Below are 137,739 nucleotides of genomic sequence, written 5' to 3'. Positions count from 1 at the left end.
ACTCCGCTCCAATTTGTAAAGCAATCTTCCATGTGCAACAGTATCAAAAGCCTTTTTAAGATCCAAATATATAATATCAAAGTTACTCTCTGCATCCAGTTCTTTTGTGACTATATATTAGATACTTTGCATCATAGTATCCAATCAAATTGGTCAGGCCAGACTTTCCCTTAACAAAGCCATACTGTGTCCGAGCTTTAACTGAAGTCTTGTCTAGATGATCCTGCAGTGCTTCTTTAACCAGTGCCTCCATTAATTTTCCTGGAACAGAAGTAAAATTCACAGGTCTATAATTACTTGTGTCAGACTCCTGCCCTTGTTGATCCTCCTTTGTGAATTGGAGTCACATTTGCACATCTCCAGTCTATGGGTACCTCCCATGAGTCCGAAGAAGCTCTTATAATTATGGCTAAGGATTTGCTTATTTCCTTTGCTGCCTCCTTTAATATAACTGGATAGATCCAATCCATCCGGGTGCCTTTTTTATGTTTATCCTCAACAATTTCTCCTCCACTTTCTGCTCAGGTATTACAAAATCATCTAGCTCACTGCCAGAGTTTACTTCACCTCTGGCATTGCCCTTCCTGAATAACTCCTCATGCGTGAATGTGGACGCAAAATACTCGTTTAGTTTGTTAGCCACCCGAGCAGGATCATCAACAGTTAAACCATCAATATCCAATGGACCAATCTGATTCCTCCCTTTCCTTTTAGAGTTTACATAGGTAAAGAACTCTTTTCTGTTTTTCTTTGCATCCTTTGCCAAGGATTTCTCATAATCTGCCCTTGCCTGCCTAATCTCCTTTGTGACTTGGTTACAGACCAGCTTATATCTAATACAGACTTCCATGTCACCCATTAATTTATATGTAAACCATGAATTTTTCTTCCCTACCATATGTCTCATTAGTGGCTTCCAAGATAAATTCTTCGAATGCTTCCCATTTTGAATTTTCTGTTGGTAACATCATCAGTTGGTCCCACTGTATAGCATTTAAATACTGTTGCAGACCATGTGGTAGTCGCCTTTACGAAAAGAAAAACCCTTCCCTTTACCCCTGTGGTAGTCACCTCTTTGAATAAATCCCACTTCAGCACACTGTGATCACTGCCACCTAGTGGTTCCTTTATCTGCAGAATCTTAATGCATGAAGAATCACTACTGATAATCAGATCAAGACTCTTACTCCCTCTAGTTGCCACCCGAACATGCTGATGCAGAAAACAATCATCCAATAAATCCACAAAAGCCTTGCTAGTGTGTGAGTGACCAACCCACATATTCCAATCAATATCTGAGAAATTAAAATCCCCCATTATAAAACTCTCTGATTTACTGGCCCACTCTATTTCCCTGTACAGTTTCTTATTATACTCATCAGAGTCATTAGGCCTATAGCACACTCCTAGTCTTAATTTTGAACTCCCAATGCTTATGTCACACCAAACTGACTCGACAGTGCACTGTCCAGTGATGTCGAGTGGCTTCACTTCCTTGGATTTTATGTGTTTCTTAACTAATAGCATAACCCCTCCCTTCCTATCCTGTCTATCCTTTCTGTACACATTGTACTCCCCAAATTCCAGTTCTGCATTCCTTATATCTGTGTGACACCACGTCTCTGATATCCCAACAATATCTGCCTTTGATGTTTTGAGCAATACTTCGAATTTATTTACCAGACTCGTAGCATTGGTGTACACCGATATGTACATGCACCTGTTCCTGTTCTTAGCTACCCTAACGCAACCCATGTGTTTATTTGTACCACACTGACTCCCAACAGTCTCTGAAATACACTGCATCTTGTTTTCCAGGCTGTTGCTCATTCCAATAGAAGCAGTTTGAAAGGTTTAAGGGCCACCACGGTACATAGTTCCTGTTTCTTTTCTTCCTTTTAAACGATCTATCGCATACTTCCCTTATAAGATTTTGGACTTCTTCCGCCTGGGACTGTGCCGGCAACAGAGCGAGACTATTTAAAATCTCAGGTGTTATTTTCTCTCTCAGGTTCCTATCCAAATTTTCTCAAGTTTTGCCCTGAGTATTATACCTGGAGAAATCACGCGATGGTCTAAAATCAGGAGAATTAATATCAGTATTGGCGTTAAGAGTTATAACATTATGGTCGCTTGACAGTGAGGAGGTATGTACCCTCCAATCACTAATGTGTCTAGCAAAGGTACTGTTCGAAACTGTGATATCGATGTACGATTGTCCATTAGCTGTAACACAGGTTGGCGGGTGTCCTGTCGTATTCAAAAGGGCCAGATTCTTGGTCAGAATAAATTCCTCTAACAAATCACCTTTCGGGTTAGAAACTGGGCTGTTCCAAATTCTTGGGCGGCCCAAGACTGGAAAGCTGGCACCCAATAGTATTGCACTTTCTCTTTTGGGTGTAGAATTGTGCTTTGGCACTACAGCTAACAATAGTAGAAACAGGTCCGGCTCCACGTGCCGGGGACGGGCATCGGTTGGCAGCTGTTGATGTCAGCTGCCTCCTGATGGCAAAGTGACCTGATATTAACAACACACTAAACACACAAACACTTCTTTAATACGTTTTAATCTTTCCTATACAAAATGATGTATTAATTTTAGATACTAGCGTTGAAATTTGTAAACATCTCAAAATTTTTCTTGTTTTGGATACTCTATTTCTTAGCTATCTTATCTATCAGGCCCACTTTACAGTTTTCTGTATTCTTTAAATGTACTAGGTGGAGATGGGCATATGCCTAGGAACCACCCCGACACAGTATACACACACACACATGTTCCAAATTCGCTGTCTGCGCGGGTAGCACAGTGGTATCGTCACCGTCCTCCCCCACCCGGTGGAAAAGGCCCGGGTTCGAATCCTGTCGATGACGCGAGGCGAGGAACTTTAGTGGGCTTTTTTCACTCCATGGCTGAGTTAGTCGGTCTCAGGCGTAGATAGCAAGGTTTTTTTCCCTAAGAAACTGAGGTTTTTTAGTCCAGCAAAACAGACAAATCGACCAGAGAACACACGCAATTTACAGACACAAATACGGGTTAATGTATTTAATTACGGGCAACCCTAAAATAATCTTTTTTTTTTGTTCCAAGTTCCCAGATCGGATTCTTCGATAGAACTGTAATGGGAGGATATACAGTGACCCTCGGTTGTTAACAGGATTCTCATAAGAATGTTGATTGGTTCTTGGGCGTGATACCTGAAATTAAAAACTAAGGAACTAGATGGAAACTTAGTTTGCAAGCATAACTTCTTCTGAATCTTATGCAGTTATACCTTGTGTGGTCTTAAGTAACATCTGGATCTGTGACCATATAGATATGAACTACCGTATACATACACTTGAAATCTACATGAACTTAATGAAACGTGTTTTTCACAACGAGAACTTTTGTAAGTGAAAATACTCCATTTTCTTACCTATGGACGGTCATTGGAATTCCAAATCATACACAAGTTAGGACTCTCGGGAAATAGAATAATTAGAAGTCTTCAGCAACTAGAAGAGAACTACCTGAAGAATAGTTTTAAGACATGCTGGCAAAGAACAGACTACTGGGACTGACTTCTTTCTTGAATGAAATCAAACTGGACAGTTCAACTTGTGACTTCATTTGAAAATAAGAAAATGTACTGAGAATAATTGAACTGTGGTGAAAAAGACTAAGACTAGGAAATCATGTATATATGTTAATATAATTGTTACAATTGTTTTGCTAGAACATCTTCCTAGCCTTGGAGTGGTTGGTCTTGGTGACTCGGGACCAAAATTACCTATCTCCTGAGAACAGGAGTGTTTGATCGAAATACTCAGACCATAAGTGTGTAAAGTGTGTTTAGGGTCAACTATTAATTTTTTTTTTTTTTTTTTCTTTTTTTGCTGGCTCTCCGGTAAGGGCAACCTGGGAGCGGGATCGCAGGCACTCGCCAGTATTGCACTACCTCTGGCGGGTGCGAGATTTTCGGCGGTAATAACACCGGTACAGGAGGACTGTAGACCCAGGCCCAGTGCTAGGGATAGGCACCAGGCAGCAGCTGCCCATACGTTGGCTACACCCTGGTGTGATAGGTGGCGCTGACCAAGTACTGGCCAGACGCACGTTTTTTCAGTGCTCTTCAAAATGTTAAAATTTAGTGGTGTATTTGGATATTTCTGTTAAAATATCAAGTCTACTGGATTTCTATTGGGTTGGAGAATTGACTGATGTTATTTTTGTGACAAACTTCTAAGGCCATATTTCCTTAACAAAAAAAAAAAAAAAAAAGATTATTTTAGGGTTGCCCGTAATTAAATACATTAACCCGTATTTGTGCCAGTAAATTGCGTGTGTTCTCTGGTCGATTTGTCTGTTTTGCTGGACGAAAAAGCTAAATTACGGACATTCATAAATTTAAGCTTGACCACGTTGTTACACCGTACGTTAAGGAAATATGACCGCCGAATCAGCGTGGACGTCTGTCGCAACGCTCCGTAAAAGTTCTGTTTAAATATGTGGTTAAACCATAGTTTAAGTTTTAAATTGTGGTCTCCTTCAAAGATGCTGATTAGAGGATCCCCCCCTGGTAAGAAATTTTGAACATTCTATTGGGAATTTAGCAGATTACTAGCGTTAGTATCTATATCCTTTGTTTGCCAGACTGCACTGGTCACCATGTGGCTGGCAGCAAGGCTATAGAAAGGCGCCGATATAACGCGGTGGCCACGCTAGTACGCTGCAATTGACTGGGAAGGGTGCCCCACCAGTGTAAATCCGAGCTGGAAGACTGTTCCAACAAACTGTGCCCTCAATTGTGTAAAATGAACTTAAAAACATGTATTTCGTGACTCCCCCCCCACCATAGACTCTACATGGGTTTTTGTTTTCAAATTCTAAAGTATTTAAGTTATGCAAATATAAGTGTCGCTAACGCCTCCAGCTCCCTGAAATACCCCCACAGAAATCTGCTCCGTTCTAGGAACATCTCTTAATTTGACTGTTTCCCCCCCACCTCACATCTGTATCAGTGGGGGATAGCCCAAATCTGCTGCCAGCTGTAACTCAGCTACTATTATAGCTACGGACTTGTGGCAACTTCCATTCATCATCAACTTGGCAGTCCTTTCTAACTGCTGACCCAGTACCCGCTAATCCGAAGTTTTTCCGATTATCCGTAAAACCCGAGAACTATAGAAGGAAAAATTGAAAAAACACCTGCAGATGCCCAAATGGGACCGGGAATCGACCCAGCCAGCGTGGACTTGCAGGAAAGCCCAGACAAGGTGAGGGCCACCCCAGCACCAAAACGCAAGAACAAGAGGGAGACGCATAGCCAGACAGAGCAAAAAGAGCAACAAGATCCTGCAATACCACAGATAGACCTGGCAGATGATAGTAAAAAACAGGACAAACATGTCCTGGACCCTAACATCCCTGAGGGCCCTGTTCTCCAACAAATACTTGTGCTCCAAACGGCACTCGAAACACTCTTTAAAGAACAAACAAATAGAATAACAACAGTGCTTCGGGCCGACATAGTCACCATATGGAGCAAACTAGAGACCATACTTCTTGACACTCAATCAAAGTATGAAATCGCAAACGCCAAACTGGAAGTCTATCAGGAAGGAAGGGCGAAAGAAATGCCACAGCGCGCCCCGTCCTACTCCGACGTGCTGAGGATCAAAACACAAGAACCGCAAGTGTTAACCGCAGAAAACATACCCAAACGAAAGACTCTCCTGCCAACACCACATTTGGTCATCCTCCGACCAACCTCCACAGAGGAACATCCCACAAGCGAAGAGGTAAAAAACACTGTCATAACAAACCTCGCAGGCGATCTGAAAACGACTAAAATAAAGTCAGTCCGCAAAACGCGTAACATATGTGTGATAATTGAGACACAGACAGCAGAGGATGCTAAAAAGATAATTACAAATCCAAAGATTCAAACCCTTGGCCTGGAAGCAGCGCCACCAAAAAGAAGAGGACCGAGTATTGTAATCTACGAAACCGACAAGGATCTGACCCCAGAAATGTTGCAGGATGAACTCTATACAAGAAACCTCCAGCGAGATCACCCAGACATGGAACCCACAAGCCTAATAACACCAAAACATCAAACGAGATCCAGATCAGGCATGCTCACAAATTGGGTCGTGGAACTATCGCCAGCTGCGTGGAAAACCATCAGCCAGCAAAACAGAGTATTTATAAACTGGGGCAGCCACCGCTACAGGGAGCATGTGTCTGTACCCAAATGCTTTAGATGTGGCCGCTTTGGGTACACAACACATACCTGTGCCCAATCCAAGCCTACATGTGGCCATTGCGCTGAACGAGGCCACGAATTTAAATCATGCCCAAAAAAGGACAAACCACCTATGTGTGCAAACTGCAAGTCACAAAAGTTGCAGGCGGATCACTCTATCAGGGACAATAAGTGCCCTATATACCAAAAAGCAAGGAGTACATACCAATTGAGACTCGATTACCAGGACAGCAAACGGACAGCAGCTGACCAGGACAGCAAACGAGGAAAACCTGGATATCTTGCTCATCCAGGAACCATATACGCACAGTAAGAAGGTCAAGGGATATCCCCTGAAGTATAAAATCGTGCAAACTGATGATGAAACGCCATGGGCCGCCATTCTAATCAGAAATCCAGACTACACAGTCACCAAAATCACAAATTACTGTCTCTCATGGGCTGTATGTGCCCACGTCATCACTGCACTGGGCGAATTTTATGCAGTATCGCTTTACTGTCGGCCAGGAGAAGATATCCTCCCAGCTATAACTTACCTGCAAAACGTTCTGGAGGAATTCCCGAACGCTAAAATCGTAGTGGGCGCTGATGCAAACTGCCGTTCGCCGGCGTGGTTTAGTGAAACCCCGGAGCGACGTGGCGCGGTAAATGGACAACACCTGGAGGAGTATCTGGCAAACAGTTGCTATATGATCCTTAACAAACCAAACAACCTACCAACATTTTCAAACACGATGTGGGAGGCCACGATTGATGTTACTTTGGCTACCAGATCTCTAGCGGACCACATTGCATTCTGGACTGTCAGAGAAGACTGGACCTCATCTGATCACAGAACAATTACCTTTCAACTAAACTGGAAACTAAATAGACAAATGGTACATAGACAAATGCAACACAGATATGCTGTTGAGAAGGCAGACTGGCCTCTCTTCCAGGAGTCATTACGTACAGCTGCTCAAGCACTTGACACAGAAGGACTAGATCCAGATAGACACCAAGCTAAAATTGTCAAGCTTATCACAGCTGCAGCAAACAATTCCATAAAGCGGAAAAAACCTACTCCGGGAGCTGTTCCCTGGTGGTCCCCAGAATTACAACTCAGACGTGTGGTAAACACCTGCCGAAAAAATTTTCAACGTGCCAGGCGTAGCTGGCCTGCAGTAGAGGTGGAAGCACTACGACAACAGTACCGAACGGCCAGGAATCAATATACAGCAAAGATCCGTGAACGAAAACAACGCTCCTGGGAGCACCTAGTATCCACAGTTGGAAACGACAACCCCTGGGGAGTGGTCTAACAGAGTGACCACAAATAAACTCCCCAGAGGCGAAGTCATCCCCACAACCAAGGAGCCACAAGGGGAGTACACCAAAACGTGGCAGGAATTCATCAATAATATCCTAGATGCCATGTTCCAGAAACACCTGGATCCAACCACCCCAGAACAAACATCGCTCTGCCTAAGAAATAGTACCCACACAACAATCGAAGAGGAGGAGCCCTTTACTAGGATCGAACTGGACATTGCAGCCGCCAAACTAAGAAACAGGAAATCACCAGGTGCAGACTTATTAGAGCCAGAAATCGTAAAAAAGGCAGTTGAGACTATCCCAGAAAAAATACTAAATTTATTTAACCAGTGCCTAAAAGAAGGCTATTTCCCACACACCTGGAAAACGGCAACGCTTCGGCTCATCCTCAAAAATCCAACAAAGCAGCAGGATCTCCCAGGGTCCTACAGACCCATAGCCTTACTGTCTGTACTGAGCAAACTGATGGAACACCTTCTATGAAATCGGATAGAAACTCACTACTCAAACGCAGGCCTTCAATCCCGAAATCAGTTCGGTTTCAGAAAAGGACACTCCACCGTAGATGCATTGGAAAATATTGTTAACGCCACAACCACAACCACCGAAAGTACTTCCTCGTCATCGCAATAGATTTTGCTGGGGCGTTTGACACTCTCTGGTGGCAAAGTGTCCTCGGCAGGCTCCGGGAGGCTAACCTGCCAGCAAATCTATACAAATGCATCAGTACATACCTCTCAGACAGATCAGTCCCAGTCACTACTCCGTATTGCTCCGTATCACGGTTGATACACAGAGGATGCCCACAGGGTTCCGTTCTGGGCCCTCTTCTTTGGAATGTCGTCCTAGACGGCTTCCTAAATCTCAACCTTGGAAACGTCACATCCCAGGCTTATGCAGACGATCTTATTCTGATGCTTGCTGAGGACTCCCGAGCACAATTAGAGAACTCCGCAAATAGAGCAGTCACTATCCTGCAAGACTGGGCTGACAACAACAAACTCGCAATTTCTCCAACCAAGACATGTTCAGTCCTACTCAGGGGGAACCTAGATATTAGGAGGCCTCCCCAAATCAAAGTCCAGGGGAAAACCGTCAAACTCGCAACGGAATTAAAACATTTGGGAGTCATGCTCGATAGGAATCTATCCTTCACACCACATCTGACATACATCAGGAATAAAATCAGAAACTATTCTGCACTCTTTGCAAGAGTCACCCGTAAGGACTGGGACTTGAGGAAAAAGACCCTCGCCCTCTTCTATACGACAGTATTCCTGCCAGCCATTTCATATGCCTCCGGAGTCTGGTACCACAAAGCGACCACCGCGGTCAACAGGAGAAAACTCGAGACGATACAAAGATATACCCTGCTAACGATCTCCAGAGCCTGCAGGACGGTGAGTACTCACGCGCTGCAGGTCATGGGTGCCCTCCCCCTGGACCTGGAGATCGTTCGTCGCGGAATCCTACACCACCTCAGCAAAGGAAAAACGTCCACCTGCCTGAACTACACGATTGACTTAACCAATGACCCTAAAATGGAAAAGAAGCGACTAACACTGCATCTCCAACAGACCTGGCAAACCCGCTGGGAAAATTCAATCAAAGGTGAAATCACCCGAAAATTCGTGCCGACAATTCAGACGGTATATCCAAAATATCCCCACTGGCTGTCTCCAGGACTCCTGGTCACATACCTACTCACCGGACACGGTGCATTCAGACACAAGTTGTCAGGCTTCCGACTCAGTGACACTCCTCTCTGCCACTGTGGCCAAACAGAAACATGGGAACACCTCATGTATCACTGTCACCTGTATAAAGATCTACGCTGCCGGCTCATCACTGAAATTCGATTCACACTGCAAAACCAGGAACACCTCATCCTAGAAGAAGAAGACAGGTACAAAGCGCTAACAAAATTCGCTCAGGGCCTCTTCAGCAGAAGACGGACCTTTCCCCAGCCGCAACCACTGCAATGAAAAGAATGCAAGTACCTATCAAAGCTGCCCATAATTTGAAAACAATTCGACACCACAAAGGACCACCAGAACAAATCAAACCCGCAAGAATCCGACTTCATAACAGAAGGAACAAAATGAAATCGCAAATGCACATCCAAGCTGACTGGACTAAATAACCTCAGATGGGATCTTAACCAATGAATGGCTACAAAATAAACTGGACTTTGTAAACCTCGGGGATGGGACAATGTCCCAAAAATGACATTCCACCGACTGAAGAAACTGCAGAGCCTCTCTGCACACTAGCCTTATTGGCGATCTGACCTGGCGCCCTTGCCTGGTCCACTTTTCTTCCCTTTCCCTGGCCGGGGGGGGGGAGGTGATGGTCCCTCTGTCTCCTTCCCTCCTTGCCACCCACACTTTCCCTTCTGGTGGGGTATGGGCATGCCCCACCAAATCTTGGAGTCACCTTATCTATCGACTCCATTCTTCTGTCTGTCGCCCCCCTCCCCCCAGCCTTCAGTCTCCCTCCCACTCTAATTGCACGCAAGCGAATGCCCCACACATCCAAACTTAATTACAGCCAAATTAGATTCGCCCACAATTTTCGGCCTCACAATTCTAGCACAACTACCACGCGATAACCTCTCAATTTTTTTTTTTTTTTTACTTAGTTATTTTTATTTTTAATTTTTTATTTTTTATTTATTTTATTTTTTTTTTTTTAGGTCCTAGCCACTGAAATCTCAGGAAACTAGGTGGCAGGACCTGCCAGAGTGCTTATTTAAAATATTGGTGTACCTGGTCTGCCTCCACGGGGCGAAGTGTGGGCAACGTCTGGCCTCAGCAGAGGCCTGGCGGCTAAATGGCCAGAAGAACAACGGTACACAACATTACTCATGTACAATATCCATACACTTTTAAATCTCTGGCCTTTACAGTGTACTGTATCACACGACAATGTAAACTACGCGGAAAATGGGGGAAACCCCTGGTGCCGTTTGACCCCAAACACACTTTACACCCTGGTGTAGCCAACGTATCTGGGTTTCTGACCATTGTGGTCAGAAACCCAGATATAACAGTTACCAGGATCACTCACCTCTGCACGGTCTGGGCAGTCTGTGCACATCTTATATCAGCAGTGGGAGCCTTCTACGTCGTCGCCCTTTATTACCGCCCTGGAGAGGACATAACGATGGCTATAAGGTACTCAGAACATGTAACAAATATCCTCCCTGACCAGAAACTAATAATAGGAGCAGACGTGAACTGCAGGTCACCAACTTGGTACAGCCACACCCCAGATAGGCAGGGGACAAGGAATGGGCAGCGCCTGGAGGAATTCCTAGCAACATCAACGATAACAGTGCTAAACCAACCTAATCAACTACCGACTTACTGCAACCTACGATGGGAATCAACCATCGATGTCTCCCTAGCCACTAGGAACATTGCTGGCAATATAACAGACTGGACGGTTCAGGATGCCTGGACAACGTCCGACCACAGGGTCCTGACCTTCCAACTCAACAGAGACCATCAGATACAATATCCTGAGAGAAAAATGCTGCAGAGATATGCGCTGAACACTGCAAACTGGAACCAATTCAGAGACACTCTAATAGCAGAAAAAAATACACAGCAAGCTGCAATTCAAACAAATCAAGATCCTGGCCAACTCCAAAAAACAGTCACAGCGATCATTACTAAAGCAGCGAATGCTGCCATAAAACGAAGAAAACCTGCCTCAGGCGCTGTACCATGGTGGAGTCCGGAGCTCCAGAGGCTCCGAAGAGAAGTCCAGGACAAACGGAAAGCATTCCAGAGAGCCAGACGCTCCTGGCCTGCCCCTGAATTGGATGCACTGCGGGAAATCTACAAGGAGGCCAGAAACCAGTACACCTCGCTCATACGCAGAAGTAAACAACTCTCGTGGGAAAATCTGGTCGCAACCACTGGCAACACTGACCCCTGGGGGTAGTCTACAAAGTAACCACTAATAAACTCCCCAGGGGAGAGGTAATTTCAGCCGCCATAACACTACAGGGAGATGCTACCAATTCTTGGGAGGCATCTGTTAACAATATTTTGGACGCAACCTTCCACCCTCATGTAAACCCACAGACACCCCAACAAATCAAGATGTGCACAGAGAATGACGACTACCGAACAGAAGACAGGGAACCGGATTTCACAATAGAGGAATTACAAGCGGCTGCACACCTTATTAAAAGTAAGAAATGTCCGGGTTCGGACCTCTTAGAGCCGGAAATCATCAGGAAGGTGGTGGAGATAGCCACCGATATGCTACTGAACCTCTTCAATCTATGTCTCCAAACTGGGACCTATCCGAAGGACTGGAAAAAAGCAAACATTAAACTCATAATTAAAAACCCGACAAAACCACCAGACCAATAGCCCTACTAACAGTCTGCAGTAAACTCTTGGAACGACTCCTGTTAAGCAGAATACAGGCTCACTACCTACAGGCAAACCTAATGTCCCCAAACCAGTATGGCTTTAGACCGGGAATGTCGACTGTAGATGCCCTGAAGAACGTCCTTACACGTGCAGCAGCCACAGAAAACAAATACTTCCTGGCTATCTCTATCGACTTTGCTGGGGCGTTCGACACTCTTTGGTGGCCGAGCGTCCTGGCCCTGCTCCGGGCGAGTGGGATGCCAGCCAACCTCTATCGAGTAATCCAAAGTTACCTCTCCAGTAGACTCATCATGGTGAATGCTCCATATAAAATACTCACCAGAAAAATCAACAGAGGCTGTCCACAAGGCTCCGTTTTAGGACCTACGTTATGGAACATCGTCTTGGATGAATTCCTAAATACCGATATTGGAGAGGCGTCTTCACAAGCCTTTGCAGACGACCTCATCCTGATGATAGAGGCAAACAGGAGAATCCAGCTGGAAAGAAAGGCAAATCATGCCCATAAAATGCTACAAGAGTGGACCAATATTCACTTCCTTAGGATCTCTGCAACCAAAACTGACTCCATTCTCCTTAAGGGTGCCCTAGATTACAGGAGACCCCCACAGATTAAGACTGATGGTATCACACTACGACTGTCCAAGGAACTTAGATATCTGGGAGTAATACTGGACCCTACTCTCTCCTTCCAGGCACACTTGAAATACATCCGGAAGAAGATACGGGGCTATACAGCCCTTGTTACTAGAGTCGCAAAAAGGGACTGGGGATTGAAAAAGAAGACCCTCAAGCTGTTTTACAAAGCTGCCTTCCTGCCGATCGCTACCTATGCTTTCGGGGCATGGTACCCCAAAGCCACCATGGCTGTAAATCGCAGAATCCTCGACTCTATCCATACAGCCATGCTGCTCGCTATAACCCGGGCCTGCAGAACAGTTAGCACCCACGCGCTGCAGGTGTAAGGTGTAAGGTGTAAGGTATATTTTGTTGTCATGCGGCCCCAGGGGTTTCCCCCATCTCCGCGTTGCTTTCTTTGTGGGTGTACCAGTTTCCTGGGAATGCCAGAGGTTTAAAAGTGTGTGGGTATCGTACCTGTGTAATGTCGTTTACCGTTGTTCATCTGGTCATTTAGCCGCTGGATCCCTGCTGGAGCCCAGCGTTGCCCCACCTTCGCCCCGTGGAGGCAGACCAGGAAACACCAGTAGACTAAGATTTACTCTGGCAGGTCCTGCCGCTTAATTTCCTGAGATTTGGGCAGCTAGGACCTAAAAAAAAAAAAAAAAAAACCTTATGTACACATACACATATATACACATATACACATCAGTGATACATAATATATACGCATCCATGCAATCGTAATTACTTTGGATGTTTGCATACAGCACGTATTCATATGGCAGGAGTAGGGCATTGCGTAGGATAATTAGGCCGAGACTGGGCGAAGATTATTTTTCGGCTAGATTAAATTTAGTGTGTAGGGCGCTCGCGTTGTGTATAGATAGAGTGGGGGAGGGGAGGAAGAAGTATGGGGGAAACAGAAGAGATTCCCCCAGGTGGTCAGTGAGGCATGCCCATGCCTCACCAGAAGGAAAGGTGGGGTAGCAGGGGGCGAGGCGACTGGTCATCTCGTCCTCCTGTCAGGAAGGGGTATTAAAGGAGAGCCAGGCTAGTGCTTGGCTCAGGCCGCCAGAACAGCTGCTATTCGTCCTTCATTCAGATATTTTGTCTATCTTCATGGTTGCTTAGTAGTCCATCTTTGGTATTATGCACATTTTGGCTTCTAGCCATTATGTGGCTAATGTGCATTCAGGTCCCATCTTCTTCTGTACAGGGCTTCAGCGAACTTTGAGAAGGCAATATATTCCTGTCTCCCGTCCAGTAGGTGTTGTTCTCTATCTCTGGGCAAAAAAGTGATCCGAGTGATGAGTTGGCAGCGGAGGTCATCGCTGCAGGTGCTGGCGGGAACCCTACCTTTAGACCTCGAAGTAGCTAAATGTGGAGTATTATATGAACTCTCCAAGGGAAGAGCCTGCACCTTCGCCGACTTCGACGCAGATCCTACCACAAACCGTTTGACTGAGAAAAAGAGACTTACAAATCATCTCATGCAAACCTGGCAAACCAGATGGGAGAATTCCCCAAAGGGAGAAGTCACCAAACGATTCTTCCCCAACGTTGGCAAACTCTATCCAATGGCTCCAGCATGGTTAACGCCGGGACTCCACGCGACCTTCCTGCTAACAGGACATGGTGCCTTTAAGGCGAAACTTACAGCTTTGGGCATTACAGATGACCCTACTTGCTGCTGTGGAGAGCTGGCACCACCTCATGCATGAATGCCAGCTTTATGATGACCTCCGCTGCCAGCTTATCACCCGGATCACCTTTTTGCCCAGAGATAGAGAACAACACCTCCTGGACGGGAGGCAGAAATATATTGCCTTCTCAAAGTTCGCCGAAGCCTTGTACAGAAGAAGACGGGACCTGAATGCACACTAGCCACATAATGGCTAGAAGCCCATGCCTCACTGACCACCTGGGGGAATCTCTTCTGTGTCCCCCATACTCCTGCCTTTTCCCTCCAACCTTCTTCCTCCCCTCCCCCACTCTATCTATACACGACGCGAGCGCCCTACACACTAAATTTAATCTAGCCCAAAAATAATCTTCGCCCAGTCTCGGCCTAATTATCCTACGCACTGCTCTACTCCTGTCATATGAATGCATGCACACGTGCTGTATGCAAACATCCAAAGTAATTACGATTGCATGGATGCGTATATATTATGTATCACTGTTGTGTATATGTGCATATATGTGTATTTGTACATAAGTTTTTTTTTTTTTTAGGTCCTAGTTGCCGAAATCTCAGGAAATTAAGTGGCAGGACCTGCCAGAGTAAATTTTAGTCTACTGGTGTTTCCTGGTCTGCCTCCACGGGGCGAATGTGGGGAACGCTGGGCTCCAGCAGGGGTCCAGCGGCTAAATGACCAGATGAACAACGGTACACGACATTACACAGGTACAATACCCACACACTTTTAAACCTCTGGCATTCCCAGGAAACTGGTACACCCACAAAGAAAGCAACGCGGAGATGGGGGAAACCCCTGGTGTCGCATGACAACAATATACCTTACACCTTACACCCTGGTGGCATAATCGCCTGACACAAACAAAACAACACACATTAAAATTGCACACTGACACACATACACTGACACTTTTCAGGCCCATTATGCAGAGTTTCTGGACCATAACAGAGTAAGTGCAAAGGTGGAGATGGACTAAGGCCTAGGAGCCACCCCGATATAAGAACAAACACACACACAGTACCTTGATTACCATTATATATATATATATATATATATATATATATATTATGTGAGGTAAAAATTAGGCAAAAGTAATAAAAATAAATAGATATGGCTATGTAGCTATCATTAGAGGCAGCAAATGCACATCCTCCACATGATGCCTAATTATATCTGATAATTAAAATAAATATGATATTTAAAATAAAAAACATCAGCCAGTAGTACGGCAATAATGCAGGGAGAAGCAAAACGCAAAATAATATAGAATAAACAAACAGGGAAGGGAAAGTAGAAATAATAGGACAATATATATATATATATATAAAACTGTATATAATCTTGTATATAAATTGTTTATATCATGAGAATGTACATAAAATTGTGTGCATAAATAAATGGGAAAAAAAATAGAATGTTCCAAATTCTGGAAGAAGCGCTAGCGTCCATACACACTATTACCTCCTTCCAGTAAGCTTATGAAGGGTATTCTCCAAATAGTTTATGAAAGGTTCGATGGGTTGCTGATACTGGCTACATTGAAAATAAGTTGAACTAAAATAAATCTGCCCGACAGACCCTTCAAGGCAAGCACATACCGGTGTTGAACAAAGTCTCACAATTTTAGTTACACTGATGGTAGAATCCGAACAGCCAATGCTGCCCAGACCCTAGCAACCGCATTTCCTCCCACCCAGGTTATCTCAGTATTAGATCGAACAATTTTAGATTTAAAACGTAAACCCTTAATAACTCCTTTGTACGAGTACGGTTCTTGTAAATTTAGGACCGAAATGTTGTTTATCAATCAATTTGGAGAGATCATGCATTACCGTGAAACAAAAGAGGTTAGGCAGGCGAAGGCAGATTACGAGATATCCTTGGCAAAAGATGCTAAGAAAAACAGCAAGGATTTAAATAAATAAAATAAATAAATAAATTTTCTGTTTATACTCCGGGACGACCAAACTGTCAGAGGAGTTCACAAGATAGACAGAATACAAGAAACAGCACCGTATTCAGTAGTCACGGGCTTGAACCCCGGTCACTCAAGGCACGTGTACTTATGCACCCGCGCGCCTGACCACTAGGCTACGGCGGCCTATATAAACTCTAAAAGGAACGGGATGAATCTGATTGGTCCACTTGACATCGATGGTCCGACTGTTGATGATCCTGCTCAGTAGCAAACAAACTGAATGAGTACTTTGCATCTACATTCACACATGAGGAATTATTAAGGTTTGAAAATGGCAAAAGGTTATCAAATTGTAGCAGGATACTAAATGATTTTGTAATAACTGAAACCAAATTGGAGGAGAAATTGTTGAAGTTAAACATAAGAAAAGCACCTGGGGTGGATGGGATCTATCCAGTTATATTAAAGGAGGCGGCAAAGCAACTAAGCAAACCCTTAGCCATAATTATGAGAGCATCCTTCGAGTCAGGGGAGGTCCCCATGGACTGGAGATGTGTAAATGTATCCCCAATTCACAAAGGGGGATCGAAGGGTGACACGAGTAATTGCAGACCAGTTAGTTTAACTTCTGTTCCAGGTAAAATAATGGAGTCACTGGTTAAAGATGCATTGCAGGATCATCTAGACAAGACTGCAGCAATAATTCAGACACAGCATGGGTTTGTGAAGGGAAAGTCTTGTCTGACAAATTTGATAGGATATTATGATGTGGTTACAAAGGAACTGGATGCAAAAAATAATTTTGATATCATATATTTGGATTTCAGGAAAGCTTTTGACACTGTTGCGCATGGAAGACTATTGTACAAATTGGAGCAGAATGGTATTAAGGGTAAGTTGCTACAATGGATAAAAGGATGGTTAAGTGGGAGAAGACAGAGGGTGGTAATCAATGGGTGCTGCTCTTCGTGGACTGTTATTAGTGGAGTTCCACAGGGTTCGGTGTTAAGTCCACTGTTGCTTTGTATATTTATCAATGATATTGTTGAAGATATATCAGGCTTAATGTCGAAGTTTGCAGATGATACAAAGGTTGTCAGGGTTGTTAATGACAGTAATGGCAGTGTGCTACTTCAACAGGATTTAGATAATTTGGGCAGATGGGCTAAGAAGTGGCAACTGAAGTTTAACCTTGACAAATTCATAGTACTGCATATGGGTAAAAGTAATCCCAGAGAAACGTACCAACTGTGTGGTACTGCACTTAAGGTTGTAGAAAATGAAAGAGACCTGGGAGTAATTGTGCAGTCAGATATGAAGTTTTCTGAGCAATGCAGACAGGCTGCCAGGGCAGGTCATGGGGTTTTGTCAATGATACATAGGAATTTTGCTAGCAGGGAGAAGGAGGTGATTGTCCCTCTGTATAAGGCAATGGTCAGGCCACGCCTTGAGTACTGCGTACAGGTCTGGAGGCCTCATTTTAGGAAAGATGTAGATTTACTTGAGCGTGTACAGAGAAGGGCAACAAGATTGGTGAGGGGAATGAAGGGATCCTCTTACCAAGAGAGGCTTAAGTTCTGCAACGTGCAGTGGCTGGAGACTAGGCACCTGCGCGGTAATCTGATTGAGGTATATAAGGCCTTGAATGGGTTGAGCAAGCTGAATTCTGATGGGATCCTTCCACTTGTTCAGATTAAGAACCTAAGGGGGCATAAATTCAAATTAAGAAAAGACAGATGTAGAATAGATGTGCGGAAATTTGCCTTTAGCCAGCGGGTGGTTAATTGCTGAAACAAACTTCCATCTGTTGTTGTGGAAGTTGAAAGGTTAAATAGATTTAAGGAGGAAGTGAACAGGCATTTGGAGCGAATGGTGTGATTTTTTTTTTTTTTTTGGCTGATTCTGCATAAGCTCATACACTTGCTTTCTTGCATCACATGCCACTACTACTACTTCTCTGACAATTTAACTGCAGCACTTTAACTTTTACACTAACACTGTTTCCAGTCATGCCGTTATTATACATAACTGGTCCTAAGTTTCGTTGATTCTTGTGCCCTTATATTCATGTCTCGATAAGAATGATCCGCGCGTTTCTTCAGTTTACAATTTGGGCAAACTGCAGGGTAATCATTTCTTTTATAATCATCGATTTGATATTTTAACTCACCACAGTGACCACATGTATGTTCCGTTTGACGACAGTTTCTTGCAGAGTGACCATAATTTAAACATTTATAACGAGAAGCGATAAGAATGTCCTTCACACCATGGGACGACCAGACAATATATACAGGGTGTTTCAGTTAAACGTTTCAGAACTTCTAAGAGGGGTAGGGTACATCCTGACAACTCGAAATCATATAGCAATGTGCGGTCGGAAATGCTTTCCTGAAGCGGTGTTGTACACAGAAGCACCATAAAGAAAAGAGACCGTAAGTGAGAAATCGTTTTAATAATACATGAAAAGAAGCAAAAGGTACATGGATTAAAGTAAGTGTTCGAAGTTTCTTCCACGGGCTACAATGCACGCCTCACATCTCCGACGCATGGACATCCGAACATTCTGGAATACTCCAGGCGAATTTCGAATTTCTTCGGCAGCTACTGCGATTCTTGCAACCAGCTCCTCAGCATTGTCAACAGGGGTGTCATAAACTAGCGATTTCATAGGACCCCAGAAATAAAAATCAAGACATGATAGGTCGGGTGACCGAGCAGGCCAACGCACGGGACCACCACGTCCGATCCACTGTTGACCAAATGTGACATCCAGGTAGTTACGAACATCTCCGCTATAATGGGCAGGGGCTCCATCGTGTTGGAACCACATTGTCTGTTGCGTCGATGCAGAAATCTGTTCATCTCTCAAAAGTTGTGGCAATACTTGCTGCAGAAAGATCAAGTAGATAGGTCCGGTTAGACGACACGGTAACAGGTAAGGTCCGATGAGGTGATCTCCCATAATACCGGCCCATACATTGACCGAAAATCGAATCTGTGCTGCACGACGTCGTACTGCATGCGGGTTCTCGACCGCCCACATATGGTCGTTATGCGTGTTGAAAATTCCTTCCCTTGTGAAGGATGCCTCATCGGAAAACAACACTTCAGCAGGAAAAAGGGGATTTGTAGCACATTTTCCAAGGTACCACTGTGCGAAAGCAATACGAGGTACATAATCCTCCGGTTGCTGTGTCTGGACACGCTGCACGTGAAACGGATGCATGTCTTGTTCTCGGAGAATCCTCCAGACGCTGCAATGGGAAACCCCGACTGCGTTTGCTAGACTTCGTGTACTCGTTCTTGGATTCCCCTGTACATGCTGCAGCACATTCTGTTCGACGGCTGGAGTCCGTGCTGTTCTAACCCTGTCCCTGTCAGCTCTTTCAAATGAACCTCTCTCAGCTAACCTCTGGTGCAGTCTTGCAAAGAAATTATGACTGGGAATACGCCTCGTCGGATATCGTTCCGCGTACAAACGCTGTGCGGCTGGCCCACTACAATTTGCAGCCCCGTACGCCAAATGCATATCGGCTAACTCTGCGTTCGTGTAATCATCCATCCTACTAACTTGGCGTTCTTGTTCAAGAAATTCGAAATTCGCCTGGAGTATTCCAGAATGTTCGGATGTCCATGCGTCGGAGATGTGAGGCGTGCATTGTAGCCCGTGGAAGAAACTTCGAACACTTACTTTAATCCATGTACCTTTTGTTTCTTTTCATGTATTATTAAAACGATTTCTCACTTACGGTCTCTTTTCTTTATGGTGCTTCTGTGTACAACACCGCTTCAGGAAAGCATTTCCGACCCCACATTGCTATATGATTTCGAGTTGTCAGGATGTACCCTACCCCTCTTAGAAGTTCTGAAACGTTTAACTGAAACACCCTGTATATACGACTAGTATTGTTAAAGATGATTTTCCCAATTATAGCTGGAGCTTCGAATATCAGGTGCAAGTCGTTTTTGTTTTTTTGATTTTATCTTAAATCTTGTTTTAACTGTATTTTTGAATTCGCCCCTGCTAATGCCATGCTCAGCAATATTCTTATCAAACAGGTCATCCAAAAATTAACCGTCCGAAACTTCCTTACTAACATCGTATGCAATTAGTGTGGGGTTTAACTTGCTTGAGAGGTCAATGTTTAATTTATGTTGTTTGAACTTTTGACATTGTTTTAATTTTTTTCAGTCTTCCTTCGAGGCTGTCTCAATTAAGATGTCCTTATCTCTTATTTTCCTAATAGATTTATTTTGAACCTTTTTAAACTCCTCCCAGAAATCCCTAGGGACCACTTGTTTTATTTCATCACTTGTTTTCAGGTCACAAGTCTCAGTTGCCCTTACAATGACTATTTGTTAGCTTTTACCCACTAAGGGACAGTATCAACTGTCACCTGTCTGCCAGCATTTCAGGTAAAATCAGTTTTTCAGGTAAAATCAGTTTTTCAAGAATCCCATAGGCCTCCCCACAATAACAATTCAAAGTATCTGTGGCCAACTTAGCCAGATTAAATCATTTGAATGTAATACAAAAAATATAAATGTTTCAAAATTTTATATTAAAAACTAACCAATAGGTGGCGTGAAAAACCTCTTAAAGATATGTAAATGCATTTACTACCAAAATAAAAGTTTCACTTCAATAGTGACTATTGGGAACCCAACAGACAAAGGCAAATATTTGCCCAAAAGTAGCACAAAGTATAACTTGAAGGTAACTTTCAAACAATTTACAAAAATTCATTTTAAAACTTCAGTAAAGGGTTCCCATGACCCTAGACATTACCACCACAAACGTTATATAAAACGCATTTAGACATAGATATTTAATTATTTTCAATTTTAATACAATTTTCCAAAGTTCGGTAATTCCAACTATTTCCACTAGAAGGCGGAAAAAATGGTGTCCTCCAGTTTTGGTTTCCCTCCTAAAATATTACAACAGCTATGAAGGAAGAAGGTGTAACTACCATGATTTCTAAAACATAATGAAGGCAATTCCAAAGTTCTAAAGCAGTGATCACAGTGTACTGAACTGGGATTTACTCAAAAAGATAACTACCATCAAGCGTGAAGGGAAGGGTTTTTGCTTTTGTAAAAGCGATTACGGAGGTCTGAGACAGTATTTAATTCTATACGGTGGGACCAACTGATGATATTACCAACAGCATATTCAAAATGGGAAGCATTCAAAGAATAAATCTTGGAAGCTACTAGGCTTTACATACCAACTAAGAAATACTGTTCAAGGTTTAGGCCTAAATGGATGCCAGATGAACTAATGAGACATATGGTAATGAAATAAAATGCATGGGATACATATAAATTAATGAGTGACATGGAAGCCTAGGATAGATTTAAGCTGGTCTGTAACCAAGTCACAAAGGAGTTTAGACAGGCAAAGGCAGATTATGAGAAATCTTTAGCAAAGCCCAGGGGCTCACATCTGGTGAGTATGGGCTTGGCTCACCCAGGGTTCTGAGCTGGATATCACTATTCTTCTCTTTCTTGGCGATTCCCTTCTACCTCTCTCTCTCTCTCTCTCTCTCTGGGTAATTCAGAAATTATTATTTATTTTATTTTTTTTTTATTTATTCTTTTTTGGCTGGTGCAACATAAGCCTCAGGCTTCCCTGCATCATATGGCTAATAATAATAAACAAAAACGGCAGAGAGTTCTTTACCTATGTAAATTCTAGAAGGAAGGGGATGAATCAGATTGGTCCACTGGATATTGATCGTTCAACTGTTGATGATCCTGCTCAGGTTGCTAACAAACTAAATGAGTATTTTGCATCTACATTCACACATGAGGAGTTATTCAGGGAGAGGAATGCCAGAGGTGAACTAAACTCTGGCAATGAGCTAGATTATTTTGTAATAACTGAGAGTAAAGTGGAGGAGAAATTGTTGAAGATAAACACAAGAAAGGCACCCGGGGTGGATGAGATCTATCCTGTTATATTAAAGGAGGCAGCAAAGGAAGTAAACAAACCCTTAGCCATATTATGAGAGCTTCCTTAGACTCAGGGTAGGTACCCATGGAATGGAGATGTGCAAATGTGACCCCAATTTACAAATGAAGATCAAAGCCTCCTGTTCCAGGGAAATTAATGGAGGCACTGGTTAAAGAAGCACTGCAGGATCATCTAGACAAGACTTCAGTTATAGCTCGAACACAGCAGGGTTTTGTTATGGGGACGTATTTTCTGACCAATTTGATTGGATTATATGATGTAGTCATAAAGCATCTGGATGCAGGGAATAACTTTAATATATGATATATTTTGATGTTAGAAAGGCTTTTGACACTACTACACAAATTGGGGCAAATTGGAGAGTGGAAAACAATGAACACTGCTCATCGTGGACTAATGTTATTAGTAAAGTCCCTCAGTGTTGGGCCCATTGTTGTTTTCCGTATTTATAAATGATATTGACAATGGTATATCAAGCTTAATGTCCAAGTTTGCAGACGATACGACGGTTAGCATAGTTGTTAACGACACTAATTACAGTACGCTACTGCAACAGGATCTAAAAAAGTTGAGCAGATGGGCTGAGAAGTGGCAAATGAAGTTTAATATTGACAAATGTAAAGTAGTACGTGTGGGAGTAGTAATTGCAGAGTAAAGTATCAACTCTGTGGTACTACACTGAGAGTGGTAGAAAGTAAAAAAGGACCTGGTAGTAATTGTGTAGGCAGATATTAAATTTTCTGAGCAGTGCAGACGGTCTGCAAGAGTAGCTCATGGTGTCTTTTCAATGAGATACAGGAATTTTTCCAGTAGGGATAAGGAGCTGATTGAGTCCTTGTATAACGCAATGGTCAAGCCACATCTTGAGTACTGTGTACTCAAGATGTGTACTCTAGAGGCCTCATTTTAAGAAGGATGTAGAGCTGTTGGAACGAGTACAGAGAAGGGCAACAAGATTAGTGAATGGAACGAAGGATTGCTCTTACGAAGAAAGGCTTAAGTTTTGCAGATTAGTGAGCTGTCCATGATATGTTATTCCAGAAATGGAATATTCCTGATGCATTCTTGATACTGTTGAACTGGGTTAATGCAGTTTCTGTAAACCTCCGCGATATAGTGACCAATGCGTCAGGCACCCACTATCGTTCCTGTCTGGAGGCCTTAATGATTTCAAGAAGGATGTAGAGCTGCTGGAACGAGTACAGAGAAGGGCAACAAGATTAGTGAATGGAACAAAGGGTTGCTCTTACTAAGAAGGGCTTAAGTTTTGCAAATTAGTGTGTGGTGACTAGGCACCGGCGAGGTGATCTGATTGAGGTGTATAAAGCCTCGAATTGTTTGAGCATGCTCAATGCCGATGGGATACTTCCTCTCGCTCAGAATAATCACCTGAGAGGGCCTAAATTCAAATTGAGGAAAGACAGATGTAGGATAGATGTGCGGAAGTTTGCCTTTAGCCATCGGGTAGTTGATTGGTGGAACAGAATTCCATCCCTTGTTGTGGAAATTGATTGCCTAAATAAATTTAAGGCTGAACTGGACAGGTATTTGGAACGAACGGAGGGGTGAAATCAGAGCGGTTTTTTTTTTTTGGCGATGCTGCATAAGCTTGCTTTCTTCCATCGTATACCTCTAATAATGCTAATGCGACATCCAGTACTGCATGAAATTATCACCAAATAAGCTGAAAATGTCCCATAGTCACCCTCCGTCCACCCAAATATCCAAAATAACAATTTTTTTTTTTTTTTTTGCCTAATCCAAAATTTTAGGTTAAACAACAAGTTAAAAGTAATAAATGTAACTGGCAGTTAAAATAAGACAAATACATAGGCCACCATTATTGTAAAATACAAAGAAAATGAACGATGTAGAAGTTGAAACTAAATACGTTTCTGAAGAGAGAGTCCCTTAACTGTCAGCCTAAAGAAAGTTATGTCCAGACTATCCAAAATTCATAGATTTATTGCACACATTATCTAAAACTGGGGTTTCTACAAAACACTAAAAGAAAACATGTATCCAGGAGCTAACTTTAAATCTAAGCTCACACGTAAACGGACGATCCTGAACCCGTTAATGGGATACAAACAATTGGCTTCCTTGCGTAGCGTCCATTTGAATCGAGCCTTCTTATCACATTCCAGTTGGAACTGTTTTCCCCTGTAACCGCAGCAACCTCCAGAGACAGTCGATGACAGGACATCTTATGGTTCCGTCTTCTGTAGAGTCAGATAGTGGACTGTTCTGGTTGATGTACGCTTTGGGAGACCTTCTGCAGCTCTTCCTTTAATGGTTTCCGTCTCCTGAAGCTGATTCCATAATGCTGAGATGTCACGGTACAATACATTAAACCAACATGCCGCGTCCGCCTGCCTGGTCGGCCAATGGCCCACTCTCTAAGAATCATTTAGACGATTATTAGTCTGCGCTGCAGCACAGTGGTATTGTAGTAGTAGTGGCATGTGATGGAAAAAAAGCAAGTGTATGAGCTTATGCAGCATCAGCCAAAAAAAAAAATTTCACACAACCATTCCCTCTAAATGTTTGTCCAGTTCCTCCTTAAATTTATTTAACCTCTCAATTTCCACAACGACAGATGGAAGTTTGTTCCAGCAATTAACAACCCGCTGATTAAAGGCAAATTTCCGCACATCTATTCTACATCTGTTTTTCTAAATTTTTTTATGCCCCCTTAGATTCGTAATCTGAACAAGTGGAAGGATCCCATCAGAATTCAGCGTGCTCAACCAATTCAAGGCCTTATACACCTCAGTGAGATCACGGCGAAGGTGCCTCATCTCCAGCCATTGCAATGTGCAGAACTTAAGCCTCTATTGGTAAGAGGATCCTTTCATTCCTCTCACCAATCTTGTTGCCCTTCTCTGTACACGCTCCAGCAAATCTACATCCTTCCTAAAATGAGGCCTCCAGACTTCTATGCAGTAACCAAGGTGTGGGCTGACCATTGCCTTATACAGAGGGACAATCACCTCCTTTTCCCTGCTAGCAAATTCCTATATATCATTGTCAAAACCACATGACTACCCTGGCAGACTGTCTGCATTGCTCAGAAAACTTCATACCAGACTGCCCAATTACTCCCAAGTATTTTTTCATTTTCTACCACCTTAAGTGTTGTAGCACACAGTTGGTACGTTTCTCTGGGGTTACTTCTACCCATATGCAGTAGTTTGCATTTGTCAAGGTTAAACTCCAGTTGCCACTTCTCAGCCCATCTGCCCAAATTTTCTAGATCCTGTTGCAGTAGCACGCTGCCATTACTGTCATTAACAACCCTGCCAACTTTTGTATCACCTGCAAACTTCGACACTAAGTCTGATATACTTTTATCAATATTATTGATAAATATACAAAACAACAGTGGACCTAACAATGAACCCTGCGGTACTCCATTAATAACATTAGTCCACGAAGAGCAGCACTCATTGATTACCACCCTCTGTCTTCTCCCACTCAACCATACTTTTATCCATTGTAGCAACTTACCCTTAATACCATTCTGCTTCAATTTGTACAATAGCCTTCCATGTGCAACAGTATCAAACGTTTTCCTGAAATCCAAATATATGATATTAAAATTATTTCTTCATTCAGTTCCTTTGTAACCACATCATAATATCCTATCAAATTTGTCAGACAAGACTTTCCCTTAACAAACCCATGCTGTGTCTGAATTATTGCTGCAGTCTTGTCTAGATGATCCTGCAATGCATCTTTAACCAGTGACTCCATTATTTTACCCGGAACAGAAGTTAAACTAACTGGTCTGTAATTACTCGTGTCACCCTTCAATTCCCCTCCGTGAACTGGGGACACATTTTCATATCTCCACTCCGTGGGGACCCCTCCTGAGTCCAAGGATGCTATCAAAATTATGGGTAGCGTTTGCTTACTTCCTTTGCCGCCTCATATAGTATAACTTGATAGATCCCATCCACCCCAGGTGCCTTTCTTATGTTTAACTTCAACAATTTCTCCTCCAGTTTGCTCTCAGTTATTACAAAATCATTAAGCACCCTCCTACAATTTGATAACCTTCTGGCATTTTCAAACGTTAAAAACTCTTCGTGTGAATGTACATGCAAAATACTCATTCAGTTTGTTTGCTATCTGAGCAGTATCATCAACAGTCAAACCATCGATATCAAGTGGACCAATCAGATTCACCCCCTTCCTTTTAGAAGTTATTTGTAAAATAATAAGAGGAGTTTCCTCAATATAGCACGTAGAACACTTCCGTATGATACCCTCCAGAAATTAAAAAGGAAAAAACTACGACTTACCGGTAGATTAAAGTAAAATTTATATAATTAAATAATAAAAAAAAATATAACAGAATTCAAATCAATTTAAAACAATTAAAAATCAAATTAACGCAATTAAAAGAATCTAACGAAAATATTCAAAACGATTTTCATTCCTGAAGCTGAGTACGGTTTTCGACCGTATGTCGTGATCACAGGAATGAATATTATTTTACAAATATTATTATCAACGTAGAACGTATTGAGTATTACAGCTCTGATTCATACTATCTAATCCATTTTAGAGTTTATATAAGTAAAGAAATCCTTGCTGTTGTTCTTAGCATCCTTTGACAAAGATTTCTCGTAATCTGCCTTCGCCTGCCTAACCTCCATTGTGACTTAATTACAGACTAACTTATATCTGCAATAGGCTTCTGTGTCGTCTGATAATTTATATGCATCCCGTTTAGGCCTAAACCTTGAACAATATTTCTTAATAAGTATGAAACTTTTAGTAGCTTCCACGGTTAATTCCTTGAATGCTTCCCACTTAGAATTTCCTGTTGGGAACATCAGCTGATCCCACTGTACAGAATTTAAAAACTGTCTAAGACCATTGTGCAAAAACCCTTTCCTTTACCCCCCGATGGTAATTACATCTTTAAGTAAATCTCACATCAATACAATGTGATCACTGCCACCTAGTGGTTCCTTTATCTGCAAATTCTTTATACACGAAATGATCACTGCCGATTAACAGATCAAGAGTATTACCCTCTCTGGTTGCCTCTCGAACATGCTTCTGCAGAAAACAATCATCCAATAAATCCACAAAAGTCTTACTAGTGTGCGAGTGACCAACCCACAAGTTCCAGTCAATATCTTGGAAGTTAAAATCCCCCATTATAAGACATTCTGATTTACTAGCCCTCTCTATTTCTCTGTACAATTGTTCATTGTACTCCTTCGAGTCATTAGGCCTATTACACATTCCTACTCTTATTTTTGCTTTCGCAGTGCTTGTCACACCAAACTGACCCAAAAGTGCACTGTTCATCTGTATCAACTGGATGCTCTTCTGTTGATTTTATGCTTTTGTTAATTAACAGCATAACACCTCCTCCCTTCCTATACACTTTTACTCTCCAAATTCCAATTCTGCATTCCTAATATGTGTGACACCACGTCTCTGATATCCCAACAATATTCACCTTTGATGTCTTGACCAACACTTCCAATTCATCAAATTTATTTAGTGTACTTCTAGCATTGGCATACATGCACGTATTCTTATTCTTAGTTACCCTAACACATCCCATATACCCACTTGTTTCACAACGACTGCCATCAGTTTCTGAAACCCCCAGCACCCCTCACTCCAGGCCGCTTCTTATTCTAATAGAAGTAGTGCAAGAATCACCTTCATCTCTGCCTGCAGCTACTTTTATGCAAAATTGCATAAACACTTTTAAGCTTAAAAGTGTTTAACAGACTAAAAGGTTAAAATTCTTTTAACCTTTTTGTCTGTGAATCTCCCGAAGATAGCAGTTTTCCGACCCGCCTAACACGCCTTCGACAGCATCAGTAAATATTCTTGCATCCTTTCTATTCAAGTGTATCCCATTCCTGTAGAAACAGTCTTTCCTGTTAACAAGCACATACCAGGCTGAAAAAAAATTCTACCCCTTGATTCTTGCACATTCCCTCGAGGTCTGAATTGATTGACAAGGTTCTCATCATGTACTCCCTCCTATTGTGTATGGATAGAATTGCAGACACTTTCGAATTTAACCCTATCTGATGACTTTTTTGCAACTTTTACCTGTACTTGTTAAGTAAATATGCAGATCTTCTACTCTTAATGTCATTGGTGCCAACGTGTACAACAATATCACCTTTTGTGCCCTTAAACGATGATATATGCTTTGGAACGTCATTAACTCTGACCCTGGTAGACATACCCTGGTCCTATTCCATTTATCCTCTTTACAAAATATATTACCCTTCTCTCTGATAATAGTCACCAACAATAACTAACTCCTGGGCGACCAGCGCATTCTGCTTTGGAGATTGCCGCTGTGTTGCGTGTTGCCCAGGAGTGAGCTCTTACTTTGATTTGGACAGCTGAGAGCTTGACGGGCCTTTCATATTAATTTCTTTGAGGGCATCTACCCTACACTTCAAGCTCTCATAGACGCCCATTAGAACGCTGAGTTGACGCCTAATTTCTAGACACTCTCTGAACCTGGCACACACACAAAGACATCCTGCTTGGCTAGATCATGTTCTGTTCCAGAGAGTTCAACAAACATTTGACAAGTTGCACATTTTTTAGGCTGTGATGCGTTGGAGAATCGCTCCCCTCGGTTCTCCCCGCACAGGGTGGAAAAGGCCGGTGTTCAAATACCGTCGATGATGTCGAGGAACTTTTATGGGCTTTTTTGATTCCATGGCTGAGTTAGTCGGTCTCAGTCGTCGATAGCAAGGTATCCCCCCACCAAAACCTGGGGTTTTTGCCCAGCAAAGTAGGCAAATCGACCAGAGAACGAATGAATTTACAAACGCAATACACATGGGCATTATTATTATTATTAGCCATATGGTGAAAGGAAGCCTGAGGCTTATGCTGCAGCAGCAAAAAAAAAAAAAAAAAAAAATTTCCCATGTTACCCTGAGAAATAGGGAGGGAGGGGGGGAGAGAGAGAGAGAGAAGTAAAAAGGAATCACCAAGAAAGAGAAGAATGATGATATCCAGTTCAGGACACTATGTTTGCCAAGCCCATACTCACCAGATGTGATGGAATAACTTTCCAGATGACCCTAATAAATAGTTTAAACGACGATGATTTGCCCTCCGGCGTACTGGAGATGCAGCTATCCCAATGAGTAAGTCAAAAAGCGGGAGTGAAGTGATGTCGTTGCAACCCATGTTTTTATAGGTATGAATAATTTGCGTAATTATTAGCCCTGTAGGGTGGTAGATCGATTTCTATTGGACAGTAGAATTTGCATGCCAGGATGCCTATTATATCCAATATAATAGGCATGCTTGCCTGCTAACCGATTATGCTGGCATGCATGCCAGCTTGTTTTCTTGCATCATATGCCTGTTCTAATGCTAATGTTCACTTTCGACGACAACAATAAGATATTCATGAAAACAGAAACATTTTGTTCTGTTAATTTTGTAGAGCAGTGTAGAAAACTGTAAACGCAGGTTTGTTTGTTTTTTTATTATTATTTTTTTATTCTGTGAAGTTTTTTGGGTGGTCGATTTTTAATCTGTGTTAAATGGAAGTGAATTTAACGCAAGACATCTCTATAATCTGTAAAAAGGTACAAACTGAAAATTGTGCATCATGATACGGAATTTTTACAGACGACCACTTCTCGATATTGAAACAATTGAAAATATCCGAGTTGATTCTGCATATGTTGAATAAATGAGTGTGTAAAACATTGATTGTTCTGTAGAGCCATTACTGTATTAAAAGGAATCAGTACTGTATAGATGAGGCAACAAACGCTGGTGCCCCCTAATACCATCCAACTCTAGTTAAAAAGGCATATAGTTGCTTTAAAAAGTACTGCAAACAAAAGGCTGGGGTTGACAGATACAGTTGGTTTCAAAAACCCTACTGCACCACACATATCGAGTGGTTCCGTTTTATTCATTCGTATAAATCTGATAACTGACTCCATTTTCAAAGCTCTGCAGTGCATGCTATTCTACATAACAATTGGAGGATACGTCCTTTTCCTTCCGTTTTGTTAGATAAGAAATGGACAAAGGCAGAGTCGTCGACCATGAAGGCTCTGAATTTCTGTCTACAGTAGAAATGTGGCTGAATCGTATTTCGAAAATGCCATCCTACTGGTCTATTTTCATTTGTTCTGTGATCACAGTTAATTGCCCATAGTGGTTCCTGAATAATGGACGTTTGAATGTGATAACTGACTGTGTATTTTTGCTGCGTACATGCATGTAATGTACTGTATAGTGTTTCTTGTCAAACGGCACCAGACATTCCCCCTAAATAAATCTTTATTGTGAAGTACAGAAATACATACAACACAATATCCCATCACGGCGACCAGCGCCAGGGTTTCACATATAGGAGCTCGAATAAACAGACTACAAAATATAGCATACAAATACAAAACAAAGTTCAGCATACATAAGCAGAATAAAAATACAAAAACAAAATAATGAATGGATTAAGGAGTTTAGAAAAGTGATACATATCAGTTTGATTTATGTTCACGGAGTCTAGGGATAGGAAACGGGAGCATCGTAATCCCCTTCTAGAAGAAGGTCAGGAGCAACGAAGGCCTTGATCAAGTTGAATCTGTTTTTCTTGTTCTTTACCAGGCTATCAAAGTTAGCATCTACACAGTTCATGGCGGCGAGCATTTTCTTGGGAGAAACCTGTCAGTGAGTGTGAGCCTTTGTGGTGAGCTACAAGTGCAGGCAGTGGCAGATTAAGGATAGTTGGGGCCCCAGGCAAATTATATTTGGGGGCCCCCTCAAAAAATAATAATAAAAAAAGAATAAAAAATAAATAAAAGTTAGGTGGCAAATAAATGAAATTTTGTACTTTTGAATTTTTTGCTTAAATTTTCGCTTAAATTAAATCAAGATTTTTATGATGTTTACTGAAAACATTAACCTATTTTAGAACACTATAGGAAAATGTCTTGGCTTGGGAAGGCCTGGGGCCCCTAGGCACGTGCCTTAATGGGTAATCAGCCACTGAGTGCAGGTGACGATCTTAGGCTTGGTTGTGAGATCCTCCACATCTGCGCGTGTGGCAGTGGAGTGGTATCATCACTGTCCTCCCCACACTAGGTGGAAGGAGCCTGGGTTCGAATACCGTCGATGACGCGATGAACGTTAATGGGCTTTTTTCACTCCTTGGCTGGGTTAGTCGGTCTCAAGCGTAGATAGCAAGGTTTTTTCCTCCGGAAACTGGGATTTTTTCGGACAGCAAAACAGGTAAATCGACCAGACAACACATGAAATTTACAGACATATTACATAAACGGGTATACACCGATAAGTCAAAGCATTATGACCACTTAACTAATATGATGTGCAGCCAAAACAGCTCGTACCTGGCGAGGCATGGATGCTACAAGATTTCTAAATGTGTCTTGTGATATCTGGTACCAACACGTAACCAGCAGAAGATCCTTTAACTCCTATAAGGTCCGTGGTTGAAATGCTGCAAATTGGAGTTGCTGTTCCAACACAAACCACAGATGCACGATGGGATTGATGTCTGGGGAATTTGGAGGCCAGCGCAATACCTGGAAGTCTTTGTCATGTTCCGCATACCAGTTTCGAATGATCTGGGTGGTGTAGTATGGTGCATTATCCTGCTGAAAGACGGCACCGCCAGAGGGGAGACCATTACCACTAAAGGGTGTACCTGATTAGCAATGATGTTTAGGTAGACTGTAGAGTGTGTTTAGTGTCAAATGGCACCAGGGGTTTCCTCCATCTCCATGTAGTATATTGTGGGTGTGAAACAGAACACGGTCAATGCCAGAGGTTTAAAAGTATATGGATTTTGTATATGTGTAGTGTCGTGTACCATTCTTCCTCTGATCATTTAGCCACTGGGTTCCTAATGGGACCTAATGTTGTCCACACTCTGCCCTGTGGAGGCAGACCAGGTACCCAGTGTTTAGATATTATTTACTCTGGCAGGTCCTGCCACTTAGTTTCCTGAGATTTCAGTGACTAGGACCTTAAAAAGAAATAAATAATAATAATAATAATAAAAAATTTGATTGGATACAATGATGTGGTTACAAAGGAATTGGATACAAAGAATAATTTTGATATCATATATTTGGAAGAAAGACTTTTGATACTGTTGTACATGGAAGACTGCTTCACAAATTGGAGCAGTGTTTCATTGGAGGCAAATTGTTGCTATCGATAAAGGGATGGTTGACTGGGAGAAGACAGAGTGGTAATCAACAGACACTGCTCTCCGTAGACTGTTTCTGTCCAATGTTATTTTCTGTATTTATTAATAATATTGATGATGGTACATCAGGTTTAATGTCCAAGTTTGCAGAAAGGTCGGTAGGGTTGTTAATGACACTAATGACAGTACGCTACTGCAACAGTACCTAGAAAAGTTGAGCAGATGGGCTGAGAGGTGGCAGGTGAAGTTTAACATTGACAAATGTAAAGTACTGCATATGGGAAGCAGTAACCCCCATAGTAATGTATCAACTGTGTTGTACTACACTGATGGTGGTAGAGAATGAAGAGGACCTGGGGATAATTGTGTAGCCAGATATGAAATTTTCTGAGCAGTGCAGATGGTCTGCAAGAGTAGCTCATGGTGTCTTGTCAACGATACACAGGAATTTTTCTAGCAAAAATTCCTGTTGACAAGAATTTTTCTTGTCAACAGGAATTTTTACTGCTTTTAGCAGGGATAAGGTGATTATCTCCTTGTATAAGGCAATGGTCAGGCCACACCTTGAGTACCGTATACAGGTCTGGAGGCCTCATTTTAAGCAGGATGTAGAGCTGCTAGAACGAATACAGAGAAGGGCAACAAGATTAATGATTGGAAGAAAGGGTTGCTCTTATGAAGAAAGGCTTAAGTTTTGCAAATTACAGTGTCTGGAGATTAGGCACCTGTGAGTTGATCTGATTGAGGTGTATAAGGGCTTGAATGGTTTGAGCATGATCACTGCTGATGGGATTCTTCCTCTTGCTCATAATAATCGCTCAAGAAGGCATAAATTCAAATTGAGGAAAGACAGGATAGAAGTGCGGAAGTTTGCCTTTAGCCAGCAGGTGGTTGATTGCTGGAACAAACTTGCATCTGTCGTTGTAGAATATCTTCTTTGTCCTCATCTTTTCCCATTATTATATGGAATCAGCATTTTTATTGTTTTAGCATGTAATTTTTATGGCCGGATGCCCTTCCTGACGCCAACCCTCACCCTTTATCCGGGCTGGGAATATGCAGTGGGTCATTCCCTGAGTTGTTGCATCCTCCGTATTTGGTAGGTATGGGCTCGAATCCCGGTCTAATCAAGAAGCGTGTGCTATGCACTACTGCTCCTGCCCACCTGGCTATGGAGGCACTGTCGTTGTAGAATACGATAACTTAAATAGATTCCATGCAGCACTAGAGAAACATTTGGAGCGAGTGGATGGGTGAATTGAGAAGGTTTTTTTTTTTTTTTGTCTGATGCCGTATAAGCTTGCTTTCTTGCATCATATGCATTTACTAATGTTAATGAATTGTGGAGTTTATATATACTGCTTTTAACGGTTAGTAAAGAAGGGGAATTAAAGACAAAACTTACAGATTGAATTTTGTTATCTTCTTTGTCATTATTTTTCTTATACATACATGTAACCCTCATATAACACGGTAGTTTGGTTCCTACAAAATCTTGTGTAATGCGAAACCGTGTTATACAGGACTAAGAGCTAGTACAAAAAGGGGGGGTTACATTACAAAAGCTAACAAAGATATGCCATTTTTTTATAACTATCGGAAACTTAATTTTTATAGTAGTAATAACTTAAAATTAACTTTATTTTTATAATGGTAGTAACTTAAATAGTAATAATTGAACAAACATCTTACCTTACAAACTGTGATACTTATATGTGAGGTGATGTACGTTCATTTAATTTTCTTCATCTTCATCTCTGCTAAGCACAATCTCTTCTGCAGCATCTAGATTTTGTGTATCTTTTGCTCTCTTTAAAAGTCACTTTTTGAAGTCAGAATTATTTTTTATGGTCTCAAAAAAGCACAAGTTCAATAGCACAGAACCTAACCCAGGGATCTCCCAACAAAATAAAGTGAACCCCCGCTTTAAATGAAAAGTGAAAATTGGAAGATATTTTCCAGTTAGCAAAATAAAAATAAATTATGCTTACATACATAGTTACATACTTAATTAATACATATTGTAATACGTATGTACTAATTGATATTTCTTTTCACTGCCTTTTTCTTTTTTTTTTTGTAAAATTTAAAACAGTAAAAATGATAAGCAATTAATTACAAAGAACACGGCATGCACAGGTTGCAACAAACACGATATGAAGTAATGAGTTTCTGAAAATTTATGTTTTTTATATGATTGAATATTTCATGGAAGGGCAAACACATTTCACCATAATAACGTGAAAAAACACAGAATTCCAGCTGTCGGTACTATAGCAAATGCAAGATGATTGAGTTTACTACCCATTTATAATTGATTACATTAACAAAAATGACCAATAGAACGGAAACTACAAATTGTTGTTATTGTTTTATGGTAGTGACCTCCAGAAATGTGCTTTAGGAAAATATCACGAAAGCGATAACAACTAGCAAGTCAACAGCGGGAATTCACAAAAAGCAATGGAAACATTGAAAATTACATCAAACATAATAGCAGGGTTTCCCCAACACAAAGCTCAAAAATACCGTGTTATGCAAGATTTCCAGCAATTCTCAAACTGTGTTAGAGCGAAACCTCATTGTATAAGTACCGTGTTGTACGAGGATTGCCACAATTTATCAATCATGTTAGAGCGAAACCGTGTTGTAGAAGTAATGTGTTATACGTGGGTTGCCTGCATATCACCTGTTGTTCTTTCAACTTAGAGAGAAAGCTTTTCTCTGAGATGGATAGTAAGTCTCACTCTAATAACATCTTTGGATGTATTCAGGGTATTATGTGGGATAACACCAACTAATAATCCTGCAAAGATAGTCTTTAACAGCTTCTCTAATTTCTTTTTCAGGGGGAGATGTTTAGACTGGACTGCAGGAAGTTTTATTTTAGCCAGCGAGTTATAAATTACTGGAATAAGTTGCCTACATGGGTGGTAGAGGCTGACAGTTTGGGGAAATTCAAAAGTCATCTGGATAGTACCTTCGGGTGAGGGATATGCATAGGATGATAGGTTTAATTTCCTTTTCTTTTATTAATTATTAGTTTTGTTTTTTTTATCATTGTTTAATTCAGGTTTTTTTTTTTTGGCTGGTGCAGCATAAGCCATAGGCTTTCTTGCACATGCGGCCATTACTAATACTAATAGATAATATTGTGAGGTTTCTACTAAAAGATTGCCTGACTGTAACCATTTCATCATTTTTGATGAGCTGACCAAGGATAGTCTTTTGAACTAAAATGAGGATAATTTCTCAACAGGCTGATTCATTAATGACTGCATCACCAAGAATGAAGGTACAAGTTGAGAGGAGCTGTTTACTTTACTTTACATTTAACCCAATGGAGTCACTTGCTCCATGGTCAGACTAATCCATTTTTGACTCTAATCTTGAGTGAAGTGTCTTTTCACTCAGGTCTGGTCCCACCATGGGGAGGCAGGAGTAATGAAGTCAAGTGGGTAATTCAGGTTGGTAAACAAAATAAAAACAACAGAGGAGACTTTCCTTTCTAGGAACTTCTTTCTTATCCTTTGAGAAAGAACACAGTATCTAGATTACAGAAATGAAATAAGACCTTTACAACTCAGAAAAAGTAAACCTTTATTCACCAGAATACTCAGAGGAAAGCTGCAGCGAAAACCCTTGGTCTTGAGGTTTGTTTGGCACCCAGAACCAACAAATATAGTGAAAAGTCATTTTGTATTATTTTACAGTTTTATAAAGAAATATTTCCTAAATCTTCAAAGTTTGTAAAATTTTTAACTAATACAAAAGCAGTAAATTGCAGCTATCCTGCATTAAGGCAATTTCCTTCTAATTCATTTAGATGACTAGGTAGGTTATTTGGAGCTATGCTATACTTCAAAAAGTCTTGAAACAGTTGGGTTATCTTCTTAGGAAAAATCCTGTTGAAAGACAAAAGCAAATAGAGTACATTAAACTAACAGCTATTATTTATTATCACTAACATGTAAGTTTTTTCATTAACTATGGCCAAAAATTTGGTATTTTTTATTGCTTAATTCTTTTTGGTATATGTTTAAAAATTGAAATTTATCATCATTTATTAAAAAAAAAAAAAAATTCAAGTAGGCATAGTATACATTTATTAGTATTGTGGCAATATGATGCAAGAAAGCAAAAGCAAGCTTGTACAGCATCAGCCAAAAAATCATAAATAAATAAACCGCACTGCCCACATCACATATCCATTCCCTCTAATAGTTTGCCTAGTTCCTCCTTAAATTTATTCAAACTACCCACTTCCACAATACCAAATAAAAGTTTGTTCCAACAATTAAATACCCACTGGCTGAAGACAAATTTACACACATCGATCCTGCAACCATCCTTCCTCATTTTAAATTAACGATTCCTCACGTGTGTAGCCTGAGCAAGAGAAAGGATACCATCAACATTAATTACTCAATCCATTCACAGCATAAAACACCTCAATCAGATCTTCTTGTAGGTACCTAGTCTCCAGACATTGAAGTTTGTAGAACTGAAACCTTTCTTTGTAAGAGCACCATTAGTGAGTTCCCCTCACTAATCTCATTGCTCTTCTCTGTACCCATACCAATAGATCCACACCATTCTTAAAATGAGGTTTCCAGATCAGTATGCAGAACTCAAGATGTGGCCTAATCATTGTCTTATACAATGGGATCACCTCCTTATCCCTGCTGGCAAAAATTCCTGTATATCACTGACAAAAACCCCCATCAGCTGTTATGGAAGCCTGTCTTCACTGCTCAAAGAAATTCGTAACTGACTGCTCAATTATCCCCAGGTCTTTTTCGTTCTAAACTACCCTAAGAAAATTATAGCAAACTAGTACAATGCAGAGGTTGGTTGGTTGGTTGGGTTTTATTGGTGCATTAGCAACTAAGGCTATAATGCACCAACAATGCAGAGAGGTCCTCCACAAAGGGGACCCTTAAATACCCCTGACATTCTTATATTAAACCAATAAAATTAATAACAGAGGTCCTAAATTCCTGGCTGGCCCCAGTGAAGAACTCAATTTTGCACCGGGGATCAAAAAAAAATTTGATATGCCACTGGCTCAAATTGACCCAATATTAGCTATAATAATATGTTACACTTCTCTGTATTTTGCTTCACCGTATTTAATGTACAAAGGCAATTTGAGTACACATTTTATTTTAAATGACAAAGGGACAAGTGAATCTGGAGACCTACAGTAGGTATTTAAGCTTCATTAAAAAAATCTTCCTACATCCTCATCAAGTTTGCATAATGTACAATTATCCAACCTTACCAGAAACAGCAGTCTTGTTCACCAGCTTCCAGTAAAGAAACAAAATGTATATCATAAGTTAAAGGTCAGGCAAAATTTGGTTTAATTAAATTGATTAGCTATTTTGACAGTTACTTATGAGTTGAATGTAGGATATAATTTTCACGTTGTTTATTTAAATTCTAGCAAAGTATTTGACTGCTCATTCAGGATGACTTGGGCTTCAAAGGATGGTTAGAAAAGTGGCAGTTGTTTTAATAATGCAGAGTACAAGGCCTCACATTAGGGAGATAAAAACCTCAAAATAACTTATACACCTTGGGGAGTTGAATTAAATACATTAGAAAAAGAAAGTGATTTGGAGGTTATTACATTTACTTGTCTGGATTACACAGAGTAGTGCAGACAGGTAAATCATAAATGTAAAGAAATGTAAAATTTCTTCACTATTAAAAATGCACCAAACAAAAAGCTATAATGTCACCTTGAGAGCATCACAACCACAGCAGCCCGACCAGGAATTATTACTTGTTCCTCATTCTTCAAAATTGAATTTATCACTGCCTTTGCTGCTTCATCAGCCTTCAAGATTGGAAATATTTGAGGAAACCTAAAACAGGATAAAATACTATATAAGAATACAAACATTAACTGAAAAAAAAAAAAAAAAAAAAAAAAAAAATTGCATCCAATTATTTGTACCTTGTCATATATAGAGGGCTTGGTGTCAGACAACGTTAACTACAAAATTGCATTTTTGTTTTGGGACAACTTTAGTTTGAGACAATATCATGTCGTAGAAATATATTTCTTTGGTAGTTTATAAGTTAGCTTGGGCTATAAGCACATTTCTGGTAAACCCAGAAAATGTCAAATGACTTTTTCTTGGTTAATTACAAAAATGTTTACTACAAAATGATTTTGTAGTTAAAGTTGATTGACACTAAACCCTCGTTATGTGGCTAGTATCTAACTACTGTATATCAAAAATTTAATTTGGTGTTAAATAAAGCTGCTAAGAAATTATACTTGAAATATGCATGGAGAACCAAAATTTTACAGTTGCTTTTACTGAGTTTTAAGTTTGATTTATAATTTTGACTTCTATTAAGTTTTAAATTTGCTTTTAGATTAAAGATTTTCTAAAAAATCTTTATTATTAGCCATATAGTGCAAGGAAGCCTGAGGCTTATGCTCCACCAGCCAAAAAAAAAATTTCTGAATTACCCTGAGAGAGAGAGAGAAAACAAGAGTCAGAGGTAGAAGGGAATCACCAAGAAAGAGAAGGATGATATCCTCAGGACCCTGGGTGTGCTATGGTTGGAAACCCAGGATCCTGAGTTGGATATCACCTTTCTTAAATCAATACTGGTCATTTTCTAAATATGGTGCAGCTTATTAGTTTAGAGTACTGACCTTTAAACAGTAATACTGATGAAAGATGATTAGAAAGAAATGTTAAAATAATGAAGGAAATAAATCACAAGAAATAAAATATCCCCCAAAAAAAAAAAAAACATGCACATAATTCTAGTTTGCTGAAAATAAAAATCAAATGACATGAAAAACATTGAGAACTGTAATAAGATGTTTTTGGAGAGTCCATCTTCTGTGAATATTATTATTATTGTTGTTGCTCTTATATTTTTCCCTCATGGGTTTTCTGGACATTGCTAGCGTTGGGCACCGCTATGTCAGTCAGTTAAGTAGCCTTTTACATCTTGTCCACAAGGGTTATGTCCAGTCTGTTGTGCGGGATGGACTTATCCGTTATTATGGTGCGGTCCCACTACACCTTGTGGGTTTGGGTCTCTAGTACTGCCTGAGGTTAGTACTTGTAGTATGGTACACTTTCTTTGGTCAACTGGTATTTCCTCGCTAGCTTCTGATGTATTATTCTGGCTACCTGATTGTGTCTGTGAGTGTACTCAGTCTGGGTGATCACCTTGCACTCCGCAGTGATGTGTTGGATCGTTTCTGAGGCCAGGTGGCATCGTCGACATGTGTCATCTGATATTCCAGGCTACTTTGCGATGTATTTTCTATAGTTTCTGGTGTTTGTTACCTGGTCTTGGATGGCCAGCATGAATCCTTCAGTCTCGGGAAAGAGCGTCCCACTTGTGAGCCATGCATTGCATTGGAAGCAATGTTATCTGGAGTGTCTACTTTGCTCACCTTTCTAACTTCATTTCTTGTACTGTCTGGGTGGGAGGGGTTTCCTCGGTTAGGTTGAGTGGGGTATACCACTTATCTATCTTCCTTATGGCTTGGTGGAGTGGTGCTGTGTTGTTCTCGAAGTAATCCTTCAGGTTAACTATCGCTGTTTTCTGTTGTTCTACTAGGTCTATCATGCCCCTTCCTCCCTCTTTCCGAGGTATTGTTATTTTCTCCACGGCTGACTTCGGGTGGTGTTGGCAACTCTTGGTCATCATTGTCCTTGTCTTTCGCATGATATCTTCTAGCTCATTGTTAGTCTAATCTATGACCCCGAATGTGTATGTTAGTATTAGAGCTGCATAGGTGTTTATGGCTTTAACTGTGTTCCCTCCGTTCAATTTTGCTTTCAGCAGGCTTCTGAGTCTCTGATGATATTTTTCGGTCAGGCACTTCTTGATTTCCTTGGTTTCTAACTGCTCAGCCTGCATCATCCCAAGGTATTTGTAGGTCTCTCCTTCTGTCATAGCTTCGATCTCTTTACCAGTTAGCAGCTGGTAGTTTTGGCCAACTAATTTTCCTTGGTGCAGTGCGTGGGTCTTGCATTTTTCTAGACCAAATTCCATCCTGATGTCCTTGCTGAATTCTTCGGTGATCCGGAGTAGTTGCTTGAGTTGCTTCTCGGTTGCCGTGTAGAGCTTGAATTTATCCATATACATCAGGTGGGTGAGGGTGTACAGGATCTTTCTTCCTTCTTTGAGGTTATATCCATACTTGCTGCCGTTGAGCATGGTGCATAGCAAGTTGAGTGCTAGACAGAACCATAGTAGGCTCAGATCATCTCTCTGAAGGATTCCTCTTCTAATGGGGATTGACCTGGTTGTGATATTCTTGACCTTACTGGTGGTATTCCATTTCACCATTGTTGCTCCTAGGAAGTTTGTTACTATCAGATTGACCTTATAGATCTTCAGGGTCTCTATTAGCCAGCTATGAGGTACGGAGTTGAAGGCCTTGCGGTAATCAATATAGGCCGTGTATAGGTTGCGGTGCTTATTGAAGGCTTGCTCCATAACTGCAGCATCTACGGTTAATTGCTCCTTGCATTCTTTGCTCCTCCGCTTGCATCCTTTCTGCTGTTCAGCCATTATGTTCTGACTCTCTAAGTGGTCTGATATCTTCTTAGTTATGCAGCTGGTCAGGATCTTATACATTGTTGTGAGGCAGGTGATTGGCCTGTATTTCGCCGGGTTTCTTGTATCTTCATCTTTAGGCTTCAGATATGTGACTCCTTCAGTGAGAAACTTCAGGATTGTCTACGGGTGCCTTATCATTCGAGTGGACTGTTCTGATAGGTGCTTGTGTGTGCAGGCGAGATTCTTGTACCAATAGTTGTGGATGTTATCAATTCCCGGGGTTTGCCAGTTGTGGGTGTTCCTGATCGACTGTTTTACTTCTTCTTCTCGAATCTCCCACTCTCTCATCTGTTGTATGTCCTTCGTTTTCTTCCGTTCTGCTTCTATCCAGGGTGCTCTGCTGTTATGTCTTACTTCACTGCTCTGCTCCAGATATTTCCCCAGAATTCTTCGATCGTCTTCTTCTTCTCGGGTGGTCCGTTTCCTGCTTTCTCATCTTCACCCAGTTTCATGTAGAAGGCCCTTTGGTCCTCATCGAAAATTTGATTGTTTTTAGTCTCTTACTGAGTGCAAGGAGGTTCTGCTTCAGTGTGTCCAAGTATTCTCCTATTTTGTGATTTCTGGTCTCACGTTTGCTGTGGACGCTGTCTCTTTTGAGGATGCTCTTCACCTTTCCAATCAATTTTTACTTCTATTACCCTGTTGGTATTGGGTCAACTGACCTATCTCGATTCTTAATTCTTCTATCTTCTGCTGAAGTCTTCTTTCCCAAGCTGGCGGTTCCTTCTGTTTTTGGTTCTTCTACTGCTGGTCTCTCGTTTCTTTTCCATTAATCCTAGTGGCTGCTATGGCAGCACAGTATATGGCTGTGTGGATAGCCTCCAGCGTTGCACCATTGTTGTCACGGTAATGTGGCATTATTTGCTTTTTGAGGTGGTCTGTTACTCTCCACAGGTTTTTATTTGGCCTCTGCTTAGGTATCATGTGGGTTCTTGTGGGGTCCATTCCTTCAAATTCTGTTAGGGCCTTCTTCCATTCATCTTCTATTCTGGATAGCATGACTTCATCTCTTTCCACTTCAGCTACTCTGGGTTGTATTTCTTCTTGTTGTTCCTCCTCTGGTTCCATGGTATGCTCTTCCTCCTTTGGTTCCATATTTACCATATTCTTTGTGCTTTGTAGCAGATCAATGACATCCTGCTTGATTCTTTCCAAGATGGCAGGAGCTATTAAGTTCTTCGAGACAATGGTCCTTCTTTGGTCTGCTAATCGTTCAGCGACCTGAATATCCGGGTATCGTTCCAACCACTTGGTATGTAGTCGGAATCTATATATTGTCATATCGGTCTTTAGCCTGGTAATTTCATAGTATGCTCGCATGATGTATGTATGTATGTATTCATTTCAATGCTCCACTTGATGTCTTGGCGTTTTCTTCTTTCCTAGGTTTTTACTAGCGCAGTTGTGCAGGAAACACTTCCAGTTGGTGGGGCTGGATGGCCTTGCCCTTCTCTTGTGGTAGCCTTACCGGGGGACAATGGCACTTGCTCCACTGTCTTGCTCAGGAGACAGTCTCCAACTTTTCGAGCTGACCCCTCTGCTTAAGGTCTGAACGCGAGTGACTTTATCCTGTGCCACAATCGATGCAGTATGAATAATATTTATCTGCAAAATCATCCATCTATGGAGGTGTACTTGTTTAGCTTCGGCTTATGTCCAGTGGTTTATTTATTTATTTAGTTCTCACGAGTGACACCAGATGGCGCCACCATCTACCCCAGCCATCACTCCAACCTTTGGGGAAGGTAAGTCCAATGGGTAACTCTCGCAATGGTTTTTTTTTTTTTTTAAATCATTTAATATTAGTATTATATCGGTCTCCCAGCGTAATAGAGCCGCGTTCACTTCCACCAATGTGGGATTCGAACCTGGGTCCATCAGGCTGGTAGTCCAGTGTCTTAACCAATGGGCCATCGCACCCATTAATTATTATTATTAGCCATATGCGGCAAGGAAGCCTGAGACTTGTGCTGCACCAGCCAAAAAAAAATGAGAGAGAGAGAGAGAGAGAGAGAGAGAGAGAGAGAGAGAGAGAGAGAGAGAGAGAGAGAGAGAGAAACAAGAGTCAGAAGTAGAAGGGAAGCACCAAGAAAGAGAAGAATGATGATATCCAGCTCAGGACCCTGGGTGTGCGAAGCCCATACTCATCAGATGTGAGCCCCTGGAGTAAATATATGAATTTAAAAGGATGACTTTATAACACTGGTCATATATCAGTTTGAGTGATGTGATGTGATACTCTGTGACCATTCACTCACATAAGGAAAGACATAGTCAAGATGTCCTTAAAACTTCTACTGGAAGGCAATCATTAAGTAAAGTGTAAAGTTTTTATTATTATTATTAGCCATATGGTGCAAGGAAGCCTAAGGCTTCCTTGCACCATATGGCTAATAATAATAATAAAAGTAATAATAATAATAATAATAATAATAATAATAATAATAATTAAAGTAATAATAATACTAATAATAATAATAATAATAATATGGCAGGAATGAAGATCGCTTTGTAAAATAGTGACAGGGTGCGCTTTTTCAAACCCCAGTAATGTTGGGTCACCCTTGCCACCAGAGCAGTATAGTTGGTTATTCTCTTCTGAGCATGAATTAGGTGGGGAAGGAAGGATAGGTTTGTGTCTATTATGACTCCAAGATACTTGATTTGGCTTAGTAGTTTTATAGTTGTGCCATGGATTCTAATTTGCAGGGGTCTGGTTGGAGCAAACGATCTCTTCAGCAGAACGGAGCAGGTCTTTGCCAGTGAGATGTACCATTGATTGTGGTATTCCCAGGCTTATGGTTATAGGGTTGTTATGGCTTGTTGGCATGGGTTTCCAGGAGTCTTCTCCCAGCATCAGAATGAGGTAGTCTGCATAGGCCTGCAAGTGTACTTCTCTCAAGTCAATGTTCAGAAATTCGTCAAACACATAGTTCTAGAGCAGGGCCCTAAGACAGAGAGCCCTGTGGACAGCCTTGGTGAACTGGCCTCGATACTTGGCAAAAGGGGGGGGGGTTACAATGATATTCCTGTCAGCAAGGTAGCTGTTAATGCATCTCTAGAGTTGCGTGGTAGTTTGGCTCGCCAGAGTCAGAAATTGATATTTTGCAAAGACTAGTGTTTCTGCTTCACAGTCTGGGAAATGGTTGTGCAAATTGCTGTGGAAAAGCTCTTCTTCGAGTTTGTCTGGTGTGAGTTCTCTGTCAACATCATAAATGATGATCAAGGGTGCTCTCTTTCTGGGTGTCTCAGCTACCAGTCATAGTGATTTGATTCTCATATTAGTCAGTATGTGGGCTGCGTCCTCCTTGGTTTCTGTTTTGATTATTATGCTGGTATTTCTGGCAATCTTTCCTAATCAATTTGATTTTGGTTGTTTTAATATCTCCACTCAAGTTGGTTATAACTGCAGTCTTAATTTCTTCAGTTGTCTTTGGAGCATCCTCTGTGGCATGTTTCAGCACCACAAGGTTAGGTTTTGGAAGGAACACCTTTGTATTCTGCAGTGGTTGTTTTGAGGTGGATGTAGAGTTTTGTGCCGGATTTCTCAGCGCATCAGTGTAGATAGGGGTACGCTGTAGCATTTGGTTTCCTCTACAAACAAGATATGCCTCTAATCTTGCTGCATTTTTCTCTGCTTCAAGATGTACATTCAATAAAGTTTAGTCCAAAGGCCTAATATCTCTCCACACAGTGCAGTGGAAATTTGGCTGCTGGACTCTCATTAGGTTTTCTAGTTGGCTCCGAAGGGTCAGGACTTGAAGCACTGGGCCATCTGGGAGGGTTGGATCAATATTTTTCGCAAACTCTATATGCTGTCTTCTTTTGGTTCTCTTTGTGACCTTGTTTTTCTTTTCGACTTGATACCCTCTCCTTGGTCAGTAATAGCTTCAGCATGGCTTTGTTTATCAATCTGGCTGAAATACACATGGCTGTCACTGACATGCTGCTTTCTACTATGCTGCATAGTGTTTTCGTTCCTAATTCCCTTCAAACATGGCAACAAGATACTTACTTCAGTGTCATTTCCTATTGGTTTTGGTTTTTTTTTTTTTTTAGGAGCATTAGCAACTAAGGCCATATTGCTCCGGGATATGCAGTGGTCATTCCCTGACCTTTCCGCATCCTCCGTATTTGGTGGTGACGGGCTCGAACCCCGGTCTAATCAAGAAACGTGTGTACGCACTGCTGCTCCTTCCCACCTGGCTACGGAGGCGCCGTCATTTCCTATCTCAATTTTCACTGAAGAAATTTTATTTTCCTCAGTCAAATCCATATCACACTGAACATTTCTCTTAACTTAATTCCTTATCCCAATCATTCTCAGGAGTACTGATCTTAACTTTTCTCCTATTGCTTCTTCTTAAAACAGGAGACCTACTGCATGTTGAACACAATGATCCAACTGAACTTTCTTCCTGGCAAAAGTGCAGTACCCTTGTCATCCCTATCATTCTGACTATCCAATTCTGCCAATGTGAGAGTGTTAACCTGAGAGAACCTCCTCCCATCACATCGTTTTCTCACCCGCACCTCCAGAGACAGATGCCTCAGATGATTTTCTGCTTACACCCTTTGACAGTTTTCCTTGTGATATATTTTGATCCAGCTTGCGTGAAGAATTCCAATTCTTCCTCAATTTATGCATAAAATTTGCTCACTTAGTGGTCTCTCTACCAACATGTCTCTCAACTGATGATGTTACTAACAACAAATTCTAAGTGGAAAGCATTCAAGGAATTAATTGTGGAAGCTAATAAAAGTTTCATACCTATCAAGAAATATTGTTCACGGTTTAGGCCTAAATGGTTGTCAAACGAACTAACGAGACTCGTGGCAAAGAATAAAAATGCATGGGATGCATATAAATTATCAGGCGCCACAGAAGCCTATGGCAGATATAAGCTAGTCTGTAATCAAGTCACAAAGAAGGTTAGGCAGGCGAAGGCAGATTACGAGAAATCTTTGGCAAAGGATGCTAAGAAAAACAGCAAGGATTTCTTTACTTATATAAACTCTAAAGGGAAGGGGATGAATCTGATTGGTTCACTTGATATCGATGGTTCGACTGTTGATGATACTGCTCAGATAGCAAACCAACTGAACGAGTATTTTGCATCTACATTCATACACAAGGAGTTATTAAGGTTTGAAAATGCCAGAAGGTTATCAAATTGTAGCAGCGTGCTTAATGATTTTGTAATAACTGAGAACAAAGTGGAGGAGAAATTGTATAAGTTAAACATAAGAAAGGCACCTGGGATGGATGGATCTATCCAGTTATATTAAAGGAGGTGGCAAAGGAAGTAAGCAAACCTCCCAAGCACTTCCTAATTCATTTCACAAATATACGTGGTCTCAATTCTAATCCCAACGATGTCCATTTCCACTTGCAGTCTGCCAAACCCCATGTACTTTTTCTGACAGAATCTCAATTATCAGTTGATTCAACTACTGCTCATCTCAAATGCCCAAATTATTCGCTGTATGATTCCTTTCACCTCAAAGGTGGTACTTGTGCATACAGCTAGGCCTCACATAATGCGAGTTTGATTAACGCGATATTCAGTTAACGCTATTTGAAAAATGATACCACTTTTCACTTTACACAATGCAAATTTCCAGTTAACGTGATTTTTTTTTTTTTTTTTTTTTTTTATACGATAGTTGAAAAAGATTTGAATCGTGCGTTAAGCTTACCGCGAGTCGTACGGTCAATAAACAAACGTTTGCCTGCTGCCTGCCTCGGTGTGTTCCATCAACCATCAGAAGAAGACGTGGTTGTCTCCTGCTAATAAAGTCAATGCAGAGTTGCATTTAAAAATTCAAAATTTTAAATGAGCCAGATGAAAATGTTACCGCAAAGGAGATAACGGTAAAAGAATTAGATGAAAAATCTTTCGTATCGCATAGAACCTCAAACAAAAGGTTTGATGTTCTTTGCGATATTTATTTCGCCAGGGCCCAGAGAAGATTGTTGTCGGCTATCGGAAATTGATTAATGAAAAGAGAACGTCAACACTGTTCAATAGGTGGTAGATGGCTTTCATCAACCGGTGAAATACCACCGCTTTGCTTATTGGAGGCTTGAAGTGGTGAAACCCATGTTTAGTCTCTAGAGCAAAGTTTCTGGCATCCCCCTCCCCCCATACGTCTCCTTCAACCCATGCACGGTACTAAGTACTATAGGTTTTGATACCTTTCGTGTTTGGGGTTTTCATAAAAAAAAATATTTCCACAACAGTAATTTCTTCATTGTATATTTTATGTCAGAGGTTCCCAAAGTTTCTCGGTTCACGACGCCTTTAATGTCTCAGTAATTTTTTCAAGGTGCACCCAGAACAAAAGAAATACCTAACAGTTTTGTTTAGTAGTTAGGTCCAAACAACTTTATAAGAAATGCTGAAACTGTGAACTACCTCGAGCTAGTAGTTCGCGCGGTGTCCGACAGATGTCGAGTATCGCTGTGTTTCCCCGAAAATTTTAAATATTCCGCGGAGCAGAGTTTAAGAACCCCTGTTTTATGCAATAAACATTTAATTCCATAATTATTTTCATTATCTTTTACATTATATACAGTTAAAAAGTTATTTTTAAGATTCTTTATGGACATTCCAGAAGGTCAAGGACCAATTATAATTTTTCCTATTGGTTATGATATTCGATTAACACATTTCCGTTTTGCGCAATGCGCTCGCGGGACGAATTAATCGAGGCCCGCCTGTATGTCCGTTCTGATATTACTTTTCTTCCAAACAGCTGCTCACTCTGTATAAATCGCAAATCCGCCCTGCCATGGAATATTGTTCCCACATCTAGGGTGGCGCCCCAAAACCTCTCTCAGGCTTCTTGATTCCATTCAGAAGAGGGCAGTTAGGTTAATTAATGATTCATCTCTAACAGAGTCTCTCCACTCGCTGTCTCATAGACGTACTGTTTCTGCTGCATGCCTCTTCTACAGATACCTCTATGGGCACTGTTCTTCTGAATTGGCTTCTATAATTCCTGCTCTCTCTTTCAAACCAATCTGAACACGTGCCGCAACCAGCCAACATCCATTTACTGTCCAACTTCAAACTCACAGAACCAATTTTTCATCTCCTCGTTTATTCATTCAACTGCCGTTTTCTGGAACAACCTTCCTTCATACGTATTTCGTGAAAATTACAGTCTACAGAAGTTCAAGTACAATGTCAACAGATATCTTCTTTCGTCTTCTCAACCTCCAACCCAAGCACGGTACTAAGTACTATAGGCTCTAATACCTCTCGTGTTTAGGGTTTACATAAAAAAAAAAAAAAAAAAATCCCTTAGCTATAATTATGAGAGCATCCTTGGATTCAGGGAAGGTCCCCACGGACAGGAGATGTGCAAATGTATCCCCAATTCACAAAGGGGGGATTGAAGAGTGACATGAGTAATTACAGACCAGTTAGTTTAACTTCTGTTCCAGGTAAAATAATGGAGTCACTGGTTAAACATGCATTGCAGGATCATCTAGACAAGACTGCAGCAATAATTCAGAGACAGCATGGGTTTGTTAAGGGAAAGTCTGGTCTGACAAATTTGATTGGCTATTATGATGTGGCTACAAAGGAACTGGATGCAAAAAATAATTTTTATATCATTTACTTGGGTTTCAGGAAAGCTTTTGCCACTGTTGCGTATGGAAGACTATTGTACAAATTGGAGCAAAATGGTATTAAGGGTAAGTTGCTACAATGGATAAAAGTATGGTTGAGTGGGAGAAGACAGAGGACAGAATCAATTGGTGCTGCTCTTTGTGGACTAATGTTATTAGTGGAGTCCCACAGGGTTTGGTGTTGGGTCCACTGTTGTTTTGTATATTTATCAATGATATTGATGAAGGTATATAAGGCTTAGTGTCAAAGTTTGCAGATGATACAAAGGTTGGAAGGGTTGTTAATGGCAACAGGATCTAAAATGGTGCTACTGCGACAGGATCTAAAAAATTTGGGCGGATGGGCTGAGAAGTGGCAACTGAAGTTTAACCTCGACAAATGCAAAGTACTGCATATGGGTAGAAGTAACCCCAGAGAAACGTACCAACTGTGTGGTACTACACTTAAACTTGTAGAAAATGAAAAAGACCCGTGAATAATTATGCAGTCAGATATGAAGTTTTCTGAGCAATACGGACAGGCTGCCAGGAACAGGTCATGGGGTTTTGTCAATGATATATAGGAATTTTGCTAGCAGGGAAAAGGAGGTGATTCTCAAGCCACACCTTGAATACTGCATACAGGTCTGGAGGCCTCATTTTAGGAAGGGTGTAGATTTGCTTGGGCGTGTACAGAGGAGGACAACAAGATTGATGAGGGGAATGAAGGGCTCTTGCCAATAGAGGCTTAAATTGCAAATTTAAGCCTCTCCAGTCTCCAGCCACTGCAATTTAAGTCTGCAAATTGTAGTGGCTGGAGACTAGGCACCTGCACGGTGATCTGATTGAGGTCTATAAAGGCTTGAATGGTTTGAGCATGCTCAATGCTGATGGTATTCTTCCTCTTGCTCAGAATAATCACCTGAGATGGCATAAATTCAAATTGAGGAAAGACAGTTGTAGGATAGATGTGTGGAAGTTTGCCTCTAGCCAGCGGGTAGTTGATTGGTGGAACAAACTTCCATCTGTCTTTGTGGAAGTTAATAGGTTAAATGAATTTAAGGAGGAACTGGACAAACATTTAGAGGGAATGGTTGTGTGAAATTTTTTTTTTTTTTTTTTTTTTTTTTTGGCTGCTGCTGCATAAGCTCACACACTTGCTTTCTTGCATCACATGCCACTACTACTACTACATTAGACTCCTTTGTTTCAAAAATTGTAAAATCAACAACATCCTCCAGTTCCACACCAGAAATTTCATCACATGTCAGACCACCCCTATGTGAATCTTACTCCATTTGACAAACTTTTTTTTTTTTTTTTTTAAACGGCTGTGTATGCCTTTACTAATTAAAACTCAAGTCTTTAAAATTCTATATTTTTCCCAAAGTTAGATATAACCAATCAGTGAGACAAACCCCTCCACCTAATTAAAGTTTCCTGCATCCGTAACTTATAAAATTTAAAAACTGCTCTTCAAACTTTCAAATACCAGCGCTATGCTAAAGCACAGGCAGCTGGAATTGACAGTTAGAACAAAGAATGCAAAACAGACTTATTTGTAAATTAAAATAAAAATATTGCCTTTTCTTATTTAGAAATAGAGAAAACTGATGAAATTAATCAGACTGTACCCGAGTTCCACAAAAGAATTAAAAAAAAAACACCTTAAAACCATATTTATAAATGCATTTAACAAGAGCACATATAACAGCGATCAACACAGCTAATGACCATTGTTGACCTTGTCAGATAAGTTGGCAAGTGGTTTTTTTTTTTTTTCTGTTGCTGTATAAGTTTGCTTTTGTGCATCATTTGCCAGTACTACTACTAATAATACTAGAAAAAAAAAAAAAAAAAAAAAATTGTCATACCTCTACAATGAAAATAAGTGATTTGGGAGGAAATAAAGGCCTGTTTTCAAAAAACACCATGAAAAGTCTCTATCACGTCTACATCAAAAGATGTACTAACATTTAATGTTAAATAAAAAGATATATACATATAATTTAAGTTTATAATACAAGCATAAAAAAAATATACTTTCTCATTTATTATTATTATTATTATTATTATTATTAGCCATATGGTGCAAGGAAGCCTGAGGCTTATGCTGCACCAGCCAAAAAAAATTCCCGAGTTACCCTGTGTGAGAGAGAGAGAGAGAGTCAGAAAAAGAAGGGAATCACCAAGAAAGAGAAGAATGATGATATCCAGCTCAGGACCCTGGGTGTGCCAAGCCCATACTCACCAGATATGAGCCCCTGGGGTTATATATTATTAGCATTAGCAGAGGCATTTGATGCAAGAAAGCAAGCTTATGCAGCATCAGCCAAAAAAAAAAAAAAAAAGTAACATAAATAAATAAAAATAACCACTTCCACTTCACCCCTCTGTTCGTTCGAAATACCTGTCCAGCTGAGCCTTAAACTTATTTAAGCTATCAACTTCCACGACAAGGGATGGAAGTCTGTTCCACCTACCAACCACCCGCTGGCTAAAGGCAAATTTCCGCACATCTATCCTACATCTGTCTTTCCTCAATTTAAATTTATGCCCTCTCAGGTGATTATTCTGAGCAAGAGGAAGAATCCCATCAGCATTGAGCATGCTCAAACCATTCAAGGCTTTGTACACCTCTATCAGATCACCTCGCTGGTGCCTAGTTTCCAGACACTGTAATTCGCAAAACTTAAGCCTTTCTTCGTAAAAAAAAATTATACTCTTTAATTTCAGAAAAAATATCATAAATCATTGCAAAATAATTATAACAGAATTATAGCAGAATAACGGCACCTTTGGAGATTTAAGGTGCTGTTATTTCAATTATTCCGTTATCTAGAAAGTTTTATTTTTAATATATTTAATGCAGAAATAATGAGGCTAAATAAGAAATAGAGAGATTAAGAATGCAATTTTATTAACTACACATAAAAACAAACATTTTGACGATCCAATGTTATATTCTGAAATTAATACACTCCTGCTTATGTACTGTTCTATTTTCTTTATGATATCATGTTTAGTTTGCACGGTAGCACAGTGATATTGTCACCGTCCTCTCCACACCGGGTGGAAAAGGCTCAGGTTTGAATCCCATCCATGACACGAGTAAATTTGATGGGTTTTTTTTTCTCTCTGGCTGAGTTAGTTGGTCTCAGGTGTAGATTTGGAGCTCTTTGATTTCCTCTCTTTGCAACTTGACTTTCTCCAGTCCAACTTGCCTAACAGTGACGTAATTTTCCTTCTTGATTTTACTGTTCACAAATCCAGCTGGCTTTAATTTTCTAGTTCTACAGACCCAGCTCATTGAGATGCTGAGGCTTTTGCAATTACTAATCATCTCACACAGATTGTTCATTTACTTACCAGAATACCAGACAATCCTAACCATACAGCCAACATGCTTGATCTTTTTCTCACAAACAACCTTTCTAAGTACAAGGTCAAAGTGAGTTGTCCTTTAGGCACCTCAGATCACAACTTGGTGATTATCTCTTCTCCAATGGAACCTTTATTTCATGGCTATTCCCAACCTCGTGTTGTTTGGCATTACAAGAATGCAAAATGGAATGACCTGCAAGATTTCTTTTCTTCTTTTGCTTGGTCGGATTACTGTTTCAAAAGTTCTGATGTCAATGTTTGCTCAGATCGTGTCAGTGAAATTATTCTTGTAGGAAAAGAATCCTTTATTCCACACTCCACTTTAAAATCTTGTCCTTTATCTAAACCTTAGGTTTCCAATAAATGTGCTAAGGCTGTTCAAGAGAAGAATGTTGCATATCGTAATTGGCTTGTTTCCAATGTTTCATTTTCTGCCTACACCAAAGCTTGCAACAATTGTAAAGCAGTTACAAATCAGCCCAAACTACATTTTGAACAGTCTAAGTGTAAAAAACTTGTGTCTTTCCCTAATGGCAGCTGAGCATTCTGGTCTCTTACCAAAGCTATTGGCTGCAAATTTTGCCCATCTCTGCTCCCACCTCTGTCAAAACCAGATGGTTCTGTTGTCACTTCAGCCAAGGATAAAGCTGACCTGCTAGCAATCCATTTTTCTTCCAACTCATATATTAATGATCTTGATAAAACACCGCCCATCATTTCCAACATACTACGTTCAATGCCTCCTGTGGTCTTCCATCAAAAGGATGTTAGAAGGATTATGATGAAACTTGATGCTCGGAAAGTTCCAGGTCCTGATGGTATTTCTGCACTTGTTCTCAAAACCTGTGCTCCTGAACTTACTCCTGTTCTTTGCCACCTTTTTTTCACTTTCTTATTCCAAAAGGTGTTTTTCCTTCTGCTTAGAAATTTGCTCATATCCAACCAGTTCCTAAAAAGGGTAACAAATTCCTCCCATCCAATTATCGTCCCATTGCAATTATTTCTACTCTTTATAAAGTAATGGAGGATCAATTAATCGCCTACTCTTAAACTACCTAGAAACCTTCTGTCTGATCAACGATCACCAGTATGGATTCCATCGGTGTCGATCCACTGGTGATTTTCTGGCTTATGTTACGCATTTATGGACAAATGCAATGGAAAGGTTCGGTGAAACACAAGCACTCTTGTCATCTCAAAGGTTTTTGATCATGTTTGGCATAAAGGTCTTCTAAACAAGCTTCCATCTTATGGTTTGCCAACTGTTTTCATAATTGGTTATTCAAGTTTCTCTCTGATCGCTCACTGAGAGTGATGGCTCTCAGTCTTCTAACTTCTCCACTAATCCTGGTATCCCCCAAAGGTCAGTTCTTTCCCCAACTCTTTTCCTCTTGTATATTAATTACCTTCTTCCATTGACTGGAAATCCTATCTATAGTTTTGCCGATGATAGCACATTACATTCCGCTTTCCAGATTGAGAAACCTTGCCCTGCTCAATCAGCTTCAACTTCTCAAATATCTGCTATGAATTCCTTAAATGCTGATCTCCAGTGGGACAAAAATCAACTTAGTTGATTTCAATCCTTCTAAAACTCAGTCTTGTCTTATATCTCACAAAAAGGATTCTTCTGCTCCTATGCTTATCTTTGGTGACACTCCGATTTCTGAGCAAGATGATATATCTCTTTTGGGGATTACTCTGACTTCTAATCTCTCTTCGCACAAGCACATTACAAGTATTGCTTTCTCTGTATCTAAAAAAAAAACTTGGTTTTCTCTTTTGTTCTCAGTCTTAATTTTCTTCCAAACAGCTGTTCACTTTGTACAAATCGCAAATCCACCCTACCATGGAATATTATTCCGACATTTGGGGCGGTTCCCCCAAAACCCCTCTCAGGCTTCTAGATTTCAAACTCCCAGAATCATCTACCTCATTTATTCATTCAACGGCCATTTTTTTGGAACAACCTTCCTTCGTACACTCTACAGAAGTTCAAGTCTGTCAACAAATATCTTCTTTCATCTTCTTAACCTCCAACCCAAGAATGGTACTAAGTACTATAGGTTCTAATACTTCTCATGTTTTGGGTTTTCATGAAAGAAAAAAAAAAAAAAGAAAGATAGCAAGGTTTTCCCCCAGAAACTGGGGATTTTTGTCCAACAAAACATTGCAAATCGACCAGAAAAAAAACATGCAATTTACAAACACAATACACATGGGTATATGAATTAAGTTTCCGGGTGACCCTAATGTAATAGTTTGGATTAGCATTAGCAGAGGGATATGATGCAAGAAAGCAGCTTATACAGCACCAGCCAAAAAAAAAATATATATATATCTTTATGAGGTTTATTAACTTTAGGAACCATAGTGAGGGGTCTGTAATTTCAAATAAATGTAAAACAGTGGTATAACCTGTGATATCAGTACAGAATTTATTTTCAAAATGGCGAACATAAACAAATATAGTAATCACTTGACTTGCTGTTTTCTTTTTTCTGCGCTGCAAAACATCTACACTGTATGCAAACATCTGATCTCAATGTGCCATTAGCTCGAATGTTCCCTCATTTGGGGTGCCATTACTTCGACAATCTATTGCATTTCGATAATATATAATCAGCATACCTGTAATTGTCCATAAAAATGTTTGCTACTAAGGGATTTTCTCTTGTATTCCTGCTTACTCTCCCTCAAAGGAACCAGCAGTAATCCCCCATCATTACAGGATCCCAGCAACCTTGGTACCCCTTTTCCATCTAGGAAATATCTTGATGAAACTGCTCCTCTTGTTAAGAACTCGCATCTCCAAGACTTTCAGGGAAAAATTCTGAGGTGGGAATGAAGAAAATTAATTTTTAATGACATTTGACAGCCCATGTTTTTGTAGCACTCGAGTAAATTAGATACCAACATTTCATAGTTTTCTTCTTTCCTATTATCCAAAAAACAATGTACTACCACCTTCAGTGATCACCAAGCTGTAATTCAACCTCCTTTAACTGGGTTTCAAATACATAGTCTTTCAGGAGTTTTCTAATTTGGGGTCCTACAAAAATTCTTTCCTTATGTTTGGCATATATTAAATTAGGAAACACACTTCTCAAGTATTCAAATCTGTTACCTTCTTTATCTAGTCCCTTCACAAAATTTTTCATCAATTCAAGTTTGATGTGCAGGGGTGGAAGAAGAACCTTGTTTGATTTCACTAAAGAAATATATTTTACATTACATTATCTTGGCATGAACTTGTCCCACTGGTTCCAATGTTGCACAACATGATGTTCTTCTGTTGCACGGCTGTCCCACAAACACAAAAAAACAACATTTTGATTGCTGAAACCCACCCCCCCCCTGCAAGCCAACAAGCAAACCAATAACCTTAAGATCACTGCATATGCTCCAACCATAATCCTGGTATTTTATAGCATGTAGAACCTTAGACATGCTTTCATGACTATTAAGTCCAATTGAATGAAACACAAGAACTAATGGAAAAGTTCTGCTGAAGCAAAATTGCTTTTAAACTTAATTTCGAGGCATCTATGAATAAATGCCATTCATCTGACTTATGCACAACACCTAGTTTTTTCAGAAGTCCAATAATGTCTTTGCATAAACACATACTGTTCTCCATAACAAAATATTTCGAAAACTTTTCATGTCTTTTTCGAAACACTGAAATCTTTGGTCCTGCTGAGAGTATATTCCACTGCTGTAACCTAGAACCTAACAGTTCAGCTTGTTCTTTCGGCAAATTTAAGTCCTGAACCATAGTTATCCTTGAACTAAGAACCACTAGTAGAAGTCTCATTATGTTTATCACAAGAAAACAGAGGCCAGAATAAATTGCTAAAATTAAGAGAATTAGCTTATATCTATTAAAATAAATCAGTATGTCATACATTACTGGCTAGATTATGCAAAAATGGCACATCTTGGTAAAACATAACTCCCTCTATTTTTAATAACTGTGACATGATGTGAAACTATCATGGTGATTTTTGAAATCTACACGTAAAAAGTGGTTAAAAACAGTATTTAAGTTCTTGGAGGTCAAAATCGTGTTGGCTAGGTAATAATAATAACAGATATATTCTGGATATTCCACACACAAATGAGAGTAAATACTAAAAAGAATTCTACTCCTTTGCAACCAGTAATAACCATAAGGTCAGAATAATTGCTTAAATGGAACTGACATGATTTTTTTTTTCATGTTTATATAAAAGTATTATGTTAAATTTTCTGATAGTAAATTATTTTCTAATTTTTATCACTCCATTTCTGGCTTGTGACTGTAATATTAATTACAAGGGTTTTATTTCATTCAGAATTCTCAATTTACAATTTGCTTTACTTCCTATTAAATATATTTCTTAGCTTCTGTTGAGAACAAAATTAAGTTTATAACTACAGAGAATTGCATTTTGAAATTTATCTGACCTAAGACGTGCTCCACAAACTGATCTGCAACATGTCAGATACTTGTGGATCACAAAACACAATGAGGATATTTTTTAAATTATTTACAATTACAATGCAGAAAAATATGTAATTCACAGAAATACCTTGTTATGGGCTTGTGTGCAAGTCCAGTATTTATAGTCAATGGGCAAGCAACAGTTAAGTGAATGCAGTCATTTTTCTGAAGGAAAACTAATTCTTCTGATAAAGCTGACATCATACCCATAATTGCAAATTTTGAAGCACTACAAAAGGGGAAAAAGTTTGAGTTAATTTTAAATTTCTGATTTTTAAAAGATAATAGTTAATTCCACTAGTTATTTTACAATGTGATTTGATTAACCCTCCTTGAGTTAATCCAAAAAATTCCTTAAAAATATACATTTGAACATGTTTGTTTGAAATGAAGAAGAGGTACCAATGTATGTAGAATGAAGCCACACACACACCATAGATTCATTCTACCTACATTGGTACCTCTTCTTCGTTGACTAGATCTTTGGTGGAATCTCTTCCACTTACATTTCCAGGATTTGGTCTGAAAAAGATCCAGGTGAGAGTGCAAGTAATGGAATCTGAATGCCATTCTGCATCCTGTTTATCCATAATTTTCATCTAGTCCTTTGTAATTTTCACTCTTAAATGTTATCAAGAAAGCAATTCATTACAAGGCAAATGTCTGCCATGTATTTTGCTTAGCACCAATCATTTTATATTCTGGTTCTTGTGAAACCAAGATCTGCTTAACCCATAGACCAATAAATATGCCACCTTTCACTTTTGAATCAGAAAATTTTGGAAATGTAAATTATATGCTCGAAAGGGTCACACCTTCAGGATGTAATACTTTAACAGACTGACTGGTCGCAGCTTGATATGGAGTGATGGAAGCACGCTGTTTCTTGGTGTCAAGTGATTGTTTACGACATTGTCTACAAAGAGAATGATCTGCAATTCTGCTGACCATTCTCTTCTTGTGTATTACTAATCTACTACACCGATGTCATAGAGGTGGAGTAAACAAGGGAACTTAAAGAAGCCACCTTGCAAATACAGAAGAAACACCAGCATCTTGAAATTTCCAAGATATTCTGTTTATACTGATCCTACTTGCCCTCCTTGGCACTCCAGTCAGCATGATATATCACAATCTACTATTTGTTTGAAGAGGTCTGGGTTCAGTGTTGAATCCAGGGGTGTGACCGGGGGCGAGTTTCACGCACGGGGGAATAAAATTCCCCCTCGGCTGAAAACAGTAAATTTTATTTTAATATTTGCTCAAAGACCTGAGACCTTGAAATTTTCCCCACATTTTTTGTTTAATTTTAATTGAAATTTTCTTCTTACTGTGCTGTTTAGGGGCCATATTATCAGTTTACATAATGTTGTAATTATAAAACACGAAATCAATAAATTTGTGTCAAATAAATACAACATAAAAATTCACATCAACTCATTAGGTGATACACAGCAAAAATAAATTGCGAAAATTCAAAAGACATGAAAATTTCAAAATAATTAAATGGCCAATATTTCTAGCTGCACAAATCGTAACTAAAAGCCATTATTTAAAGTGTCAGCATTTTTGTTTTATGGTTTTTGGGTTCCCTTTATTTTCACACAAACCATCAATTTAAAGTGTTCCAAACAAATTAACATTAGCAAAGGCACATGATGCAAGAAAGCAAGCTTATATAGCATCAGCCAAAAAAAAAAAAATACCCCTTATTTCACCCATCCACTCGCTCCAAATGTTTGTCTAGTTCTGCCTTGAATCTATTTAAGCTAACAACTTCTACAACAACAGATGGAAGTTTGTTCCAGCAGTCAACCACCTGCTGGCTAAAGGCAAACTTTAGCACATCCATCCTACAACTGTCCTTCCTCAATATGAATTTATGCGCTCTCAGACAATTATTCTGAGCAAGAGGAAGAATCCATTCATGGTCTACTTGCGACTAATTGTTTGTTTGTATATTGTAAAAGACAATGCCTAGATCACAGGCCGTGAATAGGTTCACCTGAATTGGTTCCTCAGTGATGTTCCTCATTGGTTTCTCAGAATATTGTAATTAGAGTGTCTCGTGGCTTTCAGGGGAAGGGCTAAATGATGTCTAGGCAGAGAGAGGAGTCTACTGCAGCCACTATTTCAATCATCAGCAGTTTCACTTTCCGTTTATTTGTTTTTTTTTTCATAGCAAGATTCTACTTGTAAGTCATTTTCCTTTGTATACTGCAAACAAGACGGTTTGGTCGCAGCCGATAAACAATACATTTTATAATCTTTTTATTATATATGTATCTGTACTGTAATATTGCAAAGTTGCATGGAGCTTAGAAAGCCTGAATGAGTTATTGGAAGAATTAATAAATTAAATGATTGATACACATGCAAAGGAAAAGCAAAGAATAATACCATTATTATAAATACATACTTGCATGTTTGATTATACTTTGTATGATTTTTTGAATTTTAATTGGCGATTTTCATGTTATTAAATTGTGATTATTGCCAGTAATGTGGTTTTTGTGAACTGACTATTAGTATTTACATGTTAAATATTTCCTTTTGTTTCTTATTTTGTTTTCTCACATTCTCTTATTATAACATTCATAAATATACATATAAATAAATTTTCTGTTTATACTCCGGGACGACCAAACGATCAGAGGAGTTCACACGATAGACAGAATATAAGAAACAGCACCGTATGCAGTAGTCACGGGCTTGAACCCTGGTCACTGAAGATATGTTTTAAATATTAAATAATAAATATACATATATACTACATGTACTCCAGCAGTTTATATTCTTCCCCCCCCAATGCATGTACCCCCAAACACTTGGGGTACATGCCAGTACCCCAAGTGTTTGGGGTACCGGCACCAAACCCGGTGCAAACACTTTGGATTCAACGGATTATACTGGCATTCTCATACCCCCAAAAGGGAGAATGAGAATGTCAGTATAATGACCTTTTGTTATATCAAAAGGTCATTATACTGACAGTTAATAGAAATCAACTGCTGAAGTCAAAATTGCTCCGGGGATATGTGGTGGTCATTCCCTGACGTTTCTGCATCCTCCATATTTGTGGTCACGGGCTCGAACCCCAGTTTAATCAAGAAGCGTGTGCTACGCACTGCTGCTCCTGCCCACCTGGCTACAGAGGTGCCGAAAAGAATGTATTTCTACTAATACAATATAGTATAATCTAATTCAGAACATATATTTCAGTATTAAGCAAGCAAATGGAGATTGTACATTTTGCATTGTTTGCATAATGCAGTAAGATCAATTTGTAAATTATATATGTACATTAATTATTGTTATACAGTAGTAGATATGTACACTACCTATGTACATGTGTATCAAGGCCTAATCATAGAAACGGGGTCCAAATTTTAAATAATTTTCCAACTATTGTTTTGATGAGAGAACATGGTTTAAAAGTGCACATTTTTAGCTTATTTCAGAACAATTTAGAAGGCACATGAGAACAGTTAATTCACTTTTACAGTTATTATTATTATTATTATTAATAGCCATATAGTGCAAGGAAGCCTAAGGCTTATGCTGCATCAGCCAAAAAAAAATTTCCAAGTTATCCTGAGGGAGGGGGAGAGAGAGAGAGAGAGAGAGAGAGAGAGAGAGAGAGAGAGAGAGAGAGAGAGAGAGAGAGAGAGAGAGAGAAGAATGATGATGATATCCAGCTCAGGACCCTGGGGTGTGCCAAGCTCATACTCACCAGATGTGAGCCCCTGAGTTAGGCTGTGCTTGAAAAAAAAAAATGACGTACAAGTTCTAATATCCTTGTTCAGCATCCTTCAACAAAATGCTTTGCTCAAGCACAGTAGGTTTTTTTTTTTTTTTTTTTTTAAATCACAACTTTCAGGTTTCATTATCCACAATGAGTTCCTCCTCATTCATGCATATACTGAAACATGCAATGTCTGCATCCACTTTTGCATAGTCTTAAAAACAAGTTTTCCCTCAAGTTTAGGCAATGATGCACACCTTCAAAAATTTCTATACTATTATCAGACTGTTCCGATTAATAGAGGAAGAAACATGCAAAGCTTCATATGATGCATGATTCAAGAAAACAAAACCCAGCATAATTGAAACAGTTGGTAATCACTTTTCATCGACTTCATCGCATGCTGAAATACATGAATACATTGTCTGCAGCACATCGATTTTACATTATGCTTTGCTTTTGACACAGCACAATTTGGTTTAATAGCATTCTTTGATATTTTCTTAACCCGACATCAGGTGCACTCTCAATAGTGACAAAAAAAGGGTGTTCCAAAATCTCTTTTTTATTTCAGGTAAATCTTTTTAGAGATTCAACTGTATAAACAGAAATGCATTAGTGCCAATTCCACAAGGACAACAATAACTTTTTTTCCCTGCCATTTTATAATTAAAAAATAAAATTAAAATTATATTTTGCATCTTGCATACAAAACAAAATCCAAATGGGCATGTGCACAATAATGAAGAATGAAACACAATAAGTTTTACATTGATGTATGAGTTTTGGGCAGTACCGCTGCTTTAGCAAACTATTAGGTAGCTTGATTCTTCTGTAACTTTTCACTGTTATCTGTACTCTGTGCTTTATATGTGACATTATGAAATGTAATCAATCATTAATAAATAAAAACTAAGTATTTGGGGTTAGATAAAATATTTTGTCTAATTTTTGGCAACACACACACAGAGAGAGAGAGAGAGAGAGAGAGAGAGAGAGAGAGAGAGAGAGAGAGAGAGAGAGAGAGAGAGAGAGAACACTGAATTATGATCACCCCATCTATAATGGATTATACAATGTAGCTTGCAGTATAAAAACCAAACAGCTTCCTATGCTACAGCAGTGGTAATTTGCATCCAGTCATGCAAATCAAAGTGATAACATTGCAGTTATAGGATAGAGTAAAGATATCATAGAGTTTCAAAAGGGCATGATTGTGGAAGCGCATGCATCAGGTGATTCCATATCGAAAATGGCATGTCTTGTCCGCTGCTCAAGGCCATTGTGGTTAAGGTGTACAAAGAATAGTGTTGAAAAGGTCAAATCACCTCCTACTGATAGGCTGTAAAGGATTACACAACGTGGATGTTCACAGTAAACAAAGGTGCATAGTGTTATACAGGCTCAACAGCAGGTTACTGTGTGAGAGTTGACAGGGAAATGCAAGAACAATATCCCAAATGACAATGCGCCACACACATATGAGGTTCCAAAGCAGATGACCCAAGGACAATTCACCACTGATCATTACTGACAGCAAATGCTATAGTGTCAATAACGTGCTAGTGGGACAGTTGAGGACTGGAAATGAGTGTACTTTGTGGGTTGGTCACTTGCACACTAGCAAGGCTTTTGTGGATTTATTGGATGATTGTTTTCTACAGCAGCATGTTCAGGAGGCAACTAGAGGGAGTAATTCTCTTGATCTGATTATCAGTAGTGATTCTTCATGCATCAAGAATCTGCAGATAAAGCAACCACTAGGTGGCAGTGCTCACAGTGTGCTGAAGTGGGATTTACTCAAAGAGGTAATTACCATCAGGGGTAAAGGGAAGGGATTTTGCTTTCGTAAAGGTGACTATGGTGGTCTGAGACAGTATTTAAAAATTCTATACGGTGGAACCAACTGATGATGTTACCAACAGCAAATTCAAAATGAGAAGGATTCAAAGAATTAATCTTGGAAGTCACTAGGCCTTTCATACCAACTAAGAAATATTGTTCAAGGTTTAGGCCTAAATAGATGTCAGCTGAACTAATTAGACATGTGACAGAGAAGAAAAATGCATGGAATACATATAAATTAACATGTTATACAGAAGCCTATGATAGATATAAGGTGGTCTGTAACAAAGTTACAAAAGAGGTTAGGCAGGCGAAGGCAGATTACGAGAAATCTTTGGCAAAGGATGCAAATAAAAACAGCAAAGAGTTCTTTACTTATGTAAACTCTAGAAGGATGAATCAGATTGGTCCAATTGATATCGATGGTTCAACTGTTGATGATCCTGCTCAGGTAGCTAACAAACAATGAATATTTTGCATCGACATTCACACATGAGGAGTTATTCAGGGAGGGGAATGCCAGAGGTATATTCAATTCTGGCAGTAAGCTACATATTCTTGTAATAACTGAGAGTAAAGTGGAGGAGAAATTGTTGAAGATAAACACAAGAAAGGCACCTGGGGTGGATGGAATTTATCCAGTTATATTAAAGGAGGCAGCAAAGGAAGAAAGCAAACCCTTAGGCATAATTATGAGAGCTTCTTTGGACTCAGGGAAGGTACCCATGGGCTGGAGATGTGCAAATGTGAATCCAATCAAAAAAGGAGGATCAAAGGAAGACACATGTACTTACAGACCTGTTAGTTTAACTTCTGTTCCAGGGAAATTAATGGAGGCACTGGTTAAAGAAGCATTGCAGGATCATCTAGACAAGGCGACTTCAGTTATAGCTCGGACACAGCATGGGTTTGTTAAGGGGAAGTCTTGCTGACTAATTTGATTGGATACTATGATTTAGTCACAAAGGAACTGGATGCAAAGAATAACTTTGATATCATATATTTGGATCTTAGAAAAGCCTATGATACTGTTGCACATGGAAGACTGCTGCACAATTGGAGCAGTGTGGCAGTGGAATCAAATTGCTGCTATGGATAAAGGGATGGTTGAGTGGGAGAAGACAGAGAGTGATAATCAATGAACACTGCTCTTCGTGGACTAATGTTATTAGTAGAGTCCCTCAGGGTTCAGTGTTGGGTCCATTGTTGTTTTCTGTATTTATAAATGATATTGATGATGGTATATCAGGCTTAATGTCCAAGTTTGCAGACTACATGAAGGTTGGCAGGGTTGATAATAATACTAATGACAGTACACTGCTGCAACAGGATCTAGAAAAGTTGAGCAGATGGGCTGAGAGGTGGCAAATGAAGTTTAACATTGACAAATGTAAAGTACTACATATGGGAAGCAGTAATCCCAGAGTAATGTATAAACTCTGTGGTACTACACTGACAGTGGTAGAGAATGAAAAGGACCTGGGGGTAATTGTGCAGGTACATATGAAGTTTTCTGAGCAGTGCAGATGGTCTGCAAGAGTAGCTCATGGTGTCTTGTCAATGATATACAGGAATTTTTCTAACAGGGACAAGGTGATTATCCCCTTGTATAAGGCAATGGTCAAGCCACCTTGAGTACTATATACAGGTCTGGAGGCCTCATTTTAAGAAGGATGTAGAGCTGTTGGAACAAGTACAGAGAATGGCAACAAGATTAGTGAATGGAACAAAGGGTTGCTCTTACAAAGAAAGGCTTAAGTTTTGCAAATTACAGTGTCTGGAGACTAGGCACCTGCGAGGTGATCTGATTGACGTGTATAAAGCCTTGAATGGTTTGAGCATGCTCAATGCTGAAGGGATCTTCCTCTTGCTCAGAACAATTGCCTGAGAGAGCATAAATTTAAATTGAGGAAAGACAGTTGTGGGATAGATGTGCAGAAGTTTACCTTTAGCCAGCAGGTGGTTGATTGCTGGAACAAACTCCCATCTGTCATTGTAGAAGTTGATAGCTTAAATAGATTCAAGGCAGAACTTGACAAACATTTGGAGTGAGTGGATGGGTAAAATAAGGGTATGTTTCTTTTTTCTTTTTTTGGCTGATGCTATATAAGCTTGCTTTCATACATCATATGCCTTTGCTAATGCTAATATGAGGTTCCACAGCAGATGACCCAAGGACACCCTCACCTCACCGCTGATCATGACTGACGGAAAATGCTATAGTGTCAACAACATGCTGGTCAGATTGGAAATGAGTGTACTGGTCTGATGAATCCAAATACCTGATGTAAACACACCAATGGACACATAAGTGTGGCACAAGCAACAGAGGTCCATTGTGCATGGTACCAGCTATGGCAGATGTCAGTGGTTGCTTAATATGTGGCATCCTTTGCTGGCAAGAAGTAGGACCCCTGGTGCATAATATCAATGTTTCACTGGTGAGGTCTATCGGCAGATATTAAGAGACCATGTGTACCCTGCCATGTTGCATTTATTCCTGGAGAGAGAGAGAGAGAGAGAGAGACTGAACCTTCCAAGATGATAATGTGCTGTGTTATCGGGCTGAAGCTATGCGCGAGTGGTTAGAGAAACATACTGAATATATCAACCATATTGATTGGTCTCCAAATTTGCCTGACCTCAATCCAACTGAACACCAGTAGGATGTTCTGGAATGGGAAGTAAGGTGTATGGACACACACACCCATCATCTATTCTAACACTATGGAAAGCCTTGCAAGTAGCATGGCCGCAGAACTCAACAAACATCTAGTGGAGTCAATGTCTAGGCAAATATTGGTTGTCATCTGTGCGAATGGTGAACCAACATGGAATTATACAGGTATTCATAATTCAGTGATCATTCAGTGTGTGTGTATATATATATATATATATATATATACACACACACACACACACACACACCAGGGGAGTGTAGACAAAATAATGGAAACAACTGTAATTAGAGTTATAGGTATATATTAATATGGTGTTAGGATGCCCTTTGCTTTTAAAACAGCTTATATTCATCTTAAACTGTCTGAAGAGATATAGTAGTAGTAGTGGCATGTGATGCAAGAAAGCAAGTGTATGAGCTTATGCAGCATCAGCCAAAAAAAAAAAAAAACAAACAAACACACCATTACCTCCAAATGCCTGTCCAGTTAATCCTTAAATTTATTTAACCTATCAACTTTGACAATCACAGATGGAAGTTTGTTCCAGCAATTAACCACCCGCTGGCTAAAGGCAAATTTCTGCACATCTATTTTACATGTCTTTTCTTAATTTGAATTATTGCCCCCTTAGGTTCGTAATCTCAACAAGTGGAAGGATCCCGTCAGAATTCAGCGTGCTCAACCCATTCAAGGCCTTATACACCTCAATAAGATCACCGCGCAGGTGCCTAGTCTCCAGCCACTGCAATTTGCAGAACTTAAGCCTCTCTTGGTAACAGGATCCCTTCCTTCCCTTCACCAATCTTGTTGACCTTCTCTGCACACGCTCGAGCAAATCTACATCCTTCCTAAAATGAGGCCTCCAGACCTGTATGCAGTACTCAAGGCGTGGCCTGACCATTGCCTTATACAGAGGGACAATCACCTCCTTCTCCCTGCTAGCAAAATTCCTATATATCATTGACAAAACCCCATGACCTGCCCTGGCAGCCTGTCTGCATTGCTCAGAAAACTTCATATCTGACTGCACAATTACTCCCAGGTCTTTTTCATTTTCTACCACCTTAAGTGTAGTACCACACAGTTGGTACTTTTCTCTGGGGTTACTTCTACTCATATGCAGTACTTTGTATTTGTCAAGGTTAAACTTCAGTTGCCACTTCTTAGCCCATCTGCCCAAATTTAGTTCCTGTTGCAGTAGCACACTGCCATTACTGTCATTAACAACGCTGCCAACCTTTGTATCATCTGCAAACTTCGACACTAAGCCTGATATACCTTCGTCAATATCATTGATAAATATACAAAACAACAGTGGACCCAAAACAGAACCCTGTGGGACTCCACTAATAACATTAATCCACGAAGAGCAGCACCCATTGATTACCACCCTCTGTCTTCTCCCACTCAACCATACTTTTATCCATTGTAGCAACTTACCCTTAATACCATTCTGCTTCAATTTGTACAATAGCCTTCCATGTGCAACAGTATCAAACGTTTTCCTGAAATCCAAATATATGATATTAAAATTATTTCTTCATTCAGTTCCTTTGTAACCACATCATAATATCCTATCAAATTTGTCAGACAAGACTTTCCCTTAACAAACCCATGCTGTGTCTGAATTATTGCTGCAGTCTTGTCTAGATGATCCTGCAATGCATCTTTAACCAGTGACTCCATTATTTTACCCGGAACAGAAGTTAAACTAACTGGTCTGTAATTACTCGTGTCACCCTTCGATCCCCTTTGTAAATTGGGGATACATTTGCACATCTGCAGTCCGTGGGGACCTCCCCTGAGTCCAAGGATGCTCTCATAATAATGGCTAAGGGTTTGCTTAGTTGCTTTGCCGCCTCCTTTAATATAACTGGATAGATCCTATCCACCTCAGGTGCCTTTCTTATGTTTAACTGTAACAATCTCTCTTCGACTTTGCTCTCAGTTATTACAAAATCATTAAGCACCCTGCTACAATTTGATAACCTTCTGCCATTTTCAAACCTTAATAACTCCTCATGTGTGAATGTAGATGCAAAATACTCATTCAGTTTGTTTGCTATCTGAGCAGGATCATCAATAACCAAACCATCGATATCCAGTGGACCAATCATATTCATCCCCTTCCTTTTAGAGTTTATATAAGTAAAGAAATCCTTGCTGTTTTTCTTAGCATCTTTTGCCAAAGATTTCTCGTAATCTGCCTCCGCCTGCCTAACTTCCTTTGTAACCTGATTACAGACTAGCTTATATCTGCCATAGGCTTCTGAGTCGCTTGATAATTTATATGCATCCCATGCATTTTTCTTCTCTGTCACAAGTCTCATTAGTTCATTTGATAACCATTTAGGCCTAAACGTTACAATATTTCTTAATAGGTATGAAACTTTTAGTAGCATCCATGATTAATTCCTTGAATGCTTCCCACTTAGAATTTACTGTTCGTAACATTGTCAGTTGATCCCACTGTACAGAATTTAAAAACTGTCTCAGACCACTGTACTCACCTTTACGAAAGCAAAATCCCTTTCCTTTACCCCTGATGGTAATTATATCTTTAAGTAAATCCCACATCAGTACACTGTGATCACTGCCACCTAGTGGTTCCTTTATCTGCAAATTCTTAATACACGAATGATCACTGCTGATAACCAGATCAAGAGTATTACCCTCTCTGGTTGCCTCTCGAACATGCTGCTGCAGAAAACAATCATCCAATAAATCCACAAAAGTCTTACTTGTGTGTGAGTGACCAACCCACAAGTTCCAGTCAATATCTGGGAAGTTAAAATCCCCCATTATAAGACATTCTGATTTACTAGCCTACTCTATTTCTCTGTACAATTGTTCGTTGTACTCATTCGAGTCATTAGGCCTATAACACACTCCTACTCTCAATTTTGATCTCCCAATGCTTATGTCACACCAAACTGACTCGACACTACACTGTTCATCTATATCAACTGGATGCACTTCTTTTGATTTTATGTTTTTGTTAATTAACAGCATAACACCTCCTCCCTTCCTATACACATTGTACTCTCCAAATTCCAGTTCTGCATTCCTTATATCTGTGTGACACCACGTCTCTGCTATCCCAACAATATTCGCCTTTGATGTCTTGACCAACACTTCAAATTCATCAAATTAATTTACTATACTTCTAGCATTGGTATACATGCAAGTATACATGTTCCTATTCTTATTATTAGTTACCCTAACACATCCCATATACCTACCTGTTTCACGATGATTGCGATCAGTCCCTGAAACCCCCAGCACCCCTCGCTCCAGGTCGCTACTTATTCTAATAGAAGTTGTGCAAGAATCACCTTCACCTCTGCCTGCGGCTACTTTTAACCTTTTAGTCTGTGAATCCCCCCCAAGCCAGCAGTTGGACCTTTCATCATAGAAAGATTTCAGGCTCCTTCAGTAATGAAGGTGGAGGAATCCTGCTTCTCACTCTCCTCTACAAATATGCCCATAGTGGCACAATAACATTTCAGTCTGGTGATTGTGCAAGCCATGGGAGATGCTTAGCCTCTGTTTCATGCTACTCAAATAAGCCTGGACATCTCTGGCTGTGTGTATTGAAGGATTATTATCTTGAAAAGTGCCACCATTTGTGGGAAATAACATTTGCACCATAGGATGGACCTAGTCAGTCATAATATCAAGTTAATCAGTGGCATGGTAATTTACCCATTCAGGGTAATGATAGCACCATAGAATACCAAGATATTACTGTCAAACCATTGTTGATCCTCCTCTATGTTTGATAGTTGGAACAAGATAGCCAGGATGATGCACTTCCTTTGGTATTTGCCACACCTGAACTCTACTTGATGCTGGAAAAAGTGTGAATGATGATTAGTGTGAAAATATGACATTTCCAATCATTAAGCGGCCAGTTTTTATGCTACACTGTTGCACCCTCTTTCTAGAATTACAATCAAGTAAAATGTTGCTTGGCAATAGCAGCTCTGCCATAAATTTCACCTTTATGAAGTTCTCACGGAACTGTTTTGCTACAAACTACGTTGCTGAGGTTCACATCAAGTTCTGCAGTTATTTTTAAGTTATATGTTTTAAGGATACAAATAATTTTCACTGTCTGGCAGTCTCTTTTTAGTCAGCTTTGATTTTCTGCCACAATTCATTATATCAGAGTTTGTTTTTTCCATACTTGTTAAAGCTGACATTAGCATTAGTAGAGGCATATTGATGCAATAAAGCATGCTTATACAGCATCAGACAAAAAAAAAAAACCTTCCCATTTCACCCATCCATTCACTCCACAGGTTGGTCCAGTACTGCCTTGAATTTATTTAAAGCTATCAACTTAAACAATGACAGATGGAAGTTTCTTCCAGCATTCAACCATGTGCTGGCTAAAGGCAAATTTCCACACAAGTGTTCTACAACTGTCTTTCCTCAATTTGAATTTATGCCTCCTCAGGTGCATAATCTGAGAAAGAGGAAGAATACCATCAGCCTGATGTTTGCTCAAACCATTCATACTTGTTAAAGCTGACATTAGCATTAGTAGAGGCATATTGATGCAATAAAGCATGCTTATACAGCATCAGACAAAAAAAAAAACCTTCCCATTTCACCCATCCATTCACTCCACAGGTTGGTCCAGTACTGCCTTGAATTTATTTAAAGCTATCAACTTAAACAATGACAGATGGAAGTTTCTTCCAGCATTCAACCATGTGCTGGCTAAAGGCAAATTTCCACACAAGTGTTCTACAACTGTCTTTCCTCAATTTGAATTTATGCCTCCTCAGGTGCATAATCTGAGAAAGAGGAAGAATACCATCAGCCTGATGTTTGCTCAAACCATTCAAGGCCTTATACACTTCAATCAGATCATCTCACAGGTGTCTAGTCTCCAGATGCTGCAATTTGCAGAACTTAAGGCTTTCTTGGTAACAGCAACCATTTGGTCCCCTCACCAGCCTTTTTGCCCTTCTCTGTACTCATTCCAGCAGCTCTACATTCTTCCTAAAATGAGGCCTCCAGACCTGTATGCAGTATTCAAGGTGTGACCTGACCACTGCCTTATATAAAGGGATAATCACCTTCTTATCCCTACTAGCAAAATTCCAGTAGATCATTGACAAGAGAATGACAAAGACCCCCCAGGTCTTTTTCATTCTCCCCTACCCTAAGTTTAGTACCACATAGTTGGTACATTACTCTGGGGTTACCACCCATAAGCAGTACTTTGCATTTGGCAATGTTTAACTTCAATTGCTACCTCTTAGCCCATCTGGCCAACTTTTCTAGATACTGTTGCAGTAGCATACTGTCATCATCATTAACAATGCTGCCAACATATGGTCTGCAAACTTAGACATTAAGCTTGATATCCCTTCATCAATATCATTAATAAATATAGAACACAACAATTTCCATAGTTGCAGTTTCCATTGATTACCATTCTCTTTCTTCTACCACTCAACCATCCCATTATCCATAGCAGCATCTTGCTCTTAATGCCATACTATTCCAATTTGTTCAGCAGTCTTCCATGTACAACGGTATCAACAGCTTTCCTGAAATCCAAGTATATAATATCAATTTCTTAAATCCAGTTCCTTTGTGACCAAATCACAGTATCCAATCAAATTGGTCAGACAAGACATCCCCTTAACAAACCCATGCTGTGTCTGAACTATAACCGAAGCTTGTCTAGATGATCCTGCAATGCTTCTTTAACAAATAACTCCATTATTTTCCCTGGAACAAAAGTTAAAACTAATAGGTCTGTAATTACTTGTCACCCTTTGATCACCCTTCATGAACTGGGGATACATTTGCACATCTCCAGTGTGTGAGGAGCTTCCCTGAAACAAAGGATGCTCTCATAATTATGACTAAGGGTTTGCTATCTCCATTAATATAACTGGATAGATCCCATCCACCCCATGTGCCTTTCTTATGTTTAACTTCAACAGTTTCTCCTCCTTTCTGCTCTCAGTTATCACAAAATCATTTAGTTCTCTGTTAGAGTTTGATAAACTGCTGGAAGCCTCTTCCCTACAGACTGCCTCATGTGTGAAAGCAGATGCAAAATAATCATTCAGTTTGTGAGCTACCTAAGCAGCATCTTCAACAGTCCAACCATCGATATCAAGTGGACCAATGTGATTCATCCACTTCCTTCTAGAGTTCATATCAGTAAAGCAGTCTTTGCAGACTTTGCCAAAGATTTCTTGTAATTAGTTCATCTGGCATCCATTTAGACCAAAACTTTGAACAGTATTTCTTAGTTGGTATGAAAAGTCTAGTAACTTCCAAAATTAGCATAGGCACATGATGCAAGAAAGTCAGCTTATATAGCATCAGCCAAAAAAAAACCTCATTTCACCAATCCACTCACTCCGAATGTTTCTCTAGTTCTGCCTTGAATCTATTAAACTACCAACTTCTACAATGACAGATGGAAATTTGTTACAGTAATCAACCACCCGCTGGCTAAAGGTAAACTTCCGCACATCTATCCCACAACCGTCTTTCCTCAATTTGAATTTATGCCCTCTCAGGTGATTATTCTGAGCAAGAGAAAGAATCCCATCAGCACTGAGCATGCTCAAACCATTCAAGGCTTTATACACCTCAATCAGATCACCTCGCAGGTGCCTAGTCTCCAGACACTGTAATTTGCAAAACTTAAGCCTTTCTTCGTAACAGCAACCCTTTGTTCCATTCACTAATCTTGTTGCACTTCTCTGTACTCTTTCCAGCAGCTCTACATCCTTCTTGAAATGAGGCTTCCAGACCTGCATACAGTACTCAAGGAGTGGCCTGACCATTGCCTTATACAAGGGAATAATCACCTCCTTATCCCTGCTGGAAAAATTTCTGTATATCATTGACGAGACACCATGAACTACACTTGCAGCCAGTCTGCACTGCTCAGAAACTTCATATCTGCCGGCACAATTACCCCCAGGTCCTTTTCATTCTCTACCACTGTCAGTGTAGTACCACAGAGTTGATATGTTACTCTGGGGTTACTGTTTCCCATATGTAGTACTTTACATTTGTCAATGTTCGACCTCATTTGCCACCTCTCAGCCCATCTGCTCAACCTTTCAGATCCTGTTGCAGCAGCATACTGTCAGTAGTGTCCTTAACAACCCTGCCAACCTTTGTATCAAATGCAAACTTGGACATTAAGCTTGATATACCATCACCAATATCATTTATAAATACAGAAAACAACAATGGACCCAATACTAAACCCTGAGGGACTCCACTAGAAACATTAGTCCACGATGAGCAGGGTCCACTGATTACCACTCTCTGCCTTCTCCCCCTCAACCATCCCTTTATCCATAGCAGCAATTTGCCTCCAATGCCACACTGCTCCAATTCGAGCAGCAGTCTTCCATGTGAAACAGTATCAAAAGCCTTTCTAAGATCCAAATATATAATATCAAAGTTATTCCCTGCATCCAGTTCTTTTGTGACTGCATCATAGTATCCAATCAAATTGGTCACGCAAGACTTTCCCTTAACAAAACCATGCTGTAACTGAAGTGTTGTCTACATAATCCTGCAGTGCTTCTTTAACCAGTGCCTCCATTAATTTTCCTGAAACAGAAGTTAAACTCACAGGTCTATAATTACTTTTGTCAGCCTTTGATCCTCCTTTGCAAACTGGGGTCACATTTGCACATCTCCAGTCTATGGGTACCTCCCATGAGTCCAAAGAAGCTCTCATAATTATGGCTAAGGGTTTGCTTACTTCCTTTGCTGCCTTCTTTAATATAACTGGATAGATCCCATCCATCACGGGTGCCTTTTTTATGTTTATCCTCAACAATTTCTCCTCCACTTTCCTCTCAGTTATTACAAAATCATCTAGCTCACTGCCAGAGTTTACTTCACCTCTGGCATTCCCCTTCCTGAATAACTCCTCATGTGTGAATGTAGATGCAAACTACTCATTTAGTTTATTAGCCACCTGAGCAGGATCATCAATAGTTGAACCATCAATATCCGGTGGACCAATCTGATTCATCCCTTTCCTTCTAGAGTTTACATAGGTAAAGAACTCTTTTTCTGTTTTTCTTTGCATCCTTTGCCAAGAATTTCTCATATTCTGCCTTTGCCTGCCTAATCTCATTTGTGACTTGGTTACAGACCAGCTCGGCCACCTCCAGGCTGCAGGCGATGAATCCACCAACTGTCCGTCTTCGACGAAGTCTATTCGTTTCCCGACTGGCCCCAAATACAACTCCAGATGATATCGCGTCATACATAATGCATGAGCTGCACTTTACTGTGTCCGTCACACTTCTTAAGAAAACACCCCTGCATACATCGTTCAAAGTTGAGTACGATGCACAGAATTTCAGCTCCATATCAGCGACTGCTCTCTGGCCGTCTGGATCACTACTCAGGCCATACTATGAACCTAAATCCAATATCACCCCACGCCTAGCCATGGCTAATGCGCTAACTCACCAAGACTGCTCCCAAGCGTGACGGTTTGATAGGCATTCCTATTCTCAGAAGCCCCAAAACCAGGAATCAGGGTCACACGATGATGAGCCCTATACATACCCCGATGACAAAACCTCTGATCAATCTCTGCAATACCACAGCTACAATGAAATCCACCCTCAGCTCATACCAACTATTGTAACCAACCGTGCTAAAAAGCCAACAAAGAAAATAAATAATGTCCTCGAATCAGCACTCGTGAAGGTCTCGTGTCACCTTACACTCAAGATTTTTTATCAAAATGTTCGTAGTATTCGGAATAAGCTCGAGACACTTGAGCAGATGCTTCTGTCCCAAATGGCTGACGTCATCTGCATGTCTGAAACCTGGCTGGAACCACAACAAGAATCAATTGCCTCTGCCCAAGCTGCTGGTTACAAATCTTTCTTCACCTCCTGCTCTCATACCTGTGGTGGGGGCGTTGCTGTTATCATAAATGCCAGTAGACTTGAGTTCGTACATGTAGTCTCCAGCAAATCCAATCTATTCGAAGCATTGATAGTAACGGTCAAGATCAACTCTTGCTTATTAGATCTCGGTGCAATATATACACCCCCAACCCCCGATGCTCAGACAATCAATGATATTGCATCCTGGCTAATAAATACGCTTCACACATCTGCTATCCACCTCATCTGTGGGGATTTTAACTTACCACCAAATCTCCAACATCTTCATGAGTCACTTATGGCTAAGATTGCACCTAGTGGCCTCAGGATCATAAACGAAGGCCCAACTAGAGGTCTTCATCGCCTGGATCTCATATTATCGTCTGGTTCCTGTAGCGTCGACATTAAACCCGAAACTCACTTTGAATCCGATCATGAACCCATCGTAGTCCTATTGCAGCTCCCAATGCCCAACTTTAATGTCTCCCACTACGTCAAAAGGAAGATCATCATCTCTCCCACCTTCCTACAACCGAACAAATGCCTTTATGCAACAAAATTAATTCCCTGGGAAGTTCTCGAATCAGGAGATCCGGAACTGGCTCTAGACATATTAACTAGATGGTTGCACACTGTTACTATGTTCTCAGCAGCTAAACAGGTCAGTATCTCCGCTAGAACTAATGCTTGGTGGTCTTCGGAGCTAAATTACAGTTTCAAGTGCAAACAGTCCCTCCATAAACAATGGAAACAGTCTGGTACAGCATATGACCGAACTCAGTACTCCAAAGCTAGAGCACTGTTTAATAGACTGAAATCGCAAGCCATTAAAGAATACACTGACAAGACCTTATCCAAAGGCAAAGTGCCATATACCCGTAACTCTGAACCAGATTCCAATTTCAATCCAGTTGAATGGATCAACTATGTAGCCAGATTCCAAGACAACATCACACAACCATATGATTACCAACCAGACCCCATTTCAAGTCCAGATGATGAGCTGTTTTCCATTCAAATCGATCGACAGCAGCTTCGTCAAGCCATCAACTCGCTGCGTCCGTCATGCACCGCTGGCATCGATAATGTCCCACATTTCATTGTAAAGTGCCTCAGTCCATATATCCTTGATCCTCTGCTCTACTTGTTCAACTCCATCCTCTCTCATAGTGTTTCCGGCATCCTGGAGCAAATACAGTCTTGCCCCACTACCTAAAGTTCAACTACCAAGCGAGCCGAAGCACTATAGACCGATTTCCACTGCATCCACGCTCCTAAAGCTACTGGAAAAAGTCCTTCTTCCGCATATAACACGCCATCTTCTTCCACAATCATCAAAACAACTCCATTATGTTCTCCCTAATAGATCAACTGTCTCCAACCTTCTGGCAGTCCAAACGGAAATTTTAAATGCATTTGAGGCCAAATCAGAAATGGCGGTTGTTTATGCCGATATTGAAGCTGCTTTTGATAGCCTCAACATCTCAGCCCTTCTGAATCTCCTAACCAATTTCTTTCGGATCAAAGGTGACGTTTTCGCTTTTCTGCACTCGCTCCTCCGGAACAGAACAGTGTACCTCACTCATCGTAACCTCTGCTATACCCGATCCATCAATGCTGGTGTGCCGCAAGGTGGCGTTTTATCGGGGTTACTTTTTACCGCCCTCCTTATTCCGTTTGTGTGTAACAGAGATGATGTCATTACCTACGCCGACGATATAAAGTTCCTAACGGAAATACCACCATCAGCCGACAGGGGAGTGATCACATCGGAAATCTGTAATAAGATCACAGCTTTCTCTAGCCATCTCAACCATTTCGGTCTCAAACTGAACCCCCAAAAATCCGTTATTATGGTTTTTTCTCTGAAGAAGTGTCCCACATCCATACAACCCTCACTGCAGGGTGCAGTTATTCCAAGTGTTACTAAACACGAAGATCTCGGTGTAACCTTCGACCCAAACCTTAGGTTCAACTGTCACATCAAATGTGTTCTAAGCAAGATCAGCCGAATGCGCTGGATTGCCCGTCAACATCTTCTTCATAACACAGACGCAAGAACCACAATCAGATATCTGGAAACCATTGTGTATCCTACCTTTCTGTATGCCTCTGAAATATGGGCATCCGCAGTACCTTCTCTCATGAAGCCCATCTTCGCCAGTGAATACTGGATATTGAAGTGGGCAACCCACAAACATCGACTCCCCCCTCAGCAGAGGACCACCAGCATGGCCGACCAACTCCAAATCCCGCGGCTGCCTCAAATAATCAGCATGAGGAGAACTGCGACCACAGTCAAAATGCTGGTTGGCAAAATCAACTCCCCTGACTTCTGGGATATATGCCAGTGGCATGTTCCACTTCCGTCCTTACGAGCCACCCCTCTTCTTCAGCTACAACGGAACAGGCTGAAGATCAGTGACAGATTCCTACCTGGACAAGTACTTCCTACAGTACAAGCCCTGCTAATGATCGGAGTTGACCTGCAGAAATTCGCTTCCGATCGCAATTACAGGCGCTCGTTGGCCGAACTTGTTCCCCTTTTGTTTGGCCCCTGATGTCGACTCATACTGATATCTCCATCTGCTATCTCCTATGAGGTGCATAACGGCACGTCGCAGGCAAATCGACGAACTGTCTTCACAAGAAAATGCAATACCGAACAATAATTTGGCACTGTGAAATTTTCTGACTTGTGTGAATATGCTTAAATATGTGCTTTGTACATATGAACGTGCACATACCTTGGTGCACTGTCTGCCTCACAACTATGTACATACTCATATCTATTGAATGGCTAATGCTACGTTTTTAATTGTTATGTAATATTTTATACTGCACAAATTTTTATACTGTACATATTTTTATATTACCCTATATCATTGTCAAGCCCCTGGCCTCCTGGCTGTGGCGGGCACATTATTGTATCTTTACTGTACAATAAAGATTTTCTTCTTATATCTGTCATAGGCTTCCATGTCACCCATTGATTTGTATGTATCCCATGCATTTTTCTTCTCTGCCATATGTCTCATTAGTTCATCTGACATCCATTTAGGCCTATACCTTGAAAATATTTCTTAGATGGTATGTAAAGCCTAGTAGCTTCCAAGATTAATTCTTTGAATGCTTCCCATTTTCAATTTTCTGTTGGTTACATCATCAGTTGGTCCCACTGTATAGAATTTAAATACTGTCTCAGACCATCGTAGTTGTCTTTACAAAAGCAAAAACCCTTCCCTTTATCCCTAATGGTAGTTACCTCTTTGAGTAAATCCCACTTCAGCACACTGTGATCACTGCCAGCTAGTGGTTCCTTTATCTGCAAATTCTTAATGCATGAAGAATCACTACTGATAATCAGATCAAGAGTATTGCTCCCTCTAGTTGCCACCCAAACATGCTGATGTAGAAAACAATCATCCAATAAATCCACAAAAGCCTTGCTAGTGTGTGAGTGACCAACCCACAAATTCCAGTCAATATCTTGGAAATTAAAATCCCCCATTATAGGACTCTATGATTTACTGGCCCACTCTATTTCCTTGTACAGTTTCTTATTATACTCATCAGTGTCATTAGGCCTATAGCACACTCCTATTCTCAATTTTGATCTCCCAAGGCTTATGTCACACCAAACTGACTCGACAATGCAGTGTCCAGCGATATCGACTGGCTTCACTTTCTTGGATTTTATGTGTTTCTTAACTAATAGCATAACCCCTCCTCCCTTCCTATCCTGTCTATCCTTTCTGTACACATTGTACTCCCCAAATTTCAGTTCTGCATTCCTTATATCTGTGTGACACCACGTCTCTGATTTCCCAACAATATCTGCCTTTGATGTTTTGAGCAATATCAAATTCATCAAATTTATTTACCAAACTCCTAGCATTGGTGTACACGCAAGTATACATGCACCTGTTCCTATTCTCAGCTACCCTAACAGAACCCATGTGTTTACTTGTACTGCAATAACTCCCAGTAGTCTCTGAAGTACATGGCATCTTGTTTTCCAGGCTGCTACTCATTCCAATAGAAGCAGTGCAAGAATCACTTTCACCTCTGCCAGCGGCTACTGTTAATCTATTAGTCCATGTATCCCCCCCCCAAAGAAGCAGTTTTCCAACCCACCTAACACTGCCTCGATAACATCAGCAAATATTCTTGCACCCTTTCTATTTAAGTGTATCCCATCCCTGTAGAAGTAGTCTCTCCTGTTAACAAGCACAGACTAGGCTGAGAAAAATTCTACCCCTTGTGCCTTGCACAATCTCTCCAGGGCCGAGGTTAATCATCATAACTGCCGTATTTCTGGGAGAGAAAAGCAACAAGAAGTCTGGAACATGAATGGGATACCCAATGTCAATGTTTGGTGTGGCTTGGAAAAAGCACTCATAATTGATCCCTTCTTTTTTTGAAGAAAGAAGTGATTAATGGTGATAGTTATCTTACAAAGCTACGCAATTCTTTTTAATTCTTGAACCAGCATAATTAAGTATTGAGTCAATGTGGTTTTTCAGCAAGATGGAGCACCTTACCACTTCAGTCAGAAGTTTGAAAAGTTTTAAACTTATCTTCCCAAACAGATGGGTTGACAGAGTTGGCTACCTGCTTGGCCAACTTGCTCACTGATTTATCGCCATTTGACTTTTTTGCATGGGGCATATTAAAAGTGTAGCTTACTCATCAAAACTTCACTCTTTAAATGACTTTCTTTTCCTACTAGGACCACAAATACAATTAATGCCATAACTGAAACAACTTGAGAATGTTTTTATGGAATTGCAGAATTGTACTACACTTTGTATCAATCATGATGAAAGCTATGTTGAATCTTAATAATCTTATGAGTACATACCCTAAAACAACTAGAATAAATTACCTTCTCATTTTACATTGTTTTTATCTCATACAGAACCTAAGTTATTACAGTTTTAAAATGCACAAGGATTTTATGGACACTGTATTTTTATGCTGATCTACTTTAGTTACTTTACTGTATTTATTAATTTTTCTATGTGGGCATAAATAACTTATTGTGAATTGCTGTATTTAACATACATCAGTGGTTTTCAACCTTTTTTAATAATGGCACCTCCAAGTAATTTATTTTATTTTGCAGCACCAGTACTCAATTTTCTGCATGTTATATCTTCTCTCTCTGTATATATATAATTATAAAAATTACATTTCGTAATACAAATTATATATATACAGTATATAATTTTATTCTTTATATAGAGTTACTAAGTAAACATCAATTAGAGATCACCACAAAATGAAAAAGATACTGTACACCTTTCTATAATGAAATAAACATATAAATTAAAAAATAATAATAAATTTAAGTAACTTAAGCCCAAATTACATGGCACCCCTGGTATGTTGTTGCGGCACCCTAATGTGCCGCGGCACCCCAGTTGAAAACCACTGACATATACTTACAATTATGAAATAAGTACATACCAGTAATCTGTCATGTTCACATTTCCCACCAGGCCAGCAATAGAACATATTGCTACAACATGACCACGAGACATTTCTAGCATTCGAGGTAAGAACTGTCGTATCATCTGTGCAGAGAATAATTAATTTTAATATTGTATAACATTATCAGCATGAAAAAAAAGATAATCACATAATTATATAATGCTGAAAGAAACGGCACAACTTTGTTAATTTCTGCATTTTTCTAAACAATACCAGTTTTCTTTTTTTTTTTTTTTTTTAGGTAAGACTCACCACAGAAATCAACTATCATTTGCAAACAACATCCATTTGGCAGTACAGATTCTCCAATGCAGCCCAATTCATTGTTCAGTCAACAGTAAACCTATAATATATGTATTGTGTAGTATTTGTATTGGTACAACAGCTGGGCTAATTTAGAGTGGTTCAACTTACCTTAGTAGTTCAATTTAGCTATAACACTAATATATCAGAGCAACAACTAAACTGGGCAGGGCTGTATGTAACATGGGGCCAAGGGGGGGGGGCACTTGCCTTGGTAACATCAAAAACAGAAATAATAATATCACACACACAATTGAAATAATTTCCCCATAACCTGAAGTTTGTTATATACTGATGTAAAATGATTATGCATTTCGTTGATATGAAAATAAATTAAAGAAAATACTATTTAGACATTTATTTAAAAAAAAAATTAAATAAAAAATAAGCACAAATGCAATGCAGGCCTTATGAATGCCTTTTCACTGTGACCAATATTTGAAATTAACATTACATAATAAGATTGGGAAAAAAACAGATCAGCAGCAAAGAAGGATTGTGACACCATTAGGTCTTCTATAACATATTAGTATTTTGTTGGCTTGCCATGAACTTTAATTACCACTTTGCACCTGTCTGACATGGAGCTTGACATTTTTGCTGCTTGATTCATGGTACCAGACATGAATAACAGTTTCTCACAATGTTATCTTGCTTGATGGCTTTTTAGCAGCAATTTTCTGTCCCATAATGCTCGAGAAGTTTTCAATTGGGTTTAAATCAGGACTAATTCTTGGCCATAAGGATTGGATATTGCAGTCATGCATGCCTAAAGTAAACATTTGGACTCATTCCCATAATAAAAAGTAACTGCCTGTCCCAAAACGTGAAGCTCCACAAGCTGTCTGAAATTGATTTATTAAATCCCTTTCTTCACAAAGACATCCTCAGCATCATTACAAATGTCACCAATTACCTCAGGGGCTCGCATCTGGTGAGTATAGGCTGGTTTGGTCTCTCTCTCTCTCTCTCTCTCTCTCTCTCTCTCTCTCTCTCTCTCTCTCTCTCTCTCTCTCTCAGGAATGTTTTTTTTTTTTTTGGCTGGTGCAGCATAAGCCTCAGGCTTCCTTGCACCATATGGCTAATAATATTTATATAAAAAAAAAAGTAGTCTTGTGATACTAACCATACAGTTGTTGTTATTTGGTTTTTAGGAGCATTAGCAACTAAGGCCATATTGCTCCGGGGATATGTGGTGGTCATTCCCTGACCTTTCTGCATCCTCCGTATTTGGTGGTCATGGGCTCGAACCCTGGTCTAATCAAGAAGCGTGTGCTCCACACTGCTGCTCCTGCCCACCTGGCTACGAAGGCACCCTAAACATACAGGTTTAACTTAAATCAGGGTGTTATTTGGTCTGCTGTACCTGATTGGGAGTCTGAGATGCTCAAGCAAGAATGTTCATTAATTGTAGGATAATGGTAAAGAAGTCATGGAGTCATGCTATTTGTGAGTGTATGAGAAAGAGAGTCCGAATTCTACTTAGATTAAAGTGACCATTTTTTTCTTGGTCATGCATGCCTAAAAGGATGGAGACACCATTTTTTAAATGATACACTTTTTTTTACAATTATTTTATTTGTACATATCTAATTTACAAATGCGGATTTTTACACCATTTAACTAGGTGTGTTAATTAACAGGCAGAGTAATATTTTTCCAAGGAATGTACCTTCTTCAATATACCAGGATTTGCTATCAGTTTCTCACTGAATGCCTCACATGATAAGCAAATATGCTCTACTAATGCTAATATTTGTTTCAACTGCTATAATAGCTCATATCTCCTCCTTTAGTTAAGATTTCTCTTCAGTTCAAATATAAGTTCATATTAGAGAATATTCTTTCAATAAATTTATTGCTGACAGGTGCACATGTGCAGACCAACAATGTTCTTCATATTGGCATGCAGCACATTATTTTTTTCAAATAAAGGCACACTTTGCACCATTTCTTAGCAAGGGCTGTAGAATTAAACCATTCACATTCTCTTCTAATAAACAGGTTAGTTTATTGGAAGAGATAAGTAATAAGTAAATTCTTCAAAAAGCTCACCACAACTGATATTTTGAACTTGACACTTTGATGATAATATACTAATTCCTTTATAAAAATGTTTTCTGAAAGGAACCTGATTCAGAAGAAAGCAGCTCAAGTCTGATAAATCTTCATTGTTTTTATTCCAAGTCCTCAAATAGGATAGAGCTGTATCATAAAATTCTCTTGATGTTTTAAAATAATGATGGTGAAATTGTTATTTTGCCATCATTCATTAAATCTGTTATTAGCCTCTTCACCACATGTGGGATAACATTTCATCATGTTTTTTTTTCCAGTTGACAACACAGTTCTTACAACTAATGCTGGTTCAGTTATCATTGCCTTCAAGCATCTTAATGGTTTTGTGGAAAAGCAAAGCTTGTGATTGGTTTGGTTTGGTTTTTTTTTTTTTTTTTTGGAGCATTAGCAACTAAGGCCATATTGCTCCGGGATATACGGTGGTCATTCCCTGACCTTTCCGCATCCTCCATATTTGGTGGTGACGGGCTCGAACCCCGGTCTAATCAAGAAGCGTGTGCTATGCACTGCTGCTCCTTCCCACCTGGCTACGGAGGCGCCCACAAACCTTGTGAGCAAGCAAAGCTAATCCATAACTCTGCTTCACTATTTTCAAAAAATTGTTTCAGTGGTTTTGGACATTGTTTTTTTGACAAAGGATTTTAGTGTAGAATAAAGTTTAAGTATCTTTTCTAAGGATGGAAGCAATGACAACCACCTCACATTAGAATAACTTAGTTAAGAAAAGGAGGAATTACCTCTATGATAGGTAATTCTTGTAGAACACTTCTGCGCTGATACTCTCCATTGATGTATCAATCATACAAATAGTTTACATATTCTTCACACTCGCAGACAAAATCAATGATCAAATGCACCCCGGAATTGTAGGCCTGCGGACCCCAAAATACATTGAATCACTAACCATAATCTTTGAGTGAGAGAAGACAATAAGTCTGTACTTTAAAAACAAATTAAATTCTTTGAAACCAATTTACATAATGAATCCTTTTTTTAACACTTTAAAAACAAATATTAAAACATAAAAAACATTAAGAATCCTCTGAGACATTAAGAAACTAAAAGAATTTTGTTACTTCCCTCAAGCAGATGGGGCTTTTCAACTCCAGGCATGATCACAGGAAAGTGAAACAGCAAGCATTGCGACGAAATTTATAGCACAGAGATTAGTTGCAATCTTGGTGCATGCGTGTGAAGGATCATGCATTTGAGATGGGGTAGGGGCGACGTACATGGACTGAATTTTGATGCAATTTTATTTCAAGCATCTCCGCAATTAATAATTTGGTGTAATCATGTTGAATGCTAGGTATTTTTGCTTCATTGAATAGAAAGGCATGGCCTTCACTGATCACATGGAATGCAAGTTCTGAAGCCGAGGAGCAGGATGAAAGGACAGACATCAAAAGTTGCTTCATTCTTGTATTGAGTGAACAGCAAGTAGATCCTGGCATGAAGAGTTGCAATCCTTGCAAGATACATTGTAAACTAAATCATTTAACTGGAATGTGGTAGAGGATTATGTCCAGGACTTCTTTACTCTGATTTTCCACGCCCCTGAAAAAAAAACACATGAAGTGCCTCATTCAATACCACCAAACACACAGTGTCCATTCACTCTTTTACCTCTTTCATACTTCCTTTTGCCAAACGTACTCTCATCAATTTCAACAATAGCATCCACCCTGCCTATCATACTCCTTTCTTGCAAACATAAATCCACACAAACCTCTCTAAAAAAACTCCTCCAGTCACTCACATTGGTTTGACTAACACGCATCTCATGAAAAACAAATTCACACGGTACCATCTCAACCCCAAAAATAGGTGAGAAGAAGCACCTTAATCACACTTAATTTACTTTCAGAAACCACAATCCTTTGTGTACAGATCTTTTAATGCGATGAGGATTGGCCCCTTTCTTTCTATACACCCACTCAAATCCATCCGTACAGTCCTTTCGCTCGACCAATTTCATCAGACATCCACACTGATAATACTTATACTCAGAGGCAATAAATTTCGCAACCAGTCAATCATAGTCTTATATCCATCCTTTTCCAACCCATACAACAATTTCGTATTCATATATTCCATTGGGACTGAACAAGAGAAAAAAAAAAAAACAACAAAAAAATAATAATAACAATTAAAAATAAGAAAGAGAATATGTGATGACAGCACACAGTAGCAAAAAAAAAAAAAAAAAACAAGGGTTACCACAACGATGCAGCACGACAGCCAGAACAAGGTAAACCCAGCAGCAAACCAAATATTTACAAACAAACAATATCGAAACCAAGAAAACAATAATTTCACATTTATTGCTATAATCTCAAACAACCACGTACTCTCATGTGAAATCCACCTGTCTATCACAGCAGTGAGTGGGAGGTCCTTTCACATGTCAATCACCGCCATCTTCCTCACTTTCATCGCATTACCCAGAGGTGCACACTATTCTGGAGTATAGCCCTTTCTTCTCCTTAGTTAACAGCTTTGTACACACTTTAAAATGTATTAAATGGTAGAAAAATAAAGGAAATATGGCAACAAATTTAGTTTGTTAAAAGAATAATAATAATAAATAATTCTTGCAATATCACATTTAAAACAACTCTACTTAAACATACCCAAAAGTGAGCCAGTGTATTAACTTCTAGTGTTCTTTTGATCTGATCATCAGTGAGCTGTAACATAGGCTGACCTGCCAATATTCCTGCATTGTTTATCAAGACTGTTACATCTCCAACTTCCTGCTGGATTCTTTGACCGACATGTCTTACATGGCTTGCACTGCTGATGTCACATTGGTATGCATAAGCTTCACAACCTTTTTGACGTATCTGTGCTGCAACATTTTCATTATTTCTCTGAAAATTATTTTTAATATTATTTTATTAATTTATTTTATTTAGGGTCTGTGTGCCCTGTGAGTGAGAAGTCTATATATATAAATAAATAAATAAATATTTAGAAAAAAATTTACCATTTGAAAGAATTATTTCAATAAATGGAATAGAGTACATACTCAAGTACTGCATTCAGAAAGGAACCGATTTTTTTTTTTTTTTTTTTTTTACATCTCCAATCTTGTCTTACTGTGATAAGATAACCAGCATATGTGCATTTTCAAATTTACATCTTCACAGTTACAGATCTAAATTGTTTATAAACTATGCACTAAGAAACTTAGAGAGGAAACCACATGTAATTATAAATGGTACCATGAAATAAATTCCTATATACAGTTAATCTATAATTAAAAACACGGTTCAACTTATTAATGCTTAGAATAGCAGACAGTTCCACTTCCTTGTATATATATATGATTCAAGTTATTTTGTTGGAAAAGACTCACTAGTCCCTTGCTAAGTTTTTGACGCCCTGTTAAAAAAAATTAGCTTGATAAAATTTAACAGACTATTTAAATTGGGGATGACCCTGAAATTCTTCTCGAGCAAGCCTCTTATTAATAAATTCGCAGAACACCGCTGGATTCGAGGAAGTTAATCTGTTGAAGGGAACCATCCTTTCCATGCATATTAGTGTATTAAGATCCCCTACAAATACAAATCAACGTGCGCCTTTCTAGCAATCTCGCTGTTCCAGAGAAACGGAGTTGGTAATAGCAGTAATAATAACAAGTGCAAACCTCTGGCCGTACAAGAGACCTCTACACACAAGTTGTACTAGGATTGCACCATAAGAACAGACAAGATGATCCTGCAGAACAGATCGTACAGGGTTTGCTTTAGAGTAAGGCAGAGTAGGCACTGGCCTAGGGGTGCCGAGGTTTAGGGGGCACCAATGGCACAACCTTGGCACAAATTGATAAAATTAATCATTCAAAAAAATAAATCTTCACATTGGCAGGAGGGGGCGCCATCAGTAGATGTGGCCTAGGGGATCCATATACCCTTGATCCAACCTCAATGACAAGAAAGGAAGAAAACCTATAAGGAGTCCCAGAAAGACACAATCCTGAACACATGTACAATAATCAGATAGTTCCTCAACCAATAATAATAGTAACCAGACATAATAACCACCCCACACACCTAGTACCAGTACCCATTGTGGAAGGATGGAAGAAAAAAAAAAAAAAAAAAAAAAACCATACATTGAAGGAAGAGATAATAACAAAAAAATTCTTCAAGCTGTCTATGTACCCTATATTCATTTCGTTCAAAGAATCAAGAATATGTATTAGCTATAGAATAGGCTTTAGCTATACATGTAGGCTTTAGCCATAAAATTGCCTTAGAATATGTATTTACAATATTATAATTATTATTATTAGTAGTAATGGCATATGATGCAAGAAAGCAAGCTTATAAATAAATAAATAAATAAATTTTCTGTTTATACTCCGGGATGACCACACGGTCAGAGGAGCTCACAAGGTAGAGAGAATACAAGAAACAGCACTGCATTCAGAAGTCACGGGCTTGAACCCAGGTCACTCAAGGCACATGTACTTATGCACCTGTGCACCTGACCACTCGGCTACAGCAGCCTCTTAGTATCAGCCAAAAACATTCCCACATCACTTGTCCATCCCCTCCAATAATTTGTTTAGTTCTTCCTTGAATTTATTAAAACTACTCACATCCACATCCAATAGATGGATGTTTGTTCCAACAATCAACCACCTGCTGGCTGAAGGCTAACCTCCGTACATCTATCGGGTAACCATCTCTCCTCAATTTAACTTATGCTCCTTCAAGTGTGCAATTTTAGCAAGACAAAGAATGCCATCAAAATTCAGATTACTCAATCCATTTAACACAGGTCTGCAGATCTATATACCGTACAAGATGCAGCCTAACCATGGCCTTGTACAAAGAGACAATCACCTCCTTATCCCTGCTAGCAAAGTTTCTGTATATCAGTGACAAAACTCCATGAGGTGTCCTGGCAGCCTGTTTGCACTAATCAGAGAACTTTATATCTGACTGCACAATTACCCCATGTTTTTTCATTTTCCACTACACTGAAATGACAGAATTCATGGGATACCTGGTTCCTGGGCAATATGACCCGGTCACCCACTCTCACTAGTGGATGAACCTACCACTTGGCAGGTATATAGGTACACTGCATCACTGCATTCACATAGTAGACAGTAATTCAATGTCAGTATGGATACACGTCGTGAGTTAGCTGACTTCGAAAGAGGGATGATAGTGGGTGCCCAACGCATGGGTCACTCTATTGCGCAAGTGGTACAGATATTGCACTATCCCTGTTCAACAATATCAAGAGTGTATCGGGAATATGCCATTTCCAGAAAAACATCTCATTGTGGACAGCACTATGAGTGGAGAAAGGTGGTGGATGAATGTGGCCGTCGATATCTGTCTCACATTGTTTCAGCCACTCGGAGAGTGACAGCAACACAAAATCACCACCAACTTCAATGAGGGAGGTGCCAGAAATGTCTCCACCAAGATCATCAGGCAATCATTAGCTGTAATAGGTTATTGGAGCCACCAACCCACCAGAGTCCCATTGCTAACACTATGACACAGGACTCTAAGCCTCAACTGGGCGAAAGAACATCGGCACTGGACCTTGGATGATTGATCTCCTGGTCTAATGAGTCCCATTTCCAGTTATTTCGAGTGGTGGGGACGTATCTGGCAGAAACCGCAAGAAGCTATGCACATATTATGATAACAAGAACTGTTCAGGTAGGTGGATGGTCAGTAATGGGCTGGGGCATGTTCAACTGGCACAATTCACAATGTGATTGTCGAACAGGCTTTACCAATGCGAACTTTTTAATACTAAGTTTACTGTCTCGAAGCAGTAACAGTAAAGTGATCAGATCCTAGGTATTCCAATGTGAGACATATGGGGGATTCAACTCCCACTAGAAATAATATACACATTTTTTTTTTTTTTTTATATAAAAAATATTCACATACAAAATATAAATTAAATACATACACTTCTTTGAACTAAACTTATAAAATAAAATTTCACACTTCCTAAAAAAAAAACAAATATACCCTGTTTGTTTCTTTTTTCTTCTTCTTCTTCTTCCACGGAAAGGCTGAAATTCCGTATACGGTTCCCTTCGTGTTATGCTGAGTAACGAACAGAAGGTTGCATGAAGGGCATGAACTGAGAAAAATATAGTTGTAATTAGAAGGAGAAAAAAAAAAAAAAAAAAACACTTATTGGAGGTGTCATGTTTTAATCGATTTTCATTTTTTTAAAAACAGGTGAGGTTTTTCCCTCTGAAATAATAAAAGTAATTAAATAATATAATTAATATATTTTTACACTGAGTAAATTTTTCTTAATAATTCTTCATTATTTGCTATTTCTTCGTAAACTTCTTCGTAAGAATTATCAAAATTGCACTTAACTTGTAGTATTGCTTTCAGCGTTTCTACAGAAAGTTGTGTTTTTGTTCATGTCCACAGCTTACTCCTACCGAAAACACTCTTTCCGTTATACTATTGGTTCCCAGCAAACATAATGCAAATGATTTGCATTGTTTGCCATTAAGTATGGAGGCTACATATCCAATCCGGGCCAGTTTGCAATGCAGGGCAAACGATTGAAATCTGGGACATCTGGTCACTTTAGATAACAGTGTGAAATAACATAAAATAATGGCAAAGACTCTGACTTTTACCAAAGAAAATTGGTAAATCCTAGGGTTTATCAGATTTCAAAGTTTTACAATAACATATACGCCAATGAGCCAAACCATTATTACCACCTACCTAACATGATGTTGGTCCTCCACGTGCAGCCAAAACAGCTTGTACTCGACGAGGCATGGACAATACAAGATTTCTAAATGTGTCTTGTGGTATTTGGTACCAACATGTAACCAACAGATCCTTTAACTTTTGTAAGGTCTGTGGCTGAGACACCGCAGATCGGAGTTGCTGTTCCAACACAAACCACAGATGTTTGATGGGATTGATGTCTGGGGAATTTGGAGGCCAGGGCAATACCTGGAAGTCTTCCTCATATTCCATGAACTAGTCTTGAACAATCCGGGCAATGTGGCATGGCACATTATCCTGCTGAAAGATGGCACTGCCAGAGGAGAAGACAGTTGCCATGAAAGGGTGTACCTGGTCAGCAATGATGTTTAAGTGTGTGTTGGGTTGCCTAAGCGGAGCCCGGTGTTTCCCCCATTAGCCGCTTCATTTCTTCTAATATGGCATCTCACTTCTGGCAATGATGTTTAGGTAGGTGGTAGATGTCAGAGTGCCTGGCACATGGATGACTGGACCCAGGGTATCCCAGCAGCAAATCGACCAAAGCATGACACCACTGCTACCAGCTTTTTTTTGTCCCATGGCGCATCCAGGCACCATCACTTCCCCACGTAAACAACGCACCTGTACCCGGCCGGCCACATGGTGCAACAGGAAACATGATTCATTGGACCAGACAACCGTCTTCCAATCACTCAAGGTCCAGTTTTGATGCTCACGTGCTCATTATAGGCACTGTTTCCAGTGAACCGTGGTTAGCATGGGCATTCAGAGGGCCTGCGGCTACGCAGCACCATTTTCAACAGGGTTCGCTGTACTGTGTGTTGTGACACATTACTCCCATCACCAGCATTCTAATTACTGGCTGGATGTGCCACAGTTGCCCTTCTGTTGCCATGTACCATTCGGAAGAGCCTTCGCTCACTTCGAGCATTGATGAGGCGTGGTCATCCAACACCTGGCTGGCAGTTCGTGGGTTCCCCCTCCTCGGACCACTTTTGGTAGGTACTAACCACAGCTGACCACAAGCATCCCACCAGATGTGCCATTTCGTATATGCTCTGACCCAGTCTTCTGGCCATTACAATTTGGCCTTTGTCAAACTCGCTTAAGTCCACTGCCTTTCCCACCTGAAGAAGGAGAGTAACACTGATTAATGGAAGCACAGGAGCAGAAGAATGCTTTTTCCAAGATATAAGACAGAACTGAGTTTTAGAAGGATTGAAATCAACTAAGCTGTCTTTGCCTCACTGGAGAACAGCATTTAAGGAACTGGTAGCAGATATTCGAGAAGTTGAAGTTGATTGAGCAGGACAAGGTTTCTCAAAGTGGAAGGTGGAATGCAATGTGCTATAATCAGCAAAACTATGGGTAGGATTTCCGATCAATGGAAGAAGGTCATAAATATACAAGAGGAAAAGAGGGGGGAAAGAACTGAACCTTAGGGGACAACAGGATTAGTGGAGAAGTCAGAAGACAGAGCACAATCTACCATCAACCACAGTGAGTGGTCAGAGAGAAAACTGGATAACCAATTACAAAAAACAGTCAGCAAACCATAAGATGGAAGTTTGTTTAGAAGGCCTTTATGCCAAACACCATCGAAAGCTTTTGAGATGTCTAGAGCAACTGCTTGTGTTTCACCTATCTTTTACATTGAATTTGTCCATAAATCGGTAACATAAGCGAGAATATCACGAGTGGATCAACACTGGCGAGCGTTGATCAGACGGAAGGTTTCTAGATAGTTTAAGAATTGGTAGTTAATTTATTTCTCCATTACTTTAGAAAGAGTATAAGTAATTGCAATGGGACAATAATTAGATGGGAGGGATTTGTCACCCTTTTTAGGGACTGGATGGATGTGTGCAAATATCCAAGCAGAAGGAAAAACACCTTTGGAATAAGAAAATGAAAAAAGGTGACAAAGAACACGAGTAAGTTCAGAACAGGTTTTGAAAATAATTGGAGAAATACTATCAGGATCCGCAGCTATCTTAATATCAAGATTAAAATCATTTTGACGGAAGACCATAGGAGACATTGAATGGAGTGTGCTAGGAATGGTCAGAGGTGTTTTACCAAGATCATTAATACAGGAGTTGGAAGAAAAATGGGATGCTAACAGGTCAGCTTTATCCTTGGTTGAAGTGACAATAGAACCATCTGGTTTTCTCAGAGGTGGGCAAAAGTTACGGCCAATAGCTTTGGCAAGAGACCAAAATGCTTGACTACCATTAGGGCCAGAATCAAGTTTTCTCACTAAGCCTGTTCAAAATCTACTTTGGATTGATTAATAACTGCTTTACAATTGTTGCGAGCTTTAGTGTAGGCAGAAAATGAAACTGAAGAGTTGGAAACAAGCCAATTAAGATATGCAACATTCTTCTCCTGAACAGCCTTAACACATTTATTGGAAAACTAAGGTTTAGACAAAGGTTGAGATTTTAAAGTGGAGTGTGGAATAAAGGATTCTTTTCCTACAAGAATAATTTCACTGACACGATCTGAGCAAACGTTGACAACAGAAGTTTTTAAACAGTAATCTGAATAAGGAAAAGAAAAGAAATCTCGCAGGTGATCCCATTTTGCATTCTTATAATGCCAAACAACACGAGGTTGGGAATAGCCATGCGATAAAGGCTCCACTGGAGGAGACAATCAACAAGTTGTGATCTGAGGTGCCTAAAGAACCATTCACTTCGACCGTGTACTTAGAAGGGCTGTTGGTGAGAAAAAGAATCAAGCATGTTGGCTGTATGGTTAGGGTTGCCTTGTATTCTGATATGTAAATAAACATATCTGTGCGAGATCATTAGTAATTGCAAAAGCCTCAGCATCTCGACCGGCTGGGTCTGTGCAACAAGAAAATGAAAGCCAGCTGGAGTTGTGAACATTAAAATAACCAAGTAAAATAACCTCTCTGTAAGGAAAGTTGGACTGCAGAAAGTAAAGTTGCAGGGAGAGGACGTCCGAGTTCGAAGTGATTAGTGGAGCTGGGAGAACGGTGGAGACAACATATTCACAGAATGAAGTATTAGCATAGCATTAGCAAAGGCACATGATGCAAGAAAGAAAGCTTATACAGCATCAGACAAAAATAAAGAAACCTTATTTCACCCATCCACTCGCTCCAAATATTTGTTAAGTTCTGCCATAAATCTATTTAAGCTATCAACTTCTACAACGACAGATGGAAATTTGTTCCAGCAATCAACCTCCCGCATGATAAATGGAAAGTTCCACACCTCGATCCTAAAACTGTCTTTCCTCAATTTGAATTTATGCTATCTCAGGCGATTATTCTGAGCAAGAAGAAGAGTGTCATCAGAATTGAGCATGCTCAAGCCATTCAAGGCTTTATACACCTCTATCAGATCACCTTTCAGGTGCCTAGGCTGCAGACATTGTTTGTTTGTTTGTTATTTGGTTTTTAGGAGCATTAGCAACTAAGGCCATATTGCTACAGGATATGCGGTGGTCAATCCCTGACCTTTCCGCATCCTCCGTATTTGGTGGGGATGGGCTCGAACCCTGGTCTAATCAAGAAGCGTGTGCTACGCACTGCAGCTCCTTCCCACCTAGCTACGGAGGCGCCTTTCCAGACATTGTACTTTGCAAAACTTAAGCCTTTCTTCGTAAGAGCAACACTTTGTTCCATTCACTAATCTTGTTGCCCTTCTCTGTATTCATTCCAACAGCTCTACATCCTTCCTAAAATGAGGCCTCCAGACCTGTATGCAGTACAGAAGTTCTGGCCTGACCATTGCCTTATACAAGGGGATAATCACCTCCTTAACCTTGCTAGAAAAATTCCTGTGTATATCATTGAGAGACGCCACAAGCTACTCTTGCAGACCATCTGCACTGCTAAGAAAACTTCATTAACCAAGTTACAAAGGAGGTTAGGCAGGCGAAGCCAGATTACGAGAAATCTTTGGCAAGGGATGCAAAGAAAAACAGCAAAGAGTTCTTTACTTATGTAAACTCTAGAAGGAAGGGGATGAATCAGATTGGTCCACTTGATATCGACAGGTCAACTGTTGATGATCCTGCTCAGGTAGCTAACAAACTAAATGAATATTTTGCATCGACATTCACACAGGAGTTATTCAGCGATGGGAATGCCAGAGGTGTATTCAACTCTGGCAGTAAGCTAGAGAATCTTGTAATAACTGAGAGTAAAGTGGAGGAGAAATTATTGAAGATAAATACAAGAAAGGCACCTGGGGTGGATGAGATCTATCCAGTTATATTAAGGGAGGCAGCAAAGGAAGTAAGCAAACTCTTAGCCATAATTATGAGAGCTTCCTTGGACTCAGGGGAAGTACCCATGGACTGGAGATGTGCAAATGTGACCCCAATTCAAAAAGGAGGATCAAAGGGCGACACAAGTAATTATAGTCCTGTTGGTTTAACTTCTGTTCCCGGAAAATTAATGGAGGCACTGGTTAAAGAAGCACTGCAGGATCATCTAGACAAGACTTCAGTTATGGCTCAGACACAGCATGGTTTTGTTAAGGGAAATTTGATTGGATTTTTTTGATTGATTTGATTGATTTTTGACCAATTTGATTGGATACTATGATGCAGTCACAAAAGAACTGGATGCAGGGAATAACTTTGATATTATATACTGTTGTTTGTTTGTTTGTTTATTTGGTTTTTAGGAGCATTAGCAACTAAGACCATATTGCTCCGGGATATGCGGTGGTTATTCCGTGACCTTTCTGCATCCTCCGTATTTGGTGGTGATGGGCTCAAACCCCGGTCTAATCAAGAAGCGTGTGCTACGCACTGCTGCTCCTTCCCACCTGGCTATGGAGGCGCCGATATTATATACTTGAATCTTAGAAAGGCTTTTGATACTGTTGCACATGGAAGACTGCTGCACAAATTGGAGCAGTGTGGCATTGGAGGCAAATTGCTGCTATGGATAAAGGGGTGGTTGAGGGGGAGAAGACAGAGAGTGGTAATCAATCGACACTGCTCATCGTGGACTAATGTTATTAGAGGAGTCCCTCAGGGTTCAGTATTGGGTCCATTATAGTTTTCTGTATTTATAAATGATATTGATGATGGTATATCAAGCTTAATGTCCAAGTTTGCAGATGATACGAAGGTTGGCAGGGTTGTCAAGGACACTACTGACACTATTCTACTGCAACAGGATCTGGAAAGGTTGAGCAGATGTGCTGAGAGGTAGCAAATGAAGTTTAACATTGACAAATGTAAAGTACTACATATGGGAAACAGCAACCCCAGAGCAACGTATCAACTCTGTGGTACTACACTGGCAGTGGTAGAGAATGAAAGGGACCTCGGGGTGGTTGTGCAGGCAGATATGAAGTTTTCTGAGCAGTGCAGACGGGCTGCAAGAGTAGCTCATGGTGTATTGTCGATGATATATAGGAATTTTTCTAGCAGGGATAAGGAGGTGATTATTCCCTTGTATAAGGCAATGGTCAGGCCACACCTAGAGTACTATATACAGGTTTGGAGGCCTCGTTTCAAGAAGGATGTAGAGATGCTGGAACAAGTACAGAGAAGGGCAACAAGATTCGTGAATGGAACAAAGGGGTGCTCTTACGAAGAAAGGCTTAAGTTTTGCAAATTACAGTGTCTGGAGACTAGGAACCAGCGAGGTGATCTGATAGAGGTGCATAAGGCCTTGAATGGTTTGAGCATGCTCAATGCTGATGGGATTCTTCCTCTTGCTTAGAATAATCACCTGAAAGGGCATAAATTCAAATTGAGGAAAGACAGATGTAGAATAGACGTGAGGAAATTTGCCTTTACCCAGCAGGTGGTTGGTTGGTGGAACAGACTTCCATCCCTTGTCGTGGAAGTTGATAGCCTAAATAAGTTTAAGGCTCAGCTGGACAGGTATTTTGAACGAACAGAGGGGTGAAGTGGAAGTGGTTATTTTTTATTTATTTATTTTTTTTTTTTTTTGGCTGATGCTGCATAAGCTTGCTTTCTTGCATCAAATGCCTCTACTAATGCTAATATCTGCCTGCACAATTACCCTCAGGTCCTTTTGTAGTGTAAAACAGACTTTCGAGTGTGTTAACAGAACAAAGTGACTTTACTGTGGACAAGTTCTTTCTAACCCGTATTCGTAGCCATAAAAATATGGCTACGAATAACAAGGGAAATGTAAAAAGATCAAAGAAGGTGATGATATTAGCGAATAAAATTGAGTTATTAGACAAAATTTCTAATGGTAAAAGTGTCTCCTCAATGGCAAAACATTATAAAATCAATGAGTCGACGGTACGATCAATCAAGAAATCGGAAGAAAAAATCCGCCGTAGTGTCCGTGAAAACGTGTCAATTTCAAAAATTTGCTCTGTAACTCGTGATGTTAAATTAGAAAAAATGGAAAAAGCTTTAAATCTGTGGATAGAAGACCGAACTCAAAATAAAATTCCGTTAAGTTCACTCATCATTTGTGAAAAGGCAAAACTCCTTTATCAACACTTTAGCGAAACTGGTGATAGCACTGGCAGGATAAGTTTTTTAGTTAACAAAGGCGCTGGTTTGAAAGATTTGTTTGAAATTTCTAATAAATATTACATTTAAAATTAAATTGTTTCTTATTTTCATTTCGATGCCATATGCTTGCATTTCACTATGTACTGTCTATGTACATAGTCATATTATGAAGGTACATATCATACATACATAGACAATTTTATACTAGTTTTTCTTATATATTACATACTTTGGAATGGAACCCCTTTATGACTATGAGAGCCATAACTCAGTATTCGCAGCATTTCTCAGGAACGTAACCCCCGTGAATAGCGGGGGTTTACTGTACGGAAAACAACAATGGACCCAACACTGAATCCTAAAGGACTCTACTAATAACATTAGTCCACGAAGAGCAGTGTCCATTAATTACCACTCTGTCTTCTCCCACTCAACCGTCCCTTTATCCATAGCTGTAATTTGTCTCCAAGGCCTAACTGCTCCAATTTGTGCAGCAGTCTTCCATGTGCAACAGTATCAAAGGCCTTTCTAAGATCCAAATATATGATATCAAAATTATTCTTTGCATCCAGTTCCTTTGTCTATACATCATAGTTATTTTTATTTCGTTATTTGCGTTTTTAGGAGCATTAGCAATTAAGGCCATATTGCTCCGTGAATATGCGGAGGTCATTTCCTGACCTTTCCGCATCCTCCGTATTTGGTGGTGACGAGCTTGAACTCCAGTCTAATCAAGAACCGTGTGCTATGTAATGCTGCTCCTTTCTACCTGGCTACGGAGGTGCCTTATACATCATAGTATCCAATCAAATTGGTCAGACAAGACTTCCCCTTAACAACCCCATGCTGGCTGTGTCCGAACTATAACTGAAGTCTTGTCTAGATGATCCTGCAATGCTTCTTTAACCAGTGCCTCCATTAATTTCCCTGGAACAGAAGTTAAACTAACAGGTCTGTAATTTCCTGCCTCCCTTTGATCCTCCTTTGTGGATTGGGGTCACTTTGCACATCTCCAGTCCATGGGTACATCCCTCCCCCGAGTCCAAGGAAGCTCTCATAATAACTTCCTTTACTCCATACTTTAATATAACTGTATAGATTCCATCTACCGCAGGTGCCTTTCTTATGTTTATCTTCAATAATTTCTCCTCCAGTTTACTCTCAGTTATTACAAGATTATCTAGCTTACTGCCTGAGTTCAATATACCTGTGGCATTCCCCTCCCTGAATAACTCATGTGTTATTCTGATTCATCTGACCAATCCGATTCATCCCCTTCCTTCTAGAGTTTACATAAGTAAACAGCTCTGCCGTTTTTCTTTGCATCCTTTGCCAAAGATTTCTCATAATCTGCCTTTGCCTGCCGTTGTGTCTTGGTTACAGACCAGCTTGTATCTAGCATAGGCTTCCATATCACCCATTAATTTATATGTATCCCATGTATTTTTCTTCTCCGCCACATGTGTAATTAGTTCATCTGACCTCCATTTAGGCCAAAATCTGGAACAATATTTCTTAGTTGGTATGAAAAGCCTAGTAGATAGAAATTTTCCCACTAAAGCCTTTCAGAGTCCTTCAAGTCTTGAGTTAATCCACAAGGCTTTTAACATATAATCCCTCCTATCGTGTCTGGGCAGAATTGCAGACACATAGACATTGTGGCCTAGCTCGCGGCATTTCCTCAGCATGGTCCTGTATTTTTCCAACAAATTGTCAGATCGTGTACGTTTAATGTCATTAGTCCCCACATGAATAACAAAATTCTCTTTATCCCCCTTAAAATCTGACAATCTGTTGGTGACATTGTTAATAGTTGCTCCCGGCAGACATACCCTGGTTCTACTCCACCTATCCTTATTACAAAAAATATTCCCCGTTTCTCTGAAAATGGAGTCTCCTAAAAGAACAATGTCCTTTTTAAGCAGAGTAGTTTGCACTTAGTTTTTCAGTTTTGAGGCCCGAATCGGGTACCGAATAGTACCACACATCGGTACATTTCTTTGGGATTACTGCTACCCATACGCAGTACAATACTTTTTGCATTTGTCAATTTTAAACTTCAGTTTCAACTTCTCAGCCCATCTGCGAAACTTTTCTAGATCCTGTTGCAGTAGCATATTGTCATTGCTATCATTAACAACCCTGCCAACCTCTGTATCATCTGCAAACTTCGACTTTAAACTTGATATACCTTCATCAATATCATTGATAAATATACAAAATAACAATGGGCCCAACACCGAACGGTGGGGGACTCCACTAATAACATTACTCCACGAAGAGCAGTGTCCATTGATTAGCACTCTGTCTTCTTCCACTCAACCATCATTTTATCCATTGTAACTACTTGCCCTTAATGCCATACTGCTCCAATTTGTACAGTAGTGTTCCATGTGCAACAGTAGCAAAAGCTCTCCTGAAATCCAAGTATATGATATCAAAATTATATTTTGCATCCAGTTTCTTTGTGACCACATTGTAACCAGACAAACTGGTCAGACACGACTTTCCCTTAACAAATTCATGCTGTGTCTGAATTATTACGGCAATCTTGTCTAGATGATCGTGCAATATTTCTTTAACCAATGATTCCATTATTTTCTCCGGAACAGAAATTAAACTAACAGGTCTGTAATGACTTGTGTCACCCTTTCAACTCCCCCCCCCTTTGTGAATAAGGCATACATTTTGTACATCTCCAGTCCGTGGGGACCTCCCCTGATCCAAGGATGCTCTCATAATTATGGCTCATAATTATACCCCAGGTGCCTCTCTTATGTTTACCTTCAACTATTTCTCCTCCACTTTGCTCTCAGTTATTACAAAATTATTCAGCTCCCTCCCTGTAAAGTTTAATAAACTTCTGTCCTCCACTTCTTTACAGAATTCCTCATGTGCAAGGTCTTGCAAATAGGTTTTTTTTTGGTTGGTTTTTAGGAGCATTAGCAACTAAGGCCATATTGCTCCGGGATATGCGGTGGTCATTCCTTGACCTTTCCGCATCCTCCGTATTTGGTGGTGACGGGCTCGAACCCCGGTCTAATCAAGAAACGTGTGCTGCGCACTGCTGCTCCTTCCCACCTGGCTACGGAGGCACCTCCTTGCAAATAGGAGTGCATTGGATGCGCCACACCAGGGTCCCGATCTAGGGTGCCCCAATAGAGGATGCCATCAGAGTCTTAACACAAATAAATGAGGCCCCTTAACGCCTTTTGCATCTGGGTCCTCAAGTACCTTTGCACGGCCTTACTCATTTGTGAATGTAGATGCAAAATACTCACTGAGTTTGTCAGCTATCTGAGCAGAATCATCAACAGTCGTACCATCGAGATCAAGTGGACCAATCTGATTCATCCCCTTCCTTCCTTCTAGAGTGCATTTAAGTAAAAAAGTCTTTGCTGTTTTTCTTTGCATCATTTGCCAAAGATTTCTCGTAATCTGCCGTCGGTTACACTATTTCTGGCATTTACAGAGTTTGTACAGCCTCACTTCGCGATTTGTGGGGGGAACCCCCGGTTCAGCTATACAAGAAACTATACACTATGTCCGGAAAACGTATAAAAGGCCAAGGAGAAAACAATGTTGAATAGTGGATAACTTAGTTTGTACAGTTTTTGAGTGCAGTACGTTTAAACCAAAGACTGGCAGCATAGGTTGTAACTGGGATTATAGCAGCATTATAAAATAAATGTAGCCTTTTGGTGTTCAAAACCAAGTCTTGTCTCGTAATTCGGAGAAGCATTGCAGTTAACTCTTTACTCTGACGGACAGGTGTTGAAGATGTGCAGTAAAGAAAAAGCGGTCGTCGATGATGATACTTAAAAATTTGATGCTTCAGACAGGTGGAAGTGATTTCTTGTCAAGTTTTACAACTGGTGTGTGGTCTGCCGTAGTCTAATTTGTGTTTAAAAACCATAACCTTGGAGTTAGTTGGGGATAATTTCAATTTGTTCTTAGAGGACCAAGACGATAGTGTATCCTTGAGAATAATGATGGTGAGGATGATGAGTTTAAGTACGGCTTGTATAATGTATTTCGGAAAGATAGGGTAGATAGAAGGGGAGGTGGGGTAATGCTTCTTATCAGAAGCAGCCTGAGTGCGACGATAGCTTTCCCGGATTCAGACATTTCACATGCTAGTATAGAGTCTGTATGGTGTGAGATAGTTGGAAACAAAGGTATAATGCGAGTAGGAGCAAGGTATAATCTACAGACCAGGTGATTGTGAAGATTATGACAAAAGCCTCTACATGCAAATGGAATGGGCAAGTAAGCGTCAATGCCTTATTATGGGCGATTTCAATTTGCCTCTAATTGATTGGAGTAAATGGGAAGGAAACTCGACATGGGGAACAAAATTTTTAAATCAACTAGATGACTGTTATTTGTATCAACATGTCAGGGAAAGTACTAGAGAAAAGAATATCCTAGAATTCATCATCACACATGAATCAGATGACATAATAGGGCTGACAGTAGAGGAACCAGTAGCAGGAAGTGATCACCGAGTTCTACGGTGGATGATGACGAGAGAGGTAGCAGAAGTAAAAGGCAAAGGAATCGGTTTTAATTTCAGAAAAGGAAATTACGATGCCTTAAGGTACTACATGGCCTCTATTAACTGGGTAGATATTGTGCAGAAAATGAATACATTTGAACTGTGGTACGCTTTTAAAACATTAATCACAGATGCCTTGAAAGTGTATATATCATTAAAAACATACTCCACGAGGAGGATTCCAAGTTGGATGAATAGTGAAGTTGCCACATTACTTGAGCAGAAAAAGGTGGCATGGAAAGGTTACAGAGCAATAAAAAGTACTGAAGCCTATAACAGCTATAAGGTAATACGTAATAGAGCCACAGAAAAGGTTTGACAGGCAAATTGAAAATCAATTTGAAAAGGTTTGACAGGCAAATTGGATCGAATTGAAATTCTCAAGGATACTCAGCATGGTTTTGTAAAGGGAAAATCATGTTTAACAAATCTGGTTCGCTATTTCGAAAGGGTCACTCACGAGCTGGATTTAGGGAATAATTTAGCATTAGCATTAGTAGAGGCATTTGATGCAAGAAAGCAAGCTTATGCAGCATCAGCCAAAAAAAAAAAAAAAAAAAAAAAAGTAACATAAATAAATAAAAATAACCACTTCCACTTCACCCCTCTGTTCGTTCGAAATACCTGTCCAGCTGAGCCTTAAACTTATTTAGGCTATCAACTTCCATGACAAGGGATGGAAGTCTGTTCCACCCACCAACCACCCGCTGGCTAAAGGCAAATTTCCGCACATCTATCCTACATCTGTCTTTCCTCAATTTGAATTTATGCCCTCTCAGGTGATTTTTCTGAGCTAGAGGAAGAATCCCATCAGCATTGAGCATGCTCAAACCATTCAAGGCTTTGTACACCTCTATCAGATCACCCTGCTGGTGCCTAGTTTCCAGACACTGTAATTTGCAAAACTTAAGCCTTTCTTCGTAAGAGAACCCCTTTGTCCCATTCACCAATCTAGTTGCCCTTCTCTGTACTCGTTCCAGCAGCTCTACATCCTTCCTGAAATGAGGCCTCCAGGCCTGTATACAGTACTCTAGGTGTGGCCTGACCATTGCCTTATACAAGGGAATAATCACCTCCTTATCCCTGCTAGAAAAATTCCTATATATCATTGACAATACACCATGAGCTACTCTTGCAGCTCGTCTGCACTGCTCAGAGAACTTCATATCTGCCTGCACCACCACCCCCAGGTCCCTTTCATTCTCTACCACTGTCAGTGTAGTACCACAGAGTTGATACGTTGCTCTGGGGTTGCTGTTTCCCATATGTAGTACTTTACATTTGTCAATGTTAAACTTCATTTGCCACCTCGAAGCCCATCTGCTCAACCTTTCCAAATCCTGTTGCAGCAGCATAGTGTCAGTAGTGTCCTTGACAACCCTGCCAACCTTCGTATCGTCTGCAAACTTGGACATTAAGCCTGATATACCATCATCAATATCATTTATAAATACAGAAAACAATAAAGGCCCCAATACTGAACCCTGAGGGACTCCACTAATAACATTAGTCCACGATGAGCAGTGTCCATTGATTACCACTCTCTGTCTTCTCCCCCTCAACCACCCCTTTATCCATAGCAGCAACTTGCCTCCAATGCCACACTGCTCAAATTTGTGCAGCAGTCTTCCATGTGCAACAGTATCAAAAGCCTTTCTAAGATCCAAGTATATAATATCAAAGTTATTCCCTGCATCCAGTTCTTTTGTGACTGCATCATAGTATCCAATCAAATTGGTCAGGCAAGACTTCCCCTTAACAAAACCATGCTGTGTCCTAGCTATAACTGAAGTCTTGTCTAGATGATCCTGCAGTGCTTCTTTCACCAGTGCCTCCATTAATTTTCCGGGAACAGAAGTTAAACTCACAGGTCTATAATTACTTGTGTCAGCCTTTGATCCCCCTTTGTGAATTGGGGTCACATTTGCACATCTCCAGTCAATGGGTACCTCCCCTGAGTCCAAGGAAGCTCTCATAATTATGGCTAAGGGTTTGCTTACCTCCTTTGCTGCCTCCTTTAATATAACTGGATAGATCCCATCCACCCCAGGTGCCTTTCTTGTGTTTATCTTCAACAATTTCTCCTCCACTTTGCTCTCAGTTATTACAAGATTCTCTAGCTTACTGCTAGAGTTGAATACACCTCTGGCATTCCCCTCGCTGAATAACTCCTCATGTGTGAATGTCGATGCAAAATATTCATTTAGTTTGTTAGCTACCCGAGCAGGGTCATCAACAGTTGACCCATCGATCTCAAGTGGACCAATCTGATTCATCCCCTTCCTTCTAGAGTTTACATAAGTAAAGAACTCTTTGCTGTTTTTCTTCGCATCCCTTGCCAAGGATCTCTCGTAATCTGCCTTCGCCTGCCTAACCTCCTTTGTAACTTGGTTACAGATCAACTTGTATCTATCATAGGCGTCCGTGTCACGTGTTAATTTGTATGTATCCCATGCATTTTTCTTCTCTGCCATATGCCTCATTAGTTCATCTGACAACCATTTAGGCCTAAACCTTGAACAATATTTCTTAGTTGGTATGTAAAGCCTAGTAGCTTCCACGATAAGTTCTTTGAATGCTTCCCATTTTGAATTTGCTGTTGGCAATATCATCAGTTGATGCCACTGTATAGAATTTAAATACTGTCTCAGTCCATTGTAGTCGCCTTTACGAAAGCAATACCCCTTCCCTTTACCCCTAATGGTAGTTACCTCTTTGAGTAACTCCCACTTCAGCACACTGTGATCACTGCCACCAAGTGGTTCATTTATCTGCAGATTCTTAATGCATGAAGAATCACTACTGATAATCAAATCAAGAGTATTACTCCCTCTAGTTGCCTCCCGAACATGCTGATGTAGAAAACAATCATCCAATAAATCCACAAAAGCCTTGCTACTGTGTGAGTGACCAGCCCCCAAATTCCAGTCAATATCTGGGAAATTAAAATCCCCGATTATAAGACTCTCTGATTTACTGGCCCACTCTATTTCTCCGAACAGTTTCTTATTATACTCATCAGAGTCATTAGGCCTATAGCACACTCCTACTCTCAATTTTGATCTCCCAATGCTTATGTCACACCAAACTGACTCGACACTGCACTGTCCAGCGATGTCGACTGGCTTCACTTCCTTGGATTTTATGTGTTTTTTTAACTAATAGCATAACCCCTCCTCCCTTCCTATCCTGTCTATCCTTTCTGTAGACATTGTACTCCCCAAATTCCAGTTCTGCATTTCTTATATCTGTGTGACACCACGTCTCTGAAATCCCCACAATATCTGCCTTTGATGTTTTGAGCAATACCTCAAATTCATCAAATTTATTTACTAAACTCCTAGCATTGGTGTACACACAAGTATACATGCACCTGTTCTTTTTCTTAGCTACCCTAACACAACCCATGTGTTTACTTGTACCCCAATGATTCCCAGCAGTCTCTGAAATATCCTGCATCTTATTTTCCAGGCTGCGGCTCATTCCAATAGAAGCAGTGCAAGAATCACTTTCACCTCTGCCAGTGGCTACTGTTAATCTATTAGTCCTTGTATCCCCCCAATCTAGCAGTTTTCCGACCCACCTAACATTGCCTCGATAGCATCAGCAAACATTCTTGCACCCTTTCTATTTAAGTGTATCCCATCCCTGTAGAAGCAGTCTCTCCTGTTAACAAGTACAGACCAGGCTGAAAAAAATTCTACCCCTTGAGCCCTGCACAATCTTTCCAGGGCCGAATTGATTGACAGGGCTCTCATCATATACTCCCTCCTATCGTGTCTGGGCAGAATCGCAGACACTTTCAATTTCAACCCTAATTCACGGCTTTTTTTCATCAGTGACCTGTACTTGTCAAGTAATTCCGCCGGTCTTCTACTCTTAATGTCATTAGTGCCAACGTGTACAACTATATCACCTTTTGTGCCCTTAAAAGATGATATCCGCTCTACAACGTCATCAACTTTTGCCCCTGGCAGACATACCCTGGTCCTATTCCACCTATCCTTTTTACAAAGCATGTTTCCCGTTTCCCTGACAATAGAGTCACCAACAACTACTAGTTCCTTTGGGACCAGCGCATTCTGCCTTGGGGGTTGCCGCTGTGTTCCGCGATGACCAAGTGCAAGCTCTGGCATTGGTGTGGGCAGCTGAGAGCTTGATGGGCCCCTCACTTGTAATCCTTCGAGGGCATCCACCCTATCCTTCAAGCTCTCATATAGGCCCATAACAACGCTGAGTTGTCGCCTTATCTCCTTACACTCCTTGCATCGCACACACACAAAGACATCCCCCATGGCAGTATCATGTCCCATACTTGACTGCTCCGCAAACATCAAGCAAATAGTGCATCTTACAAGGCTGTGATTCAGAGGACAACTGCCCCCCTCAGTTCTCCCCTGGGCCACAGCATTCCCATTGGCTTGAGCCCTTTGCTTTGCTGCTCTGGTTTGAGTCATGATTTAGATTTACCTTCAATAAAATTTCAATTTCTGTACAAAATTAAATCCTAAACTTGTATCCAAACACAGTTATAACGCTATATTTACGTTTCAGTAACGAGTGTTATCTACGAAATATTTACGTTTCAGTAACGAGTGTTATCTGCGAAATCCCTTTATATAACTTTCGTATCAAGTTATGTATTAATTATTTGTTTTTACCAATTATTTATGTTACGTAACCTAAGTGCTTATATGTATAATTAATTATGTTAAATATAATTAATTATATTACGTTTGTAATCTAAGTCGTTATATGTATTTATTTAAACGTACAATGTAACTGCTAACGAAGTTCAACTAACGCTATCTAGTACGGTATATCGTATCACAAGGCGGGAAAATTACGAACGGTTAGCGGAGTTGAAACACGTGGAAACCTTTACCGATACTTTTATGCAATTACAAGGCCGAGTAAAGAATAAATACACCAAATTAACCAGAAAATCACAAAATAATGTTATACTACTAAATTTAAATCAAAAGTTTTAGAAAAACAATAATTTCAAATCAATAAATAATAAAAATCCACTTAGCGGCTTTGAAAACGACCGTCTAGTAGCCTCGTCAGCAGACTCCAATTTCGACATCGTTTATTCAGATTTCAGCAAAGCTTTTGACTCAGTCCCACTTGAGCGGTTGCTTCATAAGCTGGAACAGGTTGGAATCACTGGGAAAATCCTTAGATGGATAGAAGGATGGCTTCAGGGCAGGAGGCAGAGGGTTGTGATAAATGGCTATTCCTCAGATTGGGTTGATGTAAGAAGTGGGGTTCCCCAAGGATCAGTATTAGGACCACTGTTGCTTTTAATTTTCATAAACGACATTGATGAAGGGATAGAGGGCGTGATGTCTAAATTTGCAGATGATGTTAAAATTGGTAGAGTAGTTAATGATCACTGTCAAGCTGAGCTTCTTCAGAGAGACCTAGATAGACTTCAGGAATGGTCAGAAAAATGGCAGCTATGCTTTAATCCAACAAAGTGTAAGGTATTACACCTGGGAAACAGTAATCCCAAAATAACTTATTCACTTGGTGGAGTTCAACTAAACCCAGCTGGAGGAAATGGACTTGGGCGTTACGATACGGTCAGACATGAAATTCTCTGAGCATTGGAAACAGGTTGCAAGGAAGGCCCATGGTGTCCTATCGATGATCTATCGAACTTTTGCACGTGGAGATAGGGATGTGATAATCCCATTATATAAGGCTTATGTTAGACCACACTTTGAATACTGTGTTCACGTATGGAGACCGCACCTAAAGAAAGACATCGAACTTCTTGAAAGGGTGCAAAGACGGGTAACTCTCCTGGTGAGATCGGCAAAAGGGCACCCTTATGAAGAAAGACTTCAAATATGTGGGTTGCAGAGTTTGGAAACTAGACACCTTAGAGGAGATTTGATTGAGGTGTTTAAGGCTCTGAGAGGCATCAGTAAAATGAATGAGGACGAAATTTTCATTATAAATGATGCTAGAACTAGGGGACATAAATTTAAGTTACGGGGGGGAAATGTTTAGATTAGACTGCAGGAAGTTTTATTTTAGCCAGCAAGTTATAAATTACTGGAATAAGTTGCCTTCATGGGTGGTAGAGGCCGACAGTTTGGGGAAATTCAAAGGTCATCTGGATAGTACTTTCGGGTAAGGGAAGCGCATAGGATGATAGATTTAATTTCCTTTTTTTTTATTAATTATTATTATTTATTTATTTTTTGTTTTTATCATTGTTTTGTTCGGATTTTTTTTTTTTTTTTTTTTTTTGGCTGGTGCAGCATAAGCCATAGGCTTTCTTGCACCATGCGGCCATTACTAATAATAATAAGGGGAAAAAAATCAATGGAATACATAATTTAGTTTGAAATAAATGAAAAAAAAAACATTCCAAGATTGGGTTCAGGAGTTATTAGCACAGCCATTTTCTAAATAAATTAAACGAGAAGGAAATACATCTCTTACGAACTTTTAAAATTACTCGTCAGACCCTAAAGAAAATGATAAACGTAATTTTCTTTAGGAAATATCATAATACCTTTGACAGAATCCATGTAGCACCTTAAGGTGTCATAATATTCTTTCCTGAAATTAAAACCTGTTTCTTGCCTTTACAGTCTACCTTGGTCCGCATCATCCAACTTCGAATTCCGTGTTCACGGGCGCCTCCGTAGCCAGGAGCAGCAGTGCGCAGATTAGACCGGGTTTCGAGCCGTGACCACCGGATGCAGAAAGGTCAGGGAATGACCACCGCATATCCTCGGAGCAATATAGCCTTAGTTGCTAATGCTCCTAAAAACCCAATAATAACAACAACAACAACCGTGTTCACCCCCCCCCCTAATAATTCCTGAAATGTCAGCACTACGATGTCATCTGGTTCATGGGTGATGATTAAGACTTGATATTCTTATCACGATAAAATATTCTTGCTACGTGTCTCTAGTACTTTCCCTGACGTTCTAATACAAATAACAATCATCTAGTTGATTTTCAAATTTTTTTGTTCCCCGGTGTGTTTCCCTCCCACTTGCTCTGATTAATTAGTGGCAAATTGAAATCACCCATAATGTAGACGCCTCTTCATCAATAATCTTCACAATCTTCTTATCTGTATATTACTTCCACTCCCATTATACCTTTTCTCCCAACAAACTCACACCATACGGATTCTATACTAGCATGCTAACTTCTGAATGTGGGAAAAGCTTTCGTTTCACCCATGCTATTTTTGACGAGAAGCATAATTACACCACCTCTTCTAGCTTCTCTGCCCTTTCTAAATGCGTTGTACATACCACAGTGAAACTATCCTTTCCAGAGGCGGGCTGGCCATAAGACTTAGCGGGGAAATCCCGGTGGGCCGGAGGCAGGTGTGATTTTGGCCATAAACAATATGGATATAAACACTAGTATGAGGCCGCTACAAGTTAACCCCGATAGGAATTTTTGACCCAGTCCGCCTCTGATCCTCTCCTATTTTCGGATGATACCACGTTTTCGTTAGCCTTATTATTCCAGCTTTAGTTGTCCTGACCAGGAGTTGGAATTTACTAATTTTATTGAAGACACTCCTAATCCTACTGTACACACAGCTGTACAGTTTATTACCTTGTCACATCCCTTAAATGCGTAGTGTAATAAAAACAAGGAGTGTGTTATTACAGAGTTTCAACTTACCTTATTTATATCCAGCAGCACGAGGGTGGATCCCAAATCAGCAAACAGCAATGCTAGTTCTCTTCCTAACCCGTGCCCTGCTCCTGTAATTAATACGATTTCATCCTTTACGTTTTTTTTCGGCGAAGGTATTAGAGCGCGAAATGTGCACTTCATTAAAACTAGGAGGCTAGTTAAACACAATTGGAGTAATTCCACAGTAACCTTAATATACTCCACGATATTCCGCATCGCAAATACTCGCTGTTCATCACGTCCAACTTGCAAATCGGAAAAAACTTCCGACAAACTAAAAGCAGAGTTCTACGTACGCGTGATTTTCCTCGAACCAAAAGCGGTCATTGAACTGTCCGAAAGCCAGCGAAGAAAGTAGCCGCACTCACTCGTTGAAAAACACGGATGTCACAACTGAGCAACAAATAAGTTACTGCCGGTATTGGTTTTATAAACCATTTATTTAAATCATCAAAGAGAAAAAAAAAGTGCACTAAAGCAGCGGTATTTTCTTAACTTGTGGAATTTATATATTCGTGATGTTAGCAACGGGATAGTATCTTAGTACTCTGTGGGTTATGCATACTTTCTGCATGAGTTGAATGAACGGTTAGAGCACTTTGATTGGCTAACGAAATAGTACGGAAATTTACTAATATGACGCGCGTTATTTTTAAAGAGGAGTAATTTCTTAAAAAGGTAGATGATCAGAATTTGGTTAATCTTTAATGACATCGATGATGTTACTTACAAATCCCTTTCTAAAGCAGATGAAAATTATTAACTCCATTCAGTCATTATAGCGAAAGGATGTCACTGCATTAAATTATATGTAATATCCAAGAGGTGTACGTTTGTTGTTAATGTTAGTCACTATTTTCAAGAGCGGAACCTGATAACCTATCAAATCAATTCATAATCCTCTGCGTAGTTTTTCGCTAATTTTCAATTTTTAGAGAAAAAAATAGTAAATTGTCTTAGAAAGAAAATAAAAACACAAAGATAATTAATTCTCTGCGTAATTTTTCGCTTTTTGTCACTTATGAATTTTCGCGGATTTGCTGTTGAATTGGTTATCACTTCGAGCTCTTTTAGTTGATGACTACCGATGCTACGTTGGAAATACTGAACTACTTAGGATGCTAGGTTTATTTCGCCATCGGCGGAAGGTACCATTTTCTACGGGACGCGAAGATCGCCGGACAACCGATGCCGTGCCGAAGCGAGCGTCACGTGACCTTCCGAAGGGGTACCAGTTTCTACGATTGTTAACTTCGCAGGAGAACTGCTGAACGAGCATGTCATTCAAATTCCCACGCATCTTTGCGAAGGCAGGAGAAATGTACCAGCTTTTAAAGTTTAACCTTTTTATCTCCCCATTAACAAAAGCCCTAAACCTTCCCATAAAACAGTTAAGTCGTCAAGAATCTTTCCTTAACGGATGACTTAACTAGTCGATGATAAAAATAACCAGACTCTTCTGAAGTAAAGAATGTACTGCACTGGGATATAAGTCTTGGGTTATAATTTTGAATTGAAATTTAAATGCTATTTAAAATTGAATCGAAATCATGATTCCGACCAAAGCAGCAAAGCAAAAGGCTCAAGCTAATAGAACTCCTGTGGCTCAGGGGAGAACTGGGGGGGGGGCAGATGTCTTGTGAATCACAGCCTTTTAAAATGCACTGTTTGTTTGATGTTTGTAGAGCCATCAGGGACGGGACTTAATATTGCCACGTTGGTTAGTTAGTTATTTTGGTTTTTAGGAGCGCATTAGCAACTAAGGCCATATTGCTCCAGGATATGCTGTGCTCATTCCCTGACCTTTCCGCATCCTCCGTATTTGGTGGTGACGAGCTTGAACTCCAGTCTAATCAAGAAGCGTGTGCTACATAATGCTGCTCCTTCCTACCTGGCTACGGAGGTGCCTTAATATTGCCAAGCGAAATGAATGTTTTTGTGTGTGCAAGATGGGATGTGAGAAAATCAGGTGAAAACTCAGAATTGTTATGGGATTATATGAGAGCTTGAAGGACAGGGTGGATACCCTCGAAGTATCTAAATTGAGGGGCCCATCAAGCTCTCAGCTGCCCACATCAACGTCAGAGCTTGCACTTGGATATCACACACAATAGCAGCAACCCCCAAAGCAGAATGCACTGTTCCCACAGAAACTAATAGTTGTCAGTGACTCTATTGTCAGGGAAACGCGGAACATCTTGTGCCAAAAGGATAGGTGGAACAGGACCAGGGTATGTCTGGCAGGAGCAAAGGTTGATGACATAGAGCAGATAACATCTTTTAAGGGCACAAAAGGTGATAATGTTGTACACGTTGGCAATAATGATATTAAGAGTAAGAGACTGGCAGAAATACTTAACAAGAACAGGTCACTTTTGAAAAAAAAAAGCCATGAATTAGGTTTGAACCTGAAAGTGTCTGCAATTCTGCCCAGACATGATAGGAGGGAAGTTTATGATACTCCCTCCTATCGTGTCTGGGCAGAATCATGCCATGTTGATCAATTCCGCCCTGGAGATATTGTGCAAGGCTCAAGGGCTAGAATTTTTTTTAAGCCTGGAATGTGCTTGTTAACAGGAAAGACTGCTTCTGCTGGGATGGAATATACTTAAACAGAAAGGCTGGAAGCATATTTGCTGATGCTATCAAGGCAGTGCTAGGTGGGTCAGAAAACTGCTAGCTTGGGGGGGAAAACACGAACTAATAGATTAACAGAAGCCGTTGGCAAAGGTGAAAGTGATTCTTGCACTGCTTCTATTGGAATCAGTAGCAGCCTGAAAAACAAGGTGAGGGGGATTTCAGAGACTTCTGGGAGTCATTGCAGTACAAGTAAACACATGAGCTGTGTTAGGGTAGCTAAGAATAGGAACAGGTATATGTATACTTCATGTACACCAATGCTAGGAGTTTGGTAAATAAAATTGATGAATTTGAAGTGTTGCCCAAAACATCAAAGGCAGATATTGTTGGGATATCAGAGACATGGTGTCACACAGATATAAGGAATGCAGAACCGGAATTAAGGGAGTACAATGTGGATAGGAAGGAAGGAGGGGTTATGTTATTAGTTAAGAAACACATAAAATCCAAGAACATGAAGCCAGTCGACATCGCTGGATAGTGCAGTTGAGTCAGTTTGGTGTGACGTAAGCATTGGGAGGTCAAAATTGAGAGTAGGAGTGTGTTATAGGCCTAATGATTCTGATGAGTATAATAAGAAACTGTGCAGGGAAATAGAGTGGGCCAGTAAATCAGAGAGTCGTATAATGGGAGATATTAATTTCCCAGATATTGACTAGAATTTCTGGATTGGTCACTCACACACTAGGAAGGCTTTTGTGGATTTATTGGATGATTGTTTTCTACATCAGGATGTTCGGGAGGCAACTAGAGGGAGTAATACTCTTTATTTGATTATCAGTAGTGATTTTTCATGCATTAAGAATCTGCAGATAAATGAACCACTAGATGGCAGTGATCACACTGTACTGAAGTGGGATTTACTCAAAGAGGTAACTTCCATCAGGGGTAAAGAGAAGGGATTTTGCTTTCGTAAAGGCGACTACGGAGGTCTGAGACAGTATTTAAATTCTATACGGGGGACAAACTGATGATATTACCAACAGCAAATTCAAAATTGGAAACATTCAAAGAATCAATCTTGGAAGCTACTAGGCTTTACATACCAACTAAGAAATATTTTTCAAGGTTTAGGCCTAAATGGATGTCACATGAACTAATGAGACATATGGCAGAGAAGAAAAATGCATGGGATGCATATAAATTATCAGGCGACATAGAAGCCTATGGTAGATATAAGCTGATCTGTACCCAAGTCACAAAGGAGGTAAGGCAAGTAAAGGCAGATTATGAGAAATCTTTGCCAAAGGATGCAAAGAAAAACAGCAAAGAGTTCTTTACTTATGTAAACTCTTGAAGGAAGGGAATCAATCAGATTGGTCCACTGGATATCAATGGTTCAACTGTTGATGATCCTGCTCAGGGAGAGGAATGCCAGAGGTGAATTAAACTCTGGCAGTGAGCTAGATGACTTTGTAATAACTGAGAGCAAAGTGGAGGAGAAATTGTTGAAGATAAACATAAGAACGGCACCTGGGATGGATGGGATCTATCCAGTTATATTAAAGGAGGCAGTAAAGGAAGTAAGCAAACCCTTAATCATATTATGAGAGCTTCCTTGGACTCAGGGGAGGTAGCCATGGATTGGAGATGTGCAAATGTGACCCCAATTCACAAAGGAGGATCTAAGGGTGACAAAACCGCCGTAGCCTAGTGGTCAGGTGCGTGGGTGCATAAGTACATGTGCCTTGAGTGACCGGGGTTCAAGCCCGTGACAGCTGAATATGGTGCTGTTTCTTGTATTCTCTCTATCGTGTGAACTCTTCTGACCGTTTGGTCGTCCCGGAGTATAAACAGAAAATTTATTTTATTTTAAACTAATTACAGACCTGTTATTTTAACTTCTGTTCCACAGAAATTAATGGAGGCACTGGTTAAAGAAGCACTGCAGGATCATTTAGACAAGACTTCAGTTATAGCTCAGACACAGCATGGTTTTGTTAAGGGGAAGTCTTGTCTGACCAATTTGATTGGATACTATGATGTGGTCACAAAGCAACTGGATGCAGGGAATAGCTTAGATATCATATATTTGGATCTTAGAAAGGCTTTTGATACTGTTGCACATGGAAGACTTCTGTACAAATTGGAGCAGTGTATTGGAGGCAAATTGCTGCTATGGATAAAGGGATGGTTAAGTGGGAGAAAACAGAGTGTGGTAATCAATGGACACTGCTCTTCGTGGACCAATATTATTAGTGGAGTCCCTCAGGGTTCAGTGTTGGGTCCATTGTTGTTTTCTGTATTTATTAATGATATTGATGATGGTATATTATTATTATTATTATTAATAAACAAAAGAAACAGCAGTGAAGGTGTATATTGTGCAGGAAAGAAGAGAAGGAAGAAAGTGATATTTCCTAGTCGGCAGAAGAATATCACGATTTGCTGCATTCAACAACTGTAGTAAACGAAAATTTAGAGGTTACACAAAAGCTGGCGAACACCCTAAATATAGTGGACATACTAAGGAAGCTATCCAGTAAAATCCATTTGCTGTATTTACTAATAGAAATTGTGCTAATAAAGAAGCAAAGAAATCAAGAAATCAATTTCATTTGTCTCGGATTCCTTTGACAAAATGCAAAAAATCATAAGTAAACTGCTGGACTCCAACGCTGCAATCAGCAAAAGAACTGTGGATCTGGAAGCTTCATTCAAGCAAAATGAGGAAAATTCCAACTTACTTAACTTAAGGATTGACTCAATAGAACAACAATTGTTAGCAAATGTAGAAATAGTAGGTTTAACTGGATTAGCATGCCAAGCTTGTTATACAGCAGCTAGGGCTTGCATTGAAGCTACAACACAATAAAGAAGTAGTAGTACACTATTATATACCTAACAATAAGAAAAAAATGAGAAGCTTACACTAATTGTGAAATTTTCAAATCATGTGGTAATGGAAAAATGGATTAGAAAGGCAAAGGAGATCCGACTGACAGCAAATGATATCTATCAGAACAATAGCAATATTCCAATCTACATAAATGACCACTTAACAACTCACCTCAAGCAGTTGTTTTGGGAAACAAAACAATTAGTAAAAAGTCACAGTTATAAATTTTTATAGTTGAAACATAGAAGGATTTATGTGAAGAAGAGTCAATCATCAAGAGCCATAAGAATTTTGAGCTCAAAAGATCTGCAGTATATAAAATAAACTCTTATTGTGCATAATTGAAATTTCTTGAAATCTAAAGCTAAGGTAAAATTAAGACATCAAGTATGCTTTTTGAAGAATCACAGGTTTTTAATTCACCATTACATTTTTTAAATAATCCCAATAGTCAAGCTCTTATTATTGATAGAAATCAGTTCTTTCTGGTAGCTCTAAATATCAGGTCATTAAGAAAAAATTGGTTTAACTTCTTGCAATATATGAATGCAATGAAAGAATTTATTTCATGTATAGTTTTAACAGAGGTTAACATAAAAAGTGATGAAATTTCTAATTATAACATACAAGGTTATGACAAGGTCTATATGTTGAGAGATTTGAAAAGGGATGGAGGAATAATAATATACTATAGAATATGCTTTAAGGCAGTACACATTTACCACTTAACTCAGTCTTGTGAAAACTGCTGTGTCAAATTATTAGGAGAATATCCAGAAAATGCATTCATGATTTGTGCTTTTTATAGGCCACCATCTGATTCTATAAACAGTTTCCTAATTGAATTAGTACCATACTAGTAGGAGATTTTAATATTAATTTACTAACCAATGAAACTGATAATGTGTTACTCAGATACTCTACAATCTTAAACAATTATGGATTTGAACATAACTTGTAATAACTAGGCAACAAAGGATGGAGGGTGATAGAACTGTAAGCTCTTGTTTAGATCACCTAATAACAAATATAAAGTTGAAGTATGCTGATTCTTACCTACTATTAAATCAATTTTCAGATCACAGAACATGTATACTAATAATGGATATGTACTCAAAACAATATCCATGTGAAGATATAAAATTAACAAATGTTATGAAGAAAAATTATTTATCAACAGGTAAACTGAAACAGAACATAGGTAATATGTTAATAGAAGAGCAAGTATCTTACACAACAAATGTAAATGTCTTTTCAAATAAGATAATACAAATAATAAACAATTCGAGGTTTAATACAGAGAGAAAGTAAATCACTCAGCTTGCAACATAAATTCTAGGAGTAGCAGGATTAACCTTAAGAAACCTTGGATGACTAACAAAATAGAAGAATTAATGGTACAAAGGAATAAATACTTCAGGCAGTATAACAATTGTCCATCAAAGATAGAACATTATCACAATTATAAAACACTCATAAATAAATTGACAGGTATGATTAGAAAACAGAAAAACACTTATTACAATCAACTTTTTATGGATAAGCAGATAACTCAAAAGGATAAATGGACATTATAAATAACCTGTTAAGTACAAGGAAGAAATTATCAAGGGGAAATCAAATTAAAACACTATTAGAACAGATTTCTGGTACAAACAAACAATATGAGGCTGCAAATAGGTTGCCAAAGCCGTATTAGATCTCAATAGATATTATATTCATTATTGCCAAAATTCCTTTAATCAACAAGATAATCTTCCTCAGATAGTGAATTCTTGTGTAGTCTTAACTCTACAATATACTGAGATTCTTAAGATTATAGAACAGTTAAAGAACAAGAAATCTTACAGACTGGACTGTATTACAGTAACCAAAGTAAAGAGAAATAAAGAACAGTTCTCTGTCCTCTTGGTGGAGCTTATAGCACGGATGTTAGAGTCGGGAAGCTATCCTACAAATTTACTTTCATTTAAGGTAATTCCTATATAGAAAAAGGGATCACCAGATGACTTTTGCAATTATAGACCAATAACAATACAGTCAGTGATAAACAAGATAATAGAAAATTATATTTTTTCCCATATAAGCAAATATTTACATCAATATGAACTGTTAAATAACTGTTAAATCTATTCTCATATCAGAAGGGCAAGAGCACACAGACATTATTAGAGAATTTAGTACACTCTTTTAACTTACATTTAAACAACAATAACTTCATAATGATTTTATTTATAGATTTGACCAAAGCATATGACTTAATTTATATCCCAATATTGCAACAAGAGGAAGAATCAATCAACTCTTAGCATGTTATTTAACCAAAAGAAAAATAACAGTTGAAGTAGAAAATACAAAGGGAAATTCATATAATGTAAAGAGAATACCTCAGGGCGCTCATGCAGGGCCAATCATGTTCAACATCTATATAAATGACATATTCAAAGTAATAAAGAACTCCTTTATAAAAATATATGCAGATGATATAATCTTATATACAATTGGAAAGAACCTGACAAAAATGGCTCAAGATTTACAGCAGAATGTAATGCATTTACAAACTTGGTTGCATGATAATAAATTAGCACTCACTTTGAAAAAACAAAATTTTTGGTAATTAGATCTCCTCATCAAACCTTGGACATTCATCCGTCTATTAAATTACATAAACATGAATGCCTACATGATCAGAATTTACAGAATTGCAAATGTCTAACTGTGGAAGAAGTTTCAAATCATTGTTACCTTGGGTTATGGATTGACTACAGTCTAAGTTGGGCAATGCATATAACAAATTTGTACAAAAAAATGAGATTTTATGTGTACTTTTTTTACTACATTAAGAATAAGTTAAATCTTGGAACAAAAGTTACCTTATATTATGCATTAGTGGACTCCCAACTCAATTATTTAGTAAATGTATGGGCATGAGCAAATATAACTGAAATAAGGGTAATAAACAACTTAATTAACAGGACTTTGAGACTTTTAATGGGGAAAACTTTTGGAATGACCTGAATAAGAGAAAGCAATTTTTGTTGAAATATAAAATACTTTATCCAGTTAAAACTGAAGTTAAATTTAATTTTGAAAAATCTTAACACTACTGTATTTTTGAAGAGTCGAATCTGCAAAGAAATGTCTCACACAATTTAAGTAACCCAAAAGCAACTGTTTTGCCTCACCCTAGGGTACTAAATAGATTTGTAGATAGGCATAGAATGAATATAATAAACAACTTGTTGGCTAGTGTAAATTTCAGGCTCAGGAGAGGTTATTCTAGCTCCAAATTAAAATTCTTAATAAGAAAATTTTTGATACTCAATGATAGAGTAGATTAGAATTGCTATGCAGATAAATTGCTATCTCTGTTTGCAATGCGGAATGTACTATGTGTTGTGATTTCATTATCTTTTCTGTTAGATAACAAATTTGTATGCAAAAACTGTTGTAAATGACGAATTACAAATTGTTGTCAAACTTTTATTAACAAGTTCATTTATTGTAAACAAATTCTCTTGATAAAAATAAATTGTATTACATTAAAATTGGCCAATAATACAATTATATAAATTGTATTATTATTATTGTTGCTCTTATATTATTATTTCTCCCTAATTGGGAGATTCCATTCCGTGATGAGTGCTGCTACCAAGTACACAGAGTGGTTGTGAGGAAATCCCTGACTAGCCTACAGGTGTACAGGATTGCGACTTTGTGGAGTTCCTTGTAGGTGTACAAATTCTCTTGATAAAAATAAATTGTATTATTATTATAATTATTATTGTTGCTCTTATATTATTATTTCTCCCTGATTGGGAGATTCCATTCCGTGACGGGTACCGCTATCAAGTACACAGGGTGGTTGTAATGTCTGGTGTTACTGTTAGTCGAAGAAATCCCTGACTAGCCTACAGGTGTTCAGGATTGCGACTTTCTGGAGTTCCTTGTAGGTGGGAGACCTATTCTCTGGGAGACCTATTGCTGCTAGGCTGCTATTTAGGGTCTTTGGCACCAAACCGGTGTTGATCCGATGATCGGGATGGTCGATACTTCTTGCATATGCCATATCTCCTTGACCTCATGTCTCAGGTTCGTGTACTTCCTAATTTTTTCCTCATGGGTTTTCTGGACATTGCTAGTGTTGGGAACCGCTATGTCAATCAGGTAGGTAGCCTTTTCCATCTTGTCCACAAGGGTTATGTCAGGTCTGCTGTGCGAGACAGTCTTATCCGTTATTATTGCGCTGTCGCGGTACAGCTTTTGGGTTCGAGTCTCTACTACTGCCTGGGGTTCATACTTGTAGTATAGTACCCTTTCTTTGGTCAACTGGTATTTCCTCGCTAGCTTCTGATGTATTATCCTGGCTACCTGGTCGTATCTATGAGTGTATTCAGTCTGGGTGATCACCTTTCACACAGCGGTGATGTGTTGGATCGTTTCTGAGGCCCGGTGGCATCGTCAACATGTGTCATCTGATATTCTGGACTCCTTTGCGATGTATTTTCTATAGTTTCTGGTGTTGGTTACCTGGTCTTGGATGGCCAGCATGAAGCTTTCGCTCTCGGGGAAGAGCGTCCTGCTTGTGAGCCATGCATTGAATTGGAAGCAATGGTATCGATGCGATCTTGATGGAATTCATTGTAGTGTCTGTCATTGAGTGTCTTCTTTGCCCATCTTTCTAACTTCGTTTCTTCAGCTGTCTGGGCCGGAGGGGATTCCTCGCTTAGGTTGAGTGGGTTATACCACTTATCTATCTTCCTTATGGCCTGGTGGAGTGGTGCTGTGTTGTTCTCGAAATAATCCTTTAGATTAACTATCACTGTTTTCTGTTGCTCTATCAAGTCTATCAGGCCCCTACCTTCCTCTTTCCGAGCTACTGTCAGTCTCTCCACTGCTGACTTCGGGTGGTGTTGGCAGCTCTTGGACATCATTGTCTTTGTCTTTTGCATGATATCTTCTAGCTCAGTGTTATTCCAATCTATGACCCCGAAGGTGTATGTTAGTACTGGCGATGCATAGGTGTTTATGGCTTTCACTGTGGTTCCTCTGTTCAATTTTGCTTTCAGCAGGCTTCTGATTCTCTGATGATATTTTTTGATCAGGCACTCCTTGATTTCCTTGTGTTCTAACCGCTCAGCCTGCATCATCCATAAGTATTTGTAGGTCTCTCCTTCTGTCATAGCTTCGATCTCTTTGCCAGACAGCAGCTGATAATTTCGGCCAACTAATTTTCCCTGGTGCAATGTGTGGGTCTTGCATTTTTCTAGACCAGATTCCATCCTGATGTCCTTACTGAATTCTTCGGTGATCCGGAGTAGTTGCTGGAGTTGCTTCTCGGTTGCCGCTTAGAGCTTGATGTCATCCATGCACATCAGGTGGGTGAGGGTGTACAGGTTCTTTCTTCTTTGAGGTTATATCCATACTTGCTGCCTTTAAGCATGGTGGATAGCAGGTTGAGTGCTAGACAGAACCACAGTGTGCTCAGAGCATCTCCCTGAAAGATTACTCTTCTAATGCTGATTGGCCTGGTTGTGATGTTCTCGAGATTAATGGTGGTACTCCATTTCGCCATTGTTGGTCCTAGGAAGTTTGTCACAATCGGATTGACCTTGTAGATGTTCAGGGTCTCTATTAGACAACTATGAGGTATGGAGTTGAAGTACTTGCGATAATCGATGTAGGCCGTGTATAGGTTGCAGTGCTTCTTGTAGGCTTGCTCCATAGCTGCGGCATCTATGGTTAATTGCTCCTTGCATCCTTTGCTCCTCTGCTTGCATCCTTTTTGCTGTTCGGCCATTATGTTCTGACTCTCTAAGTGGTCTGATATCTTCTTGGTTATGCAGCTGGTCAGGATCTCGTACATTGTTGGAAGGTAGTTGATTGCCAGTATTTCACCGGGTTTTCCTTGTGTTCGCCAATTTGGCGTGTTCCTAATCGACTGTTTAACTTCTCAAATCCCCCACTCTCTCATCTCTTGTATGTCCTTGGTTTTCTTCCGTTCAACTTCTATCCCGGGTGCTCTGCTGTTATGTCTTACTTCACTGCTCCAGATATTTCCCCAGAACTCCTCGATCGGCTTCATCTCAGGTGGTCCATTTCCTGGTTTCTCATTTTCACCCAGTTTCCTGTAGAAGACTCTTTGGTCCTCATCGAAGATTCGGTTGTTTATTTTCCTCTGGGAGCTCTCTTTGTATCGGTATAGTCTCTTGCTGAGTGCGTGGAGGTTCTGCTTTAGTGTGTCCAAGTATTCCCCTATTCTCTGACTTCTGGACTCTTGTTTTCTGTGGACACTCTCTCTCTCTTGAGGATGTTATTCACCTTTCCAATCAATTTCTTACTTCTATTACCCTTTTGGTAGTGGGTCAACTGATCTATCTTGACTCTTAATTCTTCTATCTTCTGCTGAATTCTCCATTCCCAAGCTGGCAGTTCCTTCTGTTTTCGGTTCTTCTGCTGCTGGGCTCTCGTTTCTTTTCCATTAATCCTAGTAGCCGTTATGTCAGCACAGTATACAGCTGTATGGATAAGCTCCACCGTTGCACCATTGTTGTCAATATAGTGTGGCATTATTTGCTGATTGGGGTGGTCTGTTACTCTCCACAGGATTTTATTTGGCCTCTGCTTAGGTATCACTTGGGTTATTGTAGGGTCCATTCCTTCTAATTCTGTTAGGGCCTTCTTCCACTTGTCTTCTATTCTGGATATAATGACTTCGTCTCTTTTCACTTCAGCTTCTCTGGGTAGTATTTCTTCTTACTGTTCCTCCTCCGGTTCCATGGTATTCTGTTTCTCCTTTGGTTCCATATTCACCATATTCTTTGTGGTTTGTTGCAGATCGCTAACATCCTTATTATGATGCATATTATTATTATTATTATTAGCCATATGGTGCAAGGAAGCCTGTGGCTTATGCTGCATCAGCCAAAAAAAAAATTCTCAAATTTCCCTGAAAGAGAGAGAGAAAGAGAAGTAGAACGGAATCATCAAGAAAGAGAAGAATGATGATATCCAGCTCAGGACCCTGGGTGTGCCTAACCCATACTCACCAGATATGAGCCCCTGGGGTAATCAGGCTGAATGTCCAAGTTTGCAGACGATACGAAGGTTTTGAGGGCTGTTAATGACACTAATGACAGTACGATGCGGCAACAAGATCTAGAAATGTTGAGTAGATGGGTTGAGAGGTGGCAAATGAAATTTAACATTGACAAATGTAAAGTACTGCATATGGAAAGCAGTAATCCCAGAGTAACGTATAAATTAGTGGTACTACACTGACAGTGGTAGTGAATGAAAAGAACCTGGGGCTAATTATGCAGCAAGATATGAACTTTTCTGAGCAGTGCAGACGGTCTGCAAGAGTTGGTCATAGTGTCTTGTCAATAATGTACAGGAATTTTTCTAGCAGGGATGCGGAGGTGATTAACCCCTGTATAAGGCAATGGTCAGGCCACACCTTGAGTATTGCATACAGGTCTGGAGGCCTCCTTTTAAGAAGGATGTAGAGCTGCTGGAACGAGTACAGAGAAGGGCAAGATTAGTGAATGGAACAAGAGATTAACAGGACAGATTGCTTCTACGGGGACGGGATACACTTAAATAGAAAGGGTGCAAGAATATTTGTTGATGCTATCGAGGCAGTGTTAGGTGGGTCGGAAAACTGATAGCTTGGGGGGATACAAGGACTAATAGTTTAACAGTAGCCGTAGGCAGAGGTGAAGGTGATTCTTGCACAACTTCTATTAGAATAAGTAGCGACCTGGAGCGAGGAGTGTTGGGGGTTTCAGGGACGGATGGCAGTCATCCTGAAATAGGTGGGTATATGAGATGTGTTAGGGTAACTAGGAATAGGAATACGTGCATGTATACTTGCATGTATACCAATGCTAGAAGTATAGTAAATAAATTTGATGAATTTGAAGTGTTGGTCAAGACATCAAAGGTAGATATTGTTGGGATATCAGAGACGTGGTGTCACCCAGATATAAGGAATGCCGAACTGGAATTTGGGGAGTACAATGTGTACAGAAATGATAGACAGGACAGGAAGGGAGGAGGTGTTAGGCTGTTAATAAAGAAAAATATAAAATCAAAAGAAGTGCATCCAGTTGATATAGATGAACAGTGCACTGTTCAGTCAGTTTGGTGTGACATAAGCACTGCGAAAGCAAAAATTAGAGTAGGAGTGTGTTATAGGCCTAATGACTCGAATGAGTACAATGAACAATTGTACAGAGAAATAGAGTGGGCTAGTAAATCGGAATGTCTTATAATGGGGGATTTTAACTTCCCAGATATTGACAGGAACTTGTGGGTTGGGCACTCACACACTAGTCAGACTTTTGTGGATTTATTGGATGATTGTTTTCTGCAGCAGCATGTTCGAGAGGCACCAGAGAAAGTAATACTCTTGATCTGGTTATCAGCAGTGATCATTCATGTATTAGGAATTTGCAGATTAAAGAACCACTAGGTGGCAGTGATCACAGTGTACTGACGTGGATTTACTTAAAGATTTAATTACCTTCAGGGGTAAAGGAAAGGGTTTTTGCTTCCGTAAAGGCGAGTACAGTGGTCTCCGACAGTTTTTAAATTCTGTACAGTGGGATCAACTGACGATGTTACCAATAATAAATTCTAAGTGGGAAGCATTCAAGGAATTAATCGTGGAAGCTACTAAATGTTTCATACCTATTAAGAAATATTGTTCAAGGTTTAGGCCTAAATGGTTGTCAAATGAACTAATGAGACTCGTAACAGAGAAGAAAAATGCATGGGATGCATATAAATTATCAAGCGACTCAGAAGCCTATGGCAGATATAAGTTAATCTGTAATCAGGTCACAAAGGAGGTTCGGCAGGCGTAGGCAGATTACGAAAAATCCTTGGCAAAAGATGCTAAGAAAAACAGCAAGGATTTCTTTACTTATATAAACTCTAAAAGGAAGGGGAGGAATCTGATTGGTCCACTTGACATCGATGGTCCGACTGTTGATGATCCTGCTCAGATAGCAAACAAACTGAATGAGTATTTTGCATCTACATTCACACGTGAGGAATTATTAAGGTTTGAAAATGGCAGAAAGTTATCAAATTGTAGCAGGGTGCCTAATGATCTTGTAATAACTGAGAGCAAAGTGGAAAAGAAATTGAAGTTAAACGTAAGAAAAGCACCTGAGGTGGATGGGATCTATCCAGTTATATTAAAGGAGGTGGCAAGGCAACTAAGCAAACCCTTAGCCATAATTATGAGAGCATCCTTGGACTCAGGGGAGGTTCCCACGGACTGGAGATGTGCAAATGTATCCCCAATTCACAAAGGGGGATCGAAGGGTGACACGAGTAATTACAGACCAGTTAGTTTAACTTCTGTTCTGGGTGAAATAATGGAGTCGCTGGTTAAAGATGCATTGCAGGATCATCTAGACAAGACTGCAGCAATAATTCAGACACAGCATGGGTTTGTTAAGGGAAAGTCTTGTCTGACAAATTTGATAGGATATTATGATGTGGTTACAAAGGAACTGGATGCAAAAAACAATTTTGATATGATATATTTGGATTTCAGGAAAGCTTTTGACACTGTTGCGCATGGAAGACTATTGTACAAATTGGAGCAGAATGGTATTAAGGGTAAGTTGCTACAATGGATAAAAGGATGGTTAAGTGCGAGAAGACAGAGGGTGCTAATCAATGGGTGCTGCTCTTCTTGGACTAATGTTATTAGTGGAGTCCCACAGGGTTCGGTGTTAGGTCCACTGTTGTTTTGTATATTTATCAATGATATTGATGAAGGTATATCAGGCTTAATGTCGAAGTTTGCAGATGATACAAAGGTTGGCAGGGTTGTTAATGACAGTAATGGCAGTCTGCTACTGCAACAAGATCTAGATAATTTGAGCAGATGGGCTAAGAAGTGGCAACTGAAGTTTAACCTTGACAAATGCAAAGTACTGCATATGGGTAGAAATAACCCCAGAGAAACGTACCAACATCTTGAGTACTGCGTACAGGTCTGGAGACCTCATTTTAGGAAGGATGTAGATTTACTTGAGCGGGTACAGAGAAGGGCAACAAGATTGGTGAGGGGAATGAAGGGATCCTCTTACCAAGAGAGGCTTAAGTTCTGCAAATTGCAGTGGCTGGACACTAGGCACCTGCGCGGTGATCTGATTGAGGTATATAAGGCCTTGAATGGGTTGAGCACGCTGAATTCTGATGGGATCCTTCCACTTGTTCAGATTACGAACCTAAAGGGGCAATAATTCAAATTAAGAAAAGAGAGATGTAGAATAGATGTGCGGAAATTTGCTTTTAGCCAGCGGGTGGTTAATTGCTGGAACAAACTTCCATCTGTCGTTGTGGAAGTTGATAGCTTGAAGAAATTTAAGGAGGAACTGGACAGGCATTTGGAGGGAATGGCGTGATTTTTTTTTTTTTTTTTTGGCTGATGCTGCATAAGCTCACACATTTGCTTTCTTGCATCACATGCCACTGCTACTACTACTACTACTACTACAAATGGTTGCACTTATGAAGAAAGGCTTACGTTCTGCAAATTACAGTGTCTGGAGACTAGGCACCTGCGAGGTGATCTCAATGAGGTGTATAAAGCCTTGAATGGTTTCACATGCTCAATGCTGATGCGATTGTTCCTCTTTAAAACGATTTTTTTTTTTTACCCCGTGATCTACACTACAAAGCACTTTCACTCTTTCCACTACACTCAAGGATTTCCTCTTAGACATTGTAAAGTTACTTGCACAGCAGCTAGCTACAACAAAGCTGCTTTAGGGACAACTTTAGGGACAAAGGGGTGGTTGAGGGGGAGAAGACAGAGAGTGGTAACCAATGGACACTGCTCATCGTGGACTGATGTTATTAGTGGAGTCCCTCAGGGCTCAGTGTTGGGTCCATTATTGTTTTCTGTATTTATAAATGATATTGATGATGGTATATCGGGCTTAATGTCCAAGTTTGCAGACGATACAAAGGTTGGCAGGGTTGTCAAGGACACTACTGACACTATGCTGCTGCAACAGGATCTGGAAAGGTTGAGCAGATGGGCTGAGAGGTGGCAAATGAAGTTTAACATTGATAAATGTAAAGTACTACACATGGAAAACAGCAACCCCAGAGCAACGTATCAACTCTGTGGTACTACACTGACAGTGGTAGAGAATGAAAGGGACTTGGGGGTGGTTGTGCAGGCAGATATGAAGTTCTCTGAGCAGTGCAGACGGGCTGCAAGAGTAGCTCATGGAGTATTGTCAATGATATACAGGAATTTTTCCAGCAGGGATAAGGAGGTGATTATTCCATTGTGTAAGGCGATGGTCAGGCCACACCAAGAGTACTGTATACAGGTCTGGAGACCTCATTTCAAGAAGGATGTAGAGCTGCTGGAACGAGTACAGAGAAGGGCAACAAGATTAGTGAATGGAACAAAGGGGTGCTCTTACGAAGAAAGGCTTAAGTTTTGTAAATTACAGTGTCTGAAGACTAGGCACCAGCGAGGTGATCTGATAGAGGTGTATAAAGCCTTGAATGGTTTAAGGATGCTCAATGCTGATGGGATTCTTCCTCTAGCTCAGAAAAATCACCTGAGAGGGCATAAATTCAAATTGAGGAAAGACAGATGTAGGATAGACGTGCGGAAATTTGCCTTTAGCCAGCGGGTGGTTGGTTGGTGGAACAGACTTCCATCCCTTGTGGTGGAGGTTGATAGCCTAAATAAGTTTAAGGCTCAGCTGGACAGGTATTTTGAACGAACAGAGGGGTGAAGTGGAAGTGGGTTTTTTTTTTTTTTTTTTTGGCTGATGCTGCATAAGCTTGCTTTCTTGCATCAAATGCCTCTACTAATGCTAATGCTAACTTCGGTGTAAAGGAAAATGAGATTGGCCTTGCGGAAGGATCTTTCGGATGGTTTTGAGTGGGTCTGCCATGCGAAAGAAGCCAGTCCTCATTATTGTAAGAGATCTGTGCGAAAGGGGTCGTAGTTCTCCTTCAGCAAGCTCAGTATAATCGAAGTGCTCCTTCTAACCCATTATTGGGTTGCGAAGGTGCCCGTCGATTATATTATGAATGAGCTTTTTGTCGGATCCGCAGCCGTGTGTGACTTGGAGGAGTTATTGCATAAAAGTATGGTGAAAGTGTGCCAGAGAGAAAGTGGTATGATAGGAGGTGTGAATGTTTTTATTGAGATAGATGAGAGCAAGTTTGTTAAAAGGAAGTATAATAGAGGTAAAAGAGTAAATGGGAAATGGGTGTTTGGTGGGGTACAGGAAAGTGTTTTTTCTGTGTCGTGGAAAATAAGGGTAAACACGTTCTCCTAGACATCATTAAGACTTCCATACGGCCCAGTACCACCATAGTATCGGACTGTTGGAAATCATATGATTGTCTGGGAGACGAAAAGTTTAACCATGTCACTGTAAACCACTGAATTCATTTCAGCGACTCTGAAACAGAGGCAAACACTAACAAAATCGAGGGAACATGGAGTGCCATTAAACGGAAACTGTCATTAAGCAAAGTGAATGATCAGTTCGACTCCTACCTCGGAGAGTATATGTGGTGAAGAAAACATGCCGGCAGCAGCGATTTAACTCTGGAATTTTTAAAAGCTGTGAGCTTAATATATAAACCTGAAACCGAGGATTGAACGAGGACATCCGACCAATGAGGTGAGTGGATTTTCTTTCTCTCAGTTCAATCTCATTGTTAAAGCTAGTTAAATAGCATAGAAAAACGTGCATTTTTGTTGTTATTTTTTTTTGTCGATTTCCGGTTCCTTTTCTTTCGTAAAATTTCCCCTAAAATCACCTTTTCCCCTTTTCTTTTTCAGCTCCAATTTTGTGGGAAAAAAAAAAAACATGGGGCGGCAGCCCCACCAAAAAAAAAAAAAGCCTTTCTGTGTTCACTCGCTTCAGCAATTATCGTTGTTAATGCTCTTGAAATCTCCAATTTTGTGGAAAAAAAAACAGTGGGGGTTAGGGGGTCGGTAGCCCCCACCAAAAATTAAAAAAAAAAAGCCTTTCTGTGTTTGTTTTATTTTTAAAAATTGTTGATTTGCCGTTCCATTTCTTTCACGAAATTTCCTGTTAAATTATCTTCTCCCCTTTTCAGCTCTTTGTATCCGACTTATTCCAATGTCATGACATTTTGTGAGCCCGAAAAACGTGCATTTTTGTAACTTGAATTTTTAAATTTATTGGATTTATCCTTTGTTTTTAGCCGCCATATTTGTTGCTGTGCCACGTGCCATCCGCGTGTCACTTGACATCCGCCGGGCGAGGAGAGAAATGGGAACGCAGTGAGTGGGCGGAGTCAAACCCGTCAATCACTGCTTTCTCCCTCCTCTCCTCGCTGAAAATTTCCGATGCCCGTCAACAGAAATGCTAAAAAGACAGAAAACCACTCACCTCATCAATCGAATAATATTTTCAAATGACCCTACATTTTCGAACTATTATTTCGCAGGAAAAAATCACCCAAACCAACAGACACCCGCACTCAACCAAGGGAAACCAAAAACTAAATCACAAGCAATCGAATACGCAAAGAGGGGGAATTTTTTTTCTGGGGGCTCTGCCCCCACACCCCCGATACACGATTCAGCCTTTTCCCAAACCAAACAACCTTTCTTTTTTTGTTTTTATTTGGGCATCCACAAAATTAAATAATTGGCTAATCAAATATTACACCACGTGACATTTCAAACAACGAAGTTTATAACCTGAGCATACGGAAACATCTGGTACGGGTGCCACGCGGTGCGTGTCAATCGTGCCAGATTTTTCAGTAAATTCAGGATTCTCGTGACACACTTTGGCGGAGTCAGCACCCGTCAATCACAGCCGTATCGCCGAAGTCAGTAAGCAGTCGAGACGCTGAACCCTTAACCAGGAGCGGATTAAGGTGGGTTGAGGCCCCGGGCGAAGAAGAAAATATTGGACCCCTTAAAAAAAAGAGAGAGACAGGGGAAATAAAAATACATGTTAACCATTTTTTTAAATAAATAAAAAATATTATGTACTATTGTTTTATTTCCAATAAAATTTGACTATATAATATCAGTGTAAATACACCATAGTTAACCCATATATTTGAGCTACGATTGTAGCGTAGAAGGCATCGTTTTAAATGTATCTCATAATGTGGTTGCCTTCACAACAAGATAGCTACTATTGAATTACTTCAAATAAATAACGCTTCTCTAGTAGAGAAGACTACTGTTATTTATTTTCAGCAGTACCACCACCCAGACGATCGTTTCGAAGCTTTTTGGCTTCGTCATCAGTGGGCGGGCAGGTACCCAGGTAATACAACAAGCCATCTCAGTTGCGAAGTTTTATGGTGTATTTACACTGATATTATATAGTTAATTATCAAAACCCATAAGGATTATGCCTAGTGCATTTAATTTTCCAAATACATTACCACCACACCCTTCTGGCATCTCTCATAATGTGGATATAACTTCGCAACTGAGATGGCTTGTTGTATTACCTGGGTACCTGCCCGCCCACTGATGACGAAGCCAAAAAGCTTCGAAACGATCGTCTGGGTGGTGGTACTGCTGAAAATAAATAACAGTAGTCTTCTCTACTAGAGAAGCGTTATTTATTTGAAGTAATTCAATAGTAGCTATCTTGTTGTGAAGGCAACCACATTATGAGATACATTTAAAACGATGCCTTCTACGCTACAATCGTAGCTCAAATATATGGGTTAACTATGGTGTATTTACACTGATATTATATAGTTAATTATCAAAACCCATAAGGATTATGCCTAGTGCATTTAATTTTCCAAATAAAATTTGAATATAATATATGTATAATATAATTAATAATAGCATAATAATAATCACAAAGTTTTGAACTAATATGTTCACCTAATTTGTTGGGGTTTTGTGTGGGCCCTTCAGAAGTCAGGGCCCAGGGCGCGCGCCCGGTGCGCCTGCCGTTAAATCCGCTTCTGCCCTTAACTGAATTTAGACCACCTTTTTAGGTTTACAATGTTTTTAGATCTATTTATTTATTTGTTATAATAATATTCTACGTTCAAAAGGAACAAAGGCGAGGAATTTGTCAATTACTTCTACAGTGACTGTAGCAGTTAAAATCTGTTCCACGATTGAAAGCAATAAGTATTTCAACCATTTAACCCCAGGGGCTTACATTTGGTGAATATGGGAATGACACACCCTGAGCTGGATATCATCATTCTTCTCTTTCTTGGTGATTCCCTTCCACTTCTCTCTCTCTCTCTCTCTCTCTCTGGGTATTCCAATTTTTTTTTTTTTTTTTTTTGTGTCTAGTGCAGCATAAGCCTCACGCTTCCTTACACCATATGGCTAATAATAATAATAATTCTTGCGTCATGATACTTCTTAATTTTGGCTTATTCATTATTATAAACTCATTTGTGAACCCCTACGTTTCGCGATCTCCAAGAAGACTATCCGCGAATTCCGTGAATCACCAAAAAAAAACAAAGCCGACCGGGCGAGCCGGGTGGGTAAAGTGCCTACCTAGCAACCCAAAGGTCGCGGGTTCGATTCCCGCCTCGGGCTTGGATCAAAGTACTGCAAAAACCTTGGGAGGTGCATTATGGCCAAAGAAGCCTATGCGCCAACAACTACCAAAAAAAAAAAAAAAAAAAAAAAAAAAAACCAAAAAAAAAAAATAAATAAAATAGGAGATTAAGCATAAAGTAGGGATATACTGTATATGAACAGCGTTGTTTACTCGTTTAGAGAGGGGATGCGCTGCAAACAGTACCGATAATATTGCATATGTTCTGGAGGCTACCGTCACGCAGCATAGCGGACGGCTGTCTCAAATGAAATCAGCGCGGAAATTCAAATATCGGAATATGTTTTACACATAAAAAACATGAATAAAATAAAAAAATATCTATGTTATTATTTATTTATTTATTTATTTTAATTCTTTAGTTTTAAAATTCAACAATATGTTTTTTTTTACGATTTAACAAAAATTGTTTGTTACGTGAACCCCCGCCCCCCCCTGTGCGCACTTATGCCTATGCCTGAGATCGAACTCAGCCACGGAGTGAAAAAGCCCATTAAAATTCCTTGGGACAGGATTCGAACCCGGGCGTTTTCCACCCAGTGTGGGGAGGACTTTGATGATACCACTGTGCTACATGCGCAGACCAACGCTACTGGTCAACTAAACTATTTTATTTAGGCCACCCGAATTATCTCCCGGTTGTGCCTTGTCTGGTAATTGCGTGTGTTCTATGGTCGATTTGTCTGTTTACTGGACGAAAAAACCCAATTTCTGGGGGGGGGGGAAACCTTGCTATCTACGCCTGAGACCGACTAACTCAGCCACGGAGTGAAAAAAGCCCATTAAAGTTTCTCGCGTCATCGACGGGATTCGAACCCGGGCCTTTTCCACCCGGTGTGGGGAGGACGGTGATGATACCACTGTACTACCGGCACAGACTAACGCCACTGATCTGATCTGTACTTTTTGTCTTTCATAAACTTGTGCACGTTTCCGCATATTTTACTGAACGTGTTGAGTATTTGGTTGGGAAGGTATCTGTCGGCCAGGGTATTGCCAGTTAGTATGACTTACGAGCATCGGAGTGGATCTGAGACTAGTTTATAGGATCCTCCATGAGCACGAGATCTAAATGTTAGATTGAGATTCGATCCTATTAGCATTTTGTTGTGAATATGATCCTCCTTTCGTTAATAAAGAATACATTTTTTCTGATTGGTAAGGTGGCTACCAGTTCAGTGGTAATGATCCCGGGATTATGACGGAGTTTGGCTTAAACATTTTTCCCAACTTGCGCAGTGGTACTGCTGTTGTTGTTATAGTTCGGTTTTAGGAGCATCTGTGGGATTAGGTTTTCTTTGCCTAAATTCTAGATGCGTTAATTATGATTGGTATTTATCATATCTCCATTGATACTCCAGTATAAGGTATGTGTATTCAATTTATTCCTTCTTCGGAGCACTACTGGACTTCAGCCAGTAGTGCTCCGAAGTATACACCAGCGAACGTCCCACACAATGTTAAAAATTATTAAAATATGTCCAACCTTTTTCAGCGATTATTTTATTTTTTTATTTAATTTTTTTTTTTTTTTTTTTTTTTTTAAGGCCCTAGCCACTGAAATCTCAGGAAACTAGGTGGCAGGGCCTGGCAGAGTAAAATATCAACTACGGGGTACCTGGTCTGCCTCCATGAGGCTAAGTGTGGACAACGTTGGGCCCCAGCAGGGGTCTAGCGGCTAAATGGCCAGAAGAACAACGATACACAACACTAAACTTACAAAATCCATACACTTTTAAATCTCTGGCCTTTACAGTGAACTGTTACACCTACAATGAAAGCAACGCGGAGTTGGGGGAAACCCCCGGTGCCGCTAGACACGAATACACTTTACACTTTTTTTACTGGACTTCAGCTATGAAAAGTTACCGCACTATCTGACTGCGGGATTCTAAACTAGTTGAGTGATTCCTGGCTCGTGTAGGGTTAAGTATTCCCCTTAAATTCAATGGAATCTGTTTGTGGCAGCAGGCAAGTGTCAGTATCTATGAATAACTGCAAACAATAAATATGATTAAAAAAATGCACATTAATAAAAAATTACAATTCAGATACATATCTATATACAATTGTCAAATTTCAGAAGACTTCACACAATTCATGGGGTTAAAGTTAGCCGACTATTAGAGGAAATACAAAGGGTACTAGGAAAGTTTTGCAATACAGCTTTGTTTATTTAATTTTTTCAAAGTAATTTCCTCTACATTCAATACACCTCTCCATCCTCCGAAACCAATCTTTAAACCAGTTCTGCCAAGTTTCACTAGGGAGTAAAGCACACTCGTTGTCCCAAGCCCGTAGAAGGTCCTCATCACTGGAAAACCGCCTCCCTTTTAGCTTCATTTTCACATGCGGGAACAGTGCAAAGTCGCAGAGAGCAAGGTTTGGACTGTAGGGAGGGTGCTCGAGAAGTTTCAGTCCTGTCGTGGTCAAATATTCGGTGCAGGCTTTGGCGCGGTGAGCTGGAGCATTATCGTGATGGAGGTACCAGGTGTCCATTCTTGACTTTGGCCGCAGGTTCTTCATAGATCCAATGACTTTAGGCAGGCATTGTTCAGTATACCACTTAGCTGTGACTGTCTTCTGCGTGTCCAAAACGACACGTTCCACAATTCCACTCGATTTGAAAAATACAGCTATCATTTTCTTCTTTACAGATCGGGATTTTCTGACAATTACGGGTGTGTCGTCATCATCAAAGACCCAAACTTTGTTTTGAGCCTTGGTCGGCAGATCGTAATAGTACAGCCAAGTCTCGTCACCTGTCACGATGTTGTTCACATACCGAGATTGTCCCTTATCAAACTTTTTTAACATCTCCCGGCACCAAGTCACACGTCGTGTCATCTGTTCTTCAGTCAGTTGATGCGGCACCCAGAGAGAGAACAAAGTTTCTTCACGTGCAAATGATCTTGCAGAATCGAACGAATTGCTGGTGCATTTAGGCCCAAAGTATCCTCTATCTGTTGGTAGGTCACTCGCCTGTTTTCGTCAAGCATTTTCCTCACAGCAGTAACGTTTTCCTCCGTAACTGACGTTCGTGGCCTTCCCGGCCTCTCAGAATCCTCCAGAGTGAAATTTCCCCTTTGGAATCCTCTATACCACCTGAATATCGTTGTACGATGTGGACAATCATCATCTAGTGCAAGAGTCATTTCTTCTAAGCACTGGTCTATGGTTAAACCACGCACGAAATTATACCGCAAAACTGTCCTTATCTCATTTCGTGACCACGATGCCATCGCAAGCACTTTACACTCTCACTACTAATGAATAACTGAGCCCATCGACTTGGCGCGGCGGCTACTATGCACGTATGAACATGTCTCAACATGCAGCAACAAGCAGCTTCCTGTGATTCATTGTTGCGTCATATTGCAAAACTTTCCTAGTACCCTTTGTATAGCAGTAATTATGCCCTCATTAATTAGGCATTCTCTCCTTGAACGACAATGTTCGGTCTCACTTAGTTGATTTTTTTTTCATATCTTGCACAATAAATAACATATCATGTATGCAAGTAATATTCGTATTGTGATAAGCATACATCAATCTGTTTCATATAGAATTTTCTTATAGAAGACATATACCTGTAATTAGCCAGATTGTTAACTCTAAGGTTATCTTAATTCTCATTAATTGTTCTGATCCCCACTATAAATTTAAGTTATTCTTCATGGGTTACATAGTTTATCTCTACCTTGGGAGCAGCAAATTATTCCCATCAACGTAATGTTTCACAATTTCCCTAGAATCTCTTGGGGGTTGTAAGCAATGATTGCCTATAGGTCGGGCCTCTATCAATCTTTTCTTTAATGTTTAATTTTCTTTTTGTATATTTCCAACGCTTAATCCCTCCTCCTACTTTATATTAACATCATGTTATAGTATACACTACCCTACCATTAATATCCGTCCTACCCAAGTACCAGGTGTTGAACACAATGATTAATAAGCTTGTATGCCATAGAGCAGTGATCTTAAAGTGGGGTGCGTGAGATAATTCTCAATAAAATCGTGAGGGCTGTTTTCCACACTGATATATAGTCTAGATATAATACATTATATCTAGATAATAAAATCTAGATATAATGCATACCATGTAAATTATTTATAAATAAAACAAATAGTATTGCATTACATTTACTATACTTTTTACATTAATGGTTTCTTATCATTTTGTACTTGAACTTCAATTTAATTTTGTTTCGTATTTTTATTTGTGATATTTTAAAATTATATGTGATTTTGGATATAATGCCTTCCATGTAAATGATTTATAAATTTAAAAATATTAAACTTATAATTTTTTTTTCCGTGGTACGCGCTAGTCCTTTTAAGTAAAATTAGGATGCATGACCACTGCTGTTAGAGTATGATTTTCAATGTAAGGTTCCACGATAGACGGAGTTAACAGACCTGACTGTAAAGAAAATGAACTACTTACGTTGGGCAACAAAACAGCACCTCTTGCACGTGAAACAGACTGCAACAACCGCACGATATTTAAGAACCACAGTGTATTCAGCCATTTTGTATGGCGCTGAATTGTGGGCGTCAGCCACCCCTACCCACATTAGGAGAATATATGCAAGTGAATTCTGGCTGCTGAAGTGGGCAAACCATAAGCACCACCTCCCACAACAGTTAAGGACCACGAAGCTCTCTGAACAGCTTAAACTGCAGCGTTTACCAGACATCATTGCCTGGAAACGATTAATAACCACAATCAAAATGATGACTGGCACGATATCATCACCATGCTTCTGGCAGCTTTGTGAGTGGCACATCCCGCCATCTGCATTAAGAGGTACAAAATCCTTGAGAATGAAGACCAACAGACTGAAGATGGCCGACAGGTTTATACCCGCCAGTGCGTTAGAATCAATTCAGTGCCTAACACATATCGGAATTGACCTACTAAAGCTCATAGAAGACCCGAATTATAGGAAACAAACCGCAGTGTGGCTCGCTGAGGCTACTGTTGCCTAGTAGTTTTGTGAATTTCTGTCAAGAACTGTGTACGCAATTGAATAATGTATATCTCGCACAAGTTGATCAGTGGATGTGATGTTAAGATTAACTTTTGTATTACAATTGCCAGGACTCTAGACAGAAATGTAGTGAAGAGTAATGCAATTTATATGTCATCTTTTCATGTATATTTATTGTATATTTGTTGCCCTTTCTTGTATATTTTAGACATTCTTTTATTCACATTTTATGGTAATCCCCTGGCATTGTCTGCCGTGAAGGGAATTTGTCGCTTACCAATGTACTCATATATTTTAAATTTGGTAGGACAAATAAAGATTTATTTATTTATACCTGTAGCGCGGAAAGTCTGTTAACTCCACATGATCAGTCGATACGATGAGCTTGTGGGTTTTTGACCACTCTGCTAATGAGAATATTATAGTCAGAATTAAGTAACGTGGTAATTAAGGGCTCCATGCTGCAAGATGTATAGACGACATGCTGTGAAGTTTACAGCATGCACTTACTTTAGTGAGCGGTTGTGGTCTTGGAAAACGACGTTTGCTACATGCAGACGTCCTTTTCCTATAAAATATAGCCCGGGGACAACTAGCCATTTTAGGGACTAAGATTTTAAGTGTTACTCCTCCAAACTTACTACATTTAAGGCACTATTACAATCTTGACATCCAGAATGACAGTATTGTTTATAACATAACAGCCTCAAAAATTGTTTAGCGCAGCGGTTCCCAAACTGGGGTCCGCGGATCCCTCGGGGTACGTAGACCAGTTCCAGGGGTCCGCGAAACGACCCTGCGGAACTGGTCAAAATTTTCGTTCTATGTATAGCAAATTGATGATAAATAAAATTATTATTATATATTTATGTAAAAATAAGAATAAAGTTCAGTTGTTTTAAACATAAAACTTTGAATTTTCTTTTCAGAAAACCCAGTGTTCATACATATATACATGCACACAGAAACATACAGTGTATATAAAAAAAAGTTTGCGGAATTCCCTATATATATATATATAGGGGATTCCGCAAACGTTTTTTTTCCTTTTTGAAGGGGTCCGTAGCTTTCAATAGTTTGGGAACCACTGAACTTTAGAGCAATCGCTGCCGAGATGCAGCGTCGCCACCGAAATGTTATTACGGTGGCGACGGCTGCAGTGGGTTTGCTGGGGTTAGGTAGAACCTGTTGATAAGAAATCCTGCGTTTGGCAAACCCATTGATCTAATGCTGGATCTAGACATTTTTGTTCGGAGACAAAATGATAAATAATTTTTTTTTTATTGTACTTACGAGTCTGTCTCCCTCAGAAAATGGGGCTTTTTCCGTCCAGCAAAACCAGGCAAATCGATCATAGAACACACGCAATTAACAGACCAAAATAAATAAATGAGTTGATGTAATCATTTACGGGTTACCCTAATATAATTTTTTTTTTTTTTTTTTTTTTTTTTTTTTTTACAAGTCGGTCTTTCCCTCCCAAAAAATTATCAGATGCACAATGCCGAATAAAGTCAAAGTACGCCTCCATAGCCGAGTGGTCAGGAGCGGGAGTGCAGTAGCACACGCTCTTTGAGTAGACTGGGGTTCAAGCCCCTGACTGCTGAATACGGTCGATCTGCCAACCCGCACTGGACCAGCGTGGCAGATTATGGTCCATTTCCCTCAGCATGAATTGTTGAGGCTTCCATACTGCAGTGGGTTGATAATGGCTGCACTTTACCTTTTTTACTATTAACTAGTGTATAAAGAGGTAATGGTGGAAAGGTAAAGGGTGTAAAACAAACCAAAGAAAATGATAAAAGAAAAGGGAGAAACTGTTCGAAGCAATCATGTCTAAGAAATAAGAATTTTTGTTGTAAATACCTCCCTTCGAGGTTAGCCCATTGTTACGATTGTTGAGTTCCCACACAGTGTGGAAAAGTTCTGGGTTCGAATCCAGCCAATCTAGGAAAAATTTATGGCATTGTTTTTTCACACTGTGGTTTAGTTAGCCGGGTTCGGTAAGCTACGCACCGTTTACCCTTCCCCCAGGAAACGGAAACTTCACTAAATTAATCAGTATCAGTTTATTGCCAAGGATGAAACAATACAGTAATGCAAAGAGCAGTACAAGTAACAATTTAGCTGAGCAGGTTAGTTTGGAGCAAATAAAAAAAATTATTCAACAAGATAATAACAAAATAACAACAAGAATTCTCACGGCAAAATCACAGGTACAATTAGGCGGAAACCAACAGAGAACGAGCTTATATCTTAAATAAGAAAGATATAAGCTCAAAAAAAAAAAAAAAAAAAGTACATGTTAGCAAAACAACATTATGTACAACAGATGTTTATAACAACATAATCACCGAATCAAGTTTAATATACATATATACTGTAGAAATGATATACACTGCCACAAAGACAAAATTTATGAGATAAATACAAATATCTAATGTCAGATTTAAATTTATTGAGATCGATCTAAAGCAGGGCCCGGCAAACTATGGCCCACGGGCCAAATCCAACCCTTTGTCTGTTTTTGTACGGCCCGTGAGCTGAGGAGGAACAATTTGGTTCCTCCTCAGTAAATTCTATAACTTAGAAAGTGACTATCCTTCTACTCCACTGATTATCGTTCTATTCTTAATTAGAACGTTAAGTTCTAATGAATAATAGTTTGTATTCAGCCATCGTCTTTGAGAACCTATTCAAAGTTCTCTTTGATTAAGGTCAATTTAACGGATCAATATTTGAATTTCGAAAAAGATACTCAAGCCAGACTAGAGAATGTTTGGTTTTATTTTGGAATTTTTGGGTTTTAGATTAAAATATTAAATGGAGGATTTAAATTTAGATTTAAATATTAAATTAAATCATTAAATTTAGATTAAAATATTAAAACATTAAACTGAGGAGAGTAGAATGTAAAAGTTGGTTTTTAATATTTTAATAATTTTTTAATAATATTTTAATATTTTTGCTCTCCTCAGTTTAAAACATTAAACTGAGGAGAGCAAAAATGTAAAAGATGTTTTTTAAAATCCAAATTTTTTCAAATAGTTTTTATGAATTATATCAAGTGGCAATTAATACGAAGAGAAAAACTGAGTCGGAATCAATTAGAGATACCCAAGTCTGTGAGTGTTAGGTTTAGTTATGATGATAGCATCTAAAGAAACATAAATATCTAAAAGGCATTCTTTTTAAAAGAGATTTGCAAGAATTTGAAGAAAATTCTCTCCAAAATAACCGAAGAATCGGCAAATTCTTCGGTTATTTTGGAGAGAAAATTTTGTGAGATAACGGAGGACTGGAAGCAACTAAAATTAGCAAAAATTACCTCATCGGCATAGGAGATTACGAATGAGTGCACAAAAAATGCCGAAGAATGGAGGAAATTACATTTACCGAAATATAACTTGTGGGATGCCAGAGAAAGCAATCATCCCTCTCTGGGAAGATAATCATCCCAATCATTAAAGTTCGAGGTTAATCTTCCCCGAGATTGCAAAATGTCTACATGGGTGATAAAATAAAGTAGAAAGACTGGTGCAATATCTGCCATTGGCAAAACTATAAATTCTTCTTCCCCCCATATTTCCGAACAGTCCCACAGGATCTTTAACAGCCATAGTAAACTGGCCGTCCGCCCCCCCCATCCCCAAAACGCCAGAAAACTTGGTGGTATAGCAGTTTCGCCATTAAAATAGGCTCACTCTGGTTCAATTATTAAAAGATTGATTGGCTACGCCTAAAATGAAAAGTTGGATAAACCTCGGACGATATAACGAAGAATAAATGATGAAGAACCAAAACTGAAGTCCAGCATAACAAAATTAGGCAGTTTGGGGAAGTTATCTGCAGAAAACACTCGTTTTCTAATAACAACATCGACCCATAGAAAATAGGTACAAACGAAATGCACAAGAAGAAAAATCTTTGAGTATACAGGGTGATTCACTACCAGTGCGACAAACTTGCAGGAGGTGTAGGGGGCACAAAGACGAATCGGAATCACATAGCATTGCAAGGTCTGAAATGCCTTCGTCATACGGTAGAGGACGTTGAACGGCAGGTCGCGTGAACAGCGATCCCGCTGGAAGTCAGCATTTGCGAACCGTTTCTGTTGAAGAAACCAAGTAGCAAAAGTCCTCCGGAGTGGATAATCCGCAGGCTCCAATGATTGGACGCGTTGCAGATGGTATGAACTCACTTGGTTTGTTGACAGTATCCTCCATACAATGGATTGGGAAATACCCAATCGTTGGCGTATCCCTCGAGTACTCGTACTCGGATTGCCTTCTGCAAGACGTAGGACATTTTCCTCATTGTCTGGCGTCCTCGTCGTTCGCTCTCAATTCATGGTACCTCTCGTGAAACAACCAGTCTCACGTAACCTTCTGTGCACACGTGCGAAAATCGTATGATGAGGAGCACGCCTGTGCGGGAAACGTTCCTGGTACAAGCGCAGAGCGGCGCGCCCGTTACAGTCCGCAGCTCCATACGCGAGGTGCATGTCGGCCAGTTCAACGTTTGAATACTCGTCCATCCTACTGCGTCGGGAACCGGTTCGCAAATGCTGACTTCCAGGATCGCTGCACG

At 39.8% G+C, this 137,739-nt stretch overlaps 1 protein-coding gene across 1 annotated transcript; it reads right to left on the bottom strand.

Moving 5' to 3' along the window:
- Positions 1-36,196: 36,196 nt before the first annotated feature.
- On the bottom strand, positions 36,197-107,348 carry LOC150084442 (epidermal retinol dehydrogenase 2-like). The gene is made up of 6 exons (XM_090376233.1): positions 107,057-107,348; positions 84,211-84,450; positions 79,172-79,278; positions 56,602-56,742; positions 38,157-38,282; positions 36,197-36,314 (listed from the first exon to the last, which is right to left on the bottom strand). The coding sequence occupies exons 1-6, from the start codon at positions 107,285-107,287 to the stop codon at positions 36,197-36,199; spliced, it is 963 nt and encodes a 320-aa protein (XP_090232359.1). The 5' UTR covers positions 107,288-107,348.
- Between the last annotated feature and the right edge of the window lie 30,391 nt (positions 107,349-137,739).

The sequence above is a fragment of the Mastigoproctus giganteus genome, chromosome 6 (assembly GCF_048544385.1).
Source record: "Mastigoproctus giganteus isolate SK-2022 chromosome 6, ASM4854438v1, whole genome shotgun sequence".
Lineage (NCBI taxonomy): Eukaryota > Metazoa > Arthropoda > Arachnida > Uropygi > Thelyphonidae > Mastigoproctus > Mastigoproctus giganteus.
Note: the sequence above shows the minus strand (reverse complement) of the source record. Positions and strands in the feature narration are given on the sequence as shown.

Bases quoted from the DNA above. Each gene is read 5' to 3' on its own strand.
- LOC150084442 (XM_090376233.1), bottom strand. From the start codon at position 107,287: ATGCGGAATATCGTGGAGTATATTAAGGTTACTGTGGAATTACTCCAA. The intron at 56,743-79,171 runs GTATGTACTTAT...CCCCTTTTGTAG, and splicing joins GTGAACATGACAGATTACTG to TGCTTCAAAATTTGCAATTA. The intron at 36,315-38,156 runs GTGACATTATAG...GTCTTTCAACAG, and splicing joins GTGGTTGTGATGCTCTCAAG to GATTTTTCCTAAGAAGATAA.